The 143,460-nt window shown below is 48.0% G+C and overlaps 1 protein-coding gene and 1 long non-coding RNA gene across 5 annotated transcripts; one reads left to right on the top strand and one right to left on the bottom strand.

Annotated features, from left to right (window-relative positions):
* Positions 1-36,332: 36,332 nt before the first annotated feature.
* Positions 36,333-113,636, bottom strand: St3gal1 (ST3 beta-galactoside alpha-2,3-sialyltransferase 1). 4 transcript variants are annotated; one of them, XR_010041194.1, is made up of 10 exons: positions 113,435-113,636; positions 91,387-91,519; positions 66,741-66,795; positions 49,565-50,305; positions 45,995-46,191; positions 44,278-44,457; positions 43,458-43,503; positions 42,747-42,866; positions 41,436-41,692; positions 40,559-40,697 (listed from the first exon to the last, which is right to left on the bottom strand). XR_010041194.1 is itself a non-coding variant. In XM_063231037.1 (9 exons), the coding sequence occupies exons 4-9, from the start codon at positions 49,868-49,870 to the stop codon at positions 40,524-40,526; spliced, it is 1,023 nt and encodes a 340-aa protein (XP_063087107.1). In that variant the 5' UTR covers positions 49,871-50,305; positions 66,741-66,795; positions 91,387-91,519; positions 113,435-113,635; the 3' UTR covers positions 36,333-40,523. The 4 variants fall into 4 exon arrangements, 3 of the variants coding, with proteins under 3 accessions (XP_063087107.1, XP_063087108.1, XP_063087109.1); XM_063231037.1 differs by lacking the exon at positions 41,436-41,692 and having other exon boundaries at positions 36,333-40,697; positions 113,435-113,635; XM_063231038.1 differs by lacking the exons at positions 41,436-41,692; positions 91,387-91,519 and having other exon boundaries at positions 36,333-40,697; positions 113,435-113,623.
* A 223-nt stretch (positions 113,637-113,859) lies between these two features.
* LOC134471654 (uncharacterized) lies at positions 113,860-121,664 on the top strand. Its single transcript, XR_010041195.1, has 2 exons — positions 113,860-114,127; positions 114,443-121,664. It is a non-coding gene; the product is annotated as an uncharacterized LOC134471654 (long non-coding RNA).
* Positions 121,665-143,460: the final 21,796 nt, after the last annotated feature.

Genomic DNA, 143,460 nt, shown 5'->3' with positions numbered 1-143,460 from the left:
CAGCCGTGACACCCTTTCCAGACAGCTGGAAGCTTCTCCCCATACTTTAACTTCCTCTTCTCCAGGTGAGGGAGCAATCTATGTGCAGAGTATTCTCAATCCATCCCAAGTGTGCCTCCGGCAGTCTTCAATTATTTTTCTTCATGGTAGGCAGGGTTGGTGGGACATCAGGCAGGGGAGCCATGGGTCAGAGCCAGGCCGTGCATCCAACTTTGAGTCCCCAGCAGAGTGACCCGAAATGGAAGGATGGATAAGTTGTGTTTCCATTGATTGACTCTGAGGTTAACTGAATATAGTCACTTCCAAATATCCGTGTTCTTGACCCCAAGAACCGTAAATATGTCATTTTATATGGCAAAAAAAAAAAAAATATGGCTAAATTGAAGATGGTGTGATGGAATCTTAGCGCCTCTGGGCTGCTAGAACAAAATAACCTACATTCTGTCATTTATGTTCTGCATTAACTTATTGCTTATGGTTTTGGAAGCTGAAGAACTGAAACCAAGACACCAGTAGATTCTGTCTGGTGAGCACCACTTGCTGGTTCATGGAGGGCACCTTTTCTTGGTGGCTTCACAGAGCAGAAGAGACAAAAAGTCTCTCTCTGGCCACTGTGGTCAGGGCACTGATTCCATATATCAGGGCAGCGGCCTCCTAACCCATCACCTCCCAGAGGCCCTTCCGTCTTGATGCTACCACACTGCGGGGATTTCAGCACGCATGTCTCATGGTGGGAAGGAGGTACGACCGGACACAGCAAATGGAAGATACCTGATGCTTTCCAAGGGTCCTGATGGGAAGGAGGCAGGAGCAGGGTCAGACAGAGCAGCTAGAGACAGGCAGGAAGCAGGGAAGAGATGGTCACATGACGTGGGAGCCTGAGCCCACTCTCCCGGTAGGAAAAAGCCAGCAGTGGTCTCCTGGGGAGCCTCTAGATCAAAGGAACATCTGTACAGGGCTCCATTAGAGACTTCAGCCCAGCACAAGGGTAAGCAAATAAGTGTAGGGATGGAGATTTAGCTCAGTGGCATAAGCACCTTCCTGAAAACTGCGAGGTAATGAGTTCCATTCCTGGTACCAAAAACAACAACAACAAACCGGAAATAAGTGTGTGTTGTTTTAAACCACTAGGTACATGGTAGGCGTTACAGGAGCACACAGAAAGAGGACCCAGTGCTGTGCGGTGTCTCTGGAGCCCCTGTCCCCAGCTTCTCATGCCCTGCGCCACCTTCCTGATGGTCTGCACTGTCCCTGCCCTGCTGCTGAGCCGGGTCTCCCAGGCTTCCCCAGCTGAGCGTGGCTTTCGTGCCACACTTGTGATTTCCCTGCAGTTGGCGCTCCTTCGGGGTCTGTTTCCCATTTGGGCCGCCAGTTCTGACTCATAATGGCTTGATGAAGCAGATGCAGATGGTCACTGATTAGGAGCTGTGGCAGACACTCACAGGAAGACTGTTAGGCTGGATGCAGCAAATGCAAGCATCCAGTTACTGGAGGGGCCCCAGGGAAAAATGGTAGAGAACATCACAGGTGATCAGTGAGCAGGGTCTGTGGGCTCCCTGACACCTGGAAGGGCTGACCACAGTATAAGCTTTCTGTATAGCAGCTTCAGGCCACAAAGGTCACCCCTGCTTATGGCTTTAGGGTTGAAAGAGAGCAGGGTCACACAAAGGCCACTTCCTGTAACTCTGGTTTCCTTACTGCCTCGTGTCTGTGAGTGCCCTGTTCCTGGTGCTAAAGAGCTCAGCTTCAACTCCTTTGTTTATCCCAGGATTTGTTCCTCGAGGCTGTAAACTCCTGGAAGTCAAGGACATGTCCATCTTCATCCAAGCACCTGGCAAGAGCCATGGGCCTGGCACAGGGTGGGTACCCGATAAGCTTTAATTTCCTGTCTTCCTCTATTGAGCAATGCAGTGCCAGCCTTCTAATCCTGCAGTGCACTGCATTTACTAAAACCACTAAGAAGGTGAGAGGGAAAACCTTGTGCCAGTGTTAAAGGTCCCATGCTATCCACATCTTGACCTTTAGGTCATTGTCCCCACTCTGCCTGGCCCTGGCTATAGAATGGGGGTAAGAACACCTTCTTGGGGTGACAACTATATGAGGGTGGGACTATCCATGTTGACTTTGCACTCCTCAGTGTCCAAGTGGCCTGACAACAAAGTCACAGACACAGGTGTCTGTTCCTTGGACTCAGGAGTTTGTCTCTGGGCATCGTGTTCCCCTCTTTCTCCACCTCCATCTTCGTTTCTTACTTGTGTCTCTCTCCTTCAGCCTCTGAAGCCTGTCCTTTGTAAACATGGAGTGATTTGTCTGTGGGCTGGGCTGTGACGTGCTGGCCGTACTGCTGTCTCTTAACCTCAGGTTTGAGGCTAACCAGACCCTACCGGCTCTGGCCTGGCCCTTTCCTGCACGGACCCCTGGGACCCCTGCTCCACAGACATGGAGGATCCCCTGCTTCCAGCCCACCCTGGGGGCCCCAGTCCTGTCCTCCCTCCCTCTGCCTGCATGCCAGGCCCTTGCAGGTGACACTGAGGGGTAGCTCCCGGGATGAACTAGATGAGGGACAGTCCCCAGTGTTCCACCCTCCAGTGGTATGGCCTTGGGCATGTGATTTAATCTCATGGGACCTTTGATTTGTGTTGATCTGGTGGGAAAAATGTACCCCCTACTGCAAGGCAGCAGGATTATTATAGGTAGAGCTTAGAATAGGGTCTTATACATAGGTGATAGGATACTGTAATTACTGTCTCATTCTTTTAGCTTAGAAAATGTTTTCTAACCCTTGAGACTTGGCTCTAATTTCAGTCCTTCTAGAGCCTTCTTTGAAACCTCTTACCCTAACCATTGTCCTGGACAATTCTCCCCTCACCTTCAGTTCTATCAAAGTTGGCTTGGTATATTCAGGAGTTCTGATGATATAAATTTTTGCCTGGTAAACTGATCCATTTATCGTCATATAATATCTTTCCTGTCTCCTGTGACAGTTTAAACTTACAGTCTACTTTCTCCGATGTTAGTACAGACATTCTGCTATTTTCGGGCATCATTTGTATGGAATATCTTTTTCTATCCCTTCACTTTTGCCTCTGTGTCTTTGCATCTAAAGTGAGCTAAAGTGAGAACAAGAGACATTATGGTAGCCATTGTTGATATTCCTATTGTCTGGTTTTGAAGGCCTGTAATGCTTTCATTCTTTCATTTTGGGTGGTTTTGTACTATGTTGTCTTGTTTGAACTCATTATGTATGAAGACATGGACAACCATTTGGAAGAAAATAAGAGGCATTATGGTAGCCACTGTTGATTCCTTTTGTCTTGTTTTGAAATCCTGTGACTGCATTTTTTTGTTCCGATCTGCTTTATTTTGCTTTATTCTCTTTAAAGTAAAAAAAATTTAAAAATACATAAAGTGAGTCTCTTGAAAGCCACGCATCAGTGGATTCTGTCCTCTCTGCCCCTTTCCCTCTCTTCTCCCCTCCTCCCATCCCTTCCCTTCCTCCCTTCCCTTCCCTCCCCTTCCCTTCCCTTCTCTTCCCTTCTTTTTGTTGCTGCTTTAGTAGTTCAGCCACTCTGTGCCTTTTGACTGGGGAGATAACACATTCCAAAGCCTCCTTTCACTCTTTCTCCTGAGTGACTGCTGTCTTTGGAGTCTCTCCCTCTCCAGCCTGGTGCTTCAGCTATCACACTAAGGCACTGTGTATAACTCAATCTTTCCTTTAACTCCATGGTTCTTTGAGAGCAGAGATTCGCCATTTCTCTACCACTCAATAAACTGCCTGCATTTAGCTGGTTTTCCACCCATTTTTTTTTTAAAATTTGCTTGTTTGTATGTTTTGCGGTTCTGGGGATTGAAACTAGGACCTCTGGACTGAACTACATTTCCATCCCTTTTGTTTAATTGTTTGATTCAGAGTTGTGCTAAATTGCTAAAATTTTCAAGCTAGACTTAAACTTGTGAGAGCTGGGATGCCGGGTGTGCACCCCCACACCTGGTTTCACACACGTTACTGAGTGAGCGCTGATGGTGAGCACAGTCACAGGTCACCCGCATCAGACACTTAGGCTGGGGTGGGCACTGTGTCAAAACTCTTGTATTTCTTTACATTCTCACGGCATCTGTAGGAAGTAGGGACTCTGACTGCATCTGTTGGATAGGTAAAGTGGACTCAGATTGTGAGGAGCAAGGCAGATTTCAGCCTCCCCTGAACGAAGAGACACCCAGAGTATAACTGCCTTACATTTTCTCCTTTTCCTTACTGTTTTCTCCCCTTTCCCTCACCTAATTCCTTTTTCCTTTTGAACAATTTCTTATTTCTAACAAAACAAAACAAACCGAGCAAAGAAACCTGCCACCATGGCCCTGTGCAATGACTTTCCCGCTTACAAAATTTCCTGGCAGGCACAGCTTGTCTCTGCTTGGCTAATTCACTGTGTGCTTAATTGCTTTATGGCATTATTCTTATTTCTGGAGGGTGAATACAGGGGCAAAACCCTAGAGAAACATTCTGAGATGCAAAAGCAGCTTTGGGTACAAGAATCATCAGGAGTGAGTTTGTTATAAGGATAAATATTTGAGACAACCTTGGTACACACTCTACTTAGCAAACGAGATAAAGACAGACCACATGTGAGACCAATAGGCCGTCACAAAATTTATGTTTATGGTGTGTATATAACAAAAAAGTGCCCAGGATGCTTTAGGTAGAAATAGAAACAGAATAGAAAACTATTGTAAAAAAAAAAAATCCCATGACTTCAACCACGTCAAAATGTGAAAGTGCCAGGAAAAATATTCTGTATACTTTTCTATAATATTTCTTTGGCAGATGAAATTTCAGGGGCAATTTGTTTCTTTCTAGCCACATTTTTGCAATTTCCAGACTTTATGTAATAGACAAACAGCATTTATAGTACTCTGAAGAGGGAGGCCAACACTTAGATCCAAAAGCACTGACAGGAAGCAGAGTCTCACCAGGTTGGAATGAGGAACAGCTGGGACTCCACTGGGCTGAGATGGCTTTGTGGTCCCTCGTCAGGCCGGAAATGGATTCCTCGTGAAAAACCATCAGCTGGTAATGAGGGCAGGACTCTGAACCCTTAGGCTGGACTTTCTCTTCCCATGGCCCCATGATGATCAGAAGGGGAGGGACCTGACTAGAGCTGCAGCAGTGCGAGGCCACACCCTGGCAGAGCCCACTTGATTCCCACCCATGGGTGGCAGAGTCCTGGGAAAACCTTCACATCCCACCTGCAGCTGATCTGCCAGTATCTCAGCCCTGTGCCTTACATGGCCAATTGCTTGCTTCCCAGAGCCCCTGCCTGAGAAGGAGCTGTGGCAGGATGTGGCTCAGGGAGCAGGGCAGGCAGGGCTGGGCTGGGGGACACAGGTTCAGCTCCTTCTCCTGGGTAGCACCAAATGAGGCTACCTGCACTCTCTTAGAGGAGCCTGGGGGAAGGAGCCCTGGTGTTCCTAGTCATGTCATGTCTTGGGGGCTCCCAGAATCAGTGTGTCTCCTACTTTCCAGCCTCCCTTTCCCACTCTGGTTCTTCCTAGGTTGTTTCCCAAATAAACTTGCCTTCTCAGATCCTGTGAGAGTCCCATTCTAGGGAAACTCAATTCAAGACTCCATGCCTACCTCTCTCTCTGGCTCCACTCCAACATGTGGAACATCCTTTGTTTCTCATGGATCCTTTACTCCAGGGATCCAGTAAAGCAACTGTCAACCTTCCCTGACATAGAGGCAAAGAAGCTGCTGGAAGCAGCCCAACCAGGAACCCCTAAGTCCTCTGAAACTCAGTGCTGGGAAAATTGGTAGTAAAAAGTACAATAGCCAAGTGGTGGAGAAAACCAGTCAAAAGCATATGGAAGGGCTCAGACTCCCTCACGCTACAAAGCCAAGTCCTCCTTGCTCTCAGGTTCTGCCCAGTGGCAGAATATATGGCAAAAAACCTCACACCCTTCCTAATGTTTTACCCATATATAGTCCTGTGTCCTTAACAGCACAGATTTGTGAGAGATGTGTTCTTAGGTGATCTCATGGTGGGAACATCATAGCATGTATGTACACAAACCCGGGAGGTGTAGGTCAACCATTCAGTGTGGCCTCTTGATGCCACCAAGACATGTCATAAACATAGCAGGTGTAGGGTCCTGAGCCTGGGACCAAGGTGGAGGGAGTTTTTCCAGTAGAGTTTAACTTTTTCTTTTTTAGTGAGTATTTGTTTACAATATATACTGAGTACATTCATCATGGGGAGTTGGAACATACACTTATCCAACTTTCATCCTCTCTATTTCTCCTTCCTCTTCTCCTCCCCTCAGCTTCTCTTCCCCTCTTCACAGAGTCAGCCTCTATATTTCCTATTATCTATTTTTATTTTGATTCTAAAGTTTTTATACTTTGAGTTTCTTATATAGGAAAAACTGTGTAGTATTTATTCTATATCTGATTTATTTCACTTAACCTTATAGTCTCAAAGTGCATGTACTTTCACACAAATGACTCAAATTTATCCTTCTTTGTGATTGATATAAAATATGTTTTTTTCATCCACTCATTTGTTGCTAGGCAGGTAGGCTGCTTCCAAGATTTAGCTGTTATGAGTGTGCTGCTGTAAACATGAAGAACACGTATCACTCTAACATGATAATCTTAATTCTTTCAGAAGGTACTCAGAGTAAGTACAGCTGGGTCAAATGGAATTTCTGTGTTTAGCTTTTTGAATACTCTCCATACTGATCTCCATAGTGGTTGCACTAGCTCATATTTTCACTAACAGTGCAGAAGCACTCTTTCCCCCAAAACCCTTACCAGGACTTGTTGCTTTTTGAGTTTGTGATGATGGCTATTTTTTTTTGCACTAATATGGAATCTCAGTATTGTTTTGATTTGCATTTTTGAGGAGTTGTTACACTTGTGTGTAGATGTTCCCCCATAGCTTCATGCAGCCACAGGGAATGATTGGATCTAGAAGTGTGTGGACCTAAGTGTGTGGTACTGGAATCAAGGGTACATAATAACTAAATCAGTCCACTGATTGGCTTGGCATAATTCTGATTAGGATTAAGGATGTGAATGCTACACGCACCCTAGAGCAGGTAGCCTGCATAAAACACAAGGGACAGGAAGGGGCTAATGTACTCATTCCTGCCTGCTTGCCATGGACTGTTTCTCCTCTGCATTTGTCCCCTGCCATGGCTATGAACTAAAACCTCTACAGCTGAGTTAAATAAACCTTTCCTCTCTTAACTTCTGGGTGTTGCACTTTGTCTCAGCAATGATAAAAATAAATGAGACAGTGGTCAAAATCCCGAGCACTTTTTCACATACTCACTGGCCATTCGTACTTTTTTCAAAAAGTGTTACTCATTTTAATTGTCCATTTTTAATTGGGCATTTTATTTTTGATAGTCTAATTGTCTTTGAAATATTAGTTGTCTGTCTCAGAAGTAGCTGAAAAAATATCTTTTTCTCATTATGAAAGTGGTCTTATCATTTTGATGGGTGTTTTTGTTGCACAGAAGTACTTAAATTAATGTAGTCCCATATGTTGGTTGTCAGTGCTATTTCTTGTTGTTGGGGTTCTGTTGGGAAAGTCCTTGCCTATCCCTACGTTTCAAGAGTTTTACTATTTTTTCTTCTAATATATTTAGTATTTTTCTATGTATGTCTTTGATCTATTTTGATTTTTGATATTTGCACAGGGTAAGAGAGGTCTTGATTTACTCTTCTGCATATGGATAATCAATTGTCTTAGTTAGTGTTCTCATCACTGGGAGAAAATACTCAGTACCTTAATTTAAAGGAAGAGGGATTAATAGTCCATGGTTGAATAGCCGCACGGTAGAAAATAGTGTGGCAGCAGGACACAGTGGAGGAAATACTGCCCCCTTCATGACCACCAGGAAATAGAAAACAACGGAGCCTGAGAAGGAGATGTAACCTTCCAGCTCACGTGCCCAGTGACCTGATTCTGCTAACCAGGGCCCATCTCCTAGTAAGAAGTCACCTGTAATGTCCACGTGAGTCAGTCACCTTCCAAAAACCCTTCCCATCAGTGTATGACGCCTTTGGGGGCCACCACTGAGCTAACCAATGACACTAATTTCCCCAGAAATATTTATCAAAGAGGATATCTTTTCTCCAGAGTATGTTTTTGGAGCCTTTGTGGAAGCTCAGATGCCTGACAGTACAAGGGTTTTTATCTGCATCCTCAGTTCTGTTTCATTGATCAAAATTGTTTTTAATCATTGTGGCTTTGCAATATAATTTGAAATCTGAAATTGTAGTGGCCCTTGCTTCACTCTCACTTCCAGGATTGCTTTTGCTATTGTTGGTTTTTCTGGTTTCTTATAAATTATAGGAATTCTTGTCTAGTATTGATGGTATTTTGATTGAGATTGCATTAAATCTCTGCACTCATTTTTGACAACATGGTCATTTTCCCATATTGTTCCTGCCTATCCAAGAACAAGGGATGTATTTCCATTTTTTTTTATGTTCTCTTCAATCTCTTTTTTGTTTTTCAGAGTAAGGTATTTTTCACCATAGAGATCTTTCACTTTCTTGGTTAGGTTAATTCCTATATATATAATTTCTCTAAGCTATTGAAAATGGAATTTTCTTTTACATTTATTTCTCAATAGGTTAATTGTGGGCATGCAGAAATGCTATTGATACTGTGTGTTGATTTTGTAGCTTCTTTGTTGAATATGCTTTAGGCTTTAGCAGTCTCTTGGTGGAACTCTGGTCTTTCCTGTAAAAAGGATCATATCCTCTGCAAACAGAGTAGTTTCACTTCTTGCTTTCTTATACATATTCCTTCTATTGTATTTCTCTCTTTTTTTTTGCCTGACTGCTCTGACTAAACTTTTGAGTACTATGTTAAGCAGACAAGATGGTATAGGCTTGTCTTGTTCCTGATTTTAGAGGAAACGTTTTCAGTTTTTCTGCATTTAGTATGATGTTGCCAGTAAGTTCATCAGGAGACTTTTTTCCTTTTTTTTTTTTCAGACAAGGTCTCACTATATAATTCAGGCTGACCTTGAGCTCCCTATGTAGCCCAGACTGGCTTTGAACTCACAGCAATCCTCCTGCCTCCACCTCCCTAGTACTGGGATTAGAGACATGTGTTACCACATCTGGTTCTGTCTGGCTTTTTTTTTTTTTGCATCTATTGAAATGATTGTGTGATTTTTGTCTGTACCCTAGCACATTTATTGATTTACCTATGTTGAACCATCTTTGAATTTCTTGAATGAAACTAAGTCAGCCATGAGCTATTATCTTATATGATTTTTCAAATTCTACCTGCTATTCCTTTGCTGAGGATTTTTACCTCTGTATTTATTAAGGAGATTACCCTGTAGTTTTCTTTCTTTTCCTTTCCTTTTCTTCCTTCTCTTCTCTTTCTTTTTTTTTTTTTTTTTTAGTTTCTTTCTTTCTTTCCTTCCTTCCTTCTTTCCTTTCTGGTAATTCCTTATCCAGTCTTGGTATCAGGGTAATGCTAGATTCTAGGAATGAGTTTGGCTGTGTTTATTGCCTTTCAACTTCATTGAAGGATTTGTGGATTATCAGTGTTCTGTCTTTACTGAAGTTCTGATAGAATTTTGTAGTGAATCCACCAGGTCATAAACATTTATTGGCCTAGTCAGGGTTTTTAAATCTCCTTAGTCCAATGCTGGTAATTCATAGGTGTCTAGGAATTTCTCCATTTCTTCTGGGTATTTCGATGGGAAAATGACCTTTAAAAATTATTTCTTCTAATCCTCTAGATTTCTATGGTATCAACTGGGATCACTTTTTTCATGTCTAATTGCATTGAAGGGTTTTCTTCCTCTTCTTATTTGAGTATATTTGAAAGAGAGTTTATCAGTCTTCTTTATCCTTTCAAAGAACTAACTCTTTGATTCATTTATTTTTATATTGCTTTTTTAGTCTGAATTTTATTAATTTCCACTCTCACCTTTATAATTTTTTTCTTTCTACTAGTTTGGGATTTGGATAATTCTTAATTTCCTAATGTAGCTTTAGGTTTCTATTTGGAATTGTTTCAAATCCTTTATTATGTGCATTTATAGCTATAAATTTCTTCTTAGAACTGCTTTCACTGTGTTCCACAGACTTTGGTATGATGCACTTCCATCATTATTTGACCTGGAAACTTTCTAATTTCTTCCCAGATTTCTTCTGTGATTCATTGGCTGTTCAATAATATATTCTTTAATCTCCATGTGTTTGCATGGTTCTGTGTTTTCTTTGCTACTGATTTCTAGTTTCATTCTGCTTGGATCTGATAGCATGCAGGAGTTAATTACTGTAATTATTTACACTCACTTTGTGGCCTAAGACATGGTCTATTTTGGAGGACGTCCCGTGTGTTGCTGATATAAAATGTGTATTTTGCTGTTGTTGAGTGAAGCACACAAGTTATCTGTTACATCCACTTAGTCAATGGTGTGGTATTTCTTTGTTGATTTTCCATTGAGTTGAGCAGTTTTTGAGGACAAGGTGTGGAAGTTCTACATTAGTATTAGTAGCTATCCTTCCTCTTATGTGAGTGGTTTTGATTTTACAAAGCTGGGCACACCAACATCACTGCATAGATCTTTGCAATCACTGTCTTCCTCTTGCGTTGCCCCCTTTACTAGCATGCAGCAGCCATCTCTGCCACTTATGATTACTTTCTGCTTGAAGTCTCATGTCTGGAAATAAGATGGTTAATTCTGCTTGATTTCAGGCTCCAGATGCATGGAGTAGCATTTTCCAGCCTTTCACCTTCAGTCTGAGTTATTTTTGGATGAAATGTGTCTCCTTACACAATAGATGGGTGCACTTTTTTGTCTGATCCAATCTACAGTCTGTATTCTCTGACTGAGACACTGAGGGTTACTTTTGGAAGTATTTACTGACTCCTATTACTGCAGTCTTTTTTCAGGTCTTTTTCTTTTCTCGTTTTCTTTTCACTTAGTTGCTTTTCTAGTGAGATGATGCATCTCTTTGAGCTACATATTTAGGGTACTGATGGCCTCCCTGTCTCTGTCTAGGATTCAATTGATTATTGTCTCTAGTGCTGGGTCAGTGGTTGCATATTTCTTTAGGATTTCTTTTCAATTAAAGCTTTCGCTTCTGTGTCAAGTTTAAAGACTAATTTTTCAGGATATAGAGGTCTGGTTTGACCATTGTTTTCTTTTATGACTTAAAAACTTCACTGTACACTCTTCTGGCCTTTAAAGTTTGCACTGAGAAATCTACTGCTATTCTGATAGGTTTGCCTTATACATTACTTGCTGTTTTTCTCTCTTAGCTTTTGGTATTATATCATTTTGTTGAAGTTTGAAATTTTGTTATGAAGTGTCATGAGAGTTTCTTTTCTTGCCCCAGATATTTAGGGTCTTTCATGCTTGTTGTATTTAAATATTGAATTTTTTCTATAGATTTGGAAGGTTTTCTGGTATAATATCAGTGAATACATTTTTAATACCTTTGAATAATCTTCTAATTTTTCTTGTGTTCCTATAATTCTGAGGCACTTTTTTTGAGTTGTCAGCTGTTGGATCCAGCTTGCGTGGTGTTCTGTCATTTTTAGGATATGATGGAGTTTATGAGCTACAAAGCCCATTTTGTTTTTAATTTCTGGCACTTTGTCCTCTGCTGGTCAAATCAACTACAAACACTTTCTTTTGAATTTTTGTATCTTGTATTTCTGCTTGTTTCCTTTTTATAATTTCTAATTCTTTACCAAACTAGTCATTCATAGCCTCCATTGTTTTGTTTAACTCAATTATTTAATGCTTGTTTGTTCTTAAAGTCATGAAGCACTTTATTAGAATGGATTTTTTTTTTCTGGTATTGGGGATCAAACTCAGGACCTTGCACTTGCACTGCTGAGCTATAGCCCTATCTGTAAACATTTTATTAGTAAAATCCTTGATCAGTAACATTTAGAACTCTCTCTGTCTCTGTCTGTATCCGTCTGTCTCTCTCTGTCCTCTCTCTCTCTCTCTCTGTGTCTCTCTCTCTGTCTCTGTCTCTCTCTGTCTCTGTCTCTCTGTCTCTCTGTCTGTCTCTCTGTCTCTGTTTCTCTCTCTCTCTCTCTCTCTCTCTCTCTGAGCTCTTTGAGACAGGATCTCACTATGTAGCCCAGGCTGGCTTCAAACTCCTGGCAATTCTCCTGGCTCAGCCTCCCAAGCTCTGGGATTATAGGTGCATACCACCATGCTGCGTCCCGCTTAGAACTGATGCGCATCTGTAAGAGGATATTGTTTGGGAGGAGCTAAACTTATGGCTATTTGTTGTGGCAGTCATTAGAAGCAAATGACAATGGTGCCAGCCACACTGCTGAAGGTCCCTTGTGCCTATGTTGTGCTCAGCATGTGGCCTTTGCTGATTCATTTAGCACTGAAAGGAGTGAATTAGCCATGTGTGGGTATTAGATGGTAGGTGGAGATGAGACCCGTCTCTCAGCTGCCCTGAATAAACTGGCTAGAGATCTCTCTGGCCGAGATTCACTGGTTGACTCTGAGGCAGAATCCTAGAATGCCCTGGTTCTTTTCTTGATCCAGGCTCTCCCAGAGGGAGGGATTTCTGTCCTCTCACATTCTCCCATCAGCAATGGGGAAGTCAGCCCAGAGTGATGGAGCTCAGCTATCTAGAGAGCCAGGGATGTGGGAGGTGGCTTTGGGGCCAGTCAGCACGTAGTCCTGCTCCGACTCTCACTCCCCCAGGCCTGGGTCTGCACTGAAGAGGGGGAAGTAGCATCGATACTCTCAAGGGACCAAGTTAGCCTCAGGTGGCCTGTGGCTTTTCCCAGAAATCTCCTTTGCTCTGCCAGATTCTCCTGGAATGTACCAGCTCACTGTGCCAGGCAAGTCCTGCTGTCTGCAGAAAGGCAAGCAACCTGGGCAGGTGGGCATGAGGGCTGGAAGGTCCCAGGCAGGACCCTCTGAGCCCTCATCAGCTCAGCTCTGAGGGGTGCACTCATGGCATACAGAGGGCAGTAGGAGGACGTGTGAAGAGGCCGTGAGTAAATGAAACAGCAGTTCCCCCAGGAGCAAGCAACAAGAAGCACACTGGTCACCCATCTGCTTCTCTAAGTTAAAAAAAAAAAATGGCCAACACTCATTGCTTGCAAAGGTGCCTGGCCACATTTTCTACAAAGGGTGTTGGCCTTGTGCATTATTTAAAACTGACTAACCTTCCCTCCTCTGACTCTACTTCAAAGAAAGCATACAAAGAAAAAAAAAAAAGCAAATCAGACACTTGCACAATGATCTATGCTGAAAACTTCTTATCACAAAATTACTCATAAGAATAAAAGTTAAGAAGAACGTAAGTGTCAAATATTAGGGAGCAAATATTTGGGAACCAGATAAACATATTGTGAGGATCTGTGTGACAGCATCCTGAATTGCCTGTAAGATGAAGGTTTTAGAAGTCCTTAAAAACACAATTTTATTCTGATAAAGATCCATGAGAAATAAGAGGCAAACAGACATACATTGTGAGATTTAATAAATACAGACACACACCCACACCCACAGACACACACACGCACACACACATGCATACTTTTAAGTACTCCAGAGTGCTAAGGATGTGTGAAGTTTATAGCTTTTAATTTTCAATCTCATCATTTTCTATGTTGTCTAAAATAACATATTAAGTTTATGCTACTTTTTAATAAGTTCTCCTTTCTTAATGAAAAAAGTCCAGATGATACACTTTCAGGTAGAGGATGCAGTTTGTGAGTGTGGAGAAAACTGTGACAGAGCTCAGGACCGACTCAGCCGGAGACTGAGCCTGGGTGTCTTGTACACAGCACCAGGGGCATGCGATCCAGCTCTGCAGGTGTGGGCTCACACTTCCATAAGTGTTACCTTCTCCCTCTACATGTGAGAAATCTTCCATTTGATTCAGAAGTTTCTGAATCTCCTCTGTCACCTCCTTTGGCACCCCTGGACTGGCACTTCTCCATATGTCCTGAGGATGCTAGAAGCCATCTTGTTCCCCCTCACTGGTTATTCTGTTGGTCCATGGAAGCCTAGTGATGGCTACCACTGGAGGCCACAATTCAGAGAGCCCTCCTGGTGGAGGTGTCTGGCACCCAGGAGTTCAGCGAGGTGGCCCAGAAATACAGCTGAGGGAGGCCACTAGAAGGGCACAGGGAAGCTCGACATGCCCCAGTCAGCCACTGCTGCAGGGGTCTCAGCCCTTTTGAGTTAGAGTAAGCACCAAGGTTACTGAATTCACATCAAGGCCTCCTGTGTCAGACTTTCCTCACACCCACTCAGACCTCAGGCAGGAGTCAGCAGGCTGAAGCCCTACTGTGAGTCTAACAAGGTCTCGCAGACCCCTGTGCCAGTGGAGGCCTGGACAGGCCCAATACTAGGACCCTGACACCTGCTGCATTATGAGAGGAAACAGTTCTGTCTGCCCAGCTCTGCCAGAAGCTGCATTTAAGCAATCTGTGCCTGGCTCGGAGGCCTAACCCCAGCTCAGTGCTGATTCTGCTCTCCTTCCCAGAAACTCCCCAGGCTGCTCAAGTCTTCACGGTTTTAGAATTACTACCACCACCAGGCAAAAGAATCTTGGTTCCACTTCTCTGGCCTGGCCTTGACTTCGGGAGTTCAGATCCATGCTCACAGCCTGTGGTCACAAACTTACAGGGCTGTCCTGCCCCCAGCTTCTCCATGTAGGGCTGGGCTCAGGGTCCAGCCCCCACAACATCGCCTTGCTGCTGTGCGGAGCTCTCAGCTCCAGCACCTTAGACTGTGCAGAGTCCACAGCCCAGTCTGGGAGCCAGAAACCTGGGTTTGAATTGTGGTTTCCATGCTGTGTACTGAGTAACAGTGGTGCAAATGACTGTTGAGCTGTTTCTCACCTGAAAAATAGGGTCATACAATGTCTCTCTCAGATGAGTGGATCATGGGTCCCATCAACTGAGATTGTACTGAGTTCCTACCGTGTGGGGCCATACTGGCAGGTAAGAGGAAAGCCCTCATTTTAGCCTTTACCAATGAAATACTTTCATTCAAGCCCATTGCAGGGCACCAAGTTTCACAGTTTGGCAAGATTTCTACATTAAGAGGCCGAAGCAGGAGGATCAAAAGTTGGAGAGCAGCCTGGGCAAGTTTGCAACTTAAAGAGGCACTGTCTCAAAATAAAAAAGAGGGCTGGGAAGATAGGTCAGTGGGAAGGCCCTGGGTTCAATCCCTAGCATCACACATACCCACACACACTGTCCTGCATGTTAGTGAGTTCTGAGATTTGCAGGAGTTTTACATACCAATTTCCCCGACCAGCATAAGCTTGGGGCTGGTATGCATAAAACTCACATTTAATAGAGGAAATCAAGAGTGATGCATAAAATTATCAATGTCTATCTGTCGAACTCTAGACTGGAAGCTGTATGGCCACAGAGACAACTTTAAAAAAAAAAAAAAAAAAAAAAAACCTTCTTTTTCTACATTATCCTCAGGCCTGCTGGTATTTATCTCATATATGGGTTAACTGAATAAGTGAATAGCTTTTATAACAAACAAAATGTTGGATGAAGACAGTAGACATGGAAAAGAGAACAGAGAGCCAGCCAGTGCCACACATTCCTAGGTACAAGTGACACAGGACATGTTTTCCACACTCGGCGTCCCAAGTCCTCCTCACCACCTTGGGGGTGTGACTGGCTATGCTCCTTTTAGAAGTGGGAAATTCAGGTTCTGAGACAGAGTCATTTGCTCAGGGACACAGCTGAATGTCAACACCTGAGCTCCAGGCATTGCACTGCATGCTTAAGACACAAGGTGCGACCTGATGCCACTGGGACACGTGGTCACCTTGTATTTGGCCCTCCTCACACTCCTCTCTTAGAGGCCCCGAGTCACTGGGAACCCTTGGGAGAAAACTCTCACCATCTGCCTCAGTGCCAGTGGGCTGGGGGGAAGGACTGTCATTTTTGAGAGCTAGTTATCATGCAGCACAAATTCTCTCACCTACTTTCCTTTCATTGCATCTTACAACCCTGTCAGAGGATGTGGCATTTGTGACTAGGACACATAGCAAGTTCCCCCCAACCCAGAATGGAGCTCTTAAGAGGCTGTGTGATTCTGGTCCCAAAGTTGGCAAGAACAGCAGAGCTTGGACCCAATCCAGGTCTCTCCCAAGGAGACCGCATGTTCTCAGCCATGCTGGATTTGTCCCCAGGACAAAGTCCACAGGAGATTGGGGCCAACCAGCCCCCGTTTATAAAAGGCGGGTATGGAAGGCTCCGAACCCTGGTAACTCATTACATTTTAGTAAATGCTGATATCGCAAACCTCATAAGTAGGCCAAAAGGTGGCAGGTTACCAAAAGGCCAAAGCAAACAAGCACCTTACTGATTAACCCACCCTGCCTTCCAGCCTGCCAGCTGCTCAGTGATTCGGAGGATCGGCAGGCTCACAGTGTGACCTTGCTTCCAGGACTCATCAGGAATCTGACAGCAAAAGAAAGTGTTCTGGCCTTTGTCACCAATTTCTGGAGCCTCTTTCAGGCCCTATAGCTGGATGTTTTCTAGGGTAGCTGTTCCTTTCATGGCCTGACCCATGAGACTCACTAAGGGATGTGGACTTTGCTCTTGTCCTCTTCTGGACAGGTCGAAATTTTGGTCATCTTCAGGCCCTCAGCTGTCACCTTTACTATAGTCTCAAGCTGGCTTGGAGGCAGGGACACTGGCAAACATTTTTGGGAGTCCCTCCAAGAAAAGCTCAAAGCCTTCTTAGATTCTTAGTGACCGTAAATAATCTTTATGGAAAAAATAGAAAAAGGAAAACCAGAATGACCACCTACGGAAGCAAACAAGAACCACTGCAGGGTGGTTCTGGAATCTTCCAGTCCCTGTAGTCACTGTCTTGGTTGATGGTTGGGTCAGATTCCTGTAGCTGCTGTGACAAATTACCATTCACTTAGCAGATTAAACCATCGATTTATCATCTTAAAGTTCTAGAGGTCAGAAGCTGGAAATGGGGCTTTGTGAACCAGAGCTACAGCAGGGCTGCGTTCAGTCTGTGGGCTCAGGGAAAATCCATTTCCGTGCTTTCTTGTTTTGGGAGGTTGCTACTGTTTCTTGGCTCAGGGCCTCTTGTCCTTTCCACCTCTGCTTACTGTATCACATCCCCTGCTCTAGCTCTGTCCCTCCTGTATCCTTTGTATAAGGACTCCTGAACCCACTTTGATAATCTAGGATAATCTCAAGATTCTTAATTTAACCACATCTGCAAAGTGTCTTGCTGTGCCTGGAGACTGAGTTCTGGGTTCTGGGGGTTAGGACATGGACATTTCGGGGAATGACTATTCTACACACCACAGTGGGTTGAAACTGTCATGACCAACTGACACAGTGTTTATCTTAACAGTCACCTAGCCTCTCAGTGATCCAAAGGCACAAGTGTCTCAGATTCTCCTCCCTTGGACACCTTCTTGCTAGGTGGAGCAGGCACTGAGACCCTTTCCTCAGGTAAGAAGGACACCTGCAGCCCTCTGAGGAGGAAGACACTCGATGACAGCTTTCTTCCCACTCCTCAGGAGGACCCCAGAGTCCTCCTCTCCCTGGGATCCTGATGGAGCTGTGGCTTCTCTTCTCCTGACTTGAATTGAAATCGTATTGTCTTGGTTACTTTATTCTTGTTGCTGAGACAAGATACCTGACACCCAAACTGAAGGAAGGAAAGGTTTTATTTAGCTCACAGTGTTTGGAGGTTTCAGTCCACACTCCAAGCAGACTGGCATGTCAGTGGGGCAACACTTCAGAGCAGCAACCAAAGCAAAAAAGGGAAAACAAGCCTCGTCTGCTCTCTTATATTGTATACCCCTATGCCGGCCAGTGTAGCATTCACAAAATCTCCTTACTCACCTCTTGCATGGGCTGAGGGTGTTGGCAAAATAAGGATTCTAGCTCTCTTCTGAGTATCTCAGTTAAATTTCTAAACTTCTTAAGTTGACACAATGTATAAGCCATAATAATCCACCTCTTGTCAACTTGGCAACCAGACACATTGCCTCCAGGTACCCAAACATGCTAATTATTATCATTTCACAACTTGAACAGTATAACACAGGTAACAATCCTGAAGAACCAACATTAAGTCCATCAACATTATATTACATTAGAAACTTAACATTTTTCTCTTGACCCCAAAAAGATTTATGCACACTCCTTTATGCAAAAGGCATTAGTTCATCTGCAAGAGTTGCCAAAGTCCTAACAGTTTTGGCATTGCTGAAAAGTTTAAGTGTCCTCCAAGATGAAAGGCAAACTCTTAGATGCAAGCTCCTATACAAATGAAAACAAAGTTAAACACTTCAACATGCAAAGGCACAATATAAACATTTCATTTCAAAAGTTACAAGCAGGATTGGGACAAAAGCAAACCCAAAATCCAGCAGGGCAAACATTAAGCCCTGTAGTTCCACGTATACCATTTGAGGCAATGTATGGCAAATTGTGAGCTTCAAAGGGCTTGTGTGACTCCACCCTACAGTACTTCTTGTGGTTACCGATCCCATAGCTTATCTCTTGGGCTGGCTTTGCTCCCTCCTAGCAGGTTTCCTTAGATGATCCATGTTCCTGGATTTTCCAAACTTCTGGGTTTTTCACTATGCCTTTAGCTTCACACTCACAGCCTTACACACTGCCCTCTCAGGGGCATACTGCCTGGTCTTCCAAACCTTGTGAAATCAGGGTGGAAGCCTTTTCAACCTCATAACTCTTGCATTCTGTATGCATCTAAAATGAGCACCACATGGACAATGCTGAGGCCTGTTGCCAGTGAAGCAGTAGCCAGGCTCTCCTGTCGTCTTTTGGTTGTAGGAATCATGCACCTAGATTGCTGGGCACTCTGAATCCAATGCTAAGGAATACATTTTCTATGTCATCACCATTCTGGAACCTCACATGGCCTTCACCACCATTCAAGAAAAATCTTTCACTTTTGCAATTTTGAAGCTGCAAAGAGTGGAGATTCATTGCTTCCTATGATCTCCCAGGCCATCTTTTCTATTTTTTTTTTGTTCCTTCTCAGCAATTGAGATCTCAGCTCTAGCTTTACAGTCTACAGCTTTCTGGCCAAACTCACAACTTTTTAAATCATCCTGCTGGGCTCTTTGCTCCTGATTCTCCACAAATCTGGATAAAAGCCACTAAAAACAGCCATGCTACAGCCTGAACATTCGACTGCCTTGAAATTTCTTCTGCTACATTAATCAGCCCTCTGACCTTAATCTTAATCTCAGGCAAAGTCTCTGAACATGAGCAAAGTGCAGACAAACTTTCTGCCAATCCATATACATCAACTGGCGTCCAACAACCAAGCAGTCCTTCTTCCCAGCAGAAACCTCCCAAGTCTGGTTTCCCAATCAAGATTTCTATCAGTCTTCTGTTCTTCTGAGCTCTGACTAAAATCTCCCATATAGAACAGCCTAAGCTGTTCCAGCTCTATGTGTCCAGGTGACATCTTCCAAACTCTTCCCACAAGTCATTCCCAGAGGCTCTTGAACTACATAGTCAAGTACAGTCATAGCAGCGACCCCACTCTTCTGGTACCAAATTCCGTCTCAGTTCCTTTTTTCTCATTGCTGAGACAAAATAGCTGATGTCCTAAAAGAAGGAAGAAAATGTTTATTTAGCTTACAGTATTTGGAGGTTTCAGTCCATAATCTTCTGGCTCCAAGGCAGGGTGGCATGGCACTGGGGCAACACCTCAAGACAGCAGTCAGAGCAAAAAAGAAGGAACAAGTCTCTTCTCCTCCCTTATATTTTCACCCTCCAACTCCCTGGCCAGCGTAGCACTCCCAAAATCTCCTTGCCCTCTTCTTGCACAGGGTGAGGATGTTTACAAAGTAAGGATCCTGGATCCCTACTGAGTCTCTAAATTAAACATCTAAACTTCTCAAGTTGACACATCTATCAACTGTAACATATATCAAGGTCATGAGTGACCTTAGGCAAATTAAGGCCATTTTTCTAACCTCCCCCAGTCCATTTCTCCATGGACACCAAGGAGCCAAATATCATCCAAGTCTGTTGTAGAGATGGGTTGAAATGGTAAACCAGGAACCAGTAAAAGCTTACTTGGCCTGTTGGAATCAGAGTAAGATCTTTGAAACATTTCATTCACTTGCAAGAGCTCTCCAACGGCTTCCAGTAGCACTTTCTGTTAAGAAGGTACCTGTGTGACTCTACCCCTGATTCCTCCTCTAATCTTATTCCAAGCTGTCCTGCTTGGCTCATCAGTCACTAGCCACCTTGGCCTGCTTCCTGTCACTCAAACACAACCCAAAACCTGGGTTTTGTCATTGCTTTTTGTTCCATCCAGGACACTTCCCCAGCAACTGAGATAGTTGGGGTCCTTATCATTCTTCAGGGCTTAAGCCCAACACCCATCTCCTCCAGGCTTGGCTGAGCCAATGAGTGTGAATTGCTTCCCCTGCCTGTATTTGCCATGGTCCTCCTCGCACACACCCAGCTACACCCATCTCCCAGCCCATTTGAACTAGGCCACACTGAGGACTACACTGTGTGCCATGGTGCAGGTGGGATGTCACGGCTCACTTCTAAGATCCGGTAATGAGCAGGGGTTCCTCAACAATAGTGGGGTCACCAGGTGGTAAGCTTGTACTTCCAAAACAAGGGACAACCCTGAGTATCTGGGGCCCTAGTGTCACCTCAGCAGCTAGAGCAGTCATTGTGTTCACTGTGGGTGCTCACCTAAAGCTTGAATCAATGAACAAAAAAACTAGTCCAATTCCCCATTCTAAGCTCTATGAAAGTCCACCCAAATTCCTAGGGATTTGGGCTTGAGAGGGCAGAATTCTGGCATTTTGCTTTCCTTTCTGCTGGCTCCATTAAATTTAGTATTGTCATTCCATTTGTATTTGCGTTATACTAAGTCCCACATGCAACCATCACTTTCAGAGACAGACAGGGACAGAGAGAGAGAGAGAGAGAGAGAGAGAGAGAGAGAGAGAGAGTGTGTATAAGTCAGAGTCCCAGGCTGGTTTGTATTCAAAATGCATGACTTATGTCAGTGGAAAGCTGAGAAGGGCACTCACCCACAACAATGCCTGAAAAGCCAAACAAAGTGAATAACCCCATTTTAAAATATCTGTGGCCACTCCTGCCTGGGTAGTTTTACTGCATTGCTCTCCAAATTTTATTCTAATAGCAGGTTTTCTCCTCCTTTTCCTCTTCCTCCTCTACTCTATCTTTCTGAGGCACATTGTGCATTCTTCCTGAAGATGGCTGCAGCCACATCACCAGTCTTGCACTTTTTTCTGGTAGAGGGCCCTTCACACTGAGCTACATTTCCAACTTCCTTTCCTGTGTTTTTGATTTTTTAAAATTTTGAAATATCATCTGAGTAAGTCACTAAATGGCCCTGCTGGACAATCCTCCTGCCTTAGCTTCCCGGAGTGTGGGGATTAGGGACTGTGGGAATGCACCACAGCAATGGGTTTCACTCACACTCTTCATGTGACCTTGACACCTTCCTCACAAGAGCCTGAGTCTCTGCCCGGTTACATGACTCTGGGCTGGCCTGTTACCGCCTAGAGCCTGGGAGCAGCACTATTCCATGATTGCTGTCTGCTCTGACTCAAAGATGTCTTCTAAGGCTCATGCACTGGAAAGTTAGTCTTAACACAGCACTGTTGAGAGGTGAGATTTTAACAGGTGAGAGGGTAACTATTCTGACTGGATTAATACCACGGTCATGTGCTGGAGTGGGATCCTGATAAAAGAATCACCTCCCACCCGTCCCCTCTCCTTCTGTGCTCCCCTCCTCCTCCTTCCCCTCTTCCTCCTCCACAACCTTCTCCTCCTCCTTTTCCTCCTCCTCTTTCTAACCCTAACCCTCTCTTCCCTGCCGTTCTTGTCCTTCATTTCCCATGGGGGGTGAAGCTGATATTGACAGAAATAAGAGATGACAGAAACAAGACCTAGCAGTTACCACATGTATATCCACAGGCAGGACTAAGGGAGAGGGGTGTGATTCAGGTGAAGGAAGGTAGCATCAATCAAAAAAGGGGGCGGGGGGGTGCAAGCTGCTTGCACTAACAAAAAGAAGGGCAGATGTTTATTGATTTGCTGGGACAGGCTACACTCCAGTAACTTCCATCACTGAGAAATGCAGTTCCAAGCGTTGTTGAGACCCAGAAACAATGATCATGACCAAGTTGTCCTAATGGTTGTGGACTTTTCATGCAGCTGGTGCCCTTATCCTGAGCAAAGCATCTTAGCCTGCTGAAGCTGGGTCCTGTAAAAGGGCCAAAGGACCATAGAGGCTTGGATCTGTGGCTGTTGAAGGAGCACAGGATGGGAGGAGAAAAGAGAAACAGAAAACATAGAAACAGAAAACACATACCAGCTTCCACAGGTGTTCAACCCACAGAGCGGAAAACCTTGGTACAACCAAGTATGTTTAAGTCTATCAAAGGCAAGTGAAGCTAGAGTTTTTTTCTTGATAATTCCTTTTGTGCAAACTTTATGCTTTTATGGTTTTATCAGAAGCTTGTGATGGGTCCATTGCAAAGAGCACAAAGGTAGAGAAGCAACATTTGATAGTACAAAAGGTGATAGTACTGAGCCAAGAGATTTATTTTAAAGTTCCAGCCTTGTGTCAAACCATGAGGGTTCCTAATTCTCTCAAAAACCACATGAAAATCCTTACCAGATTCAACCCCTTGACACTGGGCTTCCTAGTCTCTAGAAGTGTAAACAGTAACATTTTCTAGTTTTATAAATTATCCAGCCTCTAGTATTCTGTAGTAGCAGCCCAAAACTGACTTACTTCTGGAGATGTGAGCTGACATACCAAAGTCCAGCTCTACCAAGGCCACAGTACTAGGAGAAAGCCCTGGCCACATGGAGCAGCCATGCTGGCCACTGGCCCCACCTGTAACTGGGAGAAGGGAAGGTGGATTGATTGACAGCTGAAGTTGCTTGTTAATCAGTTACCAACTGGGTCGGTTGGTCCATTGTCCCTAATTTAAATCTCCCGAGATAGTGGGGCTGAGGTAATCACACTGCTGTGCTGTGCCCACTTCCTGTCTCACAGGCTTTGTGTGCATAGTAAGGTTGCTGCATCAAATCCTTAGGTTTTTGGTGTTTCACTGCACAGTTATGCAGCAGCTGAGAGCCAACATGGCCCCCTCATTTCTTTAAGCAGTGCTGTGCAGCCAAGTTACTTCTTCTGTTTTCTTTGTCCCACCCTTTCTTCTCACATCCTGCCCTGCGTGGCATAGGGAGATATTTTCCTAAACAGAACCCTCCTCTGAGAAGCACTCTGATGCCAGTGATTAAAATAGCAATTTTCTCTCTGCCAAGACTCTGAGTCCTTGGCACAAACAGTTGCTCAGTTAATGTTAGTTTTCAGTTCCTGTTCTTCACTGGACTCCTGGGGAGTGGAAAGGTATAGAAGCCTGGGGCAAGACAACAACATCCAGACTCCAGAAAAAGTGCTGTTGGCTCCTGGAGAACCTGGCACCTCTACCAGGCGAGACCCAGCAGTGGGAGAGCTCCTGCTGAGAAGCTCAGCAAGGAAAACCAAACGCAGTGAATCCTGTAGGATGGCTCTGGGTAGCTGAGAAACCTTCCCTACAGAATGCCAGGTAACACATACTGTGCCTGTGCAATCTGCGCTCAAGACAAAGAGTGATTTCTTTTGTCAGTGCAACATGCAATATGAGGATATTTCTTTTAAAGAAACAATTCGTTATTTATCAGAAATGCCAATTTAACCGAACTTTCTGTGTTTTTACTTGCTAACTCTGGAAGCTCTATGCAGGGGACTGAGGAAACCTAGAAGTTAGGTCTCCTTTCCTTCCTTAGAAAATGGGTCTCCTAGGTCCAGAGGCTGCAAATGCCAGGCAGGCAGGGTCCTGGCAGGAGCTGCCTGAAAACCTGAGACCAGGAGGAGAGAGGCAGCCACGACAGAGGTGTCTGGAGCCCAGGAAGAAGGGGAGAATCCCTGGAGCCCCTTCCTTCTTTCTGCTTCCTGTCTCCCCTCATGGTTTCCTATTGGGTGAACCCTACTAGGTGCCCCAGGAAATGTAGTTTGCAAGAGTCAGGGCTCTGAGGCTCAGACTGGACAGCACATTTATCAAAATATAGTATTAGACATCTCCAGCTACCTGCCACACCCTCTTACATTATTTCTGCCACTGACTTACACAACTAGTGTCATCTTTTACAAATTCGTTTTCAGGGTTTACCTAAGAGGACATTGAGGCTTAGACAGATTAAGAAACTACCTCAAAGCACACCTAAGAAGTACATGGCAGGACAAGGTTCTCGCTATACTGGCAGGGGCCCTGCAGCCCTGGGGGAGTCATGAGGGAGGGCAAGGTGAGGTCATCATGGAAGGTACGGGCGGGGTCCTGGACTGTGTCCACATGCTTTGTCTAACAGCGTGCTTGTAATGACTGCTCAGTTTCCCTCTTCCCACTCATTCATTCTTTCCTTTCAACCTTCTAAACACACACATCCATAGCCAAGCACAGTAGAGGACAATGGGTGCATAGAAATGGGTCCTGCATGGTGGCTCACTCCTGCAATTCCAGCAGTCCAGGAGGCTGAGACAGCAAGATGAGAAATTCAAGCCCAGTCTGGGCAATTTAGCAATTTACTGAAATCCTGTCTCAAAATAAAAACTTAAAAACAAACTAGGGTGTAGTTAAACGGGAAGACTGTGGCTTCAGTTACCACTAACCCTGCCCCCCCCCCCCCATAAAAAACCTTTGAATGCCTGGTCATTTGAATCCTGGCGCTGTCACACACTAGCTTTGTGACTTGGGAAAGTTACCCAAGCTCTCTGTGCTTCTTCTTCCTCATGTGTTTAATGGGCTGCTGCTGCTCATGACAGTGACAACCATAATACACACTGCAGGATTTTATAGAGTCAAGTACATGCAGAGCAGTGTGCTAAGCTCCAAAGATACAAAGCTGAAGGTCCCTGGGAACCGTGTCAGAAGGTGGCAACCAGTGAGGGGCCCACACCATTGTGGCATGTTGTATTGAATGCTCATCTGGGCACTCATTATTCTAGATTTCACTTGGATTGGTGTTGTAGTCAAGAGTTTGCAAAGAAAACAATTTAATACAGGACATAAAATTTATATTGTTATTTTATAATGGTCACCCAAAAGGTCAAGTACAAAAGAGGGAGGGCAGGAAATCTGTCCACACACTAAGATCCAAAGAATTCAGCTGAGGGCTTGGCTTGAAAAGCTCTGCATGAGTCCAGCTGAAGCCCTAGAGCCCATGACAATGCCGCCCACAAGTCCAACTGGAGGCCTAGAGCCCACAACAATAGCTCATGCAAGTCTGTTTCATGGATCTGTACTGGGAATGTCCAAAAGTCAGCTGTGGCGGCCAGAAAGTCTATGCCAGCAGGGTGAAGGATCTGTGCCAGCAGGCTGAGGGATCTGCATGGGAGCCAGGAAGTGATGCCTAAAGTAAGGACCAGAGTTTCCCCCAAAAGTACCACAGCTATCTTCAGTGACAGCGAGGACCTGAGGTCCTCTGATGATGACAGCTGAGTTCATATCAGAAAGCCAGAGTGCCACGCTCCTCCTGGAGATTGAACAGCACAGATCTTCCCTTCTGGAGCCAGGAAGTGATGCTCAAAATAAGGACCAGAGCTCCCCCAAAGTGAGCCTCAGTCATTCTTAGAGACAATGAGGTCCCAAGCTCCTCTGACAATGAGAACAGCCAAGTTCATACCAAGAAAGAAGCTCGACAATCCCAACCAGGAGAACCAACAGCAAAGGAAGAACCAGTACTGCCATGGAGAACCAACAACACTACCTCTTCCTCTCCAGGTCTCCTTTTTATCCTGGCAACAATCCTCAGGTGGGCCATCCATGCTCAGCACTGATTCAGTTCAGCTGTGTTACAAGTTGACCGCCAGTAATCCATCCACCACAGCTGGATCCATGTTAGATCAAGGAAGGAGCTGGTTGTGCAGAGTTTGGGAGGGCATTAGAGGAGGGCACTCTGCCCAGGACAGCAGGCACACAGAGGGAGAACTGAGAGGGGTCCAGTGCAGCAAAGGCGATATAAGAAAAGGGAATGAAGTAAGACACAGAGACCTAGAGGAAGTAAGAGCCAGACACTGTAGTCTACTAGGGACCCTGGATCCTCTTCCACGACAGGGAGCTTGCTGCACAGAGCTGATTCCAGAGGACTCACAGGCAGGGAGGGAAGGAGAGAGTGAGCCGGAAGAAGGAACTGTCCGTTTCCCATCTGCGCTGCTAGGCATGAACTCCACTGTCCTTTCCCCACCCCTAACCTCCTGCCTTCTTTCACTGCCCTACTTCCTGCCCCTAAATAGCACTCAGATTCTCTGCATGCTGTGCCACAGAGCTTCTTGGCCAGCCAAACTCTTTCAGAACAAATCTGTGTTCTGTTCTCCACACTTGGCGCCCTGCTGGGGGCTCAGGAGAGCGTGATGCTGCATGTTTTGTGTGAAAAGGCCCTAGGTGTCCTGGTTTCCTGAGCTCCTTCTCCTAGAGCAGTGCTGTGTAGTGGGGGACAACAGTGCCCTTGGCAGTGACTACTGCAGGAACCACTGATGTCCCTGAGGTGAAGCTGCTAACGTCTGCTTCCTGGTTCTCAACAAGTGCTGTAGGAAGGAAATGTGATTGGAAACATCAAAGTAAATGGAAAAATAAGCACTTGGGATACTGCACAATGTTCCTGAGGACCCCTGAGTCTAGCACGAAACACCCCTGTTTTAGGCTGACCCACCTTCCTCCCAAGTGGACCCGTCCATGCGAGCCCCGGTCTCGAACCCCACCAACCTCAGCCTTTGACCCTGGTCAAAGATGAGACATAGGTCAGAGAAGGTGCAGGTGGCCCAGAAACTTTTCAGTGCAGTAGGAATAATGCAGGCACCAGGAGGGGCCCATCTTGCCTCAGCCTTCTATTTACCCACCTCCATTCAGCTGTTTCCGCCCCTCCAGCACTTCCGAAATCCCAGGAACCACAAAGGCACCAAATAAAGAGCATGAGCTCCCATGGGAAGGGGTGACCCAAGGAAAGACATAATGCTGAGGTCATGAGGTTCTAGAAGTCTGGTGAGGAACAGGAAGGGGTGAGCAATCCTCTGCCCAAGGCAGGGGTGACTTTCCAGGGTGTCCAGAACGCTGCCCTGTCCCGGGACAGGGTACTGGGTGTGGGAGTGAGAAGGGGCCTATTTACCACAGCCAGGCCTGGTTCTGCAGGAGCGCTGGGAGGACACCAAGCAGGGAGGTCACCTGATCAGCTTGGGTTCCTGATGTTGTCACCCTCGCCTGTGCTACCTGCCTCAGGACAGCAGGGTGCCTGCTCTCTGTGAGGTACTGACCCAGACTGGCCTAGCACTCTGCAGACAGTAAAGGGAAGCCTCATTTATGTAACAGGAAGTTCAATTTCCAAGACGTGTAATGCAATCGCAGCTCTATTTTTGGAGGAAGAATTCTATGGGCTCTGATTTCCTTGGAAACACGAATGAAACCTCCCCAGGCCAAGGGACAATAAAAGGGTTCTGTGCTTCCCTCTCATGGTTCCTGTGCTGCTGCTCCCTCCCCTTCTCTGCTGAGGGCCTGCTGCTGGGACTGGTAACTTATCCCCTTAACTGGGCTCTAGGAAAAATCCCCGCTCATGGAACACAGGCCCGATTGCTGCCTAGAGTGGTCGCCTTCCTTCTGACTGGTGACCCTGGGGTCAGCAGTGCGGGCACTGTCTCTGGATTCTCCTCCAGAGCAGGGCAGCTGGGACACCTGGGTGTCACCTCTCCTTGGTGCCCAGATTGAAGGAGTCTTTGAATCACGCTGGGTGTGGTTTCCACATCCAGGATAAGGAATTAACACACTCTGCCCACTTCCTCGGGCTTATAGTACCCACCTTGTTGTGCGTAAGCATTACTCCCATCCAGTCCCAAAATATCTCCCTCATCCAAAATATTATCAGGTCTTCATCACACAGCTTCTTCCCACCCTTCATCCTGCGTGCCCCCACCCCTACCCCTAGTGACCACTCAACTGCATATGTCTCCATGAATTTATGCGTCACGGACATTTCACGGAGGTGGGGTTGTCCAGCAGGCGGCTTTTTGTGTCTGGCTCCTCGAGATCTGCTCCTACACCGAGGCTTTCACAGTGCAGCAGCATTGGCCAGCATTCACTGCTCTCGCCGGCTGGCTAACAGTGCCTGGTGTGAGTTTATCCATCATTTTGTCTGTGTTTTTTTTCTGATATGGGCTTCTGGGTTATTTCTGCAATTTGTCCATAATACTGCAATGGATGTGAACAAGAATTCGAGGCTCTGTATTCAAGTGTTTGAGATTTCTGTGTAGACGGAGAATTGCTAGGTCATATCGAGGTGGGACAGAAGGAGTACAGATAGGTAGAAAGGACACAAGGAAAGCATAATTTTAGACACAGTGGTTCCTTGAAGTATTTTTTTTAAAATAAATACTTCTAAAAGACAACTTGTAGAATAGGAGAAGATATTTGCAAATAAGATACCCCAAAATGATCTAGTATCTCCCTTTTAGTTGTTGAGTTGTAAACATAATATTTATATTAGTTATAAATAACTCAAAAGAAAAAATATTATATATTCCTAGCTTTACATCATCCCACTCATCAGCTATGTTTGTGACTTAAGGACACTTGGGAAATTGTAACAATGGTGTAAGAGCTTTGCACATATTTTCTTTCTCATTTTGGAGATACGCTCACTCTTCTTCCAAAAATGAAAAGATTGTAAAGGAAGGCATTGCATGTGGCTTTCCGCCTGCCAGAACACCTTCTCTGCTCCTCGAGTAGCTTACCCTTCTGATCTCACGTGATCCTGAGCTCCTGCTCCCACCCTTGGCTTTGGGGTCCTCTGGCAAAGAGTCACAACCTCTAGGTACCTGAGGTCTCCTGCCCTGCCTACCAGGCTTGTCTTGACTGTGACATCTCATCCACCAAGATCCCTAACCTTCCCAGTTCCTGGCTTAAGGGCTCCAGCCTGTTTGTGTTTCATGGCACCCCAGCCACACTGTGGACACTCAGTAAGGCTCATCTCGCAGATGAGGGAGCTGGGAAATGTTTCAAAGTGGGAAATGATGGTTATGAAATGACAGCCAATACAGTGACATCCCAAAATACATTGCCTTTGTGATTGCTCCTCTGTTCAAATAAACCTGCCATGGGAGAGGAGGAGCGGAGGGGCAGAGGGCTGCTTCTCTCCCCTCCTCTTCTCTCCCCTCCTCTTGCCCTCTCCTTTCCTTCCTTCTGCCCCTCTTCCCCTCCTCCTTCTCCTCCTTCTATTTTTCTTTCTCCTTTTTCTTTTCTCAACCTTCTCTACAAAAACCAGTAAATCATCTTATATTTCTGTACGAAGTACTTCTTACAGAAGAATATGTCTTACATTTCTGTAGGAAAGAGCTTCTAGAGCTTTCAGAGTCCCCTGGGATGGCTGGCTGGGTCCCCAGCTGCCCCTCTGTTGGCTGATGAGTGGGCTCCATCAACGCAATGTGCTGTCTGTTGCTCATGTGGGGGATAGTGCAGAAAATACCTGATGACAGTTGCAGAGGAAAAGCTTCAGAGCCTGAATCTGAACTTGGGTTTTTCCATTATCAATCCATTCCATTCAGAGCAGTTCAATTCCTTACACATTTACCAAGCACCTACCAGGCTCTCAGCTTACTTCTGGGATTCCAGACAGCGATTCAGTCAGAGGGACCCTCAGAACATCTGGGGAGTTGCACCCCTTCCTCTAGGGCTAACGGCATTGGAGCTGTTGGAGCAGGTGGGCCGCAGTCATGGCAGGTCCCGGTTTGTTCCTGGAACTCACATCCTCTCCTTTGCTCTCTCTGCACTGCTCCGTGCTGGCCGCTGGTCAGCTACAGGCCAGGTGTGAAGAAAGGTGTTGAATGTGTGTGTCAGCTCAGTGCACATGCAGCTGCCTCACTGCATTCCCTCTTAGGGATGGATGGCACTCAAGATGTTCCTGGTCAGGGCTCTGATGACTCTGTGTTTATGGTATGTGTCAAACTTGTTTGGCACATACAAGACTTGTTTTTATTTATCAAGTACATTATATAGTTTTAAAAATTCTATATTGTACAATGGTTAAGCTGAACTAACTAATCAGTAATCACACATTTATCATTGTTTTGTCAGAGGAACGTTTGGAACTCACTCTCAGCGAGGTTGAGGAATCTGATATATTGCTACTAACAAGCCCTCCGTGTTGCATGCCAGGTCTCTTGAATTCAGTCCTTCTCCTTGGCGGACATGCTGACTCCTGTGACCAGCCTCTTCTTGATTCCTCCCCAACTTCGATTCCGTCCCCACCTCTGCTCCAGCATTCCACCCTAAGCGTCTGTCCTTTCGGATTGTTTAGATTCCACATGTAAGTGGGTTCACTCACTGCTTGTCTTTCTGTGCCTCGTTGATTTCATTTACTATCCTCTTGGCTCATTTGCATGGTCACCAAGGACAGGGTCTCTTTCTCCCTCAGCTGAACCAAATGCCAGCATGCACAGTACTCAGTTTCCCTATGTCCACTGATGGACGTAAAGGCTCACCCCATCTTGGCTGTAGTAAGCAATGCTGTAACATAGGAATGCAGATGCCCTTAACCTGATAACTTCATTTCCTTTGGCTACGTACTGTGAAATGCCATAGCCAAATCACACAGGAGTGCAATTTGTTTAATTTTTTGAAGAAACTGCATGTTTTCCATAATGACCGTACCATTTACATTCCCACCAAAAATGCACAAGGATTGGCCTCTTTCTTAACAGGGGAGCCAGTCGAGGTCTGAGCAGTGGGTAGCCTGACCGCTATGACTAAGGGAGTGGCCCAGGGCTTCTTCTCCTCATCATAGTATACACATAGGCCCTGGCCATGGCATACAGTTGAGAGGACAACCTTATTCATGCTTAACTTTTGGCTTACTCATCTCTACTGGTCCTCTATTGCTGTGTAACAAACGAGCCCAAAATTTAAGCACTCAAGGCAGTACTAACTCATCCAGCTCCCAGATCTGTCATTGCATGTGTCTTGGTGGGGATGGCTCCTTTTTGATCCCCTTGATCTTGACTGAGGCAGCCCCGGGGCTGTGGAAGTCTCTTCCAACATGGCGCATTCATGTGGTTGGTATTGGCCTCTATTCCTTTGCCTACAGCAGTCTCCAGAGACCTGCTTGTACTTCCTTATGCTATGGCTGAGTTCCAAGACTGGGTGTTCCAGGAGGTGGGGATAGGAACCATCCTGACAAGTCCTGGGATAACTGACAGGCTCTTCTGCCATTGTGTATTTGCAAAAGAGTCACAGAAGTTGTCTGGAATCTGCAGGAGGGCACAGTGGGAGAAATGTAAAAGGACTTGTGGTCATCTTTAATCTGATTCACTGTGAGGTTTTCCAAGTAAGGCTAATTTTAGAGCATGTGACAGGAGCCAAAGTCTCAATGTGCTTTTGAGGTGGATCAGAAAAGGCTTCTCATGCTCCTGCCTTCTCCAAGTGAGCTGGGCCAAGAAATCTGAGAGAAAATTGAGAAGACCTGGCATTATGTTCTATAGCTACATGGCTCCATAAAGCCTCAAGGAACCCCGGGTGAGGCCTTTGCAAGGGGTTGGGTTGTAGGAGTTTCTAGCTGACTATCTGTTAGGAGGAGAGATGTGGTCAGAAGGGAGTAGTACTGGGGATGTGGCCTGGAAGGGTTTCTTTCTTCCTGGTTTTCCTTTCATCTTTCTGCTTCCCAGTCACCATGATGTGCGCGGATAGAGCAGCTTCTCCTCCCACTATCCCCTCTGCCCTGTGGTACTCCTTAGAGCCAGCCAACCACAGACGGGAAATGTGGACCAACATAGACCTTTCCTTCTTTCATTTGTGAGTGTCAAGTATTGCATCCAGCAGTGAGAAAGTGATTGAGACATGCAGCTCTATTCTGCGGCTTGAAGCCAAGAGCAGAAGCAGAGCCTTTCAAGGTTTATAGATGGTTTAGAATCAGAGAAAGTAGAGACAGATCGAGACAGAGGAGAACTGCTGGCTCTTTGTCCAGCAAGGCCTTCTCCCCATTCTGGTTTTGGTAAACTCCTATGGCACCTCAGTACCAGCTCTGCGTCCCCCCCCCTCCTTTCTTTGAGCTGCACTGGCACGTGCACTATTGTACTCCACTTCCTGTCTGGTCCATGCTCTCAGCCAGAGCAACAGTGAACCTTCTGGAGGCCCTCAGTATGCCCTGGATTTGGTAGGTCACAGGGGCCTCTTTCTAAAGTGCCTCTGTGTGGGGCAAATCTGCAAGTGCACTGCTCTCGTGACTTTGGGGATTGGAGCAAGTATAATTATTAACCAAGACTCATTCCACTCCTAGCATATTTTCTCTCCAGGAGCTTGGCTTCCACTTTGACTACACAGTCTCAGGTCACCTGACAGCTATTTTGGTGACACTGCAAGGTCACCCCTGACAGGAGTTCACAGCACAATCTCAGAACCTGTCTGCCTGGCTTGAGCTTGGGGTCCACAGCTACAACTCTGGGCAAAGTGGCTTCCCTCGTAGAGTACTGAACTTCCTACCCATTACATCTTCCAATCAGGAAGACCCCCTGCCCCAGGGTCCTGGAGAACAACAAAGGGCCTTGTGCCAACACCTAGAATGGACCAGAATGTGCTCAATACTGAACAAATGTTAGCTTCCTGCCTAGCTGACTCCTATACTACCCACCTGTCCTTCAGCACAAATCTTATTTGCATGTCTATCAGGCACTGGCACTCAAGAGGGAAGAAGCCCCCAGCATCCCTGACCTCAGAGGGTCTCTGTCTGTGACCAGCTGGGATGAGGAAGTAGATGAGAATGTGTAATGCTTGTGACCCACAGGTCATGTCCAAGGCCTCTGGTGCACTGGGGAAATGCAGGCACTGGGAACTGTTGTGTGGGAGCAGCACCCACTGCCCACAGGGCCATAGTGGCCAGGCTTACTGGCAGAGCTCCCCATCTCCACTCCATGCAACTTCTCAGGACATCTTCCCTGAAGTTCTGGCTTCTGTCCATCTTTCTCAGACAGGCATCTCCAAATTTGGTGGCTTTGGTCCCAGGACGAGGCTCAGAGGCTTCTGCCACCTTGGAGAGCAGGCTCAGAGCAAGCCACAGGAATGTCACAGTCACATCCTCCAGGAACACACTGGCTCCTGTGCACATGACTGAGCAGACTCAAGGACTTCCCTGTGTTGGGATGGTTCTCTGTCCCCACCCTCCCTGAGCTCCCCCACCCCGGGTTCCCTTGGGACTGCCCAGGGAGAGTCAGCAGGCCCATCACAGCCAGCCCCTGGGCAGGGGGTGGGGCCCAGGACATCCAGGATTCCAGAGGTTCCCTTGTCATTGTCTGGATGCTATGATCCCACATGGATATGCTGGGTATCACTCCAAGTGGGGACAGTCAAGAACTGGCAAGCCATTGCCTCCTCCTCTTCCCAGTGTGCAGTGACCCTGAGGGCTATGTGCAGGGGGTAAAGGGGAAGCTGGCAATACCAAAGCCAGGTCTCCAAGTTGGAGAACAACTGCCCTACAGCCAGGCCCAGCCGGGGGTCAGCCTTTGCAGCTCTGTGTTAGGGCGCTGCTTATGTGTTGCTGCAGCATTAGCCTCTTCCTCTCCTGACCAACACAGAGCCAGATCACATATCTGACCTGAACAATGACTTGTAATGCTGTGTGGACCCACACAAATGACTGGCTGTCTCTGTGCCTTGGTCCTCTTTGAGGACAGTAGCGCCACCTAGTTCGCTGGGCTGTCAAGGGAACATGAGGTGGAAACACGTGTTACGAGCTCGGTAACACAGACAGGACCCAAAAAGTGCTGCTGCCGACTCTGCTGAATACCGGCCATGTCCTGTAACGCCCATTTTACAAAGTAAGAGGCCAAGGTGCGGAGAGTCACGTCTTCTCCTTAGGTCACGCGGTCAACAAGCCACAGGACAGTCACGGAGAAGGTGTGGCAGTGAGAAGCCAGGGGAAGCTAAAGTCCTGAGCTCCACACAGGCCAGGTCACGGGCTGCACGAACCAGACACCCTGAGCACACATCAGCCATACAAAGGGCTCACGTTTCTCCAGTTGGGCCCAACTTTGGCTTGACCTGTTTTCTTAGCTGATTGAGTGTGATACTGATCTTATCTGGAAGGTGTTGGACTTGTCAGTGTCAAAGGTAAACTCCTTTTGAGTTCTGCCCTTCCCGGTGGGGGCGTGTCCTTCCCCAGGGGCTATCAAACTGTGGTTTGAAGGAAATTTTAATCAAGGTGGCTGCCGTGCGCCCCCTGGTGGTCATCACCACTAGATGCTCTGGTTGTTGCTCTTGAGCTTGATGTGACCCTGGCGGCTGCAGGCTGTTAGTGGAGGTAGATGTGGGTGCAGGCCTTTGGCTCCCAGGGCCTTAGGGTGCCACTGCATCCCATCCACTGTTGGTGGAAGCAAAGTCCTGACTATACATACGGATACATACAAACTGACTCCCAAATTGGGACTAAGCTTCAGGAAAGCCAGTCCCAGTGCCTGACACTACCAAGCTCACACCACGAGGCACTTCATCTTCAGCTGGGGGACACAGCAGACCTGTATCTCTGCCTCTTGCGATCGCCCCAGCCTATGGCTGCCTGTGGCTGGCTTGCACAGGGTGTCCAGTGAAGACAGGTCATGTGGCTGCTCTTAGGTCTCTGGGCTTTTCTGGGGCCTGTCACTGGGCTGCCCTGCCCTCCTCATCTCTCACCAGCAGCGTCCACAATCGGGCGGCTGCATCCCTCACCCACAGCAGTCAGTGTGTTTCTACTCAACTTATGTCCTTGGTCGGTGTGGCTTTTGTGTCCCACGGGGCTTGGGCACTAAGCCCTGGGGATCCATGACCTTGCTGACTCCTCTTTCTCACCAATCCTTGCTCCCCACAGCTGTCCAGGCAGCTCACATCTCAGGTAGAGGCTTTATGTTCTGACCCCTCCTTGGCCCCACAGTGGAATGGATGGAGAAACTGATGCAAGGCCCAGGGGAGGTTTGTGGTGAGCTGGTCAATCTGAATTAGAGCACACGGCTGAGTATGTAGGTCTCTCTTCTTCATCTCACACAGCTGATGTGGCCTCTACAGATGTGGCCTCTTGCCTGAGGCAGTCAGGCTGGCTGGAAACCAGGCAGAATACAGGCAAAAAAGCATGGGGCACTCAGCTTCCCAGAGCTGCGCTGACCAGGGCCTTGGCTTCCCTGAGAGCCCTAGGTCCCCTATCTTCCATATTAAACTACTGCTGACAACAGTGCTTACACAGCAGGGCTTTACTATCTCACAGCTCTGCAGGCTGGAGTCTGAATCAGGGCTCATGGTGAGTGGGCTCTGCTAGGGCCTTCTTCCTGGCTTGCAGCAGGCTGTGTACTTACATGGCAAACAGGAGAGAGGGAGCAGGAGCACATGCTCACTGACATCTTCACTAAGAGCACTAATCCCAGTACAAGGGCCTCTCTAATCTTAACTGTCTCCAAGACTTACTAATCTTTAGCAACCACTACAGCAGGCACTAAAGTGTCAGCATATGCACTGAGAGGGTACGATTCAATCCTTAGGATGGGCATTGAGTGATTCCAAACACCAGAGGACATCAGGACATCATTCAGCCAGCACACCAGCATCTCCTTAGCAGGAACTGCCTGACTCTGTATGGACTCCAAAGTTTCAGATGGAGACAACCAGAACAACAAGGCTGTGACTTCTGACACAGAAGAGGCTTCATTTTGTTCTCTGGGACTCAGGGTTGGCCTGGACAGGCCCAGTGGTGGGCACTTTAGGGGGGAGCAGTGAGAGGGCAAACACATACATGGGAATTACCATTCACAGGCGATGCTGTAACAGTGCTGGTGTTTGGATTTGAGCCCCAGAGGCACTTGAGGGAAGTGAAAGGAGCAGAGGCAGAGGGTGGTGTGCAAACTGCACAGCACCCCGCACACAGGAAGGCACCATTAACATGTACTATAACCATGTCTGAGTCCCAAAACTGGGTTTCTAGATCTATTTTTTAAGAAAAAATGCGAATGAGTGATTTGTGCAACTTCATATCAGATTCGTGTCCATGTGATGTCTCATGCATGGCAGATAGATGCCACCTCGCCCTGTGTGAGGAGGTCCTGGCCAATCAAGTGCTGCAAACATCTGGCCCATGTCCCACGGGCCTCCTGAGAAAAAGCATCCAGCTGCTGGAAGACTGGAAACATCTGCAGAGTGGAGACATAGCAGGCCGCACCAGCCAGGGCCTGGTGTAAAGTACACAAAACAACAACAAAAACCAAACACAACCTAACGATAAAATAATTCTCTTTTATTCACTTTGATTCGGATCATTGGAAACACTCAACAATAAATAAAACAGAGCAGAGGCTAAGAGAAGCAGACTCACTAATGTCACTCGAAATCCACCCAGATCGATCAACGCTCAGCTGGGAAATAAACTTGGAAGGGGGCACAGGGGAGGAGGAAGCAGACTTCAGATCACCAACCACTAAGCGACAAAGGTTGCAGAGAAGAAAAAGTGCTCAAGAAACTTTGGCTTTGAAGGGGACCTGGTGAAGGACTGAAGCGACTGTGCGGAGGGAGGGCTGGGGCTCCTGAGCAGGCTGGGGCAAAGCTGCACCCCCGGGCCAGAGGCCTGGCAGGCAGGGGAGCTGAGGCACCAAGGTAAACGCGAGCGGCCAGACTGGGGGGCTGGAGGAAAGGAGGACACTGTCGGAGGACTCACTGCCAGTGAGTTTCAGGACCCTGCCCGTGAGTTTCAGGTTCCTGATTCCCCACTGACCTGCTGCAGATTTTGCCTGCCTGACAGGTCCCTCGCATGTCCTCCAAATCCTGCTTTCTTTTGCACAGTGCAGGTGTCAGGTAGCAGCCCAGAGTGCTCCTGACCAACAAGAAAAGCAGAGGAGTCTCATTCTCTCAGAACCTGCCACGCAGACCACAAGGAGGAGGAGGAGCAGCAGGCTGTACTATGCAGCCATGCTTGCTGCAAACCGAGTGTCCACAATGGACACGGTAGTGTCCCTGAGCTCTCTGGAGGGGTGAGGATAGTTTCTGGTTTCTGGGGTTACCCAGCTGGTGCAGCCTGTTGGCCCAGGCAGTAGCCACTCTGGGTCAGGCTTCCCAGGAGAAAGCATTTCCCACCAGTAGCAGGTAAGGGGAAGAGCGTTCCCTTTTCCACGTTGCTGGTTTTCAGGCTCCCTTGAAACGAAAGGGCAAAGCAGGCATTGAAGTCCTGAATGTTCTCTGTGGTTCTCTCCACCTTTGACACAGATGCTAGTCACGATTCTCACAGAGGTAGAATTGGCCCTTAGGGCACCCTGCTGGCCACAGCTGAGATTGGGATTGCACTCGGGCCCCTTAGTCTGGCCTGTGCCTGAAATAGCTACCAGGTCTTCGCCATCCTCACTGGTCTCTCTTCTGGCTTCATTGTTTTTCGTCCTCTTCTTCCGGAATCTGACAATTCCCCAGCTGAGTTCAGCCCACACAGTTGGTTGGATCACATCTGATAATGCCAGACTTGAAATGCACCCATTTAAGAATTTTACACACAGTTGGTTGGATCACATCTGATAATGCCAGACTTGAAATGCACCCATTTAAGAATTTTATTCTCCGCCTTGGATCCTCTGGGAGCCAAATGTTACCAACATGCCCTGCTTTCAGTCCTAACAGTGGGTGAGGACCAGGCAGGGAGGGGTCTGTGATGCTGGCTCTAGAAACCCTGCCTGCTGGCTCACCACTGGACACTGCTGAGATCTCCTAGGGCCCTCAGCGCCCCAGGCCTGAGCCCTCACGGCCAGCTCTGGAGACAGGTCCCCTCTGCTCAGTCTGAAGCGCAGGGTAGGTCTTCCAGCAAGGCACTGTCCCGCCTCCAGCACACCCTGATTCGCTGCCACTATCACCCCAGGCCTAACCCAATGGTGCATTTAATGTAGGCCACAGCCAGAAACTGCTCTGTTTGGTTAAGTGCGCCTGGCTCAGTAGATGTCTGCAGGGACATGGGAAAGAAAAATGTCATCCGTAGTCTCCTCTGGCGGGAGGTACATGGCACGAGGGCCACTAGGGTGGCCCTAGGACAGAGATACAGCCGAGGCAGGGCGAGGGTGAGAGGGTGGGCGGGCTCTTGCCAGGAAAGCCCCACTGTATCCATTTTAAATGTGGAGCTATCACTGTCCTAGTTTCGCTCTTATTTTCTTTAACTTGTCACCACAGGGTCACTTTTGCAAGCCACATCCCTTCTTTGGGCCTTGCTCATCTCCTCTGTGAGCTGCAGAGCTGGCTGGGGGACTGCGGGAGTGGGGCTCACAGCATGACCATCCTCTCATAGCGGAGAGGCAGATGGCGACCAAACATGTGACCCCAGCAGCTTCCAGCTGACACAGGCACAGCTGTACTCTTGGGACCTTTTCTTACTCAGCAGCTCCAGGAAGCCGACAGCTCCACTGGAAGCTGTGCTCCATTAAACAGACTCGGCAAGCAGGTGAGGGGCCACGCAGAGTCTGCACTGCTTGCTGTGCCCATGCCCGCTTGTCTTAAGTTCTTCCCCATGATGGCTCTGACAAGTGACACACATTCCTCGTGACTCAGTCACGGTGACTGTGACTCACAGCATTCCAGGGTGCACACTCAGAATGAGGACCTCAGAATTTCCCAGCCTTTGTCAGGCAAGACCCTAAGTCTGGGAAGGTTCTTAAAACCCAGGTTCTGTATTCTAAACAAACAACAAGAAACAAACAAAAATACCCCTCCTGGATATTCTCAATCTCTGAGAAGCTACAGGAAAATGCTCATCTGCACAGCTGCAAGGGAAAAACCAAACATGGCACGCACTTCCCAGGAGCTTCTGTAGATGATCTGAAGCACTGTGTGGTCCTTTGACCAAGGCCCCTGAGCCCCTGGCCTCTCTCTTTTCTGGTCTGCAGAGGATCTGACTCAGAGAGGGACCCAATCTTCTCTATCCAGAAATTGTCCCACTCCTTGCCCAACATCTGCCTTTGGGAAATGTTCTCCACAGGAAGTGGTTTTGCTAATTGAGTGTCAGTGATTACAGCCAACAGGCACTGTCCCTGTTCCTGCTGCTCTTCTCTCCTGGCCAGACACATGGCATGAGTGGGAGACCCCAAGTTTGAGAAGGAACTAAGCCAGGAGGCAGAGGGAGGAAGGCAGTGCCAGAGAGGAGGTGGCCGGGACCAGCCCATAGCCCTGAAGCCCGTCCTGGCCACGTCCAGCCTTGATGTCCTATATGCCAAGTACAAGAATTTAGAGAAACCCTCCTTGAAACTCCCCACTCCCAGATGCAGGAGAAGAAACAGAAATGTGATAGAAACACCAGGGGTGGTGGCACAGCCGGAGCACACACGTGTCAGTTGGATTAAAAAATCAATAAATAATTAGAGGAGGAGGAGAAAGACTGAGAGTGAGTCGTTGAGGTCTGTGCTGGTCAGCACGCCTTGGAAGCCCCCACCCTGACCCCAGGACTCCATGGAGGTAGCCCAGAGCTCAGGCACTCAGGGAATGCTGGCTGGGGGACCTGTGTAGCCGAGGAAGGTCACAGGCGCTCAACCTAGTCCTCCAGGGAAATATGCCAGACGCCACAGCCAGTGTACCCCCAGGTGTCATCGGAGCCTTGTTCCAATTCAGGAGCTGGCTCAGGAAACGGACAAGAGGCTTCAGCCGTGCAGCAGGTGCTCCCTTCCTGGAGCCAGGGCTTCTGCCTCATTTCAGCCAGTGTGTGTTCTTCTCCCCCGAGCACAAAGGCACGTGAAGTAGTCAAGTCTGCTCTCAGCACAAATCAGAACCACAGAGACTGATGAGGAAAGAGAACTCCCATAGGTGGAGGAGGCGACTGCTCCTGCTGGAAACACATTCCTATGAAGACCCCTGGGGTCAGCTGGCTCACTGGGTCATCATCAGTAAGCTTCAGGAAGAAAGGGATGGCGGGTTGTCACACTGTGACATCGAGAGAGGCCAGGCTTCCTAGACACAGGCAGGAGCGTCTGCCCCCGTGGCCGTGCAGCCCAGCATGGCTCCCTCCTGGAGGTAACTGCCACTAACAGACATCCCAGCGAGCATGGGAGTTTCAGAGTCAGTGTTGGACCCTGCAGGGGCAGCTGGCCCCTGTCCATCTCTCCTGGGAACTTGTCTGTCTGCATAGACTACAGGAGTTTTTAAAATAAGCCCTCTAAGCCAAAATAACTACCTTTCCCAGCATCTTCCCCAACTCCAGCACCGGGGCAGCAGTATGGCGAGCTCTTCAGCCCCAGACAGGTTCTAGGACACGCCATGTGACCCTGGCAGAGTGCAGTGACTTTGCTGAGCCCATGCTGCCTGAGGTGGGAGGGCAGGGAGCTGTGAGCAGCAGCTGGGCACGGCCCCAAGGCTGGCTCTGGAAGCTCCCTGAAGGCAGTGGCTCTGGCGAGGTGCTGGGGCTGAAAGTGGCAGGTGCGACGCAGTGGGTCTGTCCTTGACTGCTGGAGCATCATCTCCCCGTGAAGATCCGGATTTTGTTAATGGCTGCCAATGTGGCCGTCACGTTGGATTCGAAGTCTCCATCATGCACCCCTGTCTTGCGGAATGCTCCCGCCGAAGGGTTGTTTTCCCAGTAGTGGTGCCAGTTGCCCTTGCTGTCTGCTCCGAAGCCGTACAAGTCTACCTGCAGAGGCAAAGGTGAGAAGGGGCTGTAGGACACAGTGGAGTCCCCAGGACAGCGAGTCTGTGGGCACCCCAAAACTCTACATGTGGGTCTACACCCAGCATTCAGACCAATACCTCTCCAGCTTCCTCGAGTTCCCAAGGCTCAGGGAAGTCAAAGCAAGTCAAGCAGAACTCAATTATTGTGCCAGCCAGCGGGCACCGGGGAGCAGACAGCAGGTGGGCAGTCCCAAGGTGAGACTGCCTCTCTGGAGCAGAGAGCAACCTCTCCTTCAACGCTGCAGTCCTGAGACAGGGCAGCACTGGGATGCGGACAGGGCTTCAGAGCCAGGCCAATAGTCCCCTCTGTGGCTGGCCCTGGCTGAGCCAAACCACTGCTCTGAGCCCCACTGTCCTTGCATCCAAGAATGACATTCATAAGAGGCAGGCGACAGGCACTGATCCACTCCTTCCCATCCATCCGGCTCAGTGGCCTTCAGTGCAGGGGGCTGGACCTTAACATGTCTGACAAACATGACTGAGTACTAAGCACTGAGGTGGGTTTGTGAACAACAGTATAGGAATCCTAGCAGCCAAATTGATAAATTTGGAATTTAATTAACTGAGCTCAGGACCACTCATATACAGACCTCCCTGGTTCACGGTCCAAACAAGTGGCCCCAAACTGGAAAGTTAAGAGTTTTTAAAAGAGAGAATCACAAAAGACATCTTGTTTAAAACAATTTAGCTATAATCTTACATTAATTTTTGGTTGACACCTGTATCTTGCTTCTTTGTTGAGCAGGTTAATTTTTCTCCTGTAGGTACGGCTCATTACCCCTGAGTGATTTCCATTCTCCTGAATACAGGGCACTGGTTAAATGCAGGGCTTAAGATGACATCAGTTATGCCACTTAAGCTACAATAACCATGTACCTGGCACTGTCACCCAGAGACCACCGGGACAGTGCTTGAGAAATCAGAAACATGCTTGGCAGGCCTTGGCTATGGAGTGTACTGTAACAGAACAAAGTCACTGCTAAAACCAAGCCATTCTTGGAGGAACAGGGGCTGAATTTGGGGCTTCATTCAATCCTGAGGAGCTGGTGATCCAGGGGTTACAGGGGGATCTTCTGAGCAGGGAACATCAGAGTGACTAGAACTTGAGTTCTAGGGAACTTGACTGACTAGAAGATGACCAAAAAGGAGCCCATGTGGAGAGGCCTCTAGGGAGAGCACGTGTAATGGATGGAGGCCCACAGGACATATTTGATGGGTCCCAGGGACACAGCAGGGCAGGGGACAGCTCCGTGGAAAATGCAGTTTCTTAGCAAATGTCTGCATGGACACAGCTCACGGAGCAAAGGCATCAGACTGGACAAGAAGGAGAGACGGGAGCCCCTTTTCTGAGATAGGACCCCAAGGGGTAAGTGACCTATGGACTGGAAAATTTGGGTGGGAGCTGATAGGGGACAGCAGGGGATGGGAAACTGGACTCCCCTGCAGGCCCCTTGGCCTCCCTCCTGGTTCCAACTAAGAACCCAGTGGAATGGGAGCAGGGATCCGAGTGTCTCACCTGAACTCAGGCCCAAGGAGGGGAATCAGAGCCTGTGCCTGCTCCTCTGCTCTGGTACCTCACCTGGTGAATCTCTTGGCAAGATCACAGGGAGGTAGTGGAATCCCCAAGCATCTGCTTCCTACCTCCAGAGGTTCCGGTGAACCAGGCCTGTGCTGTGGCTAGATCACTGATCATAGCTCCCCAGGCAGTTTGCACAGCAGTGCAAGCCATTGCTTGAGCCATTTAAGTGACATAGCTCGTCCTTTGTGGACTCTCCCTGCTCGATCCTGTCCTTCCTTTGCTGCTGAACCTGAGCTCATCCTGGTTCACTTTGGACAATGACCAGAACATGCCAGATTCTTGGACCCCAGAACTTTTTCACAGAACACTGTGACTCCTGAAAGTCCCCATGACGTGGACCTCAGAAGGCCCAGGCAGAATCAGAGCAGCTGAGTTTTGGCAGAGTGGCAAGTCCCAGTCCCGAATGGTCTACAGCACACAGAGGTCACATACCTCGTCACAGACGTGCAGGGAGAGGATGACCGAGAGAATGCCAGTGGATGGGTACCGCCCATGACCCTGCAGCCAGTTGTCGAAGACATATTTGATGAAGGCTGGGTGGTAGATCAGGATCTTAAGAAAGAAGAGGGACCCTGGGTGAGTCTGGCAGGCCAAGCACACAGTCCTCTGCTGGGTGCTACACACTGTCATGGTCATGGGGCCATGGGAATACAGCTGAGGAGAGGGACCCTGAAAACCACCCTGAACTATAGGCTTCGGTGCTGGGGTAGGATGCACCACAGTAGAGATGCAGAACCCGAGGGTAGGAAAAGCCAGAGAAGATGAACTCAGACACACCCAGGATGAGAAGGCTCAGGGAGGTGTGGGGAGGCCAGCAGGTGAGACCTGAGCTCAGCAGTTCAGGAATCAGCATGAGAAGGCAGTGACATCCTGTCCCCCTAGCCTTGAAAGCCACCTGCTTAGCCTGGAACTGGTCATTTGTGGGAATCATTTTTATCCCCCAAAATGATTGGACATGCATGACTCATGCCCCCCCCCCCAACCCCTGCAGGGCTCAGGAAACTTTGGCTACTAGGTGGTACCTCAGGGGCTGGTGCCACAGGCCTGGTGCAGCCTCAGCACGCCCAGCCTGTCTCGAGTACCCTCTTCCCATGGGAGAAGCCAAAACAGGGCCACACCCTGCCTAGTGGAGCCTCTGCTCACCTTGTCCTGTTTCACTTTGATCTTCTTGGGGACCGGGACATAGGTGCTGAAATCAAGGCAAGAGGAGGTGATCAGTGTAGTGAGGGGTCTCCTGGGAGTCTGCAGGGTGAGGAGGGCAGCAGGACGTCCCCTGCTTGTCCCACTCCTCTTAATATACCTCCTCCCTGTCCCAGCCAGGCCTTTGCTGTGGTCACTTCCTATGGACACCAGAGGGCAGCCTTGACTCATTCTAGGGTGCTCCATAGTCTGAGGCCCATTTTCCCAGAGATGCTGGGAAAGGGAACTGGTTCCAGCACAGTTGTGTGGCCCAGCTCCTTTCTGCCTGGGCCGTTCCCTCACCACCTGCTCACCCAGGCCCGAAGGCACAACCCAATGTGGTCCCAGCCCCCATGCTCCTGGGAGGCCTGGCCAGATCGGGAGGCCTGTGAAATGCTGGCCATGGAGCCACTCCTCCTAGGAGAGCTGGCAACACAGAGATCAGACCCAGCTGGTTACACAAGTGCTGGCTCAAGTTCAACCTCAGGCAAGTTGTTTGGCTGGGCCCAGGTTCCAGGAGCGCGACTGCACCCCACCTCTCACCCCAGCCCAGGCAGTTTTACACTTCAAAAAGCAAAATTATTTTAGGGGGCACTTGAGAATTAGGAGGGTACTTGGAGAAGCAAATTCAGGGTCCTTTTGGGGTCCTTGTAGGAGAATGGTCAAGTCTAGGCTTCGTGGATGTGCTGGGAGGAGCAGGGTCTATGTGTCCTGGAGGCTGGTGCCCAGGATAGCAAAGTCTGTGTGGCATGGGAGAGTGGGGGCGGCCTGTGGGGGTACTCACTGGGAGATGGTGCCGGTGGTGGTGGCACTGACCACCCACTGCAAGTCGATGGTCTTAAAGGGCACCAGGATCATGCTGACATCCTCCCCCAGCTCCCGGAAGCTCTCGGGATACACCAGATGATGCGTGGTTTTGCTCCCCACGTCAGCCTCGAACCCCACTGTGGGCGCCCTGTTCATCCTGGGAAGAGAAGGCAGTGAGCTACCTCCGATGGCTTGGTGTCACAGGGTACAGGCCTGGGGCTTGAGCACTATGCTGGGCTGTGGCCACAGGTGAGTCCCCTTTGTCTCCAGCCCTCAAGGTCCCACAGTAGGGATAGGTGAGACACAGCCCAAAGGCTCTGAAATCTTTTGCTTTCCTGACTCAAGTGAGTGTAACGCTCCCCATAGCCACTGACTTCCTTTATGGGGCCACACCTAGAGCTATTTTAGGACCTCTTTGAGTGATTCAAATATCTAAGCGCAGACAGGTTGCTCCAGGTGATTAGCAAATACCAGTCTTGAACCTGAGTCTGCCTGACTCAGCCCGACTCTATCCCAAACACAGATGGGTACGCTGAGAAGCCAGGTGAGATGTTCAGGACATCATGGCAGAGAAAACAAGGAACAACTGAAAAGGGGTGATGGGGAGACCAGGTGAACGTTTACACGGAGAGCGCTGTATTACATACAGTACAGTCATGTTGCCAAGAAAGGTGAGACTGGTGTGGGTAAAGTGAGGGCCGTATTTTGTAGGGCAGTGGATGTTTTACACTAATAAAGCTTTGAATTTAAACACTCATTGTGTGTGTGTTTTTTAAATCACATCTTGCTGATCACACATTAATGGTGATTTCTGTCCAACAAAAGCCGTTTTAATGTGGCCCTGGGCTCCGTGTTCACCAGACCTGGCACTGTGAAACTCCTGGCTCTTCCTCAAAGTTAAAATGACCATGACAGGTAAAAACATTTTTAATCAATTCAGGATATTGAGGCAGCCACAAGAGTGCACCTGAAGACATGAGAGAATACTCCAGAACTACTTTAGAACGTGGCAAAAGTGCGGAGATAAGGGTGTTTGAAGTGAGAGGAAGCATTTTGAGTGGGTATTAATGGCAGCATATCCTTTACTGTAAAACATTTCTAAAAATTTAAACACCCTACTTTTCTGTCACTTCAAGTCAAGTCACAGAGGTGGAGAAATGGAAGTCTGTTCTAGAAGATAGCCAGGGATACCCAGTGCTGTGTCTGCACACCAGTCCCACCGCCCTGTCCAGCAAGCATGTGAGGGAATGATGATCACTCTCAGAAACCCAGGGAAGACTTGGGCTTTTATGGTGTCTGTGTTACTTGGAGCTGGAGTAAACACCAGCTCGCCATAAAAGGTCAGGCTTCTGTAGTGGCCTCGACTGCAGGCTGGGCAAATGAAAAAGGTAGAACCAGAGTCTTCCACCAACCTTGCCCACACCAAGGCTGCCCATGCCACACTCAGCCCACTGCTGACCTCCCAGGTATGGCTTCCTCTGTGCATCCAGGGAGGCCCTTCTAGGCTGTCCCATCCAGCAATGCATAGATGGGGAAACAGTGCCTGAAAGGGCACAGTGAGAAGCCTGTGGCCCTGTGAAAGTCCAAGCCCCAACACCAGGCCTTAGACCCTGAGCCAGGATGCTTTCCACAGCTCCCATAGCCTGCTGGGAGCAATGAGTGGGGTGGGCTCCCGCTGAGGGCTGCATCTGCACCTGAGCACGAAGTCATGGCTGTCTATCTCAGGCCCATAGGAGGACTCCCGCAGGTTGCCTGAGTTGCCCACGACAGCACAGCGCCGGCAACTCCCAGATTTCTTCTCCAGCACGGGGTCCACGTTCCCGGGCACCACGCTGAACAGCTCCCTGATGGTGTCGCTCAGGTTGCTGGGCTTCTTCTCCCTCTGCAGCCTCTGTAGCACAGGGCAGAAGAAGACAGATGTTCATAGAGGGGCTTCCTTGGGCAGATGGGTGTCACTTTCCGGTCACCAACAGCCAAGACTCCCACAGTATGATTCTGTGCCCTTATTTATAGGACCTTGGACGTGGGGCTTTGACACAGCTGCTCCGCCTTCTCACCAAAGGGCCTAAGGGCTGCTCAGGAAACAGAAAGGACGGAAAGGAAAGGTTCATTCACTCTACAAAAATCCCAGAGCATCTACTATGTGTAGGAAGTTGCACAATCCTCTGGAGACAGGAACGTGGCCCCGCACAAATTGGGCATGTGGAGAGGGGCAAGGGGCCCAGATAGGACCTTCACCCACCTGCTCCTCCCTTGGGGTACCCTTTAAAAGGCCCCCCCAACCCCTGATGATCACAGCCAGAACACTGGGGTGCCATTCACTCCTGCTATGCTCCTTGGGTCCTTGCAAACCCAGCCATAGTTCAAGGCTCTGTACCACTATCTGTGTCTGCACAGGAACAGCAGGGGTGGGTACAGAGATAGTCTCTGGCTTGACCCTGCCTCTCACTGATAGCAGCAGGACCCAGTCCCACTCCCACATCTGACACCCTCACCTTCTGCTTCCCAGCAGCCCAGGATCTCTGAACTGCAGCCATATAATCAGCTGTTCTAGGGATGCACAGAGATCTCTGACATCAGATGCTTTGCACCTTCTAAACCGCAATCCAAAGTTCAGTGAACCCAAAACTTCCTGCCTGGCTCCCAGGCAACCTGCAGTGACCAGTCTTCTTGCTTGCCTAAGACCGAGGGGTCCCCTAGATGCAGGACTGTCAGTGCTAAAACCAGGCTGTGTGGGTCACCCTCCTGGTTGCCACCCTATAATACCACTCTGCCCAGTGTCCCTGGGAGAGCTCTAGCCAGGCTGTGTAGGGGACCCCGTGGAGTTATATCCTTCCTCAGCCACAGTGAGCTCGGCAGGACTCTGAAAGAGTCCATCAACCAATGGCGTGGTATCATTTCAGTGAGGCAGGCAGGTTCAGGGACTTGTCCCAGCTGTCAACCAGGATCTGAACCCTGGCTATTAGGAACCTCCCTTAAGGTTCTTCCCAGAACACAGCCACTGCTTCCAGTTCTTGGGCTCCTAAGTGTTGGAAATCAGGGGAGGTGGGCTATGGGGTGAATCCCATCAGCCATCCCAGCCCCAGGGACACAGTGGCTAGGAGACAGTGAAGTGGCTAGAGATGCCTTTGGGCACTATTCATGAAGCCAGTGACCAGGTGAGTGTATGAGAGATCCTTGCCTTGGGATCTGAATACCCATAAAGGATGGTTCCCAGGAGAACCCTCTCTTTTCTAGTGAGAACGATATAGCATTGTTTTAAACTTAAGGGCATTAGATATGTGGGATGGTTCAGACATGGTCTGAGGGACCCCAGAACCTCACATGTTCAAATTTGATCCCTACTGTGAAGCATTACCAAGGCGGGGACTTAGTGTGATTATGATGTTTAGAGCAGGCTTTCTGATTATGATTAGAAAGGGTCACTTTCTAATCCCATCCCCCCACCCACAGACACTCCTGTGCCTTGCTACAGAAGCCACCCCCTCCTGAGGATTCTGCCAGTAGGAAGGCTATCACCAGATGCCATTTCTCATCTGTATACCTGCAGATTAATCTCTTTATAAAAGAGTCCACCTCTGGTGTTGCATTATGACAATGGAAACTGGACTGGTACAACATGACCCAGGGAAACACAAGGCACATTCTCCAGACCACACTTCACACCCAGCAGCATGGTTTGCATAACAGAAGGGAAAGAAATCATACTGGGGAAGAGGGGAGAAAATGGGATCCCTGGGCATCCCTGGTGGGAGGTGTCCAGTGGTAGAAAACAGGCTGGCAACTTCTCGAGGGTAAGCCTAGGACTCTCCCATAACTCAGCAATCTCACTCCTAGGAACACCGCCAGAAGCGGAGAAGCAATGCATGTCCCAGAACGAAGCAAACAAAATATGTTAGGCACCACTAGTGCAGCCCCTTGCCCACGAACTGCCTTTTCTGTTAAACCAAAGCCAGGCAAAGGGCAGAGAGGGGCACAGTGAGACACCAGCCAGATGAAAAGACAGAAGAGAATTACTGCCGGAACGGGTGCCTTGCTCTGTGGCACACTGTCTTTAACGCCCTCAGCTCGTCTCCCCAGTGACACAACCTGCACTTTAGGATCTCAGATCTGCTCCTAGATCTGGGGCTTAGACATGGGGAAGGGCTCACCTGGGTTCTGTGATGACAGCACCGTGAGAGAGCCAGGGAGAGGCCGGAGGCCAGCCTGAGCTGCCTTCCTGTGGCTCAGCACCCTAATCCATCTACACCGGCTACCTTCCCTGCAATTAGGTCTCAGCTCGGAGTCTGTCTGCCCAGAGACTCCTAACGACCCCAGTCACAGAGGTCAACCTCATACCCTTCTCTTTATCCCCAGCTCCTTCCCATACCCAAGCGCACTGCCAGATGTGCCCACCTTGTGCACCCTCAGCCTTGTTTCATGGCACCTACCATCCACCATGTGTACAGAACACTGCACCAGACACGCACAGAGCTTTTTCCTTGCCGTCCTTACCCAAACAACTCAGTATGACCACATTTGTCTTGGCACTGACATTGTTTTAGGTATTCTAAGTTATCTGGACATGGTTTCACCCACACAGCAGGTGATGTGTAGGTTCTATATGAATACTATGCTATTTTGTATCAGGGACCTGGGCACTCATGGTTTTTGCTGTCCAGAACAACCTGGAACTAGATGCTGAGGAACATTTACATGTGATTTGTTTCTGGTCTGCATGACTGGCCAAATGAAAATTCTGTGAGAATAACCTTGTTTGCATTTTAACGCCTATAGAAGGTTGCCAGGATCATTCCTAGAATCTGAAAATGTAACCTTCCTGGAGGAAGGGCCCCTGTGGAGGAGGCTGCTTAGGGTATCTAGATCATGACTCAAGATGGTCCCTGATCCCAAGACAGGCGTCTGCAGAGGAAAAAAGGGAGATCAGAGAATCAAGGAGACAGGAGAGGAGGCTTGCAAAGGAGGAGGCAGCCATGAACCATGGGACTTCAAGGACTGCCAGGAGCCAACACTACGTGCACCTTAATTTTGGACTTCTAGTTTCTGGAAGTGTGAGGACACACATTTCTGTTGTTTTAAGACACCCAGTATATGGCCATTGGTTATGTCACCAGAAATTAATTCCCTACAACTTGCTCTGACTTACACATAGATGCCCAATGCACAGAAGGAATGAACTACAGTCTGAAAATTGCCAGATGCCTGGCATTCGGCTCTGGGCACCCCTGTCCCCACCAAGCCCTGCCCCAGGCCACAGGTCTCACCAGCCACCACTGGTAGGTGTCCTCCTCCAAGACTGCATTGTGGGCCGTCAGCAGAGGCTGCACAGTCTGGTTGAAGCGCTTGTCGAACCAAGCTGAGACTTTGCGCTGGCTGATGCAGTGTGTGCAGGTGCAGGGTGGGGGCTTGATCAGCTTCCTGAGGTTCTGAGACAGCTCCAGGACCATCTGCTTGGGGAACCAGGCTGCGGGCACTGTGGTGTGTGCGAAGTTCAGGACAAAGGAGGTGAGGAAGATGAGGAGCACCAGGAAGGTGAGCACTTTGAGCACCTTCTTCTGTGTGGTCATCATTTTTGCTTCCTGCTGGGGAGTGATGAGGGGTGGCCCCACCTCTCTGAGCAAAGACACAAAGGAAAGCCTAGAGGCCAGAGCTCAGTGGGAGAGGACAGCGGGTCCCCAGCAAGGTCTCAAGGGCAGCTTAGGCCAACGTCGTTCCCATAGAGAAGCAGCCATCCGTGGTGTGTTGGGCTTGTCCTTTAGCCTGCTTCTTCTGCAATTCTGGAAGGGACACTGAGGTCTCTAGTCCTACTCCTAATTAAACATAATAACAGAGATTTCCTGTCCTATTCAATCCAGGGACCTTTGGGAGATGAGGGACACCTTGGTGACCCCCTGCTCTGGAAAGTATGGTGTGTGATGAACCTTAATTAGATGCTTGACTCTTCCATGCTGTCGCCAGGGAGGTGGCAGTTAAGTGCCTCTAGATGAGGGCACTGAGGCTGTCATCTGCATTAGAAAAGAAGAAAGGAAGATAACAAGGGTTACAAAAATGTTTTTCTTTTCACACCTCCAGTCGTGCTTTCCACAGTCTCTCCCTCCTGTGTTCAGCGCTGCGCTGCGGGAACTCAGGGCAGCCTCAGTGTATGTATGCATAGTGGGGCACCTGTGTCTGTTTGCAAGGTTGCTAAGCACACACCCTATCCACATCTCCACAGCTCAAACCCAGCACAGCAAGCATTCCACACAACAAACATGTGACCAGGCAGCAACCTGCTGAGCACAGCACGGGGGTGACTATGACACATGGGTCACCTGCCTCTCTGGCTCCTTCGTTCCTTCTGTAACAGCAAGAGTAAGAACAAATCGGAACCCTCCACATCTGAGGATATGGAGGGACAGTCTCAGATCACTGTCTTCCAGTGGGCAGGTGGGCAAGGGTCTCTGATGGTGGGGAACGGAGGGGACAGAGGGCGGGGAGGCCATGCACGCTTGCTTTATGCTCCAGTCTTCTCATCCTGAGCCTGTTTTCCTCTGTAGAAGGTGCACTGGACTCCCACCTTCTGCAGTAAGCACCTGCATCTTCTGCCTCTGCTTTTGGGCAGAGAGGAAGGGGTGTTGGCCTATGCATGCAGCAGGAAGAAATTTGGAGAAGCTACTTATCTCTTAAAGAAATAGCTAACATTTAAAGATCTGTTTGGAAGCACCAGCTGGAACACTAGCCCATGGGAAGGAAAGTGGTGCCTCGTGAGGCCCAGACAGGGAGTGGCAAAGGCCAGAACGAGCCAGGCCTGCACCTTGACTTTTCAGTTACACAATTCACCTACTTTATTTATACAGCATGTTGTTTGTAAGCTGAGGCAACATGACTGACCCTCTGCCCAGGGCATGACCTTCTCCAGAAAAACCGTCCCTCCTGGTATGGCTCTTACTCATTCTTTTTTTTCAATTTAATTTAATTTTCATTTATCCCCCCCCCCACGGGACACTGTAGTGATTAATTTAATTTTAAAGAGGATAAAACTAAACAGAACAAAACAGAACAAAGCAGATCAGAAGAAAACAATGAGTGACACGGATTTCAAAGCAAGACAACCAGAGATCTTCACTGTCTATCATATTGTCTCTTGTTTTCTTCCAAATAGTTGTCCATATCTTCACACATAATGAATTCATACAAAATAAAATAGTATTAAATTGATCAGAACAGGATGATGACGGCATTACAGGCCTTCAGAATCAGCCAATAGGGAAATCAACAATGGCTGCCATAATGCTTCTCGTTCTCTTCAAAATAGCTGTCCATGCCTTCATGAATGTTGAAATTAAACGATACAAAATCGACTAAAATCACTCTGAACACAGAATAATAGTATTGCTGGATTTCACATCATGACGGTACAGAATCAGCACTGGCTATCTTAGTCTCTCTTTTTCTTCAGAGTAGCTGTTCATTTCATCATATATAATGGATTCTCATAAACTGTTTAGGAGAAGTTCTATGCATGTATGAGTCTCTACAAGTATACCTATCCTTTCTGTATTAGAGGGAAAAAAAAATTCCTAGAAAAACACGAAACAAAAAAGACAAATAAATAACAATAGCAAAGAGCCCAAAACACTGACAATATAGGCCTTCAAAACAAGATAGGAGAACATAACTGGGGTTGTTATCTTACATAATGATCTTCAAGAGTCTTAATCTTTAGGGCTCAGCTGGTGCCACCCCTGAGGCCTCCCTGTCCCCGAGGCCCTGGCTCTCTTGTCTGCACTGCTGATTCACTTCCCCTCCCCAGCCTGGGAGCTTCCTGAGGACAGAAGCTGTCTCACTGTGCTTTTTGCCTGTCCCCTGGCACGTGGGGCTAGTGAAGCTCCTGGTGGCACAAAAGGAATGCAGGAAAACAGGGAGGTGCACACCAGGCGTGCAATTCAGAGGCAAATCTGAGCCAGAAAGCAAGGATCCAGGGCCAGGTGATTGTCATTCTCACCAGGCGGCACCTCCTCATACTGTGTGACCATGAACAAGTGATCTGGCCTCTCCAAACCAGTCCTTCAAAGGCAGCCAACAGATTCTGGTCATAGTTCAAGCCATCAGCTCATGAAGGTTACCTATTCATCTAATGTGTTCGTTACTGAGCTATAGGTCCCCTGCCACACCAGCACTGGGTGGTGTCTAGGTCTTGAAAAGCTCTAGGTGACAGCTCTGAGGCAGCCACAGGCCTCAGTGCCTTGGGACAAGGGAAGCTGGGGTGGTGTCAGGGGCAGGACTGGGAAGCCCAGGAGGTCGGGGGACATAAGGGTGGGGAGCGGGCGCGTCAGGCGGGGAAGCTCAGTCAGGGCTTACAATAAATCATAGACAGAAGGTTAAATATCACATGGCCTTTCTTATCTGAGAAACTGAAGTATAAATAATTGAGGAGCAAAATAAAAGATAGATGATGGGAAAGGGAGATAGACCACGTGAAGATGGGAAGAGGGTGGGGGAAGTCGGAGATAGAAGGCAGAGAGGGGATGAGGAAGTAAAAAGGTTTAAGACTAAGATGTGAGATAGGTTGATGAGTGTACTTATCACAGCACAGACTAAGAAAAAGCGGGGAGAGACAAAAATGAAAAGGGAAAAAATTCCAATGGTACTAAAGCTCAAAGAAGAAAAGGAAGAAACCTGCCAGAGGGTCTGAGCTAGATGATCTGGTTTCATGATATCCGTATTTACAATGAGCAGGGCTGGCTCCCCCTCCTGTCCCCATGCCACTATAGAGATGAGTTCTCTCACAGGGTGACAGCTGAGCACAAGGACAAGGCAGATCCAGGCAGAAGACTCATCCCTACAGCATCCTGGCTTGGTGGGAGACAGGAATTCTCTGGGCTGATGTGAAGGTGCGGTGAGTACTGTGGGTTGAGGGCAAGGCCAAGATGTCTGTGGCAGGCTCCTCCTCTCACATCCTGGGGCAGCATCTCTGGAGCCCAAGGCCACGTACTCATGTGGATCCCAGTTACCAGAGCTCCTGGGCTGGTATCCTTTAGCACCCTGGGCTAAACTTGCGAGGAAAAGCAAGCCCTCTGCATCCCTTCTTAGACCCCAGGGAAGTAGAGAAGGTTGTGGGAGCCACGTGATCTCCCTGAGCTCTCTCAAGTGCCAGCAAATCTGCAGATGCCAGGCTGGCCAGCTCTAGTGTTCAGCAATGGAACCCAGGCCAGATCTCCAGGGAGCTAAATGCAGTGTCCGCTCTGCAGTGGAGGTCACAAAGAGGCAGAAAGGGAGAAAATTCCCAATTTTCTTCTGCAAAGTGGCTGTCAACACCAGGCCACAGGCTGAGAACAGTGGGAGAGGCATGGGACCTGTGCACATGACAGTCTTCAGCACAACTGTGACCCAGGCTAGCTCCCTTCCGAGGGCTTGGAAAGTAAGGGGTTGACACTGGCTGTGCACAGGTAACCCAGATAGCGCGCCCTGCAGCTCTATAGCAGCTCCGGAGCACTGCAGGACCTGGTGAAATGGTCCGGTGAGGTGAGGAGCCTAGAACGGCCACAACTGTCTTCAGCAAGGCAAGGCAAGCAATCATCGTGCTTGTTTTCTTGCAGTGAGAAACAGGTCCAGAGAAAGCAAGTAACTTCTCCAAGGTCACAGAGAGATGGCCCAGGTTCCTGCTGCCTACTAGGTTTCTCCAGGTAGCAATGCCCCATAATTCTATTCCATCCATGCCTCACTCAGCTTTGCTCTTCCCTTTCTCACACTCTCCTTGGGTTGATTATTGTTCTCTTCCCACCCTCTTGAGATGATAAAACCACCCATTTACCCTCTCTTCTTGTGCACTGCATCTACTGAATTTTCATATTTAGTGCTTCACTTCAGTGGTAGTTTTTAGTTCTACAACTTCTGCTGAATAATTTAATATAACTTCAAGCTCTGTGATAAATTTCTTCATCTTGTCACCTCTCCTCTAGCAATTATTCATCACAGTGATTTTAAAGGCCATGTGGGATCCATGCGGGTCTATTTCAGCTGTCCCCACACCCTCTGGTTCATCTGGCTGTATCACGTGCTGGGGCCAGTGCTGTCCATACTGGGCACGACAGATGTGGAGGCTCTATGCATCCTTCCGGGAGGATGGACCTGTGCCTTATCTGACATGACCCTGGTCCATTTCTGATTGGCTCTTACCCGAGGAGGCAGTCTCTCAAAGAACAACAAAGGCCAGTCTAAAGGCTCTCATCGCCAATGCCCATCACCCACACTGTGAGGCAGCCTTAGCTTAGCTTAGCGTTTCATCTTCGGAGCTGTTTCCTGCTTGGTTTCTGAGGTTCGGGCCAGTGCAGCTTAAACACTAACAAATGCCTCAAAAGAAAAGAATGGCACAGAATGTGGATTCTTCCCTCTGCAGTTTCCTTTGGGTTCCTTAGGTGTTGGCTGATTTACTTGTCCTGAATTCATTCATACACTTTGCCCATCTCTGTCCATCCACATCCATCCATCTGTTTTCCTCCCTGCCCCTTGCAAGACTGCCACCCTTTGAGCTGCATCTCCAGCTCTCTGCTACCTACATATCTGCAATACCTCATGTTGGAAGGGAGCAGAGACCTGTGGACTCACCCCAATTCCTCTCCTTTCTCTCTGGGATCTGCAGAGTGGCAACACTGACCTTGGTGGACATCCTCTTCCTGCCTTAGGGGCCCAGCCTTAGTGATCGGTTGAGTCAGAACATAAAACACACCAGCTCTGGACACACAGCCCATGACTTCTGGGCCACCCCTTCTGGGCATCTTGTTATTGGCCTTTAAAGTCCTGACTGGTTGGCCTCACGTGGTAGTGCGGCATAGCATGAAGAAGACCTGCCCAGGGAGGGTCCTCACACCTGCTGTAGAGAAGAAAAGCTCTTCCCCAAACTGCTTTCCACACCCTGGCCAACAGATACTGGAATCCATTTAAAGAACTCATGAACCTTTTGTGGACCATGGCTTTTGGAAAGAAAAATGTCAGCAACATCAGGATCAAATCCCAGCTCTTCCTGGTCCTCTAATGTTTCACTTCTCTGACCTTTGGTTTTGAATCTACATCTGGAGTTCACCCATGTGAAAGACTGCTTAAAAGGAAGGATGCACACAGAATGACCCAGGTCCTGGGTAGAGCAGATGTGCCACATGGGCCATCCCGCTCTTCTTCTCCAAGCTTCAGATTTTTCCTGAGAGCCTTGGCATGCCCACTGGCAGAGTTACAGAGTTACTTAGGCCAAGTGAAATCAAGCACGAAAAACACAAACCAGGGTCATGGTAAGCGTGTTGACCCTCAGTGATTAGACTAGTTGCCTTAGTTCTCAAAAGTACTAGATGGCTGAGCCTTCATTATGTTCTGCTTCAGTGGCTGAGATCCCATAGGGGAGGGATCCTAATGCACTCAAGGGGCGAAGAGGAGGGAAGTCAGGGTTTCCAAGGCTTTCTGGACCCAGAGCACTCAGCAGCACCCATGCCTCAAGTCAGGATGTAGTTGGGACTGGGTGGGGTTTGAGCTCTGAGTTAACTCTTGTGAATCTCTGAAGCCACCTTCACCTCCCTATGAGAACATCCTCAAAGTGTCTCCACTTCCCCCAATGTTCCAGTGCTTGGTCACATGCCTGGAACTCAGGCCCCTACCCTGGGAGTGTCTGCGCCTTACACCTCCCCAGGGAAGGGTGCCCAGTGACAAATTCTGTCCTTTGCATTGTTATTTGTATTTTGCAATTCATGGTCACATCTGCCAACAATTTGAGCATGCCCTGTACACAGGGTGGGGAACAGAATCCAGCTTTGGGGTCAGCTAGCCTTGAACATATGAATGCTGAGTCTGTTCCTTCCTAGTTGAGGGGATCTGAGTAAACCAATCTACATCACTGCTCTTCACCTCAAGACAGGACTATGGCATCACCTCTTCAAAAGAATGCATGAAAATTAAGTACAGAAATGCCTGACACTAGCAGATGCTCAGTACAAATTTGTAGACAGGACACTGAGGTCCAGGGTCCATACAACCAGGAATAGCAGAGGGAACTTGGACCTGGATCTTTTGTATCAGATAGGATGTTGTCCCGGAATTGGAATCTATGCCTGGCTGCCTCCCTCCTTTCCTTCCTCCCTTCCTTTCCTGTACCCTGAATAACTGCTCTGTGCTAGGTGTGAATCTGAAGAAGAGCTTGGCCCTGGAAACCATGTACTTTGGGAAGAGTCCTTCTGGTCTACCTGCTATTATGCAGCAGTATGCCTGACTTCAGTTTTAATCTCTCACCTGGAGAATCAGTCTGGTAAGAAACCACAGACCAGTGAGTGAGACTGCAGGCTCCTGCCTGGGGGCTTTTCTGGGGCAGCAAGAACCAGCACTGGCCCAGGGCCCCTCCTTTTCATGCCTCATCCATTGTTTGCAATTAAAAGTCCTTCTGGTCTCAGGCGGCCAGCTTTCTTGCTGGTGCTCTTAATCCTGGCAGCTCTCTGGCTATCACACCAGAGATCTCTGTGATGAGAGGCATGCAGACACCTTCAAGGAGAACACTATGAACTGGTTGTTAAGATCAAAGATTGGGGTCAGGGCTAGGGAAGTACCTGCAGTTCTCATGATTCAAGCTTCTATTCAGAGGTATAACTGCTGGTGACCTACTCTTTTTATCTGAGGCCCTTAGGGCGTTTTGCTCCTTACTGCCACAAGCTCCCTAGTGCTGGTCACTATCTACTGATTGGAGGTTTGCTCTTAACTCCTATGTGTGGCAGGGGCTGAAATCCTAGAAATGACATTCCCCAGCACTGGCCATCAGCCAACAACATTTGGATGAGCACCAGGAAGAGGCAGGGACTTCCTCCTACCTCAGTAACCCTTCTACTAAGCTCTCCTCTGCTGCTTACCTTGGGGGCATCGGGGGCTGGGGATTTAGCTCAGCTGCATAAGTGCCTGCCTTGCAAGTGTGCAGTTGTGAGTTTGATCCCTGGTACCAAAACAAAACAAAACAAAACAAAACAAAAAACCTTGGGAGCATCGATTGGATGCATCCTGCCAGCAGGCTGGCCAGCCCAGGTGGCTGCACAGTGCTATTTGTTGCATGACTCCAAGGGCGTTGTTGCTGGGTGGTTTGTTCAGACTGTGCCCTGAAGGTGCCACTCAGGCAGCCCTGCCTCCCACACTCCAGGGAACCAGGCTGCTGTCCATTAGCCAGCTGTATCTTTCCAGCCATGTCTTGCCTCCCAGCTTGGGTGGCCACTCTTTCTGGAATTCTCCCAAACCTCACTGCAGCTGCCACAGACACTCATCTATCATCAGGTTCAGCTGCCCAGGCTCACAGATGTGGACAGAAATAGAGGCTCCCCGGTACCACCCAGGGTCCCTTTAGGGAGTACTCCTCCCCTAAGCTCCCTGGTGAAGGCCAGCAGCCTCTTTCCCACCATAGTTTTCCCATAGAAACTGTAGCCAATGCCAGCACAAGCCACAGGGACTTTGCTTTGGCTGCTTTGGGGGTTGACAGAAGCTGGATCATCCCCTGCTCCTGTGGTTTGATCACAACCTACTTCTGACCCCTCTCTACTCTGTTCTGCCTGCCCTTCCTCTCTTGTTCACCCTGACTCCAACTGGACTATTGGAAGAATCCTCAGTGTTTTCCTGCAAAGTCTTGCAAAATATCCCTAACCAAATCTGGTGGCCAGTGATCACATCCCTCCCTTCTCCCTCCCTGCTCAAGATCTAGCTGGCAGCCCCAACCACCTGCCTTTCTTATCCCAGACCCTGTTGCCATCTGACACAGCTCCCAAGGACCAGACAGGGCATGAATCAAGAGGGTCAGGTCCAATCGCAGACATGGTGCAGTAACCCCATTTAACAGGTGAGGAGGAAGAGGCCCTGGGATTTGGGGAATTTACCGAAGGTCAACTGAGCCTACTCCTCAGTGTCACACTGCTTTTCCACTCACTTGGGTACATGAAGACACCTGCAGTGCACCACTGGACAAAACTGGTGCATGCCTGTCTTCACTGCTATATAGCAAGGCCATGAACTGGACCAGAACCAGCACCTACCATGTGCCAGTTCCTGTGAATACATCTGTTCATGAGGAACCAATGCCTCCCACTGCATCAGTGATTCAGAAGGAGCAAGTTAGTGCAACTGAAAGAAAAGCTCGGTGGAGCAGGTAGTCAGAGAGATGGGGGCTTTTGGAGTTGGAGAGCTGTGGTCTGGATGAGAGGGTGGATAGAAGTAGGGTTAGCCAGGCAGAGAATCTCCTCCCAGGAAGGCACACGGTGCTGCTGGTGGGATGGTAGGGGCTGTTAGGGACAGAGTACTCTTCAGTGTGGCTGCAGTATGCTGTCTAGAAGCTGAGCCTAGGGATAAAGACAATGAGGAGCTACGGTTGGTTTGGGGACACAGAAGGCAGTGACTGCAGTGGCACAGGGAGGCTAGACTGCAGAGGGGCATGCACGACACCTCATGGAAGTCTACAAAGCATCCCTGTCTCCATCTAGGTGACTGAGCCTGACATTTTAGGGCCCTCAGTTTCCCAACTCTCTCCTGCACCAACACTCGCCCATCTCTCTCACATGTATGAGGACCCAGCACGCTGGGAGGACTCTTTGTGGTACTCACTTGCTTTCCTCCACTGACCCTGGTACAGCTTCTTGATCCCTAGCTGGGGACACAGGAAATAAAACAAAGACGCCCTTGAATCACAATGGCAGTTCAGCAGGGGTGGCTGGACAATTGCCCCAGAGGAGCTGAATTAACCGGGATTAGGGTCATGTGAGAAGGAGCAGGGTATGTTTTCATATTCTCAGCTTCAGAAGAGGAATTTAAATCCACAAATCTTCTTATACATGAGGACAGATAGGTGCTAAATTTGGAGGCTGAAGGCATCCAAAGAACGTTAGAGTACGAAATGTGACCAGAAACTTAAGGAATCACATTGTGTGCACGACCATACTCACACTGGTCCCCAAAAGGGACTGCCTCAAGTGGTGCAGAAATCACAACAAAGGGAAACTAGCTGGGCACTATGAACGCCCCATCCCTCCTGTATCCTGGTTTGAAGGCTTCTAAGCCCTGGCAGTCCTAAACCCAGCCGGCTGAGCGGCTCCTTTCTCCCGAGTCACCTGACTTTCATGGAAGTATTTCAGCTCTACTCATTTACAGAGGCACCGGAGAGGCTCATTAAGGGGCAACCCTCACGGTGTTGGCAGTAGAGGTGTAGACTGCAGTATAGATGCATCTGCGAAGATAGAGACCTCCCAGGACCCTCCTGCTGGTGCCTGGCATGAACCATTCTCAAACACCAGTACATTATCATATTCAGTGGGATCTCAGAGCAAGCGTGCCCGGCCCTATCCAACCCCTGAGGAAGCGCAGCTTCACCCGAAAGAGCACCCACCCAGTTCTGTGGCAAACTGAGCCCCACAACTGCTTTGGGTCTCCCCGAGCCCAGCTCTCAGGAAGGGATGCGAGGACTGCCCACCTCGCATCCTTGCCAAGAGGTTGAGCAGCCCACTGGGAGAACTAGGACATGGGGTCCAAGCAGGTGGGCAAGGCCTGGCAGCACAGGACAAGGAGCAGAGGCCAGTACAGATTAGTATACAGTAGGTGGTGTTTCCATAGCGTGGCATAGCTGAGAGAATGGTAATCTTAGAGTCACAGAAAGAGATCTCAGCGTGCTGTCCCACTATGTGCACCCATGGCTGGTGAGTCCTGGAGCAGCCCATGCACATACATGCTGTGGGAGGCACTCAGCCCTGTTCTTAAAATACCCAGGCCACGAGAACACTACGCTTCACACACTGCACCAGGGCCTGGATCACAGGTAGCTGCTGCCACCAGGTTAGTAAAATTCTAATAGGGCTCCGGGCCAGGAGCTTTCCTGGCTCCTTGGACCCGCACTATAGCTTTGGAATGGTTGCTACCTCCGGCCTTTGCATGAGAGAAAAGGAGACAGGGAGGCTGGGGCAGCTGATGTTGAGGGTTCATGACCACAGAGTGAGTGATGGAGCCCAAAATTCAAAGCCAGAAGGAGACTGGGGAGGCCGGGCTGTCTCCAGCACGGTATGCTGGAGGGCTTTGCTCTTTCAGGCATGTAGGGATGGTGCTGGGGACAAGGAATACCCTGAAGGCTTTTTTCCTCTGCAGGAACCTGACAACTCTTCCCTCCCACCTCTCTCCTTGTAAAGTGAAGTATCATGAAGATGTCTCATCATCTACCACTGGCTAGACAAAGGGGCTCATACAGGTTCAAGTGCATTATCAGGCAGAAGTCGGGTCTACCCCAGATTCCATTTCCATGGCAGGGAAAAGGGAGTCAGGGTTGACAGCCACCAGGGTCATTATCTGTGCGATCTGGGTAAGCTGCCTTATCATATCCAGCCACATCTCACTTCTGCACACAAGACAGAGACAACCACAACACACACCATAGTGGTCCTTCGATTGTAGAAGGAGAGAACACAGGAACCATCTGACCTTCTCTGGGGGGATCAGCTGACCCATGAGGTGACACAAGTGTAGAACACAGTGTGCCTGTGAATCTAGCAGGTTTATTCCTGCTCAGTCACTGAAAATAGGATTACATCCATTTTACAGAAACCCAGAATGGCAAAGCATTTACCCAGGGATGGCACCTTTTGCAAGTGGGAAGCTACAAGTGACCCACACAATGTGGCGCCAGAGCCTGGGCTCCTTACGCTGCACATCTCCCTCCCAGCTAGGCTGACTGGCAGCCAGGCCTGCCTGGAGAGCACGACTCCACATGAGGCTACTCTTGCACTAGGGGCCTCCTCTCCACTCTTACCAAAGTGAGCCCTGTGCTACTCACCCCCTGTCCAGCGGGGGGATACATCTGGAGGAGACCAGCACCCTGAATTGGTGGCTTGCTACAGCCCTGATGAGGTGTGGTGGCCCGAGGTGTGGTGGGGAGTGTGCTGTGCCAACTTAAGCCCAGCCGGCTGGCAAGCAGGCATTCACTGGACACTGGGAGTTCCCACTCATCCCACGCCATGGTTACTTCTGACCTGTAAGCAGGAGAGCTAGACAACTTGTCCCCGCTGTCCCATTCAGGGTCTCCCGAGAGACTAGCACCACACCTGACAGCTCATTCTGCCCCATTTGCTTTGGCAGAAGTGTCTTTTCCCTGCCCCAAAATTGGTGGGGAGAGGTGGGCTGCTGCCCTGCTAGACATAGGTGACACCACATCCTGTGGGTAGGAGTTTTAGGGATGTCCCTGGTACAGAAGGACACAGACAACACTGGACAGGAACCCTGACCCCAAGTCCAGCTCTAAAAAATCCTGGGGATCCTGGGAGGCCGTCCCATCCACAGGACGAGTGATGCAGACCTTTTTCTCTGAGCAGCCTGACATTGCAGGTGTCCATGTGCAGGACACGCACAGTGTACATGTGCTCTCCGGAGATGTGCGATATGGCCAGCGTGAGGGACTCATGTCAAATGGACCAGCCCTCTGTTTCCCTTTGCTCTGCTTTCCCAAACTCTTTCACTTTTTCTTCTCCCTGTAAATGGCCACCATGCCCCTTTACCGGAGAGACCTTGGCAGGCACATTCTGCCAGTGTGTGTATGTGTGTGTGTGTGTGTGTGTGTGTGTGTGTACACGTGTGCTGTATACTTGACTCCTTCATACTAATTATTACGCTCAGTAAAGGAATAATCAAACACCTAGATAGTGCAAATTCCTAGGATGAATTAACTTTCTCTTATTAATGCAGGTAAAAACCACAAAGTCTTTGGGCTCCACTTACATTTACGATGGTGTCCGCCACACACCCAGACACCAGCATTCTTCCTGCTGCGATAGACGTGATAGGCAGGCAGAGAGAGCATCAGTCTCGGACAGGGTTGACCTGGAGTCTGTCTGTGCGACCTGCCCTCTGCTTCCACAGCACAGCCTCTGCATGGACTGGCTAAGCTCCCATCATCTTGCACGCTCCAGAGTCCATGCTGAGGCCAGGCCCCTGTGCCCAGGCTCTCTTCTACTCAACCACAGTCCCTGGTTTCTGACTCAGGATGCCTGTGTCGTGTGCCACACCCCATGATACACAATCAGGCTGTGAGTAACCACAGGACACAGTCAGGCCCCAGGCTCACACGTCTCCCACCCACCTCCGTGACACACTCTACCCATGTTCCTACTTGCCCCAAAGGCATCCATGGGTCCGTGTGCAAAGTTCACAGCCTGCCCACAAGACCCTCCACAAACTGGTCCCTAACTGCAGCCTAAACCCACATTCCAGGCCTTTCCTCTGTCCACTCTCTCAAGCCACAATAACTGCTCTACCATCCTCCAAGTAAACTGAGCCCAGGAGTTACATACAATGTGCCCTGCTCTGGCCACAGATGCTAAGGATACTGAACATGGAATGATTAGGCAAATGCCCATCCTGAGGGAAGCTTCCCCAGTGTATCACCCTCTGCCTTTGCTCACCATTCTATGAGCAGCCAGCACCATGTAGACAAGATATCTGCCGTGTAGCTAAGTTTCTTGAAGCCGGTTATGGTGCTGCACCCCTGTAATCCCAACACTGGGGAAGGCTGAGGCAAGAGGACTGAAAGTTCAAGCCCAACCTGGGGAACTCAGTGACTCAGTGAGACCCTGTCACAAAATTAAGAATTAAAAAAAAAAGATCTGAGAATGCAGTTCAGGGGAATGGCCCTTTGTTGGATACCTAGTAGAGAAAAAAAAAAAACAAAAAACAAAAACAAGTAAGTTTCCTGACTGGCCCCAGGAATTCCTTTTACCAACCATGGTGCTCCTAAATGAGAGCTCGTGTATCTGCCTGAACAACCAATCATAAAGGGGCACCCTTCGTATCCTGTAGATGGGGAAACTGAGTCTGAAAGAGCTCTGGTGATGACACATTGCCCAGCCTCACATCCAGTAAGCACGAGGTCCAGGCCTCAGATTCAGAGCTGTTCGAAGCACTCTGGAATTGGCAGACTCTCATTTCTGACTTCTTGCTGGGTCCTCCGGAACAGCGCCCTGCCTCTCTACCTGGGTGTTTGCAGCTGTCAGTCCTGAGACTGGAGGCAATGTCTCCCTCTGGGACAAAACACTGGCTGTGCACTGTGGGCTGCAGAGTGGCAGATCCCCTGGAGGTGGGGTTCCTGGTCTATACTGCAATCTACCACATAGGCTGGCATCAGTGTGAGCTCTGCCCAGCCCCAGAGGTCTTGGGGGGGTGGGCAGAGGGAGCAGTTCAGGCTTATGTAGCCCAGAGAGTAATAAAGTTCCTGGCCTAGGATCCAGGTGTCTCATGCCCTCCACCAGCCTCCACAAAGCATGAATAGGCTGACATATTGGTTCCCAAGTGGAATAAAAATCAAATCCCAGGCTCTCCACTTCTGCTGTTCCTGCCTGTATATTCTCCAAGGATTTTATTATCAGTGGAATCACCCCTGTAGATGAAGGGACTGTCTCTCTCCTGCTCTTGCTGGGCTGGGAATTTTGTGTCTTAACCTATATGGCCTCTGGCCCCTTCCTCCTTCCTGGAGTCCCAGGAGAGTCGGATGTACTGGATGGAACAGACCAGGAGAAAATGAGTTTGATGGAAGGAGTGAGTGGAGCTTGAGCTAGTAAACATGTGAAACAAACATATTTAGGGCAGAAATTGGTGCAAACAGACAAGAGAGAGAAGCAAAAGTTTCCAAACATTTACATGTGTGTGGGTATGATCAGGCAGCAGAGAGCTGAACCAAGAACTCACTGGAGTTCGGCTAATGGAGCTCCAATTGCCCTTGAGAGAATACCCTGGGCTTATTAGTGTACTCCCAGTACCGGGCCCCTGGTCCCTCCCTCTCCCAGGGGCCTGTTTAATACTGAATAGCCAGACAAGTGGCTAACCCAGTGATGCTCACTGACCGCAGGGTGACCACCAGCTGCTTGTCCCATGGGAAGGGAGGCAGGGCTGGGTTCTGCATCTCCCAGGATGGACTTCTGCAACATCCCTTATAGGAATCTTGCAGGTGCTCACAGATTTGTGCTCCAGCGAATTGCTTTCTGGTGACTACTTTTCTGGCTGAATGAGATTAATTCAGTTAATGGAAGACTTAATAACTCCTTCTGGGGCCTGGAGAAGAGAGATCTATTCTATAGCTCCTGGAAATGAGTTTTAGGATCTGTAGTCACAGGTCTGGGTAGGGGAGGTGGCAGGAGGTCCAGCCTGAGGTCCGCAGGCAGAGTGACCAAGATAGCACCACTTTCACAGACATCTCTTTGCTGAGAGCCAGGAGTGACGCTCCCTGATGTCTGCCTTGGAGGCAAGCTTGCTGCATCATAGGGGAACACACTTGGAGGACACTTTCTGTTTCGTCTTCTGAGGCATGAGGGGATGGACAGGCGGTACTAAGACTGACCCCTATGGTCTCTGACTCCCCAAGTACTTCCCTTCCAGCATGCCCAGCCCAGGGCTGTCCAGAAGAGCCCGGCAGGTGTCAGCACTACCATATCACCGTGTGACCGATGATGGGGACGGAGCTCAGGCCAGGGAACCTGAGCTTGCTGGCCAGGTTGGTTCAGAGGGCCACTGGCCTCCGCAGTCTCATCTGTCCCAGACTCTGCCCACTGGGCCTCCGTCTCTGAGCTCGGTATGAGCTCTGCAGCCCAGGTTCCAACATCACTTTTTCCTCTGTTTCTGATGTTTTTGAATCTAGGCTCCTGTTGTTCTTGTAAAAATGGACTTGTAATAGCAGATAACAGTGTGTTTAAAATTGACTGTCCAAGTCATCTGAAGATGAGTGCAAGGCAGGTGTATGAAGCTGCTTCAGATTTCAGCAGAGTGGCATGTGCAGAAGATTAAAGCCAGCAGTTTCCTGTTAGAAACATGCCTTTCCTCTGCCCTGTGTAGTAGTCTGATTTTTTTTTTCTTTTTTATACACAACCTCAGTCCCTGCCTACAGGCACCATGGAAATAACGGAAAGGTACAAATGAGAAGCAGCTCTGTTGTTGGAAGAGTGGGAAGGACAAACTCCCAGAATCAAACTCAAAGGACTCGATGCCTGGCCCTCCAGGCCTATCCCCTGCCTCAAGGTCTTAGCACACAGCTTGCTCCTTGAGGATCTCCTTACCTACCCAGATCCCTATGGCTCCTTCCTTTATGGCACTCATGGCTCTGCCCAAATGCCCTCCTTAGTGAGGCCTTCCCTGGCCACCCATAAGCAGGATCCTGTCACTCTCCCTTGCTTGATAGCATTTCCTTCACAGCTTATGGTTTATACCTAGTTGTCCCCCTAAAGACTCATGTGCTCATAGATGGGGTCAGGTGAGCTGGCTGGTAAGTTTATAGCTAAATATACTGAGAGATGAAACCAAGTAGGAATGGGTCACTGGGGGTGTGGCCTGGAAGCATCTCCCTCCCTCCTGTTTTGATTGCTCTCTGCTCCCTGCCTGTCATGCCATGATCTGTTTTCCCTCAGGAATGCTCCTCTGCTATGCTGCTCTGCTTCACTATCAGCTGACTATGGACTGAAACCTCTACAAACTGTGAGCCAAAATAAACCTGTCCTCCTTTGAGCTATGGGTGTCGGGTACTGTGTCTCAGCGATGAGGAAAGAAGCTAAGACACAGCTTTAACCACGAAATGACACTCAACTGCATATCAACTACATATCAAATTACTTGTTTGCCTCCCTCTTCCTGGAGGGCAGGAAATTCATCTGTTTCCCACCACTTACCCTCACTATGCTGAGCACACTGGTAAAGACTTCAACAAATATTCACAGAGGGGACAGTGACTTGTGACACAGTGAGGTCTCCTGAGCCCAGGGAACAAAGGTTCCCTGTAGTTTGTGCTACCCAGCAGAGAAATGGCTCTAAACCTTGGGCCTTTGTGTTAGGGAGTTTCCTGTCTCAGTGCCCTGACTGAGAAGACCAGCTATCCTTGGGGAAAAGGCAGAATTCAGCCTACACATGTCCTCTAGTTTATTCAAAAACTACTAAACCCAAAATATACAAAATGCCACCATGTAACTGCTCAACCACCCAGGAGGAGTGGAGAGTCCTGCCCACCGAACCCCTCTGTGGCTGGGGCAGAATGTGAGGCAAGCAGCACGAGGGTGGGGAAGAGACACCCGGCCCCTGATGCCAGGGCTCTGGTTCACAGAGTGCCTGACCCCTAGATCCTTGGGCTTCCATCAGTCAGAGGGACTCATTCCTGAACCCTGGGAGCTGGGGCTCGGTGGCTGACCTGGGCACGGCACCCATGGGGAACAGGATTATTTCCACCAGACACTATCTCCCTTCTCGTCCCCAGTGGTCTTCCCTGTGGCCCCAGGAATTGAAGTGAGATTATCAAAATGAAACTGTCCCCTAGAGTCTTTCCTAGAGAAAGCTTCTACTCTTTGATGCAAGAAGACAAGCAGGTCAACCAGTCTCAGGCAAAGGAGGAAAGCAAGTCAGAGCACTTTCTAGAGTCAAAGAAAGCTGTGTGCAAATCCCAGCTCTGCTACTTACCTGCTATGTGACCTCAGTGGAGATCCTTAATCTCTCTGAGCCTCAGTTTCTCTATCTGAAAGACAGAAACAAGTGGTCAGATTTACCACTCGAAGAAAGCGTGAGGATCTCATAAGAGAGCTTCTCTAGCAGGCTCAGCTCAGAATCGCAGTTATGAACAGCCAATACAAAGTTGTCTTACTTTGTCAGCGTGGGGAGAGAATGCACAGTTACCTAAAGGACACCGGACGTGAGTGAGGGTGTTTGCAGGTTCAAAATTTCCTGCCGTTCAAAACTTCCTGTTGCAAACCCCAAAATGAAGACTCTGCACACAGATAGCTAAGATCACTTCCTGTTCTGTAATGCTGAATTTGGAGCGCCTGCCCTGAAGACCTGCAAAACTCCAGGCAGTGAAAAAGATGAGTCAAAGCTGTCCCAGGAGGATGAATATACAGAATTAGAGGAAAGGGCACCCTTTTCTGGGACCTGCTACACACTAAACCAACACCTCACTGGTCCAAAAACAGCCTGATAGCCGCCGCCAGGCAAGGGGGGGGGGAGGCAGCTCAGAGAGGTGGAGAGGAGAAGAGCTGGCCCCAGTGTGGGGGTGGATGGGGGGGTGAGGTCAGAGATCAGAGCTGGCCTGGAGCTGGATCCCAGGACACAAGACAAAGACTCATCTCTCTCCTGACAGAGGCACCTGCTACAGGTCATACGTGGCACGTGGCTGAAACAGGCACGTGCTCTGACTCTGGAACATTCTTTCAACTGGCAGGAAACCACTGGGCATATTAGGAGAGAGGAAGAATGAACATATGAGAGTCTGAGAGGTGGTGTGATTGTCATATTAGCTTCTGTCCCAAGTGCTAAGGGGAACAGGGAAGTCATTAAGCAACAGTGCTGCCTGTGTGCTTGCAGCAGCTGTGGCTGCAGCTCCTGTCACCTGCGAGGTGTGTACAATGTAGGAGGGAAGGAACTTTCTGAATGTGGGACTTCTGCCTCTTCCGCTCCCCTGGACCTGTGGCCATGAACCTGAGCTGGCTGTAGTCTGTGGCAATAACGGGAGATGGGGCCCAAGGACACTCCTGGGACACATGTGGCTCTGCCAGTCGAGGGCAGTGAATCCTTCAATGAGCCACCTCACCTTGCTGAGCGCCAGCTTCCTCAGCTGTGAAGGGGCAACAGTGCCGGCTACTTGGGGATGCCAAGCCAATTCAGAAGGGTAAAAAACCCGAAGTGCTCAAAACAGGCTAAATGGTCTCTATACCTCATCTACTGTGACCAACATGACCACCACCACCACTGTCATCACTGCGGTCACCATCATCATTATCATCATCACACTGTCACGACTGTCATCACCATCATCACCATCTAGGCTGGGCCAGACATTCACATCTCAAGAGAGGCATCTTGATCCCATTTCCTAGATGAGGAAGCTGAGGCTGAGAGGGTCAAAACACTCTGGATCAGTCATCACACCAGCAAGGGATCAGCTGTGAGCTGAGGAGAGGCCAGGAACTTCACATGATACTCAGTTCAACCCTGCAGTGCCGGGCCACACAAGGGAGAGGACTCAGAAAGACTAGTTTTCCCCACACACTCTGATCTCTCCCTCTGTAGCTGATGGAAGTTCTACTGAGTAAAAAGCCTCAGACCCATTCCCCCAGGCAAGGCTGGATGTGGGAACAGACACACGAATGGGGAGAGCGAAGTCAGCACAGGTTTCCAGCGCTGCCATGGAACCCCAGAGCTACAGGAGCCAAGTGCTTCTGGTCTGTGCATAGCTACTCCAGTGCCAGAAAACACTCAATCCCATGGTCAAGGCCTCGGTAGTGCTGCGACCACTGGTGAGAGATGCTCATCCATCCCCAGCCTTGCCACAAGGGTCACCACCGTGCTTGATGGGACACAATGTCTGTGGGAGGGGTTTTGGGGGGACACTGACACCTTGAACTTCACAGGAGCATTTATGTAACTGTCTCTGAGCTCCTTCTGGTCTGCACACTGCCCAGCTGCTCTGGAGCATAAAGCCTGTGGAGACTCTGCTGTCGAAGCAAACTTTGTCCCAGCTGATGATGATGCACCCAGAGGCACAGAGCAGGTCCACAACATGGTAAAGAGTCCAGCCTGGGGCTGAGTTAGTGCTGGCTGCCTCCTGCCACCTGTCTCCTGCCTCATGGTATGAGTCAAGACTTTTCCTAGAACCTAGAATGTGCCAGGAGTTCGGATGGACTTCAGAACCCATAAATGTGAACCCATTGAGACCTTCTCCATGCAGACATGGCCAATCAGTAAAAGACGGGATGCACTACAGCCAAGGCACAAAGTGCAGCCCCATTTCCTTGGTGCATCCTCAGGGGCCAGACACTGTCCTTAGGGCTTTACCCACTTCAATCAAGACGGCATCCTAAGGAAAGAGGACCTGCTGTGCACTGAACTGCATCCCTCCTCACACCTACATACAGGCCTCACCCCCAAAGTGTCTGTGCCTGGAGATGGGACCATTAGGAATACAACAGGGTTAAATGAGGCTGCAGTATTAGGGCTGACTCTGGTGAATGGAGCCCTTGTCAGAAGATGAAGAGACACCAGAGAGACCCCTTGCTGAGGGGAGAGAAGAGAGAGAGACCTGTGAGGATGAAGCTGAGTAGGGTGTCTGCAGCCATTCTTCCTGGGTGAGATGGTGTTGTTTTAATTTGCCTTTATCAAATGTCAATGATATTGAACGCTGTTTCATGTATTTATTTGCCATCTGCATTTCTTCATCTGAGAAGTAAGTATTCATCTCAAATGCCCATTTTTGGATTACAAAAAAAGCTATCAGAGCCAGAAAGAGAGCTCTCACCCTCTGACCCCTCAATTAGCCTCCAGAACTGTGGGAAAATAAACTTTGGTTTGTGAAGCAGCTCCCAAGGTAGCTCCAGTCAAACGACACAGGGCAGTACCTATCTTCCCCATTTGTCAAGCACAGAAACTGAGGCCAGACATTTGGTTACCAAGCCCAGCAGTCGATGGACAACTGTAGCTGCAGATATTCATCCCCAGAGCCCCCTCCTTGTGAAACCATGATACTTCACCGCCCTGCTTATATCAGGCCTGGCCACATCACTTGCTTGTTGAAGAATGAGCAGTCCACTGAGTGTCCTCAGTGCACAGAAGCTGCAACTGTGACTGTATGATCCTTTAGGTCTGACCCAAGTCCTAGGGAATGACTGTCTTCAGCCTGGACCTGGGTCAGACAAAACTCTTACCACAGTAACACATTATAGACAGCCTGTAGTAACCCAAAGCTTGTTTACTTAGAATGTGAACCAGATTTGCTACAAGTCATTGATTTTTGAGAGCTGTTTGTTATTGTAACAAAGCTGACCAACACAAGGCTTCTTTTGCAATGACTTTATCTTTTACTAGCAAATGTTTGAACTCTAAGAACTGAATAGATGGTCAGAATATCTTCATGCTACTGAGTCTCTGTATTTAATAACTGGTGGCCATAAACAAGCCACCTTACTTCTCTGAGACTTTGTTTACTGATCTGCAAAATGGGAATGCTGAGAGTATCTGCATCCTGAGACTGCTGCAAGGCTTCAAAAAGAGTTGTAAAGGTACAAATTCCTGATGCACAAGAGGAGATTAATATGGGTAGCAGCTGGGATAGCAGTATGAGGGCTGAAGACAGACAGAACTGAATAGGAAACAAAGGCTGCTCTTCTGGCACATCTTACCACAGGTGCTCCCTCAGGTGCATGGCATGGGAGCTCTGCACTGCTGTGGGCAAGGGACAGGCTAGTACCACCCAAGGAGGCAACAGGAAGTGGGCTTGGGAGGATCAGATAAGAGAGGCAATGGGCCTTTGTGCAGGGAATGCTGGGCTCTCCCAGGTCCAGTCCTACAGACACCAAAGGGAAGGGAAGGTGAGAAGGCATGTGGAGGGTCACACTCCTCATCCTCCAGTCTCAGTTCTTAGTCGAGAAACTGAGGCCTGGTAAAGAGGGAGTGCCTTCCCCAAGACCACACAGACAGACAGTGATCTTGGGCTACAGCTCTAGTCCCCCGAGGCAAGGATGGGCACCATTGCACTCACTTAGCAGGAAATGAGACTCATTCTGTTGCTGGCTTGGAATCCAATGTCAAATTTCGCCACCTGTGTGGGTGGATTTACAGATCCCTGCTGAATTCAACAGGCTCTTCTTTGATTCACTTCACAGCATCTCCTCTCCTTTCTGGGAAGAGTCAAACCTACCCATAGGCTTGCTAGATCCAGGTAGGGAGTGGGTGGCAAGCTGGACATCAGCTCAGGCACAAATGAAGGAGTACTGGTAGCCTCTGGTTGGTGTCTTGGGCCCTTCGTTTTGGTGCTCTGTGACAGGGGGAAAGTGATCACAGGAAGTCCTGGGCTCTTCCCTCGTCCTCCAGGACTCCACAGAATGAGACACTGGGTGGGGCAGGCTGGAGGGAGGAGGAGAGGGAGGTTGGCAGGGCCAGGGAAGCTGGGAAGAATTCCACAAGGTGGGGAGTGCAGCAGAAAGGGAGCAGGGAGGACAAACACCCCAGGCCATGATCTTTGCTTCTGTCTTGGGGAAGGGAGGCTGGTCAAAGGCAGCAGAATCCACGCCAGGAGGGTCTGAGGGGCAGGGAGCAAGGAGCCTCCAATTTTCTCATGTGGAAACTGGAGAAACTGAAGCTAACTCCGCAGACTGCTGGGCACAGTCAGTGCACCGGAGAAATCTCAACACAGACGCTGCAGACCTGGAGGCCAGGCCGGCTGGAACACCTAAATGCCTGTGGTGGCCTCGCTCTGGTCTCTCCTCTCAGAATGCGTACAACCATGGCGCACAGCATCTCCCTCTGTAGGTGGTTCAGGCTTGCTCACCACCATGGGCTGTAATTCTCCTTCCAGAGGAAAGGGGGTAGGAATCTGTCTGTGGACACTGGGGACCTTGGGTAGTCAGACCCAAACCAAGGAAATGAAAACCTGAAACCACCTTCCCAGCAAAGTGACTCCAGGGGTCACCAGGAGTAACCCGCTACCCAAAGAAAGTCAGGCACCTGCCTCATGATTACCAATTCCTCTGCTCTGTGCTACTCAAGTTTCTTGCTTGCCCTTTGGGCCAGCCAGGAGGCCAAACAAGAGCTGCTTTTCCTGGGGGGACCATGCCCCACCATCCACCCCTGGGTAGCCCACAGACGTGACAGGGACACAGGGTTGCATGAGGCCTTGCATCTCAACATGCAGTCAGCCACACAATCCAACCTGTGCTCCCGCAGTTCATGTGACAGAAGGTCAACTCCAGCTGGAAACATGACCTGGCCCTTTTTCCTTCCCAAGCCCTTCTCTTGAGACACATCTAGGAGCACCGAGTCCCTGCCTCAGGCTCTGTGGAAAGGAACAGTGGCCCTTGCTTGAGGGTGTTCTGAGCAGTGACCATCAGCAAGACGAAAACTTTAAAGTAGAGAAGTTACTCAACAGCAAGATCCTCAGTAAATAACTGGCCCAAGCTCTTGGCTTCATAAAGAGGAATCAGAATCCTCTGGTCATTCAGTAAATAATCACTTGGTCCCCTTACACGTCAGATCCATGTTTGAGATGCTGACAGAACCATAATGAACAATACAGTCTTTTCTTTGGAAGCTTAAGAATCAAAACAGAGCAGTTAACACTAAATACTTTTACAGAAATCTCCACAGAACCTGGAAGGCCAGAAGAAACAGTGTTAACCAGGAAGCTCAGGCTACCTGCTGTGCTGTGTGTAATAAAGTCCTTTGTCTCTGATCCAAGAAGCTCATATCTTCTGCAGCATCTGTCAGCAAGCAAAATGTGTTAGCTTGCAAGGAAGAGGACATCACAGGCTTTCACAGTTCTTTAAAACTACCAGCCTCATGTAGCCATTTCTAATTAAAACTTAGCTTTAAAACACAGTTTCTTAGTGACACCAAGTAAATTTGAGGTTCTCAGTAGTTGGTTAGTGGCTACTGGAGTGCGGATATAAAACTCTGCCCTTACTGCAAAGTTCTATTGAAAAGCACGGGTCTAGGAGACAGTAGTGCAGGGTTCAAGACCTAATCTAGATGCAATTCTTCTTTTTATTTTTTTTCCAGACAAGTTCTCATGATATTGCTCTGGGTGCCTCTGAACTCACTACGTAGCATAGGCTGGGCTTGAATTCACAGCAATCCTCTTGCCTCAGCCTCTTGAATGCTGGTATTACAGGTGTGCTTCACCATGCCCAGCCCTACGTGCAATTCTTACTCTATAACTTGCTGCATGTGTGATTTGAGTGGGTGATTTGCTCTCTCTGAGCTCCACTTCCTCACTTTTCAGATGAGAGCAATAGTCCAACCTCTTGGGGTTTGTGAGCATTACAAGGTGGGCAGGGCCTTCTCCTGTGAGGAGCCTGAATTCCGTCCTGCATGAGAATTGGAGTGGGCAGAGGGCAGAGCTGCATGGAGGAAGGAACCAGGAGGCACTGGGGCAGGAGGGATTGCGATGCAGCCTGGCATCAGGTAAGCAGAAGGGATGGTTTTAGTTAGTGAGAGAAGCAGGCTTGCCTGGGGCAGGTGGGAGGGCAGTGACCACTCACCCGCACAATAGCATCACCCAAGGGCGGTCTCTTCTCACCTGCCCTCTTTAGTCTCCGCAGCTAGTGACAGTCTGCCCTTAAGGCACATCTGTCCTGCAGACTAAGGCTGTGTTTCATGATGAAAATTTCACTGCCAAAGACAAGACAACGCTGCACTAACAGAACTCAAAGACCAGCTGCACCTTCCAAGGGCTTCACTAGGCTTCAGGTGAAAGCGCAGAAGCCACAAGAACAGGACTGAAGCATCACCCTTCATCTCCTGTGAACAGAAGGTGGCAGCGGGCAGGAAAATGACCTTTCTGAGACACTCATTCCTCCCTGAAAGGAAGTCTGCTGTGACTCACTGGGCAACTGCAATTGTGCTGCAGCACAAGGACCATCACGGGGTGAAACCGCCAGTGCCTGTAACAGCTCAGCCAGGGGGACTCCCACAGCAAATATGTTCTGAATGAGCCCTGCTCGCAGGCTGCCCCTCAGCACAGCCAGGACCATGTGATGGACTCAGAGGGCTCCCTGGGCCAGTGAGCTTCCCTCACAAGCCCGCCACAGCTGGAGACTCAGGGAAAACCCAGCCATGGGGGAGGGAGGGATCAGACAGAGCCAGAAGCAGAGAGAGAAGGCCAATTTCCAACCTTTTCTCCTAAATCCTCATGCAAATAACCAGTGACCTTTCCAAATGGGATTTTAAGTGATAAACAGAAGTGCTTGCAGCCACAGTAGAGGGCAAAGAACCAAAAAATGTTGCTATTTTCTCTGTAAATCTCCAGCATTATTATCCAGCAGATGAATTAAATCCTTTTTAAATACTTACACATTTTGGAAGTAAATACTCATTCCAGGGCGTTTTAAAAGATTCACAAACACATTTTGAAAATTCTTATCAAGCCAAAGATTGCAAAGAACAGAAAAGCAAGCTTATCAAGGCTGAAGGGGCTCTAACTAACAGTGTTTATGAGGAGGCAGAGAGGCATTAAGTCTGCAGTCCTTAAGAAAGTGCAGTGCAATTCCTCAGGCACATCTCGTAGCAGAGGAGGGAACGGGTTTAATGAACACTGGTATGTTTCTGGCCCCATGCGCATCGGAGCTGACTCTCCCTGACTGCTCCTCATGTGCTGTTTCAAACACCATGTGGATTAAGCCATCCAGTGTCCCAAACCTAGTTCCAGGGCTGGGCCCTCGAAGAAGTCAGTGTGGAAGAGAACTCATTACAACTGCAAGTGGATGCATCTGTTGACAGCCAGGCCTCAAGGTAAAGACAGAAAGCCTACCCTTGTGTACCCCCTAGAAGGATAAGCAGTAACCAGTGATGTTCTAAATATGCAGCACCTGGGTGGGGGACCAAGACCTCTCTGACCCATCCCTTCCAGGAAAGGTCCTCGCTGTTTCCACACAAAACTTCCTGTGTGACTTGCTTCCCCACTGGATCAATATTGCCTACACTTGTAAACTTATTGGTTGATTGTAGTTTTGGCTCACCTTCTGCTCACCTCATGATTTTGTACCCACCTGGGGATTTTGCTCTGTAAAGCCTCCCCTGTGAGTAGAGTCTGTGGCAACCTACTCAGGACCCCTCTCACCTCTCAGGAGCTGTCTCTTTCCCCCTCAAAAAATACTTCTTTCATATTTTGGGGAACACAAACTCAGCATATCAGACATTTAGCAGGTTGGGCATTATAATACTTATCCTATATCATCTGGAGGTCTTGATATCATTCCTAACAAACTGTCACCCCATATTCGAGCAGGCCCAAAGAAGTGGAGTCTCTTGGCCCAGGTCACTCAGCTCATTGATGACAACGCAGTGCTGAATCCAGGTCACCTGGCTCTGGGACCGACAGTGACATAGGATCCGGAGTGGCCTCCCTTTGCCTTCCCCACAGACCTTCAGAGCCACGTCATGATATCCATTTTTCTGAGGAGGCCATGGTTGGTGAGTGTGTAAAGGGTTTGTTTCTCCAGGCCAGTGGGACAAGAGGGGTCCAGAGAACCAAGTACCTCTCCCCACCTAGCTGGTGCAAAGCCAGCTCAATGTTTGAGTTTACAATTAAAATTCAGGATGGAAAGTTCTCTTATAGGACTGGATAAGAGCAGCTTTGAAACCAGATCAGGGGAAAGGAGAGAGGAGTTTCTTCTATCTAGTGGAAAATTCATGTGTGATTCTTAAAGATCAGGCCTGACAACCTCTCCACAAAGGGTCAAATTCTGCAGTGGGAAAGGAAAGGAGGGACCTGGTGGCTTCCACAGCTGGAGGCTGGGGGTCTTTCCTGAGGTCCCCACTTGGGCTGCTAAAAACCAGACAGCTGATTGGACAGTCTCTCGGTCCTCAGTGAGCCCATGGTCCTCTGAGACTATATAATCAAGGTCACTGTGGCAGCAAAAGTCACAGAGAGACACAAGGTGAGGGAACTGGGCCCAGTGACGCTGGTCTTGGCTGTCTCTGCATCTGCGTGCCTCCCCTCTCCTCCTGGGAACTTGGGACCCACCAGATACAAACCAGCAGGGATACAAGCTCTTACCCCGAACCATCCACCAGAATTCCCCTCCAGGGCCTTGTCACTGGAATGCTTTCAAGTGTATTTTTTCCTTTTTCATTTAAGTTTGAGATTGAGTAGGCCTTCATTTATATAGAGGATTATATAAATATAAAGAATAAATATATCTCTCCCTTATTCTTTAAAAAAATTAGTTATTTCTTATGTTTGTTTTAATTAAGGGGAAAAATTTAAAAAATTAGCAGGATATATAATAGTAACTCTTTTTGATTTCCTATTAACTTGTTTTGAAGTCCTGTAATACTTCCACGATCTTGTTTTGACTGATTAGACTCTGTTCCATTCTGTGCGATAGTATCAAGTTTGAGGGTATAGGCAACTACTTTGAAGGCAATAAGATTCACTAAGATGCCCATTCTGGTTTGACTATTGTCTTCTTTGGAAGTCCTGTAATGTTTACAATGCCTAAGTTTTATTGGTCTTGTTCCCTACTGTTTTGTCCAACTTTATAATATCTAATGAGATAGACAATTCTTTTTAAGGAAACAAGAGACAACGTTGATAACCATTGTTGATAACCTTGTACTCTGTTCTACACCATGTGCTATGTCTATCCTTGGTTTTGACTGACAGCTTTGTTTTGCCATATTTGACTGTATTCTCTCCCCGCAAAAAAGTAATAAGAACTAAGGAGTAATAAAATCCAAAATGTGTAAATTTTGTTGTAAAAAAGAGAGGGGGAAAAATAAGAGCTCTAACGGATATAACAGCAAGTGTGTTTAGGGGTGTTAAATAGCTGACTATATTAATGTTTTTGGATCATTGAACACAGCTGTGTGCAGTCTCTCTGTTTGAATGTCCACTTTGTATTCTTTGATACTGTGATTTGAGCAACTATTTCTAAGATGATAATATGTAATCTATTAACAGGTGATTTCTTACTGTTATTTTTTTTTTTTTGTAGTTCTGTATTACGTGTACCCTTACACCGCTTTGTTTTGTTTTGAGTTTTTCTCTTTTTCCTTTTAAATAAAATTTTAAAAAAAAAGAATAAATATAAAGAAACTCAATGGCTAAGACTGGCAAAGAGCCAGCAGCCTGGTTGCCTGTTTGTATTAATAAAGTTTTATTGGAACACAGTGATGCACATTCAGTTTTATACAGTCTATGTCTGATTTCATGTTGTCATGGCACAGCTGAGTGTCCACATCAGAGAAATACTGGCTCTCAAAGCCTTAAAATATTTACAATCTGACTCTTCCTAGAAAAGACTATGGGAACTGGGAGCAAGGCTGGTTTAGATGGACAATGTCCCTCAAGGCTCATGTGTTCAGAAGGGGAGCTCTGGGAAGGTGACTGTACTTGCCATGGATTAATCCATGATAAGTTCAGAGGTCCATGTGTCGTTAGGAGGGACGGTCTGGTTAGTGGAGGTCGCATGGGAGCTGGGAGGGTGGATCCCCTCGTGGCTCCTCCCTTCTCTTTCTGCTTTCTGGCTGCCATAGGCTGGACAGCTTTCCTCTGCCACTCTCTACCACCGGGCTGTTTTTGCCTGGGAGTCTGATAACTCTGGATTAAATCCTATAAAAACCATAGGTCAAAATAAATCTGCTCTCCTTTATGTTGTAGGCGTCAGGTGTTTTGTGCCATCAACAAGTCACTAACACCAGGCCCTCTGCTCCACCCTCACACCATCTCTCTCTCCCCACACTCTGTTTCTCCTTCTCTCTCTACCTTCCTCTTTCTTTCGTTCCAGTCATGCCAGCTCCATATCTTCTCTTACCAAGTCATAACTGCTCCAGGGCCTTTGCATGGGCTGTATTTTCTAGCTCCCTCCTATCATTCCTGTCCCAGGTTATACTATCATTCTGTGAGAATAAATATGAGGCCAAACACAGTTTACATTTCTCTGTTCCTTTCCTTGGTAATTTAGCTCCATCCATGTAAGTAGATGCTCACAATAGCTCTGTGATGCCAGCAGGGCTGCAATTACTCAAATAGCCCAGCCTAGAGCCACGTGAGGACGTGATGAGTGGACATACTGAGAACTGTCCCAGCTCCAAGTCCAGGCTCCACTGCTCCACTATGAAGCTAACCACACAGGAGAATATCAGTTCCTCGTCAGGCTGAGACCTGGTCATTAGCAAGGGTACGGTCTTGGTCAGTGTCCAACATCCAGTTGGAGAGACCCTCCAGAAAGAGGCCGGAACTGCCATCAGCTCTGTTAGGAACAAATACATTGGTTTTGTAAACACTCAACACTTTTTCTGGGCACAATCAGCCACTGGTAGCTTCCTGTCTGCTGGCCTGAGAGCCACTTCCTGCTGGTTGGTGGCAAGCCAGAACTTTGCTGGTGCCAAACTGTGTATTTGAGCAGGTGCCTTTCCTTCTCTGCGCTTCAGCACCTGCTTTGAGAAAAGGTGCTGGGGTGCAGCCCGTCAAGGTGGCGGACAGCGTGCCTGGCCTGAGATGCACCGGATTCATGGTTTGTGCCTGACACTCCCTGGAGATGTCCAGCAAGACTGGATTCCAAGTCTAGTTTCCCTGTTTGTTGATTATTGGGCTAAATCAGAGCCGTGAAAACTATGGCCTCTTAGGCACGTTTGATTATAGTATGAGACAGTAGAGAAACTTTGAGTTAGCTGTAATACTTAAAAAGAACTGGAACATTTCACATAATAATCTAGTCCGCTGGCTTCCTCTAGAAAAGGAGGGCCAGACTAGAGCACTGTGCTCACATTCCTGGGGCTGAGCCCAGCCAGCTCCTTCACTGGCATGTGTTCGTTTTGAGGTTTACCTCAGACCCCTGCTTCAACAGTGCCCTATTGTCCCACCCAGACCTTTGTACCTGTTCCTATTGGATGTGAGCCTGTGGGTATGTGTCCCCCATCCCTGCTGCCCCAATTTCCTGATATACTTGTCTGGCATCCCCTAGGACAGACAGTGGAGGGCCACCAGCTTGAAGGCAAGGACTCTAGAACCAAGGGCCCTGCTAGGATCCCAGTATCTGATCAGCAGAAAGAGAATCATCACAGAACCAAGCATGGTGGCACATGCCTATAATCACAGCACTCAGGAGGCTGAAGTAGGTGGATTGCTTCAAGTTAGAGTCCAGCCTAGGCTACAAAAGTCTAAGATCAGCCTGCACTACACAGTGAGATGCTGTCTCAAAACGGGGAGGGGAGAGAGGAAAGGAATCAAAACGGATCAAACAGGATAATCATAGAAAGCAGCTGCTACCAGGTCCACCTCAGAGCCCCTGCTGGCGTCACCACAGTCTCCTGTAATTACCTGCTGTGGGGAATAAAGGTCCCATTTAGAAACCTTAGCAAGGCCAGAAAGGAAAGGAGAACTCTCCCCTAGTAATTTCCTGATCACAGAATTTCAGAGCTGCAAGGGACTTTTAAAAAGGCATCTTGACCAACTCATCATTTGGCGCTCATGTCTCCAGCATGGAGGCCCGCAGGGCTCACTCTCACTGGGGGGGGGGGGGGGGGGTGCGTTGTTTGCCCAGTCCCTCCTGAGGCTGTGAATTCAACCATGCAGTCACAGCTCTCCAGGGATCCAAGCTTGGAGGACAAACAGGTAAACACAGTGACCACAGAGGCCTGTGAAGACCCCCACATCAGCTAGCAGGCCCCATCCACCCCTGTTCACAGCTGGGACTCCATTACCCACAGCAACCACACAGGTGCAAGACCACAGGCCATGTTTCTTCCACGCGCAGAGGCAGTCAAGCCTAGTGGTTAAGCTCAGAGACCACAACCAAACTGCCGAATCCCTGCCGGTCATGCTTGGGTAAGGCTCTTCTGCAGCAACAGGGGTAAATGCTGAAACTAGCACCTGGCTCAGAGGCTGGAGTGACGTCAGCCAGGAATGCATGTCAGGCACTTATAAGGGTCTCACGCAGGTAAAGGCAGGTGGTGACCACGAAAGCACAGCATGTGGCTCTGAGTTACAGGTGTGGTTTCCACCCAGGGTGTCCTTGAAGATCTACAGGGGATCAATACTGTCCCAGGGTGACAGATTGATGACTGCTCAGGAAACATCTGCTGAGCTGTTTGCAGAGCGCATGTGACTATCAGGAGGGACAAACAGCCCATTTTACAGAGTCCTGGGAGACAGGAAAGGATGCACATGGGGAACAGCTACAACTGTGCTGGTAGGAAATGGCAGATGACATGGCCAAGGGTTTGTCTAGCAAGTTCAATTCACAGGCTAAACCAGAACCACCATGTGACAAACCACCATGTGACTTCTGTGGGGCTGGATGGGAGTGGATGTGATTCTGGGTCATCAATAACAATGCAAAGGCTTCCCACCCGGGTCCTTGGGGGCACCCCTGGGTGCCAGCAGAGAAACTGGCTGCTTTCCACGATGCCCAAAGCACAGGGGCACAGTAGGCATTTTCAAGACCCAAAGAAACACCTTGTTCATCCAAGCTCACCCATGTTCATTCCGCAGGACAAGGGAGAAATCTCATGTGTCTGCTTTCTCTTCAGTGCTGAGGAGTAACAAATACTCGTGCAGCTCCTCACCCACAGCCATGGCTCTTAAGTGTCACCTCCTGTCCCTTCCAGTACTCCTGTAAATCTGATTGCCACGCGCTTTAATCTACACTAAGTAGAAGAAGAAATCAAGGCTCCAAGGGCACGCAGGATGGCAAATGCTAGATCTGGGACTCAGGGAAACTGCTCATTTACTCTGCATCCTGAGGCCAGGCTTCAGCCCTGTCACCAGGTCCTCTTCAAGTCACACAGTGCAGGGTTCCAGAGCTGTGGTTACCATCTGCTGATCACAATGCCTGCTCTCCCTCTCCCTCTTCATTTGCACCTCTTCATTGCACCTTGCTGCCTCAGCGCAGTGTTGGTGAAACACTGGCCATCACACAAGCTGTCCTAGAGTTTGCTAGAAATGTACCTTCCTTAGGCCAGCCCCAAGTTCTGGATCAGACACTGGGCAAGGGGACAGGAAACACAATCTGGGCTTTCACAGCCCTCAGGGAATTCTAAACAAGTCACTGTCTGAGCAGTACCGATTTGATGATGGATAGGCAAATACTGACTCCTCCAGTTCCAACTCAGAAGTAGAAGTGTATTTCTTTATCTCATCAACGCTGCACTTGGTCATGTGACTTGACTTGGCCAATAGAATGTGGACAGAAGTGCCAGGACTGCATTCAGATTGGTGGTCATCTGAAGGGGCTTGTGTGCCTGTCTCTCTAAAATCATTAAGCCTCCTTCAGAACAAAAATACATTTCAAGTAGCCTGAGACCATGGAGTCTAGCAAGTTCAATTCACAGGCTAAACCAGAACCACCATGTGACACACAGACCCTGAATGCAAAAGGACACTGCTATGCCATGTTTTGAGTAGCTGTTATACATAAGACACTGACTGATACACCCTCGCTGCTCCACCGTGCCATCCTTTGCTTTGGATGACAGCTTAGCTCTAGCAGGGAGTCTGTAGACAATAATAAAATACTACCTCTTAAGCTTTTCATGAGGCTGCACAAATTATCGTTGCCCTAATTTTGCCAGTGAAAAAATCTAAAACAGAGAGATTAAAAACTAGTTCAGTGTCACCTAGCTAACAAATCATGGAGCTAGGACACAAATTCAGTCTCCCAAACAGAACTCTTGACAACCAGGGAACACTGCTAGCATTCTTCAGGTAAATGGATCTCAGTACTACACCCATTCCCGTAAGGGTGGCCCTGAACTGCAGAGTTGACTTGGACCGTGAACAGCCTGTATTTTAGCAGTCTCCAGCTAAGGATACCTTTCTGCAGCATGACAAATGTACCCAGTCCTAGCCTCTGGACATCAGGAAACTTTAAGTTCTGTACCCACTCTGTCCTTGCTCTTTCCCCAGCCAGGTCCTGTAGATTGTTCTAGATCAAGAAAGGAGGTGTTGAGAGTTGAAGAAGAGCCCACAGCTTGCTAACTACCCACAGCCACCAAGTGCCTCCTCAAGTGGCTGGTCTAACCACATAGTGAGCTTCAGTCAGCCCAGGCCTTCCTTCCTTCTAGGCTTCTGTCTCCATTAATGTTGATGGCTGTGACTCCCAGAGGTATCTCAAGTCAGAGATACGCAAAAGGGATGACAGAATTTCCAGGCAACAGAAAACCCACCAGGAAGCCTGCTGTTACAGGCAGAAGTGGAAGAGTAAGCTCCAGGGCTCTGGCTGGGAACAGCCCACAAGCAGTTTCCCAGACTTCCAAGGCCATGCAGGAAGCCATCAGAGATAGCTGGGGACAAATTTCCCATCTTGGTGCAGTGCGTGTGATGCACAGCTGCATCCTGGTGCAGAGTGCTCGAGAGAATCAGAGGAAGCAACAGGAAGCAGGGACAGGGAAACACGTCTGCTGGGGTCCCCAGGATCTGTGATAGCTTGGCCTACAGGTCAGCTTGAGCAGGCCCTGCACCCCCAGGCCCTAGAGGATGAAATGGAGGGTCAAAGTGGGGGTCAGACTTGGCCAAGCGCACTTGAGAGCTGACTCTGGATCCCAGAACTGACAGTCCAGGCCAGAGCTCCATCCATGCTCACCAAGATACTTGTCTGTTTTATGACCTCTGGATGATAACAAAGGTGAAGATCCATGTACCTCAGGTGGAGATGGGCAGAGTAGCAATAGGGACAGACTTGGCCTCTGCTTCCAGGTACCAAAGCACAGGCTTAGGTGTGTGGCAAAAGCCCTGACTTAGAAGTTAGAAAAATGACCCAGCTTTGAGTCTTGCCTGTGTGATGCTGTGTGAACTTGGGTGAATAGCTGCCACCTCCGGGCAGCAGAGTCCTCTTGTAGGGAAAGGGGTGGAAGTGAACTCGGCGGGGTGAGATGAACCCCGTCCAGTTTCACTAGTAGCTCTGGGTCCTGTCCATGCCCTTAAGCTCAGTGTGGTGGCTGTGAGGTGGGACCCCAGAGTGGGCACACCATGTTCTAATCCCAGCTTCCTCCTGAGCTGCTCTGTGTCTTAGGTCTGTCACCTGTCTGTGACTCAGTCTCATCGGCTAAGATGAGGATATCGGCACAATTCAGTGAGATGACATGTGAGTGGCACCCTGAGAAGAGTACATCCCCCGGTGCCGCAGAAACATTGGGACAGGACTTGCTGGCCGTGTAGAACCCAGGATGCCCCAGGCCAGGACAGTTTGCCCTGGGGAGGCAACTCTTGCCCTGCCAGCCATCCTGGCTTCTGAGAGGAGCTAATCCAGATGGGCCCTGCACACAGCTAATGGCTGAGAAAGCTGTGTCTGCTGCCAGGAACGAGGAGGAGAGCTGGGGATACTTCAGTAAAGTCACGAGCACACAAGGGGACCCTCTGGTCCCCACCGGAACTCATAAAATCATTCCAGAAATGGGCACTTGAACAAAAAGATGAGCTGAACTCCCCAGGGACCACCCCCAGCCCAGCCCAGCATTTCCTGCTGGAAAGGAAGAAGCAGGGTGGGTCTGGTTGACTGGGCTGAGTGCCCACAGTATGGTGATTCACTCAGTCACTTGTGCAGTCATCCATGCTGAGGCCCAGCCCTATGACCACCATATTGGGCACACAGCCGGCACTGCTGGCCACAACAGCACTTTGAAAAGCTCTGTCCAGCGAGGCAGATGCAGCAGTGAGTGAGCACAGGGGACCATGTGAGGCGCTCCCTGCACAGATGGCCAGCTCTGAGTCCAGCCCAGGTCACAGCAGAGGCTATCCCACTGGCAGGATCCGGGAGGTGGCCTCCACCTGTTTTTGTGAAACATAGTCATACCCGTTTGTTTATGTGTTGCTATGGTTACTTTTGTGCCACAGTGGAAGAACTCAGCAACCTAAGAGGGTCTGGCCATAAAATCCAGACCTTTTGATTGTGTGGCCCTTGATGGCAAACTGCTGTCAACGCTCTCAGCTGGGAGGACTCCAAATTCCCACTATCATCCTCTCTCTATCCACATCTCTACACTGCCTCCGGTTGAACTCCAGTCCAGGGCAGCCTGGTGACAGGGCACAGGGATCACTGGCCCTCATGTGGGGCTAGTGAAGGCTAAGAGGTCACCTGGTAGGTGAAGAAACAAAGCAGGGACTCACACCAAGGCACAAGGACAGTACAGCCAGCCAGGAAGAGTGGTGCACAGGCAGAGCAGCCAGCAGGGGCGCTGCAGGGACGCAAGATGTGCTGAGTGCTGGGCAGGGCCATATTCTGGTACTGGGTCGTCACACTGCTTGAAGGGGCCACCAGGAAGGCTGAATGGCTCTCCAGCCACGATGCCATGGTGTTCCTGGTGACACAGGCAGAGTGCATGATCTGGTTCCTGAGGCCACCCAGCCCTTGCCCTATGAATGTGGCTTCTACAGGAGCATGGGATTGTGTGAGCAGGCATTCAGATGCGGGGAGAGACAGGTGCACTTGGGGCAGGAGGAAGAGGCTGTGCTGCAAAGTGGCCTCAAGATCTTAGAGGAAAAAGTCAGGAAAATGAGCAGCAACCAGCTGTCCCATTGGCAGGACATAAAATCGAAAGGCCTGGCTAATAGGAAAGACAGGCTGGCAGCCTGAAAAGCTTCCATCTGCAGGGGGGACATGAGACTGGGTCCACATGGGCTTCTGTGGAGCCCAGGGCAGACGCTCTGGCCAGCTACAGGCTCAGAGGCAGTTCCCCAGGAAGTCACTGTGAAACAGCAAACTATTCTTGAAGATGCAATGTCCACAAAGGCCACGAGGCCTTTCACCTGCTGACCTCTTCCATTCTGACTCCCTGACTCAACCCTGCCAGGGATTCTGCATTTGCTAGATACCCACCTCCCACCTTAGTGCCACCAAGGGCAACGGTGTCCCCTCTGCTCCCTGGTACCCATGTGGACAATGTACTTGTCTTCCATAACTGCTCATTCTTCCTTCTCAGTGTGCCCAACGCTAGTCACCCCTAGAATCTTTTCCCCTTCCTCTCCTCTTTATCTTCCTACTTGTAGAATTTCATAATGACAGTGTGGGTTTCACAAGGGATTTCATTCATGACATTACTGAAGTATCCCCAGCTCTCCTCCTCCTGCTGGCCTCCAGGCATTCCAGGGCTACTGGTTGACTGAATTCATTAGTAAACAGAGAGGGTGTGACACAGTGATGGCACACCAGCCTCAGCTGTGTCTTCCAGGTGAGGGTCATGGCAAGGACCTCACAGCCAGCCAGCATCACAGGAGAAGGCAAGGCCTGCAGGCCTTCCCGCTCAGCATGCACCAGGGCTGCACGAGGCCCCGGAAGCCAGCCTTCCTTCTTTCCTTTGAGCCTGTGTATTTTCAGAGGCTGCAGGACTGCATGTGTCTCTGTAAGGTTCATGCTGACAGCTTCCCGACAGACACAGTTCAGGAAAATGCCCCCCTCTGTGGGATGAGCAGCCCGGGCTTTCTGGGGACTCCTGGAGCCAGTGCTGCCACAGTGTTTGCACTGACTCTGCTCTCCGTGCTGCCTGTGGCCAGATGTTCCAGCCGGAGCTAAATGAGGGCAGTCGCTTCACTACCCGCAAAGAGGACTGGATTAGGGGCTCCAGGAGAGGGCCCCTACCAGCTGGCCCCTTATCTGGACTCTCACAGTTATGGCCAAACTCTATGCAGCACCTCTGAATGTGGCTGTCCCCTCAAAGTCCCTCAATCTGAGATAGGGCCAAAATGTTGCCTGAAAAACTGGTTCTTAAATATTCTGACTCTCAGAAACCCGTGAAAAGTGTGATGTCCTGCAGTGACCTGTCTTTCATTGTCTTTGCTATATGTCTATGTAATACATGTAGTACTGATACACAGATATACAGCATATGGTTTATATATAGCACCAAGACACATGCACATATGCCGTATATGTACATATATGTGCCTGCATGAATCCTTGTGTGTATATAGGTCTGTGCTAAGTGTATGCGTGTGTAGATCTATAATGCACACAGAATTTCTGATATACTTGGTGATAAAAGCTCTATAATGTTTACTCTTCTGATCCTTGTAATAATCCTATGAATAAGCGCTACTGTCTCATTTTATAGAGGATGGGAGTGAGGCACAGAAAAGCTTACAGTCAACTTGAGTCACTGAAAGTAGGTCAGGAACACGATACGCCTCCTGAAAGACCCCCAGCATGGCTGGAAAGCATCACCATCATCACCATCACCACCATCACCATGATCATCAACATTACCTTGTGGTGCTGGAGATTAAACACAGTGCATTCACACTGCTATTTTCTAGCCCCCTTCCATTTTGGGATAGGGTCCTGCTAAACTGCCCAGACTGGACTCACATTTGGGATCGCACTGCCTCAGCCTCCTAGAGTGCCGGGATTGCACATGTGTGTCACTATAGCTGGCTGAAAAGTCTTCTTCTTAACCACCACAGCTGTGATTCTTCAACTTCAATCCTCAGCACACAGCCAAAAAACAAAAGGTCAAATTATGTCCAAGGCCCCTCAAGATTCCATCTAAGCCTTGCTGGGAGTCCAGGACGTCAAAGCCTTCTTTACAGTTAGTGCTTTTCTTCCCTGCTCTACTGAGGGTTAGGGCTAAGGCTGCAGACATCTGATTTCACAACAGCCTGAAGCAGAAGCAGAGACCAAGCCCACTGTGGTCCTCCAAGCCAGACCCTGAAGACATGGCTAAGACAGTACTGATTTAATTTTTGTTCCAGCTAAGCAGTTATTTTTCATTAAAGTGTTGTTTAGGTTACTAAGTGATGGTTGATTGCTGTTTTTAACTGATGAGATAAATATTTCCCTAATGCTTCCCAGTGAGTGTCTAGATGGTAAGTGGTAGAAGGTATAAGCCAGGAGAGTAAGAGAGCTGAGAACATGGACCGTTATGGTGTGAGGGTCCTCCGGGACCTTCAGCTTGGAGAACTGCTAGGTGCTCATGCCACATTGCCCTTGTGAAAAGGGTTCTCTTGGGAAGTTGCCAGGGCTGTTCCTCCTGCCAGTGTAGGAATATTGTTGTGTTGGGGTTAGAGTGTCCTCACTTTCCAGCTACAAAATATAGAACATGCCCCAGCACTAAGACCAGGATCCAGTGCTGTGGGTGCAGGGGCGGAGCTCCGCAGGACTGAGAGCCGAGCTTCCAAAGGGCACCTCTGCTGCACCTATCCCTACACTCCTCCTTCCCTGCATCCATCCTGCGTGCTTCCATCAGATGATAGGGTGCTGAGGCAGTGCCAGACAGCAGTTGATGGAGCCATTTGCTGGCGTACTTCATCTTCTGGGAAACGGCTGCAGCCACATCTCTCTGCAACCCCCTAGAACATGGGCCTTCGGGCCCTTCTTGGCCCAAAGGCAGCTAAATTCCACAGGGAACTGGGGGTCCCTTTAAATCTGAAGGTTGTGCCAAAGTATACATGGACTCTGACTTTCAAATGGACGTGAGGAGAACTGTAGGGCTCCAAGTAGCTCCTGAATCACAGCTAGGGCTCACCAGTGCCCTAGTGTGCCCCCAGTCAGCACACTGGTGCCCAGGTGTGGGAGGCCCAACGGTGAACTCTGCTTCACATCAGGAACAAGTCCCGCCTGCCAATGGCTGTCCCTTCAGCAGGGCCTCCCCCTGGCCAGCTCCTATTCCTCCTTGACCCGGACACTGGGGCTATGGAAAGCAGATCCACGTCCCTGTCACATGATCTCACCACTGCCCTGGGATCTCTGGCCTTTGCACTGACCCCCATCTCTACAGGGATCAAGTTCCAGTACCTGTCCCCCGATTTCCTTTCTTCTTTTCTTTCCATAGCAGAGTCACAACTGGGAGCAAGTGGCAAAAGACTCTTAAAAGACACTTCCAGGATCCCTTCCCTGGGAATGCAACTCAAGGATTCGGTTCCAATACAAACACAGGGAAATGCTGAAGGTAACCCAAAGCAGTGGGCACTACACTGATGGGTACCATGTACAGGTAGACAGCAGCGGGGAGGGGTGGTCATGGGAATATGCTGCTATCACTGCATGGAACAGGACACAGACACGCAGAAGGACCACTCGGGACAACTCCAGGACACCCACTGAGTGGCCCTCTTTGGCCCCAGCACCAAGTTTCGGGAGGCAGGTGCCTGGTTCCTACCATGTCGAAAGGCTTCAGGTGAGTGAGTGCCTGTGGGCAGGTGCTGCTCACCGCACGGTGCCAATTCCTTTCTGTTTGTCCAACCACAAAGGAAACAAATTTGCCACCTCTAGAAGGCTTTCCATCTTTCTGTTTTCCTCAGGGCCTAAGGAAAGTTTTAGTACCTATGACAAAGTGTGAACCTAGAGATTATTGGCGAACACAGCAGCCTCCTGATGTGAACCATGCACAGCACAAGGTCTGGGTTGTGGATTGCAGGCAGGGTGACTTTGCTCCCTCCAGGCTCCTTTCTCCTCTTTGCCAGGCCTCTGTCTTCAGAAAGGGCAGTAGCAATGTGGGCCTGGTGTGTTTGCTTAATTCAATGGGAGACACGCAGATGAAGAAACCACAGGCATCCCAGGCGGCTCACAGACGAAGCCATGAGTAAACCAGAAAGTGCCCATTCCAAAGTTAGAGGATCTGAAGCCTACAGAAATGCCACCTTCCCATTTTCAGGTCTCTAAAAATAGAGGTAGAGGTCAGAGAAAGTGCACCAGGCTGGCTGGAACCTGCAAAGCTGAAGATGAGAAAAGTGACCCCCAGGGTCCTTCCTGGCCCCCGACTATCCAGCTTACTGCATGTTTAGCCACATGGCCACTGTGTCTGCCTTCTAACGGCCTCTTGGTGTTGGAGATGCAATGAGGGACTGGGCTAGGGGAGTGCTTGGTAAGCCTTGAAGGAAGTGGAAGGGCTGTCCCCAAAAAGACAGCATATAGCACATGGGTCATCCCAGCAAGACAGTGAGCTTGGGGATAACAGCGAGGCCTGTGCTGAGGACCTGAGGACAGGCACAAGGAAAAACCCTGGCTGAGGATGAGGAGGCAGAAATGGGAGGCAGGAGTCTCAACAGGAAACAACACTGGGAAGACAGAGATGGCCCTGCCAGGTAGAAAATAGCATAAGCAAATCTCACAGACCACATCCCATAGATGGTCACTAAAGGCTGGTGGTGCCAGGTATGATGAGAACATAGGATGCTGTGTCACATCTACATCCACAGTCACAGTGACACAGGCCCACCTATCCCAGGTAGAACAGTGGCCGTGGGAGACTGCTGCATCTGGTAGTATTCTGAGCATTCTCACAGTATGAGCTTAATTTAGTCCTTAATACTATTAACTATTCTGTCCATTTTGCACATAATCAAGCTGAGATCAAAAGAAGGCATTACATACAGGAGGGCATGATAAGAGGCAGAAGTATGATTGCCACTTAAATATTGGGCCACATTATATATTGCTTTGAAGATTATTCTGCAGTCAGCAGGAGGAGGAAGGGGACAAAGGGAGTGAGATGACACAGGGGACCTTGAAGGAGGTGAGGACATGGTGAGTCTTGTCCCTTCTGCTATAGATCTTGGACTGTGACTCTGAGTTGTGACGGGTGTAGACACCAAAAGGAGGAAGGACATGAACATGAATGTGTGGGGAGGGGGTTTCCTATCACCTGGCTTCCCTGGCCTCTGCTGTCAGGGGCTTGGCCCTTCTAGAGGAGGGTGACAATGAGCAGGCTGCCTGTGAAGCCACTAGCTGACAGATGAGAGGTGACAGAAGGCGTGGGGTCCCAGGTCTCTTCTACAAGTGGGCCAACAGGTGTGGGGAGAGGTGGGATGCTACAGCCTCTGGGAGTTACATCTGGTTCAACATGGAGGGAGCAAGAAGAGCAGAGAGCACCTGGCAGGTTGGACCACAAGCTCCGTGAGCACAGAAACACATCTGTTCTTCACTGCAGCATGTGCAGGACAGGGATGGAACAGGGACTCAGCCACAAACCTGGTGCAGAGGCCAGGGAAGGCCGGTAACCCAAGCGCAAGAGAGCCCAGTTCCTAAACACCCAGCCTGGAGGCTCCTAAACACCCAGCCTGGGGGCTCATGCCTAGGCCCAGTGGCCATCTAGTCCCTTCTCTCTTCTGTCTGAGTCGACATCTGCAGACACCGTTTTAGTGACGTGTGTACGAGTCCTTGCTTTATCTGGTTATGGACCTCATGCAACCTCTGGTTTTGCCAGTCTTGCCCCCATCTTCCAAGATGGTGGATCACTGCCAGGTCCAGGGCTGACCCTCTCAGCCCCCTTCTGAGACACTGTGAGTTCCCAAGCACTGATACATTGTTCAATAGGTATTTTGTTTTTAAATTACACCCATGACCACGACTATGACCCCAGTTCTCTTCTGCCTCTACCCTTCCTCATCATGCCGAGACTCCCAGACACCTTCTCTTGGACACATTTTCTTCCTCTGCTTGTTTCTGTCTCTCTTGCTCATGTTGGAAACAAGATGGCAACTGGTGTTTTCCCATCACAGAAGGACACACCCAACACTGAGACTGCCTATGACCGTTGAAGGGCTCCAGCTTGTGTTTCTGTCTATTTTAATCTGTGAAACCAAGAAACCCCTATGCCCATGTGGTTTCATTTCTAAAAGAATTTATAGGCAGAGACCACACCACCCAAAGAAACTGTAAACATAATTGTATTTTTGAAGACAGAGAGTTAGGAGGTGTAGTCATAACCAAGTAACCATAACAAAGAGAAAAAGACAGAAATTTTCACCAATAATCATAAAACCCCAAAAATAGTTGTATAGACACACACACTTACTCATGCCAACCTTCTTTTTTCTTCCAAATGGCTGCAATCATCCCCAAGCTGAGTTAGGGCAAGCATGGTACAGTGACATGTCCCAGGGTGGCGACCCTCTTTCTGATCTACTGTTCCCTGATGAAGGAAACATCCCCAGCCCTCTCTGTCCATATGGTAGCCACCAGCCCCATGTAGCTTTTGAGTACCTAAAATAAGTCTCAGTGTGATTTAAAACTGAAGTTTTAATTCTATTTAATTTTAAAGCAGTGGCCCCAGGCAGACAGCTCAGCTCTAGAGTGCAAGGTACCTACGCCAGGCTTTGCAGACACATGAACTCTGTCACAGTGACTTCCCTGTTGCCAAGTCTTGGGGCCACCTGCCAAAAGGATCTTCAAATGCGGCTATGTCAGTCAGGTTTCCCTGCATAACAAACAGTCCACCCTCAGTGCCTGAAGACAGCACATAGCCATGACTGATTTCACTTGATGGTACATTTCTCCTGATCTGGGAGGTTTGGCTGGAGCTCATGTGCTTTATTTGCAAAACCAAGCCTGCCAGGTGTGTCTCACAGGCCGTGCTATAACACTTGCTCCAGAACACAGTGAAGCATTATGCTTGGCCTTCTTCAGGGTTAGGGTTAGGGTTGGTACCTGTCCTAGAAGGATGTTCCTGCTCTGAGCATTTGCTTATCAATTTTCATGAGAACTTGAAAGAAACTCCCTTCAGGGCCAGGAGAGGCTGCCTGAGACTTCTTCAGGTCTGTCCTTTCTCTCAGAGGGAGGAGTCTCCCCAGAGGAACTCTGGCAGAGCAGTCAGCATTACAAAGGAACCATGAAACAGCACAGCATCTCCCCTCCCCCTGCAACACAGTCCTTGGAAGCTTCTGGAGAAGACTACATCTCACAGCACTCACCTCAGAAGGCCAAGAGGCCATCTCTCCCTAGGCACAGGTAGAATAGTCCTTCTGCTCAGCAACTAAGGACTAACACTTCTGCTCGGAGTGTTAACTGCCTGCCACTGGCATTTCCAGCCAAGGAAGGTGGAATCTGAAAATGGAAAGAAGAAAGACAGAGCAAGTCAGCTTTGACATTTACTCCATCCACTGCTTTTTCAAGATGACTCAAAGTGAAGAAAATAATCCACCCACTTGTCCACTCTCCCATGCCAACACTCATTCCTCACCCAGGTCCTCCACCATAGCAGAGCTTCTGCCCCACGCTCAGAGTAGGGATAGAGGGCAAAGAACTCCTGACTCCTGCCCTCGGGAGCCGAAGCTTGGTGCAGAAACAAGACAAAGCACAGATGCATCAGCTCATGAGACAAGGGCGTTACTGGGATAATGAGGCAGAAGAGGAATGGAAGAGGAACGTGGAAAGCAGGGTAGATTTTAGCCACTGCTTCAGGGAGGTGCAAGTGCAAGGTCATGAAAAGCATCTCCAAGGACTGAGGAAAACAGGTTAAGATGTGGCAGTTCAAGTGTGAGTCTCGCCGGGATTGAGCAGGCCAACAGCACACAGGAAGGGGTTTCAGAAGATTTCAGCTGACAAGAGTAGCGACAGAAACTGGCTGAGCTCTTGTGGTCCCCAGGTCATCCATACACAAACTACACATTTTCTTATCTGATGTTATGCAGACTGTCATCCAATGATTCCCATATTATCAATGGGCAGCAGAGCCCTGAAGAGCTTCTGTGAGTACCCTTGCCTGATGGCCAAGGTAGTGAGCACCAGAAAACTGAGCACAGCAAAAAATAGTGCCATTGTGTCTGGATCCAGAGTCACCATGATGCAGTAATGGGCTTGATTCACTCGGGGCACCTGTATGCATAACCCTCTGCAGAGTGGCTTGGCCATTCCTCCTGACATAAAGGGAGTCTATTTTTCCATGCTTAGAATCTGTACTTGGCCATGTCTTGTTTTGGCCAATGGCACAAAAAGAGGTATGACATGAATAAAGGCTTTCAAAGTGCTTATGCAGGGGTCTTGGTGTAGCTGAGAGGCAGAACATACACTTAGCATTTGTAAGCTCTGGGTTTGAACCCAAGTACTCCTCCAAAAGTGCTTAGGAATCAAGTGCCCCTTTCTTGCTGCAGATAGTCATTCTGATGCCACTTTTGCAGTCCGGGACCAGCCCCACCGAGCATGAGAAACCGAATGGAGGGAAGTCTAGGGCAACCTGCCAGGCTAACCAACCTCTCAGATTCATGCATGTGGCCAAAAGAGGCAATTTCAGACTCCAGCCAAGCTGCACAGCTCAGAAGAAACACCCATGAACCTACAGGGTAGGGAGAAATCACAAATGTTTGTTGTTTTAAATCCCTGAAATTTGAGGCTGCGGGTTCTGCAGAGAAAACTGACAGGACCACCAAGGTAGCGGTACACTATGGCTAATGTCTATGTGACACAACCAATGTGCGTGTCAGAAGGAAGTCAGTCTGAGCTGGTGACTGGCAAGGACAGGACTAGGGCAAGGGGAGGAGCAAGGAGATTCCAGAGCTCTTTCAGATGGAGGGTCAACAGGGTTAATGACGGACAGAAGACCTTGGATTCATCTAAGGCTGGTTCTGGAATCTATGCACTGGGTGACACTGACTATAAACAGATTCTATTTGGAGCTGGCTGACTGGGCAGGATGTTTACATGAATAACACAGAAGTGGCCAGAGAGAAAGTGAGAACGCTGTATCTCAGAATGGAAAGCCACAGGATAACTTTCTTGCTTTCTAGCCCCTTGCTGTTTTAAGGGAGAAGAGGCAGGAATCACAGCCTTATGATCCACCACCTACTTCACGCCAGTCCTGTCTGAGCAGCAGCCAGAGGGATCCTTGCCATTGGTGACCAGACCTCCCTCCCCCATTCACCAGCTCACAGGTCCCCTTTCCTTTTGTACATTTTATTCCTCCTTTGGTCCTGACTGTAAACAGCACTTCCTAAAAGAAGCACCCCCTGAGGACCCCAATCTGAGCTGAGCACTGCCCCTGCAAGTTCCTCTTACCCCTGACCTGTTAACTCCCGGAGGTAGGGAGGTGTTGGGAGCCGCAGCCCCGAGCCCGGTCGCCTCACTTGGCGGACGTGAGGCCTGTAGTAAAGAGTGAGGCCTGAGGTAGATTACCCCTCCCATCGAATATGTTAGTTTCCTGCTTACCGCGTAAACAACCCGCTCAACAATATAGTCTGCCTGGCAACTGATGATGTTAGCCAATCAGCTTGCCTTGCTTACTTTAACATGATTGGACACTGTACCCGTATATATACCGGTGCCACCCCTGGGCGGAAGAAGAAGCCAGATAAAAGCCCGGAAGTAAAAGCCCAAAAGGAGCCGCGGAGAGCGGACCGGTAGAGGCTTTGGGGCAGACTGAAGCACAAAAGGAGCCGCGGGGAGCGGACCAGAGGAGGCTTCAGCTGGGAGAACCCAGGGCAGGCTGTACGGAGAAGGAAAATAAAAAGAAAAGGTTGTCCACTACCAGACTTTGTCGTGTGTCCTTCCTGCCGGCCGGGAGCGGACATCGACATTTGGTGGCCCGTACGGGGACTGATCACCCCCGCGACGTGGAAGTGGACAACGCTCCAGTACAGAGCTGCGAGACAGGTGAGTTGAGGATAAGCCTGGGCTCTGGGTGGCGCGCACCTACAGGGCTTTTAGACTCCCCTCAGGCTCACGCGTAAGTGGCGGATTCCTTGGGCCTCACGCGGTGAGTAACATATTAAAAAATGGGAAACATGCTAGGTAGCGGCACTAAGAGCGAGGGTGGTTGTGGAGAAAGCTCTCAAGAGCTTACAAAAGTACGCAGGGTATCTGAGCAGGCCCAGTCAGGGAGCTCCCGAGAGGTGTCTGTCAAGGGGAACAAGGATGCTAAGGAGGAGGACGGGGCTCTAGCCTCGGAGTCGTCTGACTCCGAGGACGAGGGAAAGTTGAATGGCAGGGAGGCCAAAGAGACCAGCTGTCAGGAGCCTAAGTCGCTCAATAAGGAGTCGCAGGGTTCTTTTCCAGCGTCACGCCGCGAATTGCGCTCTGCTCAACCTGGTCTGCGGAGGAGTAGAGAGCTCCTGAGTGCGCCCCGGCGCGAGAGGGAGGCGGTCCCTCGCCACGAGGCGGCCGCCTGGGAGCTCCCTCCCCTTTCGCCAGAACAGGAAGTGATGCACGGGCCCCCATTTTCCGCCCAATCACGGCCGCCGTCTTATGCTCCGCCGCCGGCGGGTCGGTATTTTTACAGGCGGCTTTGGCAGGGGGGACGCTTGTCTCATGAGGTACATCCACCTGGGATAGATAGTGGCCCCTACGAGATATTTCCTGTACAAGTAGCTATGGGCCAGGGACGCAATGTATGGGAGCCTTTTGAGATAAAGCAGATTAGAGAACTTAAAAATGCAGTTACAACCTTTGGGCCGACTGCGCCTTACACCATTGCCATGCTGGAGAATCTGTCTTCTGGGCCCCTCACCCCCGCGGACTGGATTCAGCTGGCAAAGGCGTGTCTGCCCTCGGGTAGTTACCTGGATTGGCGAGCCTGGTACACAGAGTTCTCTGCCGAGCAGGCTGAGAAAAACGCCGGTCGAGGAAATGGGAGCTGGGGATTTAGCTTAGCGGCATAAGCGCCTGCCTTGTAAGCAGGCAATCGCCAGTTCGATCCCTGGTACCAATAAAAAAAAAAAAAAAAAAAAAAAAACCAAAAAAGATAAAAATAAAAAATAAAAAATAAAAAACAAAAAGGGGGAGTAGGCCAAGGCCTGGCCCCAAAGGCACGATTATCCATGGCACTATTCACACACAATTTTTTAAATTTAAATAATGATAATCGCTCCCCAGCTGTGGAGCACTGCAACCCTTCCCCCAACCATAAAGGGTGGGTGAAGTGGAAAGATGTCCTGACAGGACAATGGATGGGCCCGGATCCGGTAATCAGCTGGAACCGAGGCGCGGTTTGTGTTTTCCCACAGGAACCGGGACGAGAACCACTGTGGATACCGGAGAGACTGACACGGGCAACAAAGCCCTCGACTAAAGATCAGACCTGCCCTACTGGAGATCCATCACAGACCAACCAACAAGATGAATAGAAATAGTGGTAGCCCGAAATGGACAAGAAGATCCTCAGGCATATGCATGGCTCGCTCGCCTAGCCTACGACCGAGTCTAGGGACGGTGAGCTTCCCACACTCCTCCTCTAAAAAATTATGATATAGCAGGGTAGATGAGTCAATGACGGGTAAGAGCGTGCCTCCCCAGCATGACTCGACCTAAGCCAGGCCCTACCCCATCCTGCACGTAAGCCGCTGGACTGTTAGATGCTGCCCAGGTCTAAATTTCTCTCCGAGGGGATTTCTTTACGGAGAGAGAATGAGTGCAAGCTTGTGTGCATCCAGGTTCCGTCCAGTTTGTGCCTGGCCCTAGAAAAAGGACGAGGGCCTCAGGGCCTTGGCAGACCATGGGACGGCCGACCAGGGTCTAAGCCAAGGACCTACGGTGGGCCTACGCATAGGGCATAAGCCTCTGCACCCAGTCCAGGAAGGGCTACGATGCGCACATTCATAAAAAATAAAAAAGGGGGAGATGTTGGGAGCCGCAGCCCCGAGCCCGGTCGCCTCACTTGGCGGACATGAGGCCTGTAGTAAAGAGTGAGGCCTGAGGTAGATTACCCCTCCCATCGAATATGTTAGTTTCCTGCTTACCGCGTAAACAACCCGCTCAACAATATAGTCTGCCTGGCAACTGATGATGTTAGCCAATCAGCTTGCCTTGCTTACTTTAACATGATTGGACACTGTACCCGTATATATACCGGTGCCACCCCTGGGCAGAAGAAGAAGCCAGATAAAAGCCCGGAAGTAAAAGCCCAAAAGGAGCCGCGGAGAGCGGACCGGTAGAGGCTTTGGGGCAGACTGAAGCACAAAAGGAGCCGCGGGGAGCGGACCAGAGGAGGCTTCAGCTGGGAAAACCCAGGGCAGGCTGTACGGAGAAGGAAAATAAAAAGAAAAGGTTGTCCACTACCAGACTTTGTCGTGTGTCCTTCCTGCCGGCCGGGAGCGGACATCGACAGGGAGGTGTCTGTCCCCTGCCACTGTGTCACCCCTACCATCCAGGGCAGAGCTTGGCATGTGGAAGAAAGTCAGTTACTACTTCTTGTATGACAGAATGTGCAAATCTAGTTAGGAATTTCACTCTCAAGATGTTTTCTCTGACGCCCTCCCAAACTCTATACTGGGTTAGAGCCAGGCTTTTAGGATGCCCACAGCTCCCTGGGGCTGTCTCCATTCAGGTGTTCATTTATCTGTTCTATTTTTTTTTTTCAGTACCAGAGATTGAGCCCATGTCCTTTGCACTAAGTTACATTCCCAGCCCATTTTATTTTGAGACAGGATCCCACTAAGTCACTAAATTGCCCAGGGTGGACTCTGACTTGCCATTCTCCTGCCTTGGCCTCCCACAGTGCTGGGATTACAGGCAAGCACCACCATACAGGGCTGGTCCTTTCTCTAACACAACATTTTGTGCAGCATCAAGTATCAGCTCAATCCCTGTCAGGTGTGCTCACTAGACTTACTCTTAGGGTGAAGCAGGATCTGCTGTTTACTGTTGCTGCCCCCTCGCCCTGTTACTGCTTTGGTGTAAGGAGTGCTTGGTGACTGTTGAATTAGAGTGAATGAATGAGTGAATAAATGAATGAGCAAGAGATAGATCTCTCAGTTCCAGTTGCAATGTGCCTAGTTTATAATTTATTCCTGGGCTTGGGCCTTAGAAAGTTGTATCGTACTTAAACAATTAATAATAATCATCAAATAAAACCTGCATATGTGTCTAAATATGCTTATTTAGGGATAATCACTGTGAGTCTCCCATTCCAGAGCCTAAGGAGGAAATGTGGGAAGTCGAGTAACATGGAGCCCTGCTTGCTCCTGATGGAACCCTGGCTCTCCCACTCCTCAGCCTGGAACATGCAGTCATCAGTTAAAGCCCAGAACTCTCTTTGGAGTCATGTAAAATTAGGAACCAATTCTTTCACTGGCTTTGAGCTGGATTTTTTTGTAAATTGGCAATGGCCTTGGATCCCAATTCCCAAGTGACCAGAAACCAGGGGGCTTTTAAATACCAGATCTTCACACCTAGAGTGTAGTTAACCTCCCACAATCTCAGTTTCTCAGCTTCTGAAGTGCTTAAGAGAAGGTAATGATCCCACTTTCTTCCCTGTGCTGATCCCAGAAACAGTGTAATTAGCTGCTTCTACTTCCTTTGCCTTTGTTTTTTTAACATGTGTCCTGGAAACCTTTTCTGAAATACCATGTGGTAGCATAGCTCCTGTAGAGTCCTACGACTATGCTTCTTCCTATTAACTTCCTATATTAATGGAGACTGCTTCCAGTTAAGAAAACTAAATTGTTACTAGTGAAACATCTCTGCACTGTGTTCAGGCATAAGATTCATACAAGGAAAACAAATCAGACACAGTTCCTGTGTTGGCTACTTTGCTCTTGTTGCCCAGACAAAATACCCAACACCCAAAACTAAGGAAGGAAAGATTTATTTAGATCACAGTCTGTGGAGGTTTCAGTCCATAATCAGCTGGCTCCAAGGCAGGGCAGCATAGCACAGGGTCAACAGTTCAAGGCAGCAGAAGACAGAAAAAACATCAAAAGCAAAAGGGGGAAGAGCAAGTCTCCTTTCCTCCCTTTTACTGTATGCAGGCTACCCACCCATACCATGCCTGTGCCCTCCTCTTGCATAGACTCAGTATGTTTACAAAGTGAGGAGCCTAGCACCCCTCCCCAAACCACTTAGTTAAACTTCTAAATTTCTCAATTCTCAAGTTGACACAATGTACCAACCATTACAGGCCCCATCTTCTGTGAGGACTAAGAAAGTTCCTGTGATTCAAAAGCAAGAATCAAGAACAATCAAGTCTCACAAAGATAGCTCCATGTCCCACAAAAGATCCCTCTCTGTCCGCTGGCTGGAGATTAGTACAGTTGACCTGTGAATGGTGGTTTCAGACTCATGGAGTCACAGTAGTCTTCCCACTTCTGTGGTAACCTGTTCTCACCTTGCCTCAGCCCACCCATCTCCTTCATGTCTATCTACCCAACAGACAGCCTAAAACCTCAGTACGGAACTATCAGACCTAAACCATGGAGTCATGAAGCAAGGAAAATGTCTTTCAACTTTGCCTGGAGCACAGATTAAATTCCAGTCAGACAAATCACAGTTATGTTCTTACTTTCCCTGTTCTGGATGCATAAATCATTCTTTCTTTGGCTCTATTAGTCTATCTACCATTCAGAGACCCCTCTGCCATCTCATGCTCCTTTCTACTGCACACTATAATACAATACAATAAATCTCATTGGCAATTTCATTCTCCAACTTTGTTCCTTCATGGAGTATGGCTGGGAACTGGAAATAAAATTCAACCATCACTGCTAGAGGAGCACAGTCAGTTTGCTTACTAAATCATAGCTTTTCCCCTCTAAGCAGAAAATGATTGTCTGAACAATTGTTATCACAGAGTTTGGCTAAATAATATCATAAGTTACAGAAATCTTTCCTCAGAGATATGTGGCCATAGCACTTTCTAAAACAGTGTAGCTTGCTTCTAGGTGCATCCACAAAGAAGGCTGGTCGAGTCAAGCTGTATGATTTTACAAAAACAGAATTTTTCCGAAACTTAGTCATTGCTAAAGTACACTTCAACATCCATGGTGTGTGGTGGAAAAAAAAAATAGCCAAAAAAAAAAAAAAAAAAAAAACCCTAACAGGGAATCACTTTTATAATAATAAAACACAACTAGTAGTGGAAACAGCAGATGAGATTTTTAAATACTACTAATACTATGCTAAACTAAGTCCTTTGTGCTTTACTCAAAAGATCGGTTAATCCTCACAATGACTCTTGCATGTACATTTTCATCATTCAAAAATGAGTACACAGAGGCTTGAGATTATATAACTTGCTCGAGATCATATGACTAGCAACTATTGGATCCTGGAATATAAATTAATTCCTAACTCAACTGAAAAGCGCAGAGCTGGTTGCTTCCCATGAGCATTTACCAAGGCTTGGTTTGGACTGGGCTAAACACTGTGCATTGCCCTTGCAAGGACAACAGTACACTTTTAGCATCTGTTCTCTAGAACCTGCTCTCTGGGAGAGGAACACAGGCTCAGACACAAGGAAGCGGAACATTTTGTACCACATGGAAAACTGTAAATGCACAGCTAGGTGGCGTTGTCATCAGAAAACCGGTCCAAAACATGATGCCTGTGGAGAATGAGGTCACACTGAGGCTGTCTGGCCAGGTCAGATTGCAAAGCAGCAACCACAGAAGGAGGAAGCGAGGGCAGCTAGAGAAGCTGAGGGAGGGAGGACAAGGCAACGCAGAGAAGTGGTGTAAGTGCCCACAGCAGGTCTGCTAGGATAGCTCTGCCTCAGAGTTGGGTTTAAGGGCAGAAATTCTGGGACTGGGAACCAGAGAGACAGCACTAATGCAGAGATCCAGGAAGCAGAGCACAGTGCCAAATAGCCATCTTCTGGGTGTGGTCACACGCACTCCAAGAGGCCCAGGGGTTGCCAACAACTGGTTTGCAACTGCAAGTGAACAGAGCTTCAGGGAGAAACACGTCTGCCTGTGAGGCTGGGAAGCTGCTCTCTACCCGGCAGCTTCTCTCATTGAAAGGTGCTCTACAAGTATCACGGTTCTCAGGATGAAGTGGATTTCTGAATGTGAGGGCCAAAATGTCCAGGTCTACCTGCTTTCCTGGGAGAAGTGGCATCTGAACAACGGCCACCATGACAGTTGTGTGGATGGGGAGACCTGCAACCCTACTAAGTGCACCATGCTCATGATTCCACTCAGTCTTCAAAGCAGCTCTGCAGGTGGTAGTCTCAGCCTTATTTCACGGGACTGTATAGAAGGCCACACAGAAATTGGCAGAGGTGAATGTCCAAACTAGGGCTGTGTTGAACAATGTTGCATCTGGGCTTAGAAGCTGCACACCCAGTGACATCCGGAGTTCAGATGCAGAGATAGTTCCTCAGAACATGACTTGAAGTGTACCCCATCCGATCCCCAGTTCATGGCCCCAGCCTTGTGTAAGGAGCACTTGTGATAGGCTCTCAGTACCTTAGCACAATGGGCAGTAGGGCAGTGATCACACACCTGCAGGACTGAGAGAACCAGTTTACTCTGCCTTCAGCCTCAGGGTTGGATCCCTTAGATCCCATTTCTGCTGTATCAGAACTCTCTAAGCCTCAGTTTGTCTCATTATAAAGTGGATACCATGGCAATGATGCTCATCAAAAAGACAAAGGAGTATTCCCTTTGCCTGCTTCTCATAGGGACACACAAAATAATGACTTGCGAATGGCTAGGCCATCAGATCACCGGCAAATCATCTAAGCACTCAGTACTGAGGTCTCCGTTTTAGTTGATGGAACTGGAGCTCAGAACACTTTGGGATGCTTCTGAAGAAAGAGCAGCAAGTGCTTCCTTTCTGCTGTCCTCAGTTCAGGGTACCTGAAAAAGCCCGGAGTATGCACAAGCTCTGAGTAGGTGCCTCTCCGGGTCACCTCTCCCAGGGACATCAGATCCCTGCAATTGGCTTCCAGGGGTCTTCTAAGGGGGCCCACCAAGCAGGTGCAGAAGCATCACTGAACATGTCAGTAGGGAGGCCAGCATCAGAGGTAAAGGAGAAGCCACAAAAGGATGAATGGTGACTGCATTGTAGGTTTGAGAACTCATCTTGCTCTGCATGAGCAAGGAAACCCTGATTTTATCTATGACTGAAAGAACACAGGCTATTTAGGGTTCATTTGGATCTTGCCAGGCCCTCTTCCCTCTATACGTGGGTGGGAAGGTGCCAACTTGGCTGGGGGCTTCCCACGAGGCCCCCTGTTCACCTTGCATCGATGTAGGTGGAAGGTGTCACTTCCCTCTTCAGAGCCTCAACATAAAGTCTGTCTTCTCTGCACTTTTCCTGTCTTTTTTATTTATCTTTTCCCCTTCATGCAGATGTCACCTGCTCCAGATCCCATAGTCAAAGGCAAGGGGCCAGAGGCTCAGGAGATGGTCTTCTCTCTGTGGACGCAGGCCCCTTGACCTTGCTGTGATGAGCACTGAAGTCCCTTCAGGGGACATGAGGTTCAGGGTGAGCACCCTCCTCCTCAGCCTCATGTGCTGCTCTGCACCCAGCATCATTCTTACGGGATCCAGAGGGATTGTGAGATACGGATGTTCCACTGCTAACCTGAGTAACAAGCACTGCTACGTGCTTTTGAATGTGATCTTGTGCACGGGGAAAAAGAAGGAAGGAAGGAAAAAAGAAGAAAGGGGAGAAAACTTTCATTGATCATAGCAACTTTGGGTCAAAGGCCAGAGCTGACGTTATTGAGTCTGTCCCTCGTGAGATAACCCAGAACACAGCACTAACTGGCCTTTAACAGCCCTCTGAAACACCGTCCTGAGCATGTGTCTGGGGTGAGAGACCTTGCTTTTCTGACCATTTCTCTGATTGCCAAGAATGAAGTGAAGGGAGATAGAGGGAGGCAGATGGGGCAGAGGGGCTGCAAAGCCAAGCATGAGCCCTAGCGCTTTGGGTCCCTAAGCACAGGCACAAGTAAGATGAGGAAGGAAGCATGCAACAACCTCCCACTCAGACCTGGGGGTGTCCTGGGGTGAGGAAGGGCTTTTCAGGCAATGAACAGCTCCCCCATATTTCTTCATCTTAACCATAAAAGTACTCATGGTCACAGTGGCCTCAAAGCTTCATTTAAGGTGAAACGAACACAGTATGTCCACAGTGTGGCATTCTGTGAATGGACATCAGAAGAAAGAGGATGGACAGATGCCAAGGCTGCAGACAGAAGCCAACATGACATGGCCTGCTCCGAGGGGAGAGGAGGTCAAAGGAGATGTGGTGCAGTGCTAGGGGTCAGCACTGTGGGGAACTCGCAGGAATCTGCAGCCCCCACATACAGAAGAACGCAGGAGGCAGGGCAGAGAGCTGTGAGGCTGGGAAGGGGCCGAGCAGGAACTGGCCTGGTCTGGCCAGTTTCTAAACACATCATAAACTTTAACCATTAACTGGGTCAGGCTGGGGGTGCAGTGAGCCATCGAGTGATAGCAAGTTATAGAGGCTGCACATTTGGACAATGTGAGACCGAGAATTATAAAATATTAGTGTTTGTAGAGGGCCTGAGGTTCGTTCTTGTTTAACTTCTCCTCCCAGACCCAATTATTTACTCCCTGAGTCACTTATTGGTTCATAGAGTATAACATTGACTCTGCCATTTCCCAGCTTTGTGACCTTGAATGAGTTGCTCGATTCCTCTGTTCCTCCATTTCCTCATCTAAAAACAGGGATCCTAACACCACTAAGGAGAAATGTTGTTCCAGTATTGGCACAGCATTGCTAAGTATATGCTCTGAGTATCCTACCATCACTTACCATCCTCATTCCTGTCTGAAATCCTTTCATTTGGCCTTGCTGGATTAGTGTCCTGACTTTACGGGGTCATCCTGCACCTGCTTGAATACTCCCTGTGATGGGGAATTCTCTACCTCACACAGTAGCCCTTAGCTCTCAGGGTTCTCTGGGGGGTAGAAAGCTCTTCCTGTCCTGAAGCTTTACAGGAGGTGGACTTCCTGGAGGAGGCAGAAGTGGGGCTCTCTGGAGCGCTCCCCACTTAAGGCTGGGGATGTTGTTGGGCTCAGGCTTTTTATAAACACTAAGATTTTATAATTCTTTGCATCACATGATCTAATTACACAACCTCTGAAACTTGCTATCAGTGGATGATCTCACTGTATCCCTACTCTGACCCAATTGGTGGTTAAAATTTATAACATTTCTTAGTCCATCTGAGGGTCTTAAGTACTCCCACATTCAAAACTGGCTTCAGAGCTGGACTATTTCTTCTCCCAGTTTGGATACTTGGCATTGTACAAAGACACAGTTTCATTGATATAATCCTGTCATTCATAGCTTGCAGCTGCTTAGCTGAGTTTGTTCCCTGTCACAGGTAGACAGAAAAATAGCTGCAGGCTTGAAGTTGGAACTGATTCTTCAACCATTATGAAAGGCACGTCTTTTATTTGAAGTTCCTAGTAGGTGGGTGGCCAGGAGAACCACCTACACCCTGCCTAATCTCCCTGCTTCATTTTAATTTCCGTTTTTGCCAAAAGACTGCCTTTTAAAATGTAAGATTATGCCTTAGAAACAACCAGTCATATGCCCCACAAAGGCATTCCTGTCCTTGGCAGCTAATGTTTTCCAAGCAGCGGTTTTTATTCAACAGACCCTCCACCAGGTGGTAGGATTAAGTGTTTTCCAGTAAGAAGAACAACAAACCTTCCCCTCCATTGTGAAGTGTTATTAAAAGGGAATTTCCCAGTGTTGCAACAACTTTTACTAACTGGATTCCTGAAACCAAGTCACCCCCAAGAGGCGCCTATCAAGGAGGTCAGATAAGTTTGCAAGCCTGATTGCAAATATTATACCCAGTCTTGCTGCTGTACCCTGTCACCAAAACCTCCTCCAGGTTCATGGTGGCTCCCATGTCTACTTCAATCCCCAGACATGGCAGGGCTCTCAGAATTCACTGCATGCTAACAAGCCAAATGAGGAGGGCTTGTAGTCAGCAATGTGAGGATGGAAGTACAGATCTCAAAATCCAGCCAGACTGCATGGGGCTAAGCAAATCCATAGAACCAGCCTGAAATGTGAGTCAGAGAGCAGGTTTTCCTCAAGCTTGTATTAGTCAGCTTTATGTAGCTGTGATAAAATATCTGAGATAACCCACTTCAAGGAAGATTTATTTGGTTCTTGGTTCCAGAGGGTTCAGTCCATGATTAGCCCAACCACTTTGGGGAACATCATGCAGGCAGGAGCTGCTCACCTCCTGGAAGTCGGGAAGCAAGAACAGACAGAGGAAAGGATCAGGGTCCCAATATCTTTTTTTTTTTGGTCTTTTTTGAGAAAGGGTCTCACTATGTAGTTCACTCTGGCCTTGAGCTCACTTTGTAGCCCCGGCTGGTCTCCAACTCGCAATGATCCTCCTGCCTCAGCCTCCTGAGTGCTGGGATTACAGGTGTGAGCCACCATACCCAGCAGGGTCCCAATATCTCAACCCCTTCAAGGGCACAGGCTCAATGGTATAACTTACTGATATGCCCCATGTCTCTAGATTTCTAACACCTCCCTATAGCACAATTGTTAGGGAACTTAGCCTTCAACAGATGAGCTTTTGGGGAACATTTAATACACAACAAAGCCCCACCCAGCCTTTGGGAGAATGAGGTTGCTGGTCTAAGACTTGGGAAGCAGCAAGTGGTGAGAAACTAAACTTTACTTGCAAATGGGGTGCTAAATAGCTGTGAATGGGGGCACACAGGACATGGGTGGGTGTGGACTGGTTTGGCTCATCTGTCCAGGGGCATATGTAGCACAGTGAACCTCTCAGAGAAGCTATCCCGTATCCAGGCTTCCCCATGATCTGTTGACCTAGGAGGATCCTGTGAATTACACAGCGTTCTGGGCTTTGGGCAGTAGTGGAACACTTACAAATCCCAGTTCGTCCTTTTGCTAACTATGTGACCTCAGTTCACTGACCTAACTTCTCTGAACCTCAGTATCCACAATAGTAAAATAATATTTTAAAAAAGTGTGAATGAGTACTTAGTGGGCTGCTGTAGCGTCACGGGTACAATGTCCAAGAGATGAGAAACTGTGAGGCTCAGCAGTGCAAGCCACCTGGTCTGGCCAAGACGCAGTGTGTGAATCTCAACCCCTTTTTGAGAAAGTATTTTTGAGACCGTAGGCAGGCAGATGAGACCTAGAGTGTAGACTCCACTCTGAGTTTGCCTGAGCTACCTCTCTGTCCACTCTGGTTCATCAGTTTACCCCTGAGGCTGTGCAAGCTGGCCCAAGGCTGTCTACAGATTCCCCTCCCCTCTCCCCATCCCCACTTGAGTCTGTCTCAGCCCTGACTTGATGACTCTGGCTGTGTCCTACAGCCCTGACATCTCCTGAAATGCACCCAGAGTAGCCACACAGCAGGAAGCCACCAGACCCAGGACCACAGAGTTACTCCTTGAGCCCTTCTCTGCAGGATCCCCATGACAGCACCTGGCTTTCACGGGTGGGGCCCTTGCACCCTGCCTTGACCCTGTCTGAGCCTGCCCTGGGTGCTGAGCTCAAGGGCTCCCTGAGGCAAAGCTGGCTCCTGCCCACACTTGCTTATGGCTCTGTGTCTGGCACCAGCTCATCCAGACCTTCTTTACATGGATTGTCTATGGCGGCACACTGATCATGTCATCATGGTTTTCACCATACTCAGACTCAGCAGAGCAGTCCAAGTGCCTGGGATAAGGTACAAACAGCAAGATGTTAGGGTGCTGGGGTGAACAGTGGCCTCCAGGTTACAGACCAACTCTGCCCTTTCCTACCACAGGGATGAGTGCTGAGCAGGTCACCCAGCAATGGTCCTGTCTCCTTATCTGTGAGGTCTAGGGAAGAATGTGGTCTGGCAGGCTGCCGAAGGTTGGGGTGTGCCCCCCCCAGCAGCAGCCACTACTTAAGTGGCAAGAGAACTGCAGGCCCACAGATGATCTGGGTGCCACTGGAGCCATATGGCTCCAGTAAGTCACTTCTCTTCTGAGATTCTTTGTTTCATCTGTGAAACAGCGAGGACTTTTGTCCATCCTAGCCCGGAAGAGTTCAGCTGAGGGCCAGCTGTGTCTGGTCACAGAGGGTGATGGCTGTGCCTGCTGAGGTCCTTGTTTCCGGGTGTCCGGGCCTTCAGAACCCTGGGCCCTCTACCCTGCATCAGAGGCAGGGTACACGGAACAGAGGGAGGGCTTAAAGCCCTTCATGTCTTGTCTAGCAGATTCAAGAGACTCAGTTTGGGCCCCCATCTAGTAAATATCTAAGGAAAGAGTTGCTTTGTCTTTGGGGGTTTTTTAAAACTTATTCTTTTTCCTTTCTTTCCACTGAACCTTTTATTTTTGAGAAGGTAAATGCCCAATTAGATGGATGTGTCTTTCATGTGGAGTCATTCTCGGCTTGTTGAGCATAAAATAAGATTTTGGAATCTTTCCATCTTCGTAGTTAGAGAAATAGCTGGGTTTGCTTTGGTTGTGCTTTTCTTGAGAGCTCTCTGCTAAGTAAAGATGAGAAAGAAAATTTTAGTCACTCTGGCCTAAATGTGGACTCAAATGGATTTGTGTTTTGTTTTGAATGTAGCAAAATTTATTACAGTGAGTTTGGGGGGGGGTTGTTTTTTGTTTGTTTACTGTACCTAGTGGAATTCCGAAAAAGTAGTTTCTCTGAACACTGAACTTTCCAAAGCCATTTGCAAATCCCTTCTGATTTCTGCCAAATAGTTTGGAACTAATGTTCTTTTGGTTTTGATTTTCTGAATTATCCTGATTTTTAATGTTATTTTACATCCTGTGAAAGGTTGTAGGCTCACTACTCATTAGATTACTGTTATATATCTTGGAGGAGAAATTATACACACAAATTATAGCTATATAAGACAGAGACAGAGAGAAATGTTTCCAAAATCCTCAGACTAACTAGAACAAAGAAAACTCTTAACAAACAAAATTTCCGATACTATTTGAACACTGAATAGACCAATCAGAAAAGGCCATTATAGAGCACAGCCCAACTCCACCCACCTGTCCCAATCTTGACCTCAAGAATAAAAATTAACATTTATTGTGCAACTCATATGCAGCAGGATGTATGACGGACTCCTTAATGAATAGATTGTTTGCTTTTCATGTAGGCTGTACAAAACATATTCTGAAAACTGAAGCGTGGAAGTAATTTTATCACTGATGGTCCAGTACCCAACAAGGCTCCGCACGACCCAGCAAATGTCAACAGTGAAGCTATTCTCCTTCACATGGAGACACTTCGGATAACAGCTTCAGGGCTGCCCTGGCTTGGGTGGAGTTTGGCCCCCATGGGAATGTGCGTTCATGATTGCTCCTGCAGAATGCAGCTGAGAGGAGTGGGGCCTTGAAGGCATGGAGTGCAGCGGGAGGTCACAGGACTGCTCCTCCCGCTCCCTGGCCTCCTGGGTCTCCTCCACATGATCTGTGTCACACACAGCCCAATCACAGTGCCTTCTGCCCTAAGGGGATACAACCAGCCGGCCTCAGTGACTGTGTGTCGTGTTGTATAGACTTTCAGGCTCCAAGACTGAGTTAATAAACCCGTTTCTGTACAAATCACCTCGCCTGGAGTATTTTTTTAACTTTGTATCCCTACATGTTTGGGGCGCTTAATGATTACACTCAGCAACAGAAAACTGGCTAGGGAAGGTGCTGCCAACACTTTACATCGGCTATGTTTATTGTTCTAGGTGCTGTCAGGCACAATGGGTTAAAGCCTGGCCTTCCACCAGCTGGGTGGCCTCAGATGACAGACTTACCCTCCAGGTTCTGGGCTTGTCACCTGTCCTGGGAATCCAATGACCGATGACCGAACCTTGCCCAGTGCTGGGGCAGAATTGATGTGACAGCAGGTTCGTGCGTGATCTCTTCCCTGCACCCCCAGACCAGCTCCTGACCTGCCTCTACTGGCCCGCCTTCAGGAGACTCCAGACAAGGCTCCTTGCCTCAGCTGGGGACTCAGCTCCTGGAAGCCGGGGACTGGGGAGCAGGCAGGACTCTGAGGGCCTGGGAGGGTCTCCCTTCCTCTCCCAGGACCCTCTGTCAACTCCTCCAACGGTTACCCTTCTCCTTGCTCTCTGCTTCTTCCCTAGGGAGGGGATCAGGTCCATGTACTACGCATTCCTTGCTGAGGTTCCTAAACGCCTTTGGAAAATGGGCTCTTTATTCAGCTCTTTACAGAGGTTCCCACGGATGAGACTGCTAGGTATTTAAAGCACTTGACACTGCTAGGCATATGCTAAACACTTAGTAAAAAGCAGATGCTACTAAAATCATCCTCCGTAAGGCATGTCCATGTGTCTTGTCATGCGGGCCCCTGTAATAGAGGTAGATTGGGACTTTACCCTGCTGTCCCCAGTTAGGACAAGGAGTGACAGATTTATAAGATATGCCCAAGGGCCTCTGTCAGGACCCAGGAGTTTTGAGTTCTAGACCAAAGGTTTTTTGGCAAGGGAAATATCCTGATACCACAGCCCCTTACCAGTAATCCAGGAGGTAACCAGGATAGACAGAGGCTGCTCCAAGCACCTCAAACTTGACTCAAATTATATTCCCTGCTGACCAGCCAGGCTCAGTCCTGTGACCCAAGCTCTTGGGGCAGAGCACTCTACCCTACAAACCTTCAACACACACACACAGCAACTAGGAACAGCACTTTGGAAGGCTTCTTAGGCCTCTCTTCTGGCTGGATCTTACCCCAGGATAAAGAAACTTTACAGTTTTACAAATGCACAGCCCACAGGAATGTGGGAAGCAGTTTCTCCAACCCAGGCCTTAGAGCTGGCCCCTTCCACGGGCTTCCGGGGCTTTCTGACTTGGTGTATCCCTCCATGCTGAGGCCCTGCCCTTGGGAACTCTTCTACAGGTATGGAAAGTGTGAGTTGGAGAAGAAGGAACACAAAATGTTAGCCTTGTGTCTGTCACCCACAGTCCTGGCGCTACTCCTCTGGGCCTCAAAATTTTGCATTAAAGTAAAAGAGCCAAACAAATCAAACCCTAAGGTCATTTTCAGCACACAGATGGAAGACTCTGGCAGGATCACCCTGATTCCTATTTGCAGTCTGGGGAGCCCCCACAGACTTCTCTCTGTGATGATATCTGAAACTTCTGGAACATTTTGTAAAACCCATCACCAAGAACTGCTGGAAAATGACTTTTCCAAATAAGTACGTACCTACAAAGTCCTGAGCCACCCATCAAGTAAGGCAATGTCCCTCTGGCATAGGCAGTGGATAGCTCAATAAAGGAGGAGAAGCTATCCACACAAACACAGAACGGAGGGCCACAGGTCCTTAGCAGTTACACTGCCTCCCAGATTGCAGAGAATGAAACTTAGCCTGAGAGCCCCAAATAGTGTTGGGTGCCAGCCTGCAAAGAAACTGAGCATTGGCTCCAAGACTCATGCAGGATTGGTGAGGGCCATGTCTGAGCTCCTCAGACCAAATTAGAGCCATCAAGGGCTCTGAGATTCACACGTGGTGACACATCCACTTGGGGGACCCAGCTACATGAGAGCCTTCCTCTAGAATTCTTCCAGTGCAAGCCTGCACCGTGTGCACACATAAGTGTGCACACAGGACTCACTGGAAATCGTAGCAGCAGTGCCCTTTATCTCTACTCAGATTCACTTTCCACATTCAGTTACTTGTAATCAATCCGGACCAAAAATAGTACATGGAGAAATTCTAGAAATAAACAATTTATAAGTTTTAGATAATTTTTACTAGTTATAATTATAATTGTTCTGTTTTATTAGTAGTTACTGTTAATCTCTTTTGGTGTCTAATTTATAAATCAAACTTTAGCATAGCTACACATATGTAGGGGGAAAATACACACCTCTGCATACAGGGCGGGGACTATCCAAAGTCTCGGACACCCACCGGGGATCTCGGGATCTATTAGAGGACAAAGGACCACTGCATTAGGACACGATGGCTGGCATGCTGTGCTTTCTCTCTTGGAGGCTTGCTGTGGTGTGGGTGAGAGTTAAGGTTCAGATCCCACAAAGCACAGCCCTGTCTGGGCAGAAAACTTTTGAGTCAACAACCTCCAAACAAACCACCTTTAGCAAGGTAAACTGAAGAGGAGGCTCACAAAGGCTCGCTTCATGAGGTTTCTTCCTGGGGGCCTACCGGCCACCTGCTCCAGCCGCCTGCCAAGCTCTGGCCTGGGGAGACACAAAGGGGCGGGGAAACACACCCTTTGGCACTAAGTCCCGACACTGCCCTAAGCATCCAGGACTCAGAAGGGTCCACACAGGGACCCACTCTCCCACACCTGGGGACCAAAGGCTACCATTACGGGTGGCTGGCGACTGTCTGGGATGCTGGAGTTCTGGTGAAGGCAGCTGGAGGTGGGAACACTGTCCCACCTACAACCAGCATGATAACTGCTCAGCCAGGCCTAAAATCCCAAGAAAGGAAAGTGCAGCAGGAGGTCACAGGAAAAGGAAAGGGAAAAGACAAGACAGGAAAGGACAGGACAGGACAGGAAAATAGCAACACAGTCTTCTGCTTTAGTTTTAAAGCCACTCTGCACTCTGTTTTGTACTATGGCGGGCTGAGGCAAGAGGATCACAAGTTTAAGCCCAGACTGTGCATCTTGGGGAGATTCTGTCTCAAAAAAAACATGTAAAGGGCTGGGGATGTACTTCAATGTCAAGGTCCAATCCCTGATACTGCCAAAAATCAAAACCAAAACCAAAACAAAACATAAAAAGAGTAGCTCAGAGAAAGGTGAGGGTCCACACTTCCAAAAGAGCACCTGCAGTCACTTCCAGCAGCAGGTTGTCTCCCCAGCTTCCCAAGAATGCTGCGGCCTGCTGTCCTGCCCGGGGAACTCCTGCTCAGCCCAGGCCACACGGGCAAACTAAAGGAGGACACAACCCCCAGCTTGCGGGACTGCTGACATGGGAAAGTCAGGAAGAGCAGCCCTGGATTCAGTCCATTCTTTCGTTCCTTTCCTCAGCAGAAACCGTGTGAAAGAACTGTCTCCTAGACCTGAGTCAAGTCACACACACACACACACACACACACACACACACACACACACGAGTGTGAACGCATGAGAACACAGCACACACTCACACGCACACTCACACACACAATTCCACATGATCTCTGTCCTGTAGGGCAGTTTGTGGAGACAGTAAGAACGACCCTAATATACAGATGGGGAAACTGAGGCTGCGGAGTTGTCTCATGCTCAATATCAGAGGCAGATAGGACACGGGAGACGACCTGATCCCCTCTTTACTCAGCACCCAGATCTGGGCAGACTGGTACAGCTGATCTCCACGCCCTCACGTCAATCAGATTTGAAACAATGGCGGGATGGATCCTTGTGGCTGCGCAGGACGGGGAGGTAAAGAGCTAGGAATCCAGGCCAGGGGCCTCTGTTCCTGCGGCCCACCCAGGAGCCAAGCGCCGGTTCCCAAAACTGCCAGCAGGGGGCAGTGCACCTTGCCTTTTCGAGCTGTGAGGCCTTGCTCCGCCAGTCCTGGGTAAAGAAAACCAAGCAGGAAACCCCAGCTTCTGACAACAGGCCAGGAGCAGAACAGGAGCGTAGTAGGTGCTCAAGGCACAGCTAGAAGCCGCGGGGACTGACCTGGGTACACGAATTTGAGTTCAGCAGTCGCAATAGGAAAGGAAAGGGAATTAGGGGCCTCGCGCCCTCTGCCAGCATGCTCCATGCTGTAGAATTTCCCCCCAAATCTAGCACCTACTACCTGCCCCAGGCGTGCAGCAACACCACACAACCTTGTTCTCTGCTGGGGCCCTTTTCCTTCTGCCGCGCGTCCTCTCCGCCCCCCCCCCCCGCCCCCTTCGCCACCAAACAGGACCACAGAGCGGGGGCGGGCCCTCGCTGTCTCAGGGGAACCATCTAGGCACAAATTGCCTAGGCGTGGGGACCCGCAAGGGACGTTCGAAGAAGGGACAAGTCCCCCAGAAATGCACAGGAGAACCCAGCAAATAGGACACCTCTAGCTTGTCCCTGCCTTCTGGGTCACAGCTGTCTTCTGCGGTGCGACCCTGTGACCGGCTCAGTCCCGGTCCACTCGCGCGCTTCCGGGCCCCACCGAGCCCCGCGGGGCGGGCGCAAAGCGGGCAGGACCCTCGCGTAGGAGGGAGCAGAAACTGGGACTGTCTTCGACCAGGACGCCCCTTCCAGGGGACCGCTCCGGTGCGCTAGGGCTTCTCCTTGCGGACCCCGGCACAGCCTTACCCCCTATCCCAAGTTCAGCCGCTCTTTTTCCTGCAAGGTCACGCTCAAATACGCAAGCCATGAGAAACACGGAGTCCTAAGTTGCGCAGCCCTCAGGGTCCTGAAGGAACTGGACCGCCCCAAGTTGCCTCGCCCAGAACCACCGTTCCGGAGAACGTGCGCTCCCAAGAGGGGCAGACCCTGCCCGCGCGGGGCGCACACAAGTTGCTAACTTTTGTCACATTTCTTGGCAGCTGCAGCGCCTAACGGGACTGGGGCGGACTTCGGAGTTTCAAGTTGCCACCTCCACCACGCCTGCCGTGCTCCCTTCGCCCACCTCCTCTTCCCTCTCTCCCCACTCCTTCCATCTGCCCAGTCCCGGAGCCAACTTCTCCCCCATAGGAAACATCGCAAGTTGGAGTCGTCCCGGGCGCCTACGGCCTCTTCCTGGGTCTGCGCCTGCTCCCAGCGGATCAAGGACTCCGTCCAGATACTACTCCCAGTGGCCTCTGGTCCGGACCACCGGCTGTTTCCACGCGTCCCGGCTGAATCCCAGTCCTAGACACTGTGTCCACTCAAAGCGCCTGAGATCTGCTTCCCCGGATGGCGCCCCACGGCGGCCCCGGCCGGTGAGACCCACCCGGGTTCGGGACGCAGTGTCACTGGGGCCGCCTGGGGGAACGTTAGGTTCCCCGGCAGCTCCTTTGGTTAGCCCCAAACATCTCTGAGTCCGAGCCTCCTTGGAGACCTTCCTCTCCCTGAGACCCTAATGGTCACCACCGCAAGGAAAGGGGTCTCCCCCATGGTTTTATTTCCTCCTGGGGCGGGTCTTCAGTTCCACCTCCGCTGTCACAGCCTCAAGGTCCCCTTCTCACTCCGCGGTTCCCAAATCGGACAATCGCCCCTGCGCTCAGGGCACACATGCGAAACTGCTAGCGCCTGAAGTCGCGTGGACACAGCCCTCCGCGCACCCCAGCAGCTGCAGGCTCCGCGCACGCTCGCCAGGCTGGAGACACGCTGGAGTTTCCCGGGTAGGGCAGGGAGGGGGCTCGAAGAGTGCACCGGGAAGGCAGCGAATACTCACCCCACGCGCGGCTCACATCGCCTCCGACTCCCCTCTCTCCGCTTCTCCCTCCTCGCCGGTCTCCCTCTGGGTGAGGGCTCTTTGTCTTTGCGAAGTGTCGAAACTGTCTGGCATAGTGGGGCTCCGCAGGCGGAGGCTAGCGCCGGGGCCGCGGGAGGCGGGGTGAGGAAGGGAGCGGTCTCGGGAAACCTTCCCCCGGGAGTAACGGGAGTGGAAGGCGGGGCCACCGGGTCGGGGCCGCCCTCGCCGGCCAGCCGGGGCGCGCCGAGCGCGGCCACCGCCTCCCGGGCGCACGGCCCTCCCCTTCCTCCGCCCCGCGCCCGCCCTCGGCGCCCCGCGTCCCCTGCGCCCCTCCCACGGGCTCGGCTCGGCTCTGTCCCGGCTGGGGCTTCCAGCTAGCCGAATTTAGCTCTGCCGAGCCACGTGGGCCGCAGCGGGATGGGCTGAAGCCGCCAGCCCGGGGAGACGCTGGAGGCCGCGGGCCGAAGAGAAGCTCTGCGGGGACAGCTCCGCAACTCTCAGCGGCGGGCCGCCGCAGCACGCCGGCGAGGCTGGGAAGAGCTCCCCGGCGGCCCGGGCCTCGTGGGGTCCTCCCAGAGGAGGAGGCAATGGGCGCGCACCGGGAGAATGCGCCGCTCCTCCAGCGGCGGCCGGGCCGAGCCACAGACTTCCTCAGAGGTCGCGGGACGCGAGGTGGGATTTAGCGGGGCGGAGAGCAGAGCATGGCTGGGCCCTGGGGCTGGTGAGGCCAAGCACCGGCCCTTGGCTCCCGCCCGCCGCGGGGGACGTCCCCTAAGAAAGAGGCTGCTGCCAGACTGGAGCGGGGTTAGACTGGGCAGGAAGAGCTGGCTGAAGCCGGCCCTAATACAGCCTGGGGCTCTGGCTCCAGGGTTTCGAAATTAGGTTTTGTTTCCCTCTCTTTGGGGAACCTGAGAGCTGCGGAGACGTATTTTGCTTTAGGGCAGAATGCTGGTTTAAGACGCATTTCTTAAAAATCTGGTTTTTCAGCTTTCATCCTCTCTATGCGACCGCTGACCTCTCTGGTAACTTTTCCGTGGAATGTGAAGTGGAAAAGGGGACCCAGGACTTCGTCCACTCTTGCAGTTCTTGCTGCTCCTACGAGAGGCTTGAGCCTTCTGCGGTGGAGCTGCACAGCCCTGCCCACCTTTCTCTCTGCAGAGAGCTGAGGTGGGCCAGGGACACAGTCAGCAGCGGCCTGGACTTGAGCTAGCCCTGAGTCACTGTACACTGTTTTCCTTAGCAGCACTTGTCTGGTAAGGGGGTTGTAATAATGAAGTGATTTAGTGCACACAGAGCACTTCCAGCTGGATGTGGCATCTGCCACACACTGTGCCATGGGGACTTATGCAGAGAAGGTCCCAGCGCACCTGGGCACATGGCCTGCCCTAAAGGATCAGGTGGAAGTGCCAGGAAAGACCTCGGGGAGAGAAAGATACTGAAAGAGGAGAAAGAGATTTTAGGGGAGGAGGTATTAACCACTAGAAAGGGAAGGAAAAGAAAAATAGAGGTATTCAGAGAAACCATGAGAACAAAACAAAGCACATGGATATACAAGTGTCCTCTCAGCCCCACTGGGCACTGGGCAGCATATTGCTTGCTGTCAGGTGTTTGAGAGACCTGTACTGAACTCACTTGTCCACCAATAGGTTTTGGTTTTGATGGAAGATGGAACCTGGGAAGAAAGCTTTGCTCTTTCTGAAACTCTAGTGAGACTTTTCTGTGCCTGACACTCTCCAGAATGCTTTGTCAGAGAGGAGGAGAGCATAGTTCCAGGAGCCCCCACACTAGCCCTCTTCAGCGTGGTCCTGAAGTGTCTTCTGGCGCGGATCATTGGGATTATTAGCACCCAGAGGTGTGGCTCATACTCATCACCTTGGGTGGCCATGCTCCTGATTTCACAGGGACCTGGGGCCATAGATTTGCCCATCTTCCCTGCTGTGCAGCCAGGTCTGCTGTAGATGGGAGTGTGCTGTGTATGGCTGATCTCAGTTCTTGGCAGATCCGTGCGGTAGATCCTCAGATACTGGATGGATTAACGAAAAAATGTCACTGCTTGCAAGAAGAATGGAAAAATACTGTATTGATGTTAAGACTACTGTATCCTAGTACAGTCTATGGAGAGAAGTTCTCATCAGGCCAATAAGTATCCCTAGCTTGCCCAGGTGTTCAGTTTACACCCAGCTCAGTTGCATCCGTGGGTTCTTCGCAGGTCCCCTGGCTGACTCCACAGTGAGGTGGAAAGTCCCTGTTAAGTAATGCTGTGAAAAACACTTGGTTATTTATAGCAGAGGGTGAACCTCATATGCATCTAGTCCCAGTCTGGTGGGTTAACCCAGGCAAGGCTACTTCTCTCTGACTCCCTTATCTTCTGTTAGAATACATTTCTTCCCAAGAAGCAGAAAGGGCCTCTCTCCCCTGTCCTGTCTTGCTTCTTTCTTCCTTCCTTTCTTTTCCCTTCCATCCTTTCTGTTTTCTTCCCTTTTTTTAGCTGTGATATTTTCTGCAAGCAGTATTTCTGACACTTGGAGCATTTCCAGGAGAGAGCTGTGTGCCAGAGGTGTGTGCCTTCCTTTCGGTGCCTCTGAATGTGCCTCCCAGAACACCCTGCTGGAAAACAGCTGGTCTTAGTCACGGTGGGGAGTGCCTGCCAGCAGGTCCCCTGGGAGCCCTGACATTGATTCAGTGCTCACTGTCATCTCCCACGTGTTCAGAGCTCCAGCCTTGTTCTCAGTAATGACTGTTAAGGAAATTGATTGCATCCTACCCCTTTCCTTGGCAAGGTCCTAATGGGTTCTGGTCCCATTTGAGTGATTGCTCAGGGAAGGGTGGGCCTGCCTGGTTGCTTGGGGAAGAGTGCAGAGGGGCCCGGCACATAGTGGTCTGTGTTTTAGACAGTGCTGTCCTCAGGTTTATTTTTTTTTTTCCTCAGTTCTTGAGGTTGTTTACAACTCAAGTTTCCTTTGGAAAAAAAAGAGTGAGCTTGGGGTGGGCAGAATGAAGCTGTGACTGGAGAGTGAAGGATAGACTGGTGTCTCCATGTGTCTGTCTCTCCGTGCTTGTGTGAGTGTCCTGTGTGTCTCTGTTCCCTCCTTGTCCACAGGCTTTCTCTGCTAAGTCCTGGGCAGCCCTTAAATTTTTCTGCATAGTTTGTTGGTATAGCCCCTCTGTACTTAGCTTCACTGCTGCCTGTTGATCCACTCCATATTTTAGATTTTCAAGGAGAGGAATCAGATTGACATACCCCATCCTCAGGGTCACAGGTCACCAGTTCAACCTGCATAGGCTTCCCAAGTAGCATATGTCCACTCCCTAGGTGACCCTGCACAAGGAGAGCTATCCTAGAGGTCTTGCACTGAAAGATGCAGGGCACATAACCTTAAGCACCTCCTCCTCGTGATTCACCTGAGGATCTTGACGGGCACTTCTGTTAGCAAAACTAGTTGGCAGAACTCATGCAATGTAGGTTACCCACATATATTAGACTCAAGATCTGAACTAAGCCAGCTCATTAGGCTCAGTCACTCATGATCACCCTAATCTCTTTGCCAGAAATTGGCTCAGGAGTGAGATTTAATCCCTGTTTGGACCACCAAGACAGGGAGACAAATATGCTTGAGTTTCCTGGGGGAAAAAATGTTCTTAAGAATAAACCCTGAGCCAGGCTGTGATCCCAACACTTTAGGAGGCTGAGGCAGAACGTTTACAAATTTGAGGCCACTCTGTGCCAGGTAGCACTTAGCAAGACCCTTCCTCAGGTTTATTCCTATGAGCCACCTTCACTGGTATCCTTGTGTGGCTCTAATCTTCTCCATGTTTAAAATCCTACCTTCTCTTAGATCCGGTGCTGCCTCATCCCTTTGCAGTAGCTTGCTTATTAAGTAATATTTCTCATTAGTATGCAGAGATCCTGAAGAAGTACAATTCCTCTTTCATCCTTCTAATAAAAATTGGATGCACCCACTATTTGTCAGATTCTATACTAAGTGATAGGGACGTGAAGGTGAGCACGACATAGTTCCCATTCTCAGAGAGTTCCCAGTTGGTCAGGGAAATAGTCATTTCCCCATCTGGGGGTAGTGCTGTGATAGGGCCCCTGACTGTCATCTGAGGGTCCACTTCCAGGGTCAGGTCCCCCAAGCACTCACTGTGAATTAAGCGTGTGTCTTGTAATCCCGCAGAAGCCATGCAATCAGGTGGAAGAGTGTAGGCTTTGTTTGAGAGCAGGTGGAAGCTCTGGAAAGTTCTCCATTATTGGCACCGTCAGTGGAAACATTTTCGAATGCTTTCAGTCATCTGGCTGAAGGAACTGGCCTGGGAGAAACCTAGGGGGTAGATGTGCTTCTGAAGCGGTGAAGTAGACAGGTCATAGGCCTGAAGAAGGGTTGGGGCTTATACTTTTCCACCAGCAAATAGAGGCATTGCCATTGACATTGTCCCCAGGGGCCACCTCTTGCATTTTCCTGCAGCAGAATCCCCCCCCTCCTTTTTAATGTGTTTCATTTTGCTTTAAACACAGTTGATATCTAGAGAGGGAACGACATCTTTGATGGCAAAGTTAAAAACTTGAGAGATCTTAATCCCTGACCGCATTTTTGAGCAGTGGGAATCAATGACAGCAGGATCTTATCTTGGGATCCCTTGTGAGAAAATTTGTGACAACAATTACTCCTTTTCTTATTGAGGTTCTCTGTTACTTAACCCACATCAAATCCTGACACTTGGGTAGGTAGTGACAGTCTGAAAATATGGCAGCTCCCAGGAAGAAGGAAAAGAGGTGAGCACTGTTTTGTGGAACATTCAATCACAGCTCATTTCCAGTGACCAATCTCAAATGCCACCCATGTCAAAAGTAGACACATAAGACAGTCATTGTATTGTGATAATGGGTTCAGTGGGTCAGGGATTCAGACAGAACTCAGCAGAGTGGTTTATCTCAGCTCCACCATTCAGAGAAGACTGGAAGCTGAAGATTGTTGAGATGTCTGTGGGTTCTTCACTCGTGACTGTAAGCTCAGGAGTGTGCTGACGTGAAGGTTGGGCTCAGAAAGTTCTGTCCAGGGGAGCACATCTGTGTGATCTGTATTTGGGGCTGGAGCCTCATACAGCTTGACAGCTAGGTTCTGAGACAGTGTTCCAACAGGATCAGGTAGACGCCGCAGGCCTCTTTAAAGGTAGCTTCACAAGTAACATAACATCACTTCATCCTATAATTATTCGTTATTATCCACAGAAGCTGACTCCAGGAAACTTCCTCAGATATCAAAATCTGCCAAAGCTCAAATCCCTTGTATGAAATAGAATAATATTTGCCTAAGACATACACATTTTCTCTCATATACTTTAGATCATCTCCAAATTGCAGTGTAAATGCGATATAAATAGTTGTTTTGCTGCATTGGTTAGGGAATGAAGTACAAAAGAGTCTCTACTTCAGAACAGATACAGTTTTTTCAGATATTTTTGAACTAAGGCTCATGAATATGTGGATACCCACAGGACAGGTGGCAAAGAGTTTGTGGCAGTGTTTAAAGAAGTTACAGGCTTTCAGGCATTTTGAGGATTGGGATTAGACTAAATTCACAGTCAAAAGGTGGGGTGGTGGAAGCCAGGTGTAAGTGAAATGGTCTGGAGATACTGTGGGAAATACAAAGAGCCCAGGAGGGATCCCAGAGAAAAGGCTATTCTCTAAAGGCTATGGAATGAAGCTTTAACTTAAGCTCTATAGATACCGCCCCTGTAGGCAGTGGTTCTTTGATCTGGCCAAGCAGAAGAAAGATAACAGCTCTCTGAGCCTCTTAACTACCTCTTGGTATCAGGCAAGAACCCTGAGTCCTGCTTCTCAAACTTTAATGTGTACAAGAATGATTTCAGGAGATTTATTCTAACCCCCCAGCCCTCCCCTAGAGGGTCTTGAGTCAGTGGACCTACACTGGGCTCTGGATTCTGTCTTTTTAAAACAGGTTGCCATTGTTATCTGGCTACAAGACTGGGCTGACCATATTTAGAGATGTTAGTTTTCTTGTGTATATATTTAGAAAGTTAATTTCAAGCAGGATTTGCAAGCTATGTTCTATGGGACGTGAGAGACTCCATACAGGATACCCATAGGCACCAGCGGATTTAGTAGATACTCATTGAATGTCTGCTCTTTGCCTAGTGCAGGGCTGAATATTAGGGATACACAGTATTCAAGATCATCTCCTGGTCTGCTCCCTGGAGCAGCACTAAGGAAGAATGGTCGTGGTGAAAGGTGTTTCAGAGGAGAAACACAGGCTTGTGCAGAGTCCAGGCAGGAAAACAGAGCTAGTTTAACTTCTGAGCTTCCTCTCACACTGCACTGAGGACAGACTCTTCCCAGACTGAAACTCCTGGCTTGGGGGATCTGTAAGAGTCTTTGCAGATGGAAACATTTTGGTCTATGAGTCAACTTGGGAATTCTGCCTTAAAAAAGGCAGAAGGCAATTACTGTGTTTAAAATCTGCCTGAGATCACAAGCTTACTACCTTCACTGTTGTAAAAGTAATTAGGGGGCTCTTTAGCTATAAAAAAATGTTTTGGGTCGTGGTTTGAGGATATTTAAAAACAAACCTCTAAAAAAAAAAAAAAAAGCACTTGGAAACCCAGCATTATTTGCATCTCAAATGACCAGCAATGATGAACTTTTTTTTTTTTTTTTTTTTTTTTGTCTTAAATAGACAAATGCTGTTTCTGCCTTGTTCATCTGAGAAGTGAGTATTCAACTCAGATGCCCATCTTTGGATTGAGTATTTAAATTTGGGAAACCTGACTTTTTTTTTTTAAGTTATTTATAAATTCTAGGTAGTAGTCTTTTGTCTGAGGAACAGCTGAAAAACATTTTTCCCACACTGTGGGTTGTCTCTTCACTCTGTTGGTGTGCAAAAGCTTTTTAGTAAGATGAGCTCCCAGGTGTTGATTCTTTGTAATAGTTCTTATGGGACTGGGGTTTCGTTCATAAGGTCTTAGGTTACACCCATGTCTTCAAGAGTTCCATGTGTTCTTTCTTCTAGCATATTCAGTGTTTCTGGTTTATTATTTAGATCTTTAATCCATTTTGATTTTAGTTTAGTGCATGGTAAGAGATATGTGTCTAGTTTTATGTGAAAAGCCAGTTTTTCCAGCATCATTTATTAAAGAGACTATCTTCCAGTGAAGGTGTTTGGCTCTTTTGCCAAAGATAAGGTGACTGAGTGTGTCTGGAGTTGTTTCCGCACCTTCTGATCTGTTCCTTTGATACTCAAGTCTGTTTTTGTTGTTGTTGTTTGTTTGTTTGTTTGTTTTGTCAGTACCATGCTGTTTTTAATCACACTACCTTGGTAGTGTAATTTCAAGTCAAGGATTGTGATGCTTCCTGTCTTGTCCTTGTCTCACTCCAGAAAGAAAGTCTATTACCAAGAAATCAACCAATAACAAATGCCAGTCGGACTGTAGGGGAAAAGGAATACTTTTCCACTGTTGCAGGGAATGCAGGCTAGCACAACCACTGTGGAAATCAGTGTGGAGATTCCTCAAAAAAACTAAAACAAAGGTTCTATTTGACCCAGCTATTTCCCTTCTTAGTGTCTTCTCAGAAGAATTGAAAGCATCATGCCAAAGCAATATATGCACACCCATATTTATAGTGGCACAGTTTGTAATAGCTAAATCTTGGAAACAGCACAAATGCCCATGAATTGATGAATGAATAAATAAGATGTGGAATATATATGTATATGTATTATATATATGTGTGTGTATTACTCTGCCATAAAAAAGGATAAACTTGAGACCTTTCTAGGTAAATGGATGCCTCTTGAGACTGTATTCTTAAATGAAATAAACTTGACACATGTATGTAAATACCACGTTGTTTTTCTGGTGTGAGAAACCAAAAGTGTCAGTAAGGACCAAAGTGTATAGTAGATACTGTGAAAGAGGAAGAAAAGTTCAAATGATAAGGGGAACTAGGAATGGGGGGAGGGAAAGGAAGGAGGGGCAAAGAAGGAAGGGAAATGGAAAATGGGAAAAGGAGAAATAAAGAAGGGAGAAACGAGAAAAAAACTCTTGTAAATAAAGAGTAGAAGAGGGATTGAGGGGAGGAGAAGAGAATGGGGAAAAAGAATAAAGATATGTGCAAGTGCAAATTCCCTATGATGAAAGTGATCATTATGTATAGCTAAGATGTACTAATAAACTTAATTAAAAACAAAAACCGAAGCACTTCATCCTTGGAGACTGTGACTGAACTCCGTCCCTGCTGTGGGCATGAAACAGCGAAGCAGAGGCCTGGACTGACCTATGAGCCAGGTGGCTGGGCAGGTGTATTGGGCAAGAGCTTTACATCCTGGAATCTTAGGCTTTTGTCTGCCAAGTGGGCACCATACACCATCCTCTTAACGTCATCTCACATGTAAAACACTTAGTAGTTCAGTGCCAGATACTTAGGGAGCATTCAATAAATGATGGCCATTACTAATTTAAGTATCTTTCCTATGTGTATTATACTTGTCCACATCTCTGCAAATGTTTTATAAATGAGAGTGGAAAATTACAGCTCATAACTGCCAAATGTCAGGACTTTGCCAGGCCACTTCCTTTCTGTAGTTCCTTCTGCCCATGGGATGACCTTAACATTGGGGTAGCAAGGTGGATTTTGCATCTCCTTGGTTTTGCTTTGTTTTATTTTGTTTTGTTTTACTTTACTTTGTTTTAAAGGGTTTCACCAAAGAGAGTCAGTTACTTTGTCCATTTGAAACTATGCATAAATATCCAAATTTGACATATAAGGTTTCCATGTTTATAAGAATAAATATAATGCGCATGTATTTGGAATTTGCATTTTTATGCATCTTAATAGATTCACTTTCTTTGAGTCTAAGTCCACAAATTATTTTTCCACTTTGATAATTAAAACACTATACAACACAACTCCCACTGAAGGAGCTCCTCTGGTTTTGGAGCTTGTGGAGTGGAACCATCATATAAACTTAGGCAAGATGTTCAGCCTCAGTTTCTTTGCCTCTAAATAAAAACGAGAGAATTAACCTTCAGCACTACTTCTGAGGTTAAATACATTTTTGTGAAACAAAGTAAGTAGTCACTTAATTACCTATTGCTGTTTTTATGTATATCAATTTAAGAGACACTTTAGCATTGTTGACTTACATGTCTTGAACTGTAGACTCGTGTAAAATATAAACTAATTCTAGTTTTCTGCAGTTGATGGTTCTGGAGGCAACTAAATCTACCTTGCATGGGAGCTGCTTCCTTGCACTGAAGCAGGAAATGACATCCTGCCACAAATTTAGGTGTTAATTTGGTAAAAGTATTTTTCTAGCAAAATACGAGAAGGCTATGTTCTATCAAGCAGTAAAACAGCTCTCAGGACTTGTGAAAGGGGGAGTTGAACTTCCACACAATTAAGTCCTTACTCTGTATTTTCTGCAAGGAAACCTAATTCTAACTCCCGCAGATACCATCACTGGATTTGCATAAATAAAACCGAGCACTTTACCATCACCACTGCTTTTCCCAGTCAGTCCGGCAAGCATGAGGTCCTGAGTTCGATTCCCAGTACCCACAAAAAATGTGGCAGGTACAGCAGGTATAGACATTCAGAAACCTGAGGAGTGTGCAATTCGCCTTTAAGGATGTTTCCTCCAGATTTCCCACAGTACAGCACTTCTGCTTGCTTCTCTTTCTCAGGCTACTCCTAATCACCTAGCTTAGTGGGACGCTGATAAATACAATTCTTTTTCTGGGAACCAGGGTGCTTGGGGAGCAAGTATTTGAGAAACATAAGCAGTCTGTGGTTCCAGGTACAGGGATTAGACCTGCAAAACTAGATCAGGGTAAAGTGTGCAAGCTCTAGTCCCATCTGTCAAATGTGGACCTTTAGTTTCCTACTGTCATTGTAAGTAGAAAAAAAAAGACTCAGTATGGCCAAGGTGATGAAGGAAAAAAAAGCACCCTTCCATATCAGCCCCAGGGCTCTGGAGGGAAGTCTCGGGGTCATAGGTTTAGGGTGAAGCTTCCTATGGTGCTAAAGACTATGTGCTTATTTAGCACAAAGTCCCTTCCCACTCTGAAAAATATTAGAATTGTTTACAGAGAGACCAGTGTAAATCACAGAGATGATTCCATGGGTGAGAACCAGCCAGCATTTGATATTTAAGTACTGTATAATAAATAGTCATTTGAAATATTACAAATAGATTAGCTTTATAATGATAATTTAAATCTATCTCATTAGTTATTTAATTTACACTTAATTTTTCATTACGAAAACTTACAAAAATATTACAAAACTTACTATATTTGATTGTTTAAAGGAATCTTAAAGTTATTTTGCTTGTAAATTTACTTATTATTAATGGTTTGAGTACTTTGTTCTTATCATTACTTTAACCAATAAAAGGGAGTTTAATGAGTAGGTCATTTGGCTTCATTGTTCAAAGATACTTAGGTTTATTGAAACGTTCAAGAAGAGACTGCCTCAAACGGTTAAAATATAGCCTATGTTTAAATGGATCTGCAAGTTGGATCCAAAGACCTATGGAAAACTATATTCTGATTTTAATAATATAATCAAACTTAAATAGTTTTTTCCATGAGCAAAAGCTGTCTCATAGATACTTTTAAATATATACTGACATGCTAATCTTTATCATTGTTTGCTCAAACAGTGAGAGGGTTCTGGGAGAATTGTTTTTCTTTATTATCACAAATTTTATTTGTCTGTTATTCTATATTGTTCTAGTGTAGAATCCTTTTTGGGTCTTTGTTTTGGGAAAAGACTGTCCCTCAGGCTGAGAAATCCAGAGAGCTTATCAGTCAGAGGACCCACCCTTTCTTTGTTGTGGGTTAAAGCATCCTCAGTGAAGCCTGTCACCTATGCCACTTACTGGAAGAAACTGCCTGTATCTCCGCCTACCTAGATGACTCTCTGGTCTTGTGTTTTGCTTCCTGTGTTCAGCATGGTTAGAAAGAAGCTGGAAAGAAGCCCTGAGGAAGGAGGGCTTCAAGATTGGGCACCTCAGATGTGTCCATAAATACTTTTTAACTTCCTGAAGCTCGCATCTACTTTCCTGGTGATATCATTTATGGTTTCATGCTGAGGTGACACGTACTTGACACCTCAGCATGAAACCACAAATGATATCACCAGGAAAGTAGATGCGAGCTTCAGGAAGTTAAGGATTGGCGTGTTCAGATCAAGCTCCAAGGTTTCCCTTTTCCCTGTTGTGTAACCTTGGGTTCCTTATTTAACTTCCGTGAGTCTCTGTTTCCTCTTCTGCACAATCAATCTCTTATTTGCAGCTTCTGTGAGCAGCGCTGTGAGGGCTCAGTAAGTTAACACATAAGATTTAGGATAATAACCTATCCATGGGAGAAATGCAATAGATTTCTTACTCTAATTTATTTGCTGATTACCATGACTGTTCTTTTTATTATTAAGACATGGTTACTGAACTTTTCTTTCAGTAATATAAATGAAACTACACCTATCCATTGAATTACTTTCTTCTTACATTTTTTTTCATATTTGGTACTGGGAATTGAACTCAGGACGTTCTACTTGCCAGGCAGGCAATTTGCTGCTGAGCTAAATCCCCAGTCCACCCCTTGCATTTGAACTAGGATTAGCTTGTGTCCCTTGTAAGCAAAATTGTTTGGCTACAGCAAGCTCAGTGTGAAAACGATATGCTTGGGATGGAGAAAAGAACCCCTGGGCTCGCTGCCTTGACCTTCCCTTGTCTGTTCCAGCAATTTATTCTCACTGCTATGGACTGGAGGCCACTGAGGACACCGGTGAGAGCACAGTGACTTCTTGGCCCATGGCTCTGTTGGCCACCTTCAGTGATGGCACTTCCTGGGCAGCAGGATCATGCACATCCAACTACAAATACAGAAGTCTTGTCCAAGGGAATGTAAGATACTCACAAAACAAATATGTATAAAACAAATTAATTAATTAATATAACCCACAAAGGTCATTCGAGAAAGAAGAGGAGGAAGAAGACGAGGAGAGAGAAAAGGGGATTAGGAGGAGAAAGAAGAAAAGGAGATGAACAAGAACAACAGCATTAACAGAGCAGCTGGACACATACATGACACCTCAGCATGAAACCACAAATGATATCACCAGGAAAGTAAATGCGAGCTTCAGGAAGTTAAAAGGTATTTATGGATATCTGAGGTGCCCAGGCTATATAGAGAACTCTTTCAACTTAATAAAATAAATCAATTTAAAATGGATAAAAAATTTAACTGTTTCTTCAAATAAAATATCTAAATGGCCAACACACCAAAAGATGCCTAATATTATTAGTCATTACTGAAATACAATCAAAAGCACAATGAAAAATCTGTTTTATACTAATAGTAGCACAACTCCCATCAGAAAGATGGATACCAGGTGTCAGTGAGAGAGTGGAACTCTCAGTATTGCTGGGAACACAAAATGGTGCAGCCACTTTGGAGACGAGTATGATAGTTCCATAGTTAAATAGACTTGTCCAGCAATTCTACTCTTCGGTGTGCACCCAAGGGAAATTAAAACATAAGTCCATGTAAAAACCTTACACATGAATGTTCTAGCAGCATGACACATAACAGTTCAACAGTGGAAACCACCATGGGCTAGTGAGTAGATAAACAAGATTTGGTACATCTGTTCAATGGAATATTATTCACAATAAAAGGAAATGCTATACTGATTATGTTAACTCATGGACAAAGCTTGAAAACATAATGCTAACTGGAAGAAGTCAGTCACAAAAGACTACGCTGATCACATATCCTACATAGGCAAAGCTGTGCAGACACAGCCCAGATTGGTGGCTGGCTGTGGCTGGGTGTGAATAGGAATGGAGAATAATTGGTAAATGTGTGTGGGTTTTTTTTAATGGAGATGAAATATTCTAACATTAGTTCATGGTGGGAGGTGTCCAACGTGCAAATATACTAAAATCAACAAATTCATTCTATAATTTAGGTTTGCTGAAATTTATGGAATGTGAGTTGTATCTCCATAAACACATTTGTTAAAGGACAATTTTTTAAAGACTCATCACAATCCCAGTGTAGCCCATGGGCTGCCGAGTTGCAGTCTTACCTGAGGATAAAGTGCAAATTCTTTGCAGGGCGTGCCATTTGGTTAGGCTCTAACCCCACCAATCCTCTTCTACCCTATGCTCTGCTGTCTACATCAGGAATGCTACAATCCAAACCATGACTCTGTTACACCTCAGTGACCTTGAATTTGTTATCTTTACCTCTTGGAGTGTCTGTGTTCTAATCCTCAGAAGGAGAAAAAACCCTGCCTTCAAATGGCTTTGTTGAGTACTGACAGTGTGAAGATAGTGACCAACTGGATGCCAGGAACTCAGTGGAGTTTGGCCAATTCCCGTGGTCTCCTTCGTCTTTTCAACTTCTGAGCTTCCTCTGAAATGTGTTTGCAGCTTACCTCCCTCTCTTCCAAATGCCCCAGCCATGTTGAGGTCTCACATTTTGCACATCTCACCAATGAGGGTACCATATTATGTTTGTCATGCTGTTTGCCCTCTTGCAGAGTTACTTGAGGGCCTGGCTTCTGATCTTATCCCTCAGTGAGCTGAGCACAGTTCTTAGTGTATGCAGGAATGTAAGAGATACATGCCTTTGAATTAAGAAGGAGCAATGAGGGCAGTATTTTCTGATCCGTAATAGGAGTTCAGTAACTAATTGGTAACTTGAGATTTGACTTGGTTAGGTCTCTGTATACCCAGATTCATCTCCAGTACATAGTGGAGAGGGGCTACTTCTAAACTTTTTCCTGCTTATGTCTGTTCAACAAACATCTCATTAACACCCCTGATGAGTCTGAAGTGGGTTAGGGCAGTGGCTTATGCTAATGAATAACACAAGGCCCTACACTAATTTCTGGCCTCTTCAAGCCAGCTCTTCCAAATCCTGCACAGATTACCCACTTGAGGGACATTTTTAATGGAAACATGTTTGTCTATGTCCTCTGCTCAGTATAGCAGCTCAGCCGAAAAAGCAAGCAGACAGACTCTGAGATAAAAGAGACTTAAAATGTTTCTCTTTCTCTCTGTCTCTCTCTCTCTTTCTCTCTTTCTCAACCCTCAGTTCCTGCTGGAGTTTTGACATAGTTTTATGTTCTTTAATCTGACTTTGCCATGGACCATTTCCCACTGAATAGGAATTAGAAGCCCTGCATCCTTCTCAGAGCTGAGCTGCTTTGAAGCAGAAGCAGCAGGCAGGGAAAAGCATCCCCGGGTGCCCTGCACTTGGAGTCCTCTGTAGCAGTAGAGCTTTCATGTGGGTGACTTCACTGCAGACAGAGCAGCTGACCCCAAGTATCATGACAAGCAGTCATGCGGAGTATGGAAGGGAGGGAAGTAAGGGCAAGGAGAAGGATGTGTCCCTCCCCTACATGACCATGGCTGACAGAGGATTCCATACAACCTCAGTGACCATGAATCACTTTCAGGTGAAAAGGCAGAGTTTCTAGCAGGCCGACTGAGCTTGTGCAGACAAGCAGCGGGCAGGGCCCCTTATCTGTGTACTGTGAATCATTCTGCACAGAATCAGACTGGTGATGAGAAGGGCCTGTGGTAGGAAAACACACTGCCTTGGCCCTTTCCCCTTCCATGTGTCTTGTTTTATCTGATGTGACGTACACGGCATGCAGAGGTTAATGTACTTTTACATGTGTGTGTATCTGGGTACAGAGTTGGCACCTTGATCGCATGAGACTTGAGTACCACCACCAAACCCTCCCTTTTTAGGGATTCTTTATGTGTCTTTTTCTTCCTTTACCTTCTTCTCTCAATATACAATTCCACTTCTCTTCCACTCTCCTTTCTTCTGTCCCCTCCTTCATAGAGGTGCAGAAATCCTTGGCATGGTGTACTACATTGGGAAGTACAAGGTGGCTGGAAATTCACTGCCCAATTCACTGCCAATGCTTTTATTGTGAAGCAAGGGTTTGAAATCATCCAAATTATCAATGGATAGGCAGACCTCGAAAGCAGGTCTTACTCCATCCTCCTGGTAAGTGGAGTTAGGATGTGGGCTTTGTGGTACATTTGCTTTGACTAAGAGATGACAAGGGAGCCATTGGCCTGGTACAGACCCCACCCCCACCCCATTCTGGGTTTCTGATCTTTGGCAAGTATAAAACATTGTAGGTCTCAAATTTCTCACCCAATTAGTGGGCAATAACACTGTTAAATTAGTGGGGTTTTATAAGTATAACTACTTCACTTATACACTCGGAGATACTGAAAATCCGTATGTAAATATCTTTAGAGTGTCTGGGCAAATCCCAGCATGGCAGACTGACATCAGCTTCCTATCAAGAATACGTTTCTATAATGAAGTGGTTGGGAGCAGAACCTTTGGAAAAGAAGGGATGATGGTGCAAGTCCCAGTCATGTATCTTGGACTATGTTTCTTGGATTTGCAGTTTTCTAGACTGTGAGCATCCAAAGTTTCAGGTACTTGAGAAGTCTAAAAATGCATCCTTCCTGTGCAGCCCTAGCAGCAAACCTGGCAGTTTGGAGGACCTGTTTGGCAGGAGCATCACAGTCACTTCTCAGCAGAGGAGATTCTGATTGCGTGGAAATTCTTAGAGGGACACATGCTCCTCTTCTGCATGCATGAGAGGGAGCAGGCCACTGTGTCACAGCGACAATATTCTATTTTTCTCTTTGGAATGCTAGAGATGGAACTCAGGACCTCATGGATGCTAAGCCAGTGCTGTACCACTGAGCTATATCCATAGCCCTATATCACAGTTCTTGCTCATTTCTTTGATTTGTTTGTTTGCATTTTTGTCTAATATTTATTTTTAAAGCCATGAATTATAATGACCACTCTGCACAGTCAGTTTTCTTTCATATTTATTCTTTCTGGTGCTCTTTTTTTCACGCCACTTCCATATTTCTCTTGTATTGATTTCCTCTTGACTAAAAAAATTCTCACGTAGAAAAAGTTTTGTTAATGTCCTGTCTTAAACGTGAATAGTCAAAATATTGAAGAATACATGTGCTTATTTCTCAGGGTGTTGCCAAGATTCTGGAAACTTTAGAAAATATATTTCCACATTAGTCCCAGGTCTTGACTATGTCCCAGAAATAGAGGAAAGGAGAAGAACTGGACTTATGATCTGCATCTGTCTGCTCATCCTCTGTTAAGTTTTAGATAAGAGTGTTTGTTAAGAGGTACATGTGTTCAGAGGTGGGGTTTTGGAAGGGGACAAGATCATGGTCCCACTATCCTCATTCATGCACTAACCCATTGATGAGTATACAGCTGAATGTACTTTTAGGATATAGGCAAGGTTGCAAAAAATAGGTTACTGAACGGGTAACACAGACCCAGAGGTATTCCCTGTACTCAGCCCATTCTTCTCTTCCTCCACCTCCACCTCCGTCTCTGTCTTTTTCTCTGTCTTTGTTGCGAGCTCTCTTCCTGTCTCTCTGCTTCTGGCTATCTTAAAGTGAACAGCTTCTGTTATGCCCACCTGCCACTGACTTCCTGTCTTGGAACTAGCCAATGATGGACTAAAACCTTTGAAATTGAGACTCAAGATAAGTTTTTCCTACTTTAAATTGTGTGTTTCAAGTACGCTGTCAGAGCAATGAAAAGTGGATTAATACACTCACTTGACCATCCGTCATTTACTGAGTACCTAACATTCACCACACACTGAACCTGGGTGGCTACAAAAAAGAGTGAGCCATGATCCTGCTCCTCATAGGGATTTCAAGCTCCAAGTGATGTCTAACAATGTGTGTGAGTAGTGCGCTGACCTACATCCAGGAAAAAACTCCATGAGGAAAAGCCTCACTTCCCCTGCTCACTTCCTTGTCTCTGGTCCCAGTACAGAACCAGGAAAACTGTAGGGCCTCATCAGTCAAGCTGAGTGCTGCATACTGAACACAAGGATGGGCTGGCATTGCTCAGAGAAGCAAGGAGGCAGGAACTTAGCTAAAGTGGGAGATCAGGAGTGAATATGTTTAGCTGAGGAGAAACAGGGTGCCTATGCCCTCACTCATTCAATTAGCCATCAATCCTGCCCACCCTCAAGGACTCACTGAGCCATTGCTTTGGGGCTGCTCATTGCCCAGCAGGGAGGGCCATGAAGGATAGATAAGATACCACATGACTTGGAAAATGCTATCCTGGGGTTGCAGTGATGAGGGGCTCCAGAGGAGGAAGGGTCAAATTGCCCAGGGGACAGCAGAGGCTTCCCAGAGGAGGTGGGATTTGAGTTGGCCATATGGGCAAATGATAGTTTTCTGGGCCTCAAAGGACATGGGCAAAGATGGTGAGGTCACTGAATGGGACTTTCCCAAGCCATGAAATCCTCATCTTAATGTAGCTATCACATACATCATAGAACCATGCGTGAAGGAGTTTTGTGAAGGGGAAGTCCCTGTGATGACCAGTGTAGACCAACAAAGTAATCAGTAATGTACATGTCTTCAGTGTGGCTCTATGTGTTTCTAGGAAAGCTAAGCCATGGCAGAGACAATGCCACTCCTCACAGCACACCATGAACAAGACTTGCCAACGTTCAAAGAAACCTCAGTTACTAAATTAGAGAGACAGAGACCTGGGAGCCTCTGTCATCATTAAGCTTTGTATCTATCCACTCATTGACTCATTTGTTTGTTCATTCATTCATTCTTGCACTTACATAGACTCCATTGTAAGATATCCTACATATAAACTCTGCATGTGAACCAGCAGAGAAGTGTGATGACAGCAGGAGGGAACTTGGTCAGCATCCTCCTTTGTCATCAGCCTGAGGCCCTCAAGACAGTCTCTGCCGTGCTGCATGACTTACAAGACCACTTTCGGGCTGGGGATTTAGCTCAGCGGCATAAGCACCTGCCTTGCAAGCAGGCGGTCATGAGTTTGATCCTTGGTACCGATAAAAATGAAAAAGACAAAAAAAAAAAAATACATATTTACAAGACCACTTTCAACTTGACCTTGAAAGCAGACTAGAATAAACAGGAGGTGTGTCTCTTATCTCCCACCCTCAGAGTCACTCAGTCAAGGTGAATGAAAATCCAGGTTCTTGAACCCTGGAGTGAAACCCTTTCTTCTGCAGGATTGAGGATTGAATCCAGGGACTTCACACTGAGCTATGTCCCCAACCCTTTTTATTTTTTTAATTTTGATACAAGATCTCCCTAAATCCTCTCTTAATTCCTCAGACTAGACTTGAACTTGTGACTCTCCTGCCCTAGAATCTCAGGAAGTCCTTTCTAAGAAAGCACCAGGAAATCCAACTATACAACAACAAGAGAGGGTGCTGAAGCCCAGAGACACCCACTTCAGCTTTCACTTTATCGTGCAGGTAGCAAGCTCTACCTAGAGATCTATCCTAGCTTGAACAGCTGGTAGAGAGGACTGGGGAGCAGAGCCATGCAATGCTAGCCCTGCTCCTGCTGTGTGCTCATCAAGTTACCTTGGGTGACCTGTTAGCTTTTCTGAGGCTCAGTTTCCTTACCTGTGAGATGGACGCTCATAAAGAAGACTGTGTGAAACAGTGTGTGCCAAGCACAGAGCCCACAACTTGCACAGGACAGGCCTTTGGTAGCATGGCTCTTTTATTGGTGCTTATCTCCTTCATCCATGTATCATCAGTCATTTTATTAGGGAGAGATCTTACCTCCTTAATGCTGCAACTTTATATTTGCCAAGCACTAATTAGTCACAGGCCTCTATGGTCATAGAGTAATAGTCTTTTAAAGAATAACAGCCTTTGAAACCAACCAAAATGTCCCTGAATCCTTCAGATGTTGCCTCTTGGTTTGGTCAGGGAGGTTTGTGGGCAAACCTGGACCATTAGAACAGCCTGGGACCAGAAGAAGGACAAAGAGGAAGTGGCAGAAACACTCTTGGATTCCTCTTCCCCTTCAGCTGGGGAAAGAGACATTCATAAAGGAATGAAACTGGCATTAGAAGAGCATAGTCATTTACTATTTCCTTTTAAATAGCAAAGAGTGGGTGCAGTCAAGCACAGAAGATTCAGAGGGCTCTGAAAGAGATTTTAGTCACATTCATAATCCATCACTGAGAACTGCTCAGAGCCAAACCCTGGCCTAAACTAACCTACATCAGAATCATGCTTTTCAAATGTCAGAGAGCTGCCCAAAGCACACACTCTTGGATCCCACCCCCAAAGCCATTGTGGCAAGGATAAGACTACTTGGAAAGCAACGCTGAATAGGCAATTACCGCTCCAGAAGTTTGACATCTCATAAGTGGGATGGGAAGGTATGGTGGCATAACCATGGGTCAAGTGCTTTGACAGGAGTCATGGGGCCATGACCAGTCTTTATTGTGGCACCTATCTCCACACCTCTGGGACCCAGGATGGCCTTCCATTGGGCAATACCCACACTGAGCTTTTGTATGAGTCAGGGTTTACTAGCAAAACAGATATAACACAAGATACACAAAAATCTGTGAAATTACAAGATTGACTGACAATAATCAGCCACAAAATAGGATGAGGGAGCATGCAGAGGGTGTCTGCATGCTGGAGGCTGAAGGGTACTGTGATAGCTTAGACCCCAAAATAAAATCCAAGGAAGAAAGAAATTTAGAAATTTGGAGCAAGGCTTTATTTTAGGCCAGGCCTGGTGACACAGCCTTTGGTAGCCAATATGGAAGACTGCGTACCTAACAGATTAAGGGCGGGGTTTTTAAAGCTAAAAAACCACAAAGCTGTTGACCTATTAACATCTGGGATTCTTGGTACATTCCATTGCTCTCTGCGGTTAAACATTTTCCTGGAAACAGCACACCTTGCAGAAACATACGGAAGCGGGGTTGGGAAGATTCATAAGAAGCTGGAACTTAAGTCTTTACTGGAAATGGAATTTTAATGCTATCGAAAACGGAAACAGGAAGGAGGCGCATTGGTTAGCGCTAGGCCATAACAGGTACAGCCCAAGGGCTAGAGCTTACTGCAGTGTCCTGTGTAAGTCCGTATCAGGAGGCTTATGAGTCTGTGATGTAACACTAAAGAATCCATGATGGAAGGCTGAAGAGTCTATGATGAAGGCAGAGGAGTCTATTGTGAAGACTGAAGAGTCTCAGGCAGAAGCTGAACAGACTGTTCCAGAAGCCAGGAGATGACCTCCAAGCTAAAGGTGAAGACTAGAGCTCCTCTGAAGATCTCTCTCATTTGCATTTTGTTGTATGCAGGCTGCTCGATGGGTTGGGTGTAACACTCACACTACCTGGGTAATTTCCTCTTGCATAGGGTGAGAATGTTACAAACTACTGAATGATCTTGGCCCCTGCTGAATCACTTAAACTTCTGACCTTCTCAAATGACACAATGAACAATATCCTAGAGCGCTATCAGCTTGTCCTCTACACCCCCAGGATGTAGAGCTGCTGAATCACTCAGTTAAGCTTCTAGACTTCTCAAATTGACACAATGTATAAACTGTAACAGGGAGAAGCTGGCAGGCCAAGTGACCTAGGCAGGTGGCAAGGGTGGCTAAAGTGTTCTGGGAGGAAGAAGAACCAGCCTAGAGGCAGGAAGCCCAGAGCATGCGGAGTTGGACAGATCAGTGCTGTTCTGGGTATGGTGTGTTCTGCAAACAGGCTGAGGAGGGAAGGGTGCCAGGCTACGGAGATCTCAGAGGCCCTGTTGGGAGCTCAATGGTCTTTCTCTACTGAGGCTGTTGCCATCCATTGGAGGGTGTTAGCAGTGGAGTGCCAGGATCGGATGTGTGTTTTGTTGAGGAAGTAACTGGCAAGAGACAGGTGTAAGAGTGAGTGATTCACCTGATTTCAGGCTTTGGGTGATGAAGACATGGGAGGCATGAGGCCCCTGAGAGAGCAAGAGACAGAGACAGAGAGAGACAAGAGACAGAGAGAAGAAGTGTTGATGGTATTCCCTACTTGGCCACTTGCACCCTCTTGATCCAGATGGATACACAAAAACCAAAGCCTGAAAGTCTGCGTAACAGTACAGAAACTGTGGTTCAAGTTTCTTCTTGAAACGTGGGCTCCTCACATGTCAGAACTGACTGCAGAGAGAACCCGGGGGAGGAGTGAGCAAGTCTGGATGTGAGAGCCCTCAGGTCCTGTCCTGAGGCTGTTTCTGATGATTCATCACCTGTGCTATGGGCTTGTGATCTAACTACCTATCTCCTGTCTCATTCTGAAAAATGGGGACCCTTTCCCAATCTGTAGGACTGTAATAAAGATTTCGTCAGATGGTGACTGTCCTGTGTTTTAATAACAGGGCTTGCCCTTCTGAGATCAGAAAGTATTTCTTCTAATTAATTAATTACGGTGATGAATATTAGATTTGTGAACCATGGTGTCTGACTACTGATGACCTCCTGGAGAATGTGGGTGGCTTCCCATACCAGACAGACCTTTAATGGAAATGGAGGCTTCAGTCACCCATCATCTTGTTCCCAGGCTTGAGTTTGCATCCTCACATTGGGACTCACTGACGCAAACAGAAAGGCCTAAAGGGCTCCAAGGAGGGGCTCATCCTCATGGGACTCACAAGGTCTCTGCATTTATGTCTTTTTGTAGCTTACTGGATGACAGGAACAGTAGATGTTGATAGCAATAACTTGCATCATACCCAATCTGCAATTCCCAGGATGCAGAGATGATTTTATCAGTGCCATAGTTTGTGCAGGTAGGGATGTCCCAAAAATGTGCTACCTGGGGCAGACTGTCCCCTCTGCCACCCTCTCCTCAGTTATACCATTGGTTTTCCTTTGGGAGAAGAGCAGAAAACTAAGTCACAGTGTAGCTTGCTAAGCTATTTCTACGAGGCACAAAAGTTCCAGCCTTGAGCTGCGCTAGGATCTCTCTCCCATCATCTCCAGTGCGAGGGTTAAACATAATGCTTCTACTGAACATGCCATTCACATTCAACTCTCACATTCAACTTGCCTCAGACACCAGGCAAGCAGATGAGAACATAGACATTCATGGCACAGACAGGTGCATCATACCGAAGGGAAGAGGTTTCCGAGCTAGGAGCATAGGATCAAATCCAGTCAGTGAACTTGAAACAGTTTCTTTAAGTCTCAACATGATGAGTTTAGGATGAAGAGATAACAGGACATACTTCATTGGTCATTCTGAGATAAATCCATGTAGCCTAAGAATGGAAGGTAGAAAGCAGGCAGAAGGAAGTGCTGGATGTGGTAGTTCAGAATTTAAGACAGGAGCCAGGTCCTATTCAGAAAAGCACTAGAAGGCTTTAGGCCTGACTTGATTCCTGTCACACAAGATCAGGACTAATCTATGAGGAAGTATCTCCTCAACTGTAAAATCCTCTTCAAATACAAAGGATAAAGTTTGATTTTTGTCATCAGTTTTTATGGTTGTCTTTGTTTTTCTTTTAAATTTTTTATTCTAAAGCAAATAACATAAAATAAAACAAAGCAAATCAGAATAGAACAATCCAAGCAACACAGGACTTCATAAGAAAACAGGAAATCCACAGTGTCTACCTTAAGATCTCTTTTTTTCTTTGAAATACTTGTCCATACCTTCACACACAACACAACAGAAACAAAATACTATAAAACCAATCAAAACAAAAGAATGAGAGCATTATGGGACTTCAAAACAAGGCAATAGGAACTCAACAATGGCTACCATAATGTCTCTTGTTCTCTTCAAAATAGCTGTCCATACCCTCATACTCAATGAAATCAAAGAATAGAAAACATTCTAAAACCAATCAAAACAAAAGAGTGAAAACATTACAGGACTTCAAAATCAGATAATAGGAAATAAACAATGGTTACTATAATGTCTCATTTTCTTCAAAATTGCTTTTCATACCATCACAAATAATAAAATAAAAACAGAACATTAAAACCAATTAAACAAAAGAATGAAAGCATTATAGGACTTCCAAACAAGACAGTAGGAAACCCACCATGATTACCACAAGACATCCTATTATCTTCAAAATAGCTTATTGTATCATCAGACACAGTAAAATATAACAAAACCAGACAGAACAGAACCAAACCTAACAAAATTGTGAAAACATTACAAGAGTTCAAGACAAAACAATAAGAAATTAACAATGGTTACCATTTTCTCCTCCTAGGTGTTTTCTCCTCTATCACTTTTATAATATCTATTGTGTTTTTGGATTCCACTAACTCATTCTGTTTTTTATGCAGGTGTTCATCTGTATGAGTTCAAACTGTTTTGCCCATAAACATGACCTCCAGTTGCATCCATTTACCTACAAAGCCTGGAGATTATCCTACTTTATACCTGGGTAGTTTTCCATTATATGAAAATACTATGTCTTTCTTATCCATTCTGTAGCTGATGGGCAAAATTACCCTTGCTTTTTATGGTCTTCTGTCACATGGAACAATTTTTTTCTCCCATTTGATTTTGTCTGAATTTCCTTTCAAGTTAAATATATTTCCTGTATACAGTGTGTTTATGGATCTTGTTTCTTGGTCAATTTTCCCTGTGTTTATTTTTATTGCTGAATTGAGGCCATCTAAATTAATGGTTACAATAAGCATACATTGGTTTATCTCTGCCATGCTATCCTCCTGCTGTTGGCCCTCCACTTTTCCCCCTCATTCAGTTGCCTGTCCTGTTTGTTGATCCACCTCTGCTGCTATTCCTGAAACTATAGTCATCTTTATCTCTCTCTAGAATATCCTTTAGCACTCCCTGTAGGATTAGTTTGGTGAATTCCTTCAGTTGTTCTTTAACATGGAGGTATCTTATTTTTCCATCAATTTTGAAAGATATTTTTGCAGGGTACATTAGTCTGAGTTGGAAGCTGTTTTCTTTCAGGATTTGAAACATTTCACTCCAAGTTATTCTTGACTTGATGGTTTGTGTTGACAAATCTGCTGTTATTCTGATTGGTTTTCCTTTATAGGTGATCTGTTTCTTTTCTGTAACAGCTTTTAATATTCTGTTCTCGTGCTGAAAATCTGGGATCTTGATTATTATATGCCTGGGTATAGATTTACTTTGATTATGGCTAGTTGGAACTCTATATGCCTCATTTATGTGTTTACCAGATCCTTTTCCCAATGTTTTCGAAGTTTTCTGCTATAACTTATGTGAATAGCTTTTTAAGTTCATTTGTGTTGACCTCTGTTTCTTCATTGATACCTATTATTATTAAATTATTTCTTTACATCAGCTTGCAGCAATTGAATTATTTCCTGGTTCCTTGCTATTTTTTGAAGATCTTTTCTTTCATGATTACTAGCTGCAATCTTGTCTTCAAGGTCTAAAAGTCTATCTTCAATCTCTTTTAAATGGTTCTTCCAGCTTTCAATCAACTTTTTAATTTCCTGGATATCTTTTTGAATCTGTTTCATGTATTGTAATTCTTTTTTATATTGTTCATTCAAGATTTCCATCATTTTCCTATGTTTCTTTTCTTGTCTATGTCTTCTTTAGATATGCTGAGCAATTCTGTCATTACATTTTTCACTTCTTCTTTTACCTGAGATGTTATTCCTGATCTGATTACTTTTGTAGTCTCGTGAAGTTGTTTCTTTACTTCAGTCATTATCCTATCAGAGATGTCAGGTGTGTGACTTTCATTTTCTTCCATGACTGTATCTCCCAGACTTATTCTGTTTGGGCTGGAGGTCTGAGGTTGCCTTTTGCTCCTTTATCTTGACATTCTCCTGGGTTTCTCCCAAAAAGCTGGTTGTGGGGTCCCACATTTGCTGCCTCTCCATGGTAGAGGGGAATGGCACAGGCACCCGGGTTTCTCTGACCCTAGGTTTACAGGGAAATAGCAGGACATGGGGGTGGGCTTCTCCAGACCTGTGCAGCTACCCTGGGTCTTCCCTGGTGGCTGGGGGTGCATAGTGGAGGGGCTGCCTCTCTCAGCCTGTGTGTCTACCCTGGATTCCTGCTTTAGTTGCAGGCACACAGCGGTGTGTTTCCCTGCTTGTCCTGGTGGGTGATGGCTGCCCAAAGGAAGCAAGGGCCTCCTGTGATGGCCTGTGGGTGGGGTTTACTTGACTGCATTTCCTTGTTCCTACTAGCTGCCCACAGAAAACCAGCCTTCTACTGTCAGTGGCCCAGCAGGCAGAGGTGGATCTTTTGGTTGCCTGCAGGAAGGAGCATTCTGCTGAAAGTGCCCAACAGGCCGAGGTTGATCTCTGTAGTTGTCTTTGTTGAATGGAACTGTTTCCTGCTTCTGAAAATACTCTGGCACATATCAGAAGCCCAGATACCCTCAGTAAATAGACCAATAGATAACACATTGGTTGGGTCCCCTGTGAATTTGCAGGAAGATGTGGTATCCCAAGTCGTATTCCCTGCTCTCTGGACCTCCAGCACATGTCAGCAGCCGCTGCTTCTGCTAGCACTGTGCACATCTGGATAATGCCTTGCAGACTTTAGTGCTTTGCAATGTTCAGTAATATTATTCCCTGCACAAGGAACTCCAGATGTCATCTTCCTTTTCCCATGAGGGAAAAATAACTGGTTATCTGTTTGTAATATTCTTCCTCTAGCATTTGAAATATGCAACTTACCATGTTTGTAAAAAGAAATAGAACTTAAACCGTCTCATGCTTTTCTCTCTAAGTTTTCCCATTATCACAATGTCCTTCAATTAAACCTGAAATCAAACTGCGTTCCCCTTGAGTGGTCATTTTAATATTTGCAAGTTTCCCAAGCAGAGAAATTAGAGAAGCAATTGATTCCATGAGCCCTCTTGGGCCTTTGCAGATGCCCTTGGACATTAGCACCACTCAGTGATGGGTCTGGGGCACAGCCTGGCCAGCCACTGGCCCTTGCCTGTGTTCTCCTGATGTGGCACCTGTCTCAACCCTGGCTCTTGCTCAACCCATGGACCCATGTTCCTGTTCCTTGCCATTCCTGGTGGAAGGGGAATCCTACTCTCTCCATTCTAGTGGCTTTCTGGACCCTAAGCAGGATGTGTCTCATCCTGTCCTCCCAGCAACCATCCTTGCATTTCTGATCAGAGTATACTGATGGTCCTTAGATGCTACTCTCCTCCCACAGGCCCTGTACTGCAATTCCAATTGCTCTCTGCATAAAAGCTGAAATCCTTATGATGCCATCACTTCACCTCCATGTCCATCCACTTCACCTCCATGTGCCACCTCTTCTAATGTGCTTCTCTCTCCATCCGATGCTAGGCTTAAGCTGGAGACATCTTACTGCTCCTCTAACAGATCTTGAGTGTCTGTGATCGCAGCATCTTCTAGATTAGTCCCAGCAGTGCAGCCTCTGCATGATACCATCTGTTTTCCTTCCCTGGGAGCTCTTCCAATCACCCTTGCTAATGTAGCAGCCACTGTCCCTCTGCCAGCACCATGCCCCATGCCTGGGTCTGTTTCATTAAGAACTCACATTTTCAGGCCCTGCCTCACCATGCATGCTCTTCATCTGCATGCTCGCCAAGGACTGGAGCACTGTCCTTTCTGTCCTGACCCAATGTCTCCTCACCAAGTTCTCTAGTGCATGCTTGGGAATAAATACAGCTTAGAAATATTGATGTGTCCTTCATTGCCTCTTCTGATGACAGAGCTGGACATGTAACCTAACCCTGTTCAGTCACCTTCTTCTACCTCCTGGCAGCAAGGGTTAGCCTGGGGGATACATACCCAAGCCAAGAACCCAGTGGGTGACCTTGGACTCTTCTTGCTGCTACAGAAAGAAGCTCCTTTCCTTCTCTGGAGTTCTGAACTGGTAAGACATTGGCTCTAGGGAGTCAAGGTCCTCTTATCATCACTACCGGGCAAATACTCCCAAGACTAAAGCTTGATAAATACATAGTCATGCCAGATTTAGAGAGAAACCTGCCTCAGGACTTCATACTGTCTTTTTTTTACTAGTTTCGCAGGCCACTCTCTACCTAAGTCTCTACCTCTGGCATTGTGTTTACACAGGCCAATAAAATCCACTTCTTTTAAAAGTTTAGATCATTAAGTTGGGATGAGATGCTGACAACAGAAAGACTTTAGTAGTCTCAGCTAAAACACTTCCTTCCTAGAGAAGTGCCCCTTCCTCCCAGGATACCAGGTCTTCCCCCTTCTCTCCTTGCCTACAACTTGAATATCTCTTCTTGATGGTCTCCATCCTTGTGTTCTGAGGAATGGCTGGTCTGTGGAATTCCTATAAACAGCTCCTTGAATAAATTCAGACTGTTTCATTTCCCTAGGGAACTTTCATTAGGGGTTTGTCCATTTTCCAACATATTCAGCCTAAATACCTTGGCAATGGGCCTCAGTAAACTTCTCCTAGTGCATGTGGCCTCCCAAAGCGCTGACCCAGAGCAGCCAGGGCGGCCGTTTGATTCTCTGCTACACACCAGCCTGTGTCATTTAAGGAAGTGGTATTTCAGGCAGATTAAGTTCAGCAGGCCGAACCCTGTGGTGAATTAGAAATTTCTTTTGGTTAAAAAATACCTTTTATTTCAAATACATAGAATCCAAGAGTAAGTGTGTAGTTTTAATAAACTGTTCTGTATTCTGAATTTGATTTGACTTTTCAAAGTGGAATGAAATCAAGACTGGGGATGGGGAAATAATTTATTCCTATTTGTTCACATGGCCAAGTGACCATGAGTAAATTACCACGGGAGTCAGTGCCGTGGGAGTGGTCAGGGTTGGGTGGAATCTCTTGGCCATGGGCAGCTCCTGGTTTGGGATCCAATCTGTCACAACTTGATGTGATGATAGTCCCAACACTGTGCCAGGAGCCCCAGTGCCCAACTCAGCCTGGAGAGGAAACAAGAGTGTCAGAAGCCTCCAAACGAACTAGAAAGTGATTCTTACCAACATGTCTCAGTGTTTCCTGCTGGCCATAGATTTTTGGCATCCTTCCCTCCAGGCTCATTATTTCTGGGGTAGAAGGAGGCAATAAACACCAACTCCTGTCTCTTCATAGTAGTTTTCTTTCTCATGGGGCAAGGAGGTCTCCAGCTACCTACAGTCATTGGTGCTGTCACTTGCAGATTTCACATTACTGTTTTAAAGGCATTTAGCTCTAATGGCTGGGTCAGAAAATGGCAGCAAGAGCTCAGGTCTCTGCCCTGGGATTCAGGAGGACAATTCTAATTTTGGCTGTGCCTTTGGCCTTGTGTGCTCCGTAGAGGGCCCTAAGACATTTTCAGGCTGGTCAGGTAGAATGTTGAGCTGAAAGGTGACCTCTGACCCCAGCCAATGGTGATATTATCAGCTCCTGTGGGATTCTTTCTGTAACTCATCATATGAAAAGAAGGCTATGTGGAGAGATAACTGGTCCTGACTCAGATAAGCCCACAGTGTGAGGAGCTGACTGGCCCATCCTGTCTCTGAGAATGCCTGTCACTGATTAAAGTCCTGGGGTGGATGTGTCCTCACCCCACAGATCACCCTCTGCCTGCTCCCAGCTGTTCCTGGATCTACTGAGCTGATTGCCTCTGTAGCACCCTTTGGCTCTCAGCTTCAAATCCTTTCAAGTCTCAGATTTCATACTTGATTTGCCTCTGCTTTTCAGGGCTGGATGCCACCTGCCTCCAATCCTGCTGCATTTCCAGCCACATCTTCTACAACACTTCCCTGGACATGTCCTATTGATTTAGGTCTCTATTCTTCAACACCTTGCTCCCTTTCTCTTCTTCTCTACTCAATTTTACTCTTACCAATCATGAAAAACCAGCTGAAATATTCCCTCTTTTAGGTTTCTTTCTGATGTTTCCAGGTACATCGAGCCTCTCCACAGTATGCTTAATCTTCCTGACATATTTATTGACAAGAGCTTGCCATGGAGGTTCAGATATATCCAAAATCAGTGATCCCTACTGCAATATGAGTGAGTATGTTACAAATGCACGATATGGTCAGAGTTTTGGCAGATGAAAGCTCTTAATCAGTGGGAACAGTGATCACCGAGCCTATCTTGCTGTGAAGGCTTCCTTGCTGGCCGCAAGTTCCCAGGGTCTGGCCTGATGGATCTTCCCAGTGTGAAGCACTCAGCTGTTAGGTGAACACACATGTGCTTGCCTCTTCAACATGAAGTTGCTTTTGAGACACGGAACAGCCGGGTTAGTAAAGGGAATGCCTGTCATATTTCTAGTGTTCTAACATTTTTTAAATTCAGAGGTTATTTCCAACGTAACAACATCTCATGGAAGTGGTCCAGAGGGCTGTTGTGCATTCTCTTGCCCTTGCTTCCCCAGAGTTCATGCCTCCCATGACCACAGTGCCTTGGCCAGAGCTACCCACAAAAACCACACACATGAATCTTGTCTCTCCTGTTTTCACAAGCCCCCTATTTCCAGGGTCTCACGTCGCATTTAGTCATCACGTCTTGTTAGTCAGCTCTCACCACTGAAGGTTTCTCATGCTTTCCTTGACCTTTGAAGATTTGATGAGCACTAGTCTGGTATTTTGCAGCTTGTGCCTCACTTTACATTACCCTGTTGTTTTCTCCGGTTAAGGCTGAGGTTATGGGTTTGGGGAGGAAACCGTATGCATGAAGTGCCCTTCTCATTGTGTCCTTCTGGGGACACATGTGTTCATTGTCACACATTCTGGTCATGTCAGATTTGACTGCCAGTCAAGGTCTTGTCTGCTAGGTTTCTGTTCTTCTCTTTCCTCTCTGTCAGTATGTATAAAAGAAAACTTGCGATAAATTCACTGGGTTATACTGACCAGTATGGTTTCCACCAACTGCTATTAACAGAGGAAATGACTCATTGCAAGTCAGGGTCCTTGGGTGGCATCAGCTTTGCTTCTCTGAGCTCTGTAGCTTGGGGAAGACTCCTTTTTATTCTGGCCACTCCTCTCTCATCTGGGGCTGGAAGTAGACACTCGGGAAAAGCTAGAGGTCTTCTTATGATACCAAAAGTATGATCCCAAACTTACACTTCCAGTCTGATGTCTAGTCTTCCTTGAAGGCCTATTTTTTCTTGAATGTCTCAGAGCTTCTCTAAATATATTGTCTTCCAAACTAGCTCA

The sequence above is a fragment of the Cavia porcellus genome, unplaced genomic scaffold (assembly GCF_034190915.1).
Source record: "Cavia porcellus strain 051 isolate PalLab524CR breed Dunkin Hartley unplaced genomic scaffold, mCavPor4.1 scaffold_19, whole genome shotgun sequence".
Lineage (NCBI taxonomy): Eukaryota > Metazoa > Chordata > Mammalia > Rodentia > Caviidae > Cavia > Cavia porcellus.
The sequence above is the reverse complement of the archived record's forward strand: the minus strand, read 5'-3'. Positions and strand labels throughout refer to the sequence as shown.

What these genes read in the sequence shown, in the direction of transcription:
- St3gal1 (XM_063231037.1), bottom strand. Translation starts at nt 49,870, where the DNA reads ATGATGACCACACAGAAGAAGGTGCTCAAAGTGCTCACCTTCCTGGTG. An exon ending in ACACCTACCAGTGGTGGCTG is followed by an intron (nt 46,192 to 49,564) that starts GTGAGACCTGTG and finishes CCTGTGCTACAG; the next exon opens with AGGCTGCAGAGGGAGAAGAA. An exon ending in ACCACCGGCACCATCTCCCA is followed by an intron (nt 43,504 to 44,277) that starts GTGAGTACCCCC and finishes CCTTGATTTCAG; the next exon opens with CACCTATGTCCCGGTCCCCA.